The sequence below is a fragment of the Carex rostrata genome, chromosome 24 (assembly GCF_964058835.1).
Source record: "Carex rostrata chromosome 24, lpCarRost1.2, whole genome shotgun sequence".
NCBI classification, from domain to species: domain Eukaryota; kingdom Viridiplantae; phylum Streptophyta; class Magnoliopsida; order Poales; family Cyperaceae; genus Carex; species Carex rostrata.
Window position 1 is genome coordinate 6,332,659 of NC_135941.1, and position 122,178 is coordinate 6,454,836.

Here is a 122,178-nt window from a genome sequence, read left to right on the forward strand (position 1 = left end):
TACCATAGACTCACTCTTAATCATATTTATGTTCCTTTTTGGTTGTGGGACTAATACTATTAAGAAGCATTCGGACAAGAGACAGCTAGAGCTCCTTTTTCTCTACTTTATTAGGCTCGTACGTCGAGCAAGTCTTGACTAGCATGGAGCCCTTTTCACTTTTCACAGTTAGATACTTAGATATCTAACTTTAGACGAAAAGGCAGCTGCTAGCCTGCTACCATATATATATATATATATATATATATATATATATATATATATATATATATATATATATATGAGTTAGGCTGGGGTGCTATGGATAGCATAGTGGCCTCTATGCTACGGCTCAATATTCGAGTTTTCAAAATCCAAACGGTCGATCCGAACCGTTCATCTTATTCTTCATATTAATATCTGCTTGGAGACCAAATTTTATAATTTTCTGAATTTTTTTACTATTTATTAAGCCACTTTGAAAATCGCTAATCCAACGGTTTTACTGTTTTGTGCAGCCACCGTTGGATCAACAATTTTGTAAAATACTTAATAAATAGTAAAAAAAATCAGAAAAATGTAAAATTTGGTCTCCAAGCAGATATTAATATGGAGAATAAGATGAACGGTTCGGATCGACCGTTTGGATTTTGAAAACTCGAATATTGAGCCGTAGCATAGAAGCCACTATGCTATCCATAGCACCCCAGCCTAACTCTATATATATATATATATATATATATATATATATATTATAAAGGCAGTTAGCCATTTAAGCTTGCGCTTTGGAGTTTTTCTTTTTATAAATTTTCGTTAATAATTCTCTCCATTTTAAAATCAGTCGGTATTCAATTATATCTACAATATTAATTTGATTTTTCCATAAATTTTAATTACAAATTTAAATAAACAACTTAAGTTATTCATTCATTTTCATATCTCAATTTTGTTAATTAGTATTTGTATCTTAAAGTTTAAATAATTAAATTATCCGACCATTATTCGTTTCGTATCCATATTCGAATCCGTATCTGTGGACTATCTGTTCTGTTCCGTATTCGTATTCGCTCATTATCCGACGGATGCGGATATGGTATCAGCATTATCCGCTCCGTTTTCACCCCTATTTGAGAACATTAAGAAAAAACAACTTTTATCTATATATACACACAACTGACAACTAGATTTTATTACAGATAGCAAATTGCGCTGGGACGATACTCAGTATAGTTCAGCTAATTCTATACTTCATGTACAGACGCAGGGTTGTTGGAACCAATGTAGAAAATGTGGCGGGTGGGGCTGCTGATACCAATGAGGAGAACGCAATGGGCGGGGTTGTTGGGCCCAATGCGGCAGGCGGGATTGCTGGGCCCAATGCGGCAGGCGGGATTGCTGGGCTCAATGAGGAGAACACGGCGGGCGGGGCTGAGGTGACAGAGGTGTGACAGGCAGTGGCGAGCAGGGTTGACGTGATAGAGGTGCGACAGGCAGTGGCAAGTGGGGTTGATGTGATAGAGGTGCAGGAAGTGCTCGAGGCGACCGCCGTGACCAGGGAGATGGTAGGTGGGACCGAGGTGACAGAGGTGCGGGAGGCGATAGTAGGCCGGGCCGAGGTGACAGAGGTGCGGGAGGTGCTCGAGGCGGCTATTGTGGCCGGGGAGACTGTGGGTGGACCGAGGTGACAGACATGCGGGAGATGCCCTAGGCGTATGTTGTGGTCAGGGAGGCGGTGACGGGCGGGGTTGAGATGACAGAGATAAGGGAGGTGCCTGCTGTGGTCAGGGAGGCAGCGGCAAGCGAGGACGAGGTGACAGAGGTGCCCGAGGCGGCAGTAGGCGGGGTCAAGGTGTTAGTGTAATAATCTAGAAGTCAATAATACGATAATTTATCATAAAGCTTTGTTCATGAATTAGATGATTAATATCATTTTGTTGCCTTGAGTATTATTGAATTTATGGATCATTTCGAGTTCATGACTGAAATTGTGAAACTCCATAATATAGATAATATATACTCTTAAAAAGTCACTGACCAAGGTAATTAGCAGGAACACTAATTACCGTGATAAGGTTAGTATGTGGATTAAAAGATGGTTAAGTTTTACAAACCACCTGACACGAGATGTCATTTTAATCACATAGATACATGTTCTAGGAACATGGTATTTGACAGACCCCGAATGAAACATTAAATAGAATTGTGTTCGTGTCATTTATGTTTTCATTCAGTGTCAAGTTCTACAGTATGAGGTATTCATCTTTCCTACTAAGAAATGTATATGTGTGATTGTTATCAAACGCTGTCAGTAAAATGCAGTTATAACGGTAGCTCTTCGGTATACATGGCTTAGCTGAGGTAGTGATGGTTTACCAAGAATACTATTTGTCCCTCGTATCTCTATACGAGCTATAGCATCACTGGGCCCCTTGATAGAGTAAGATTATCTGCTAGCGGTATAATTACAAGAGTAATTATATTTGATAACCTGCTCAAGATCAAGAAAAGATTCAGTTAGCAAGGATGACACACATCTACCTTGAAACTAATCTGATAGCTATGAGACAGAAGAACAGACACAAGTAAATTGTTTACTGGATCGTGATATTGTACTGTACAGCATCATCTATGTAATTGGATGGTCATGATGTGTTGCCAGATGCCGCTCATGATTATAGAAGTTAAAACAGTTTTAACTCTGTTTACCAACATAACACAGATCCTATTGGGTCACACCATATAGGAGTTAATCGGAGAATCTTATTGTGATTGATTATAAATTGGTTATGATCAATAGTAAGATGGTTATAATTAATTAGAGTTAGGCTGGGGTGCTATGGATAGCATAGAGGCCTCTATGCTACGGCTCAATATTCGAGTTTTCAAACTCCAAACGGTCGATCCGAACCGTTCATCTTATTCTCCATATTAATATCTGCTTGGAGACCAAATTTTACATTTTTCTGATTTTTTTTACTATTTATTAAGTATTTTACAAAATTGTTGATCCAACGGTGGCTGCACAAAACAGTAAAACCGTTGGATTAGCGATTTTCAAAGTGGCTTAATAAATAGTAAAAAAATTCAGAAAATTATAAAATTTGGTCTCCAAGCAGATATTAATATGGAGAATAAGATGAACGGTTCGGATCAACCGTTTGGATTTTGAAAACTCGAATATTGAGCCGTAGCATAGAGGCCTCTATGCTATCCATAGCACCCCAGCCTAACTCAATTAATTATACGTGTTATAATAAATTATAAATGTTATGTAAAAATAACAAGCAAAAACATTGGTTAATTTATAAACGTGTGTGACACGTTGTATAAAAGTTAACCGGTTAATTTATAAATGTGCAGGACACGTTGTATAAATTACTGAAACAAACAACCGCAAGAAAAATATATATAATTGTTCAGAATAATTATACGAGCATTATTTGTGTTCGGGCCGAGGGCATTCGGGTCTTTTCAGATTCGTCCTTATCCGCATGACATGTCATCGATCCTATCCAGATGACACGTCATCGATCTTATCCACATGACATGTCATCCTTATCCATTCAATGGCATATCTTGTAAATAGGCCGAACTTGGAGGGCATTTTGGTCTTTTGGCAACCGACCCTAAACCCTATAAATAGGGGTAGAGAGAAAAATCGGTAATTCACTCATACCATTTCGTGTCGAAACAGATCGGTATTTTCTCTCTTTCTCGGTTTCTCTCCCAAATAGTGTTTCGGTTGAGAAAAGAAAGTTATACGTAGTTGACGTATAATCTTGCGGGTTGTTGTGAAGTATATTTACGGGATCGATGAATAGTGTTTTACCGAATTTCGCGATATGTCAGTTTTACATATTGATGAAACTGAGCAACTGAAAATTCGTGTTTACGAGTTTTTATCTTTTTTCGTGAATAGTGTAATTGTAGAATTTCGCGATTTACGGTATTTCTAGCAGAAGAAATAAACCGCTCTCCGGTTAGTCCTGGTGGATAACCGATAGAGGTATCACACGTGTGATACTCCGAGTCGATTCCTTCCCTGGTGAGGCTCTACTCGCTCGGTCTGCATTCCAACTGTGATTTGGAAACAAGGTATAAATATGCTATATTAATCTATTTAATTGGTAAGTAGATTAAAGTTTTAGAAATCAATCGTGGAGTAGATCTGTAAAAATGATTAAATTGGGTTTTGATGCCAAAGGAATACTGAAGGTGGACCGCCTTGGAAAGTTTCCTGACATCCGTTTAATCCTGAGCTTAAGTTGGCCGTAGAAATTTTTGTTCTACGGTCATTCCGCAACTTAAGCCTAAACGGGTTTTTGGTTACAGCACCATAAACTCCAACACAAGGCACCTGAGGCCTAGGTGGATTAGTATTTTTTTTGTTTCACATGTGATACTATGTTTAGACTTTTGAGTTGCTTTATTTTAGAACTTACTATGTATTTCACATTTACTTGTTGTTGCTTTTTTCTTATCATACATTGTTGATACTTATTGCTTTTATGTCTTATCATGTTATAAATGTTAGCCTATTTTAAAAATATACTTTTCACAAAAACCAATAAGCTTTCCTATTTTAAAAATATACTTTTCACAAAAACCAATAGGCTTTATAATTACTCCAAAAAAAAAGACTAAGAAACTCCAAAGAAACTAGGGGTGTAAACGGAGTGGATTCGGAGCGGATAATGCTAATACCATACCTGTGTCTGTTTTTCAATGAGCAGATATGGATACGGATAGTAAACAAATATCAAAATTTAAAACCATATCCACCTAAAATGGATACGGATACGGAGCAAATAATCAACAGATATGGATTCGAATACGGATACAAAATGAATAATTGTCGGATAATTGAGTTATGCACTTTAAGATACAAAAAGTGACTTGTTGTTGTCTTGAAACAATGACTAAAATTAATTTAGCATAGACTAAAAATATACTACATTCATGGACTAAAGAGATTGAGGTAAAAAGGAAATGAAATTGCATTATTATAGCACCATCGCCAGTAAAAAAGAGATTAAATTAAAAACCATATCATATTATCATTTATACCACAATCAAGACTGCAATGAATATAGGATAATATATAACAATTTTTATCCAGAGCAATAAAGTTAAAGCTGGTTTGGAGTAATTTCGGATTCAGATAATTGCAGATACGGATATTCACCTTCATGAAATTATCCGTATCCGTATCCGCCATTTTTTCACCATATGCAAAAATTATCCATATCTATATCCGCAATTATTCGTATCCATTTAATTCAGATTCAAATAATCTCCGGATACAGAGCGAATACGGAGCTGGTTATCCGTATCTGTTTACACTCCTAAAAGAAACACAATGCAAACAAAATAAAAAAATGCAAAACAAAATGCTCATTCCAGAGTTCCATCATACATACATACCAGTACTAAAGCTAATAAATTACCACTTACCAAAATCTGCTATGCTTTGGGAGCCACAATAGATCCAATGAGGAAAAATTACTTCCTAAAGTTGCAAAATTAGTATTATTTTTTTCACATGTGATAATATGTTTAGACTATTAAGTTGCTTCCTTTTAGAACTTACTCTATATTTCACATTTACTGGTTGATACTTGTTGTTGTTTTTTTTCTTATCATGCATTGCTGATATTTATTGCTTTTATGTCTTATCATGTTGTAAATATTGGCCTATTTTAAAAAGATATTTTTCAGAAACATCAGTAGTCTTTGTAATTACACCCCAAAAAAAAAACTAAGGAACTCCAAAGAAACAGAATGCAAACAAAATAAAAAAATGCAAAACAAAATGCTCGTTCCAGAGTTCCACCATACATACATACCAGTACTAGGGCTAGTAAATTACCACTTACCAGAATTTGCTATGCTTTGGGAACCACAATGGATCCAATGAGGAAAAATTACTTCCTAAAGTTGCAGAATCACCAACAAAATAAAATTGAATACAAAACTACATAATAAAGATTGAGAAAATAACTTCATTAGAAGTTAAAAGGAGAACATCAATTAAGCCTAAGAGAGAGATCAAGTGCTCTTCTCTCATCAAGTGTACAATGAAAGAGATTACTGCCACGTGAACCAAGGTCGAAGAAAACAATTATGCCAGAACTCCTTGCACATTCAATTGAAGAGACTATTACATGGAGGTGTAGTTCGTCAAAGGCATATCTGTTGCAAAATAAAAATTTTGATTTCGGAATTGTTTTTCTAATTTTTTTTCAAGTAATTTCTTCATCAAACTAAATGTTGGCTCTTCGCTAAAATCTGCATGGCTAATATAACAAGAAAATAATAACTTTAGGAGTCAAAATCAAATACCTGAACTTTTCTGAAGTTATGGTTCTTATAATGCATTACCAAGGTTGCTCTTACAAGTACATACACTAAAGGTATCATATCTACATCAACCAATTTCCCTAGAAATTGATCCTCAATTGTAGATAGGCAATGTACCTGGTAAGTTCTACGTACCCAACATGAAATTCAAGCAATCTACTCAGTCTATTTATCCAAGGTAACTTTGACAATAACCTCTTTAGAATTTCCTATTCTATTAAATTTAAACTATTTCCCAAAGCAACCTACTCAGTCTAAAACAGTGGATAAGTAAAACCAGTACAATCCCAACCACAAAACGTCCCCTTCCTTGCTAAGTAATCAGCCAAGTCATTTTGGCTGCAATTTACATTAGCACATTTGAAGGATTAGTTTTGTATGAATAACTTCAAGACCTCAAAAATTTCAATAAAAGCTCACCAGTGCGAATTTACAGGGGGGGACAGCACTGACCTGTACCAGAATCAAACTATATGTAATAAAGGTGCAATAAGAAGTGCCTCTTTGCATTGAACAGTGCACAACTTTCATCAGTGTGATCACTTTAGCTTGGAGAGGGCAGCATGCCTGTATTCTTGCCAACTTGTATACAGACACAGTTTAGGTAGAAAAAACAAATTAAAAATGTTAAACACCTCTGTCAAGGTTAAAAATGGAAGAAACACAAGAAAATCATAAATCACTGCGGGTTTCTAGTCTCGCTCTAAAACTTCTACAACTTGTAATGAATATTCTAATGTACATATTCTAGATTTTAATGAGTTTTCAGATAAGTATATTAGGATTAATAACTAGACTAAACTCAATCTGAAAATAAATAAATAAATAAAAGTCAAACCTTGTAGTTGACTATTGATAAAAATCAAATTTTAATGGTACTGGTTACAAGTTTCTTCTACAGGCATCGAGTACTAGTTGAAAAAATCCACTACTGATTATTAAGGATCTTGATGGATTCGAACCATCACCCCCATGAAAATTCAGGGACTATGTCCAAATGTTTGAGCTAAAGATCCATTCACAAGACAAACTAATGTTACTACAACATGTGTTAGCTACTACAACTAACACATATGCTGGTCTCATGCACATATGCAAATTAGCACATACGCCAATCATGCACATATGCTGGTTTCATGCACATATGCAAATTAGTATATATACTAAAATCATGCACATATGCCAATCAGAGCACATATCCCTTGATTCATGTTATGTTGAATATGGATTTTATTGTGTAACTTATTTGTGGGAATACTGGTACACGTTCAATACTAGCTCACTATCAGTAGTAATTGTTGTATTGTAAAATGGAGAAAAATATTACGTCTAGCAAAATATAAAGCTTTTAACAATTTCATATTAATTTAAAGGACCTGATTGGAAAAACTTGGTTGAGCATTTTCGTTTTTGAGGTTACAGTGTCTCTCGTTTTGCCCAGTCGAGCCAGAATCAATAACATGCTAGTAGAAAAACAAGAAAGCATATTGGATGTCTTTGGAGCACTATAGTCTATAAATGGCAATAGAAGGGCATAGTTGTAACCCTATCACAACACTCCAATTGATGGTCTTTGTAGCACACATATAGTGTCCCTCGATGGAAATAGAAGATGGTAGCTTCAACCCTAATACAAAACTCTAATTGAAGGTGATTGCACCACTCTATTAATGTCTCCATATTGCAAGAGAAGAGGGTACTTTAAACCCAAATGCAATACTTCAATTGAAGGTCTTTGCAGCACACTTGTAGTGCCTCCAGAAGGCAACATAAGAGGGCGAAGGTGTTTGGAGCACTCTAGTAGTGACTCCACACGGCAAGATAATAGGGCATTTACAACTCAAATACAACACTCCAATTGAAAGTGTTTGAACACTCTAGTAGTGTCTCTAGATAGCAAGATAAAATGACATTTACAACCCTAATAAAACACACCAATTGAAGGTGTTTGGAGCACTCTAGTAGTGCCACCAGATGACAAGATAATATGTCATTTACAACCCTAATACAGCACTTGAATTGAAGGTGCTTGGAGCACTCTAGCAGTGTCTCTATATGGCAAGATAATACGGCATTTACTACCCCAATACAACACTCCAATTTAAGGTGTTTGGAGCACTCTAGTAGCGTCTCCAGATGGCAAGATAAGAGGGCATTTGCAACTCTAATACAATACTCCAATTGATGGTGTTTGAAGCATACTAGCTAGTAGTGTCTCTAAATGGCAAGATAATAGGACATTTACAACCCTAATACAACCCTCCAATTGAAAGTGTTTGGAGCACTCTAGTAGTGTTTCCAAATAGCTATGTAATAGGGCATTTGCAACCCTAATACAACACTCGAATTGAAGGTGATTGGAGCACTCTCGTAGCGTATGCAGATGGAAAGATAACAGAGCATTTACAACCCTAATACAATACTCCAATTGAAGGTGTTTGGAGCACTCGAGTAGTGTCTCTATATGGCAAGATAATAGGGCATTTGCAACCCTAATACAACACTCCAATTGAAAGTGTTTGGAGCATTCTAGTAGTGTCTCCATATGGTAAGATAATATGACATTGACAACCCTAATACAAAAGTCCAATTGAAGGTGTTTGGAGCACGGGTAGTAACTCTATATGGCAACATAATAAGACATTTACAACACTACTACAACACTCCAATTCATGGCGTTTGGATCATAGTAGTAGTGTCCATTTATGGCAAGATAATAGGACATTTACAACCCTAATAAAACCCTCCAATTGAAGGTGTTTAGCGCACTCTAGTAGTGTCTTAAGATGGAAAGATAATAGGGCATTTACAACCCTAATACAATACTCCAATTGAAGGTGTTTGGAGCACTCGAGTAGTGTCTCTATATGGCGAGATCATATGACATTTACCTCCCTAATTTAATACTCCAATTGAAGGTGTTTGGAACACTCTAGTAGTGTCTCCAAATGGCAAGATAATAGGGCATTGCCAACCCTAATACAACACTCCATTTAAAGGTGGTTGGAGCACTCAAGTAGTGACTCTATATAGCAAGATAAAACGGCATTTACAACCCTACTACAACACTCCAATTGATGGTGTTTGGCGCATACTAGCTAGTGGTGTCTCTAAATGGCAAGATAAAAGGGCATATGCAATCCTAATACAACACTCCAATTAAAGGTGTTTGGAGCACTCTAGTAATTGCTCTATATTGCAAAATAATACGGCATTTACAACCCTAAGACAACACTTCAATTAAAGGAGTTTGGTGCACTCTAGTAGTGTCTATATATGGCAAGATAATAGGGAATTTACAACCCCAATACAAGAGTCCAATTGATGGGGCTTCGAGCACTCTAGTGGTGCCTCTATATTGCATGATAATAGGGCATTTATAACCCTAACACAACACTCCAATGGAAGGTGTTTTGAGCACTATAGTAATGTCTATAGATGGCAAGAGAAGAGGGCATTTACAACTCTAATACAACATTCCAATTGAAGGTGTTTGGAACACTCTAATTGTGTCTCCAGATGGTAAGATAACAGGGAATTTACTAACCTAATACAACACTCCAATTGAAAGTGTTTTGAGCACTCTTGTAGTGTCTCCAAATAGCTAGGTAATAGGGCATTTGCAACCCTAATACAACACTCCAATTGAAAGTGTTTGGAGCACTCGAGTAGTGTCTATATTTGGCAAGATAATAGGGCATTTGCAACCCCAATACAACACTCCAACTGAAGAAGTTTGGAGCACTCTAGTTGTGTCTTCAGATGGCAAGATAATGGGGCATACGCAACACAAATACAACACTCCAATTAAAGGTGATTAGAGCACTCTAGTAGTTACTCTGTATAGCAAAATAATAGGGCATTTACAACCCTAATACAACACTCCCATTAAAGGTGTTTGGAGCACTCTATTAGTGCCTCCCGATGACAAGATAATAGGACATTTACAACTCAAATGCAACCCTCCAATGGAAGGTGTTTGGCGAATTCTTGTAGTGTCGCCAGATGACAAGATAATAGGATATTTACAACCCAAATACAACACTCGAACTGAAGGTGTTTGGAGCACTCGAGAAGTGATTTTATATGGCAAGATAATAGGGCATTTACAACATAATAACTCCAATTGAAGGTGTTTCGAGCTCTCAAGTAGTGTCTTTAGATTGCATAATAATAGGGTATTTACAACCCTAAAACAACACTCCAATTGATGTTGTTGGGAGCACTCGAGTAGTTTCTCCAAATAGCTATGTAATACGGCATTTGCAACCCTAATACAACACTCCAATTGAAGATGTTTGGAGCACTCTAGTAGCGTGTCTAGATGGAAAGATAATAGGCCATTTACAACCCTAATACAATACTCCAATTGAAGGTGTTTGGAGCACTCGAGTAGTGTCTCTATATGGCGAGAATTAGGACATTTACAACCCTAATTCAACACTCTAATTGAAGGTGTTTGGAGCATTCTAGTAGTGTCTCCAAATGGCAAGATAATAAGGCATTTACAACCCTAATACAACACTCTAATTAAAGGTGGTTGGAGCACTCAAGTAGTGACTCTATATAGCAAGATAAAACGGCATTTACAACCCTACTACAACAATCCAAATGAAGATTTTTGGAGCACTCTAGTAGCGTCTCCAGATGGAAAGATAATAGGGCATTTACAACCATAATACAATACTATAATTGAAGGTGTTTGGAGCACTCGAGTATCGCTATATGGAAAGATAATAATTTGCAACTCCAATACGACACTCCAACTGAAGGTGTTTGGAGCACTCTAGTTGTGTCTTCAAATGGAAATATAATAGGGCATATGCAACCCTAATACAATACTCCAATTAACGATGTTTGGAGCACTCTAGTAGTTACTCTATATAGCAAAATTATAGGGCATTTACAACCCTAATACAACACTCCAATTAAAGGTGTTTGGGGCACTCTAGTAGTGTCTCTATATGGCATGATAATAGGCCATTTACAACCCCAATACAACACTCGAAATGAAGGTGTTTGGAGCACTCTAGTAGTGTCTCCAAATGGCAAGATAAAAGGGCATTTACAACCCTAAGACAACACTCTGATTGAAGGTGTTTGGAGCACTCTAGTAGTGTCTCTATATGGCATGATAATAGGCCATTTACAACCCCAATACAACACTCGAAATGAAGGTGTTTGGAGCACTCTAGTAGTGTCTCCAAATGGCAAGATAAAAGGGCATTTACAACCCTAAGACAACACTCTGATTGAAGGTGTTTGGAGCACTCTAGTAGTGTCTCTATATGGCAAGATAATAGGGCATTTACAACCCCAATACAACAGTCCAATGGAAGGTGTTTGGAGCACTCTAGTAATGTCTATAGATGGCAAGAGAAGAGGGCATTTACAACTCTAATACAACACTCCAATTGAAGGTGTTTGGAACACTCTAATTGTGTCTCCAGATGCTAAGATAATAGGGAATTTACTAACCTAATACAACACTCCAATTGAAAGTGTTTGGAGCACTCTTGTAGGGTCTCCAAATAGCTCTGTAATAGGGCATTTGCAACCTTAATACAACACTCCAATTGAAGGTGTTTGGAGCACGCTAGTATCGTATCCAGATGGAAAGATAATAGGGCATTTACAACCCTAATACAATACTTCAATTGAAGGTGTTTGGAGCACTCGAGTAGTGTCTCTATATGGAAAGATAATAGGGCATTTGCAACCCTAATACAACACTCGAACAGAAGAAGTTGGAGCACTCTAATTGCGTCTTCAGATGGCAAGATAATAGGGCATATGCAATCCAAATACAACACTCCAATTAAAGGTGTTTGGAGCACTCTTGTTGTGTCTCCAGATGGCAAGATAATAGGGCATATGCAACCCTAATACAACACTCCGATTAAAGGTGTTTGGAGCACTCTAGTAGTTACTCTATATAGCTAAATAATAGGGTATTTACAACCCTAATACAATACTCTAATTGTAGGTGTTTGGAGCACTCGAGCAGTTTCTCTATAGGGAAAGATAATAGGATATTTGCAACCCTAATACAACACTCCAACTGAAGGTGTTTGGAGCACTCTAGTAGTGTCTCGAGATGACAAGATAATCGGGCATTTACAACCCTAATACAACACTCCAATTGAAGGTGTTTGGAGCACTCGAGTAGTGATTTTATATGGCAAGATAATATGGCATTTACAACCTAATACAACACTCCAACTGAAGGTGTTTCGAGCTCTCAAGTAGTGTCTTTAGATTGCATAATAATAGGGTATTTACAACCCTAAAACAACACTCCAATTGATGTTGTTTGGAGCACTCGAGTAGTGTGTCCAAATAGCTATGTAATACGGCATTTGCAACCCTAATACAACACTCCAATTGAAGATGTTTGGAGCACTCTAGTAGCGTGTCTAGATGGAAAGATAATAGGCCATTTACAACCCTAATACAATACTCCAATTGAAGGTGTTTGGAGCACTCGAGTAGTGTCTCTATATGGCGAGAATTAGGACATTTACAACCCTAATTCAACACTCTAATTGAAGGTGTTTGGAGCATTCTAGTAGTGTCTCCAAATGGCAAGATAATAAGACATTTACAACCCTAATACAACATTCTAATTAAAGGTGGTTGGAGCACTCAAGTAGTGACTCTATATAGCAAGATAAAACGGCATTTACAACCCTACTACAACAATCCAAATGAAGGTTTTTGGAGCACTCTAGTAGCGTCTCCAGATGGAAAGATAATAGGGCATTTACAACCATAATACAATACTCTAATTTAAGGTGTTTGGAGCACTCGACTAGTATCGCTATATGGAAAGATAATAATTTGCAACTCCAATACGACACTCCAACTGAAGGTGTTTGGAGCACTCTAGTTGTGTCTTCAAATGGCAATATAATAGGGCATATGCAACCCTAATACAATACTCCAATTAACGATGTTTGGAGCACTCTAGTAGTTACTCTATATAGCAAAATTATAGGGCATTTACAACCCTAATACAACACTCCAATTAAAGGTGTTTGGGGCACTCTAGTAGTGTCTCTATATGGCATGATAATAGGCCATTTACAACCCCAATACAACACTCGAAATGAAGGTGTTTGGAGCACTCTAGTAGTGTCTCCAAATGGCAAGATAAAAGGGCATTTACAACCCTAAGACAACACTCTGATTGAAGGTGTTTGGAGCACTCTAGTAGTGTCTCTATATGGCATGATAATAGGCCATTTACAACCCCAATACAACACTCGAAATGAAGGTGTTTGGAGCACTCTAGTAGTGTCTCCAAATGGCAAGATAAAAGGGCATTTACAACCCTAAGACAACACTCTGATTGAAGGTGTTTGGAGCACTCTAGTAGTGTCTCTAGATGGCAAGAGAAGAGGGCATTTACAACTCTAATACCAATTGAAGGTGTTTGGAACACTTTAATTGTGTCTCCAGATGCTAAGATAATAGGGAATTTACTAACCTAATACAGTGTCTCTATATGGAAAGATAATAGGGCATTTGCAACCCTAATACAACACTCGAACAGAAGAAGTTGGAGCACTCTAATTGCGTCTTCAGATGGCAAGATAATAGGGCATATGCAATCCAAATACCACACTCCAATTAAAGGTGTTTGGAGCACTCTTGTTGTGTCTCCAGATGGCAAGATAATAGGGCATATGCAACCCTAATACAACACTCCAATTAAAGGTGTTTGGAGCACTCTAGTAGTTACTCTATATAGCTAAATAATAGGGTATTTACAACCCTAATACAATACTCTAATTGTAGGTGTTTGGAGCACTCGAGCAGTATCTCTATAGGGAAAGATAATAGGATATTTGCAACCCTAATACAACACTCCAACTGAAGGTGTTTGGAGCACTCTAGTAGTGTCTCGAGATGACAAGATAATAGGGCATTTACAACCCTAATACAACACTCCAATTGAAGGTGTTTGGAGCACTCGAGTAGTGATTTTATATGGCAAGATAATATGGCATTTACAACCTAATACAACACTCCAATTGAAGGTGTTTCGAGCTCTCAAGTAGTGTCTTTAGATTGCATAATAATACGGTATTTACAACCCTAAAACAACACTCCAATTGATGTTGTTTGGAGCACTCGAGTAGTGTCTCCAAACAGCTATGTAATACGGCATTTGCAACCCTAATACAACACTCCAATTGAAGGTGTTTGGAGCACTCTTGTAGCGTGTCTAGATGGAAAGATAATAGGGCATTTACAACCCTAATACAATACTCCAATTGAACACTCGAGTAATGTCTCTATATGGAGAGATAATAGGACATTTACAACACTAATTCAAGACTCGAATTGAAGGTGCTTGGAGCACTCTAGTAGTTTCTCCAGATGGCAAGATAATAGGGCATTTACAACCCTAATACAATACTCCAATTAAAGATGGTTGGAGCACTCAAGTAGTGACTCTGTATAGCAAGATAAAGCGACATTTACAACCCTACTACAACACTCCAATTGATGGTGTTTGGAGCACTCTAGGTCTCTAGATGGCAAGATATGAGGGCATTTGCAACTCTAATACAACACTCCAATTGAAGGTGTTTGCAGCACTCTAATTGTCTCTTCAGATGGCAAGATAATATGGAATTTATTACCCTAATACAACACTCCAGTTGAAAGTGTTTCGAGCACTCTAGTAGTGTCTCCAAATAGCTATGTAATAGGGCATTTGCAAACCTAATACAACAATCCAATTCAAGGGTAGCGTCTCCAGATCGAAAGATAATAGGGCATTTACAACCCTAATACAATACTCTATTTGAAGGTGTTTGGAGCACTCGAGTAGTATCTCTATATGGAAAGATAATAGGGCATTTGCAACCCAAATACAACACTTCAACTGAAGGTGTTTGAAGCACTCTAGTAGTGTCTCCAGATGGCAAGATAATAGGGCATTTACAACCCTAATACAACACTCCAATTGACGGTGTTTAGAGCACTCGAGTAGTGATTTTATATGGCAAGATAATAGGACTTTACAACCTAATACAACACTCCAATTAAAGGTGTTTCGAGCTCTCAAGTAGTGTCTTTAGATTGCAAGATAATAGGGTATTTACAACCCTAAAACAACACTCCAATTGATGGTGTTTGGAGCACTCGAGTAGTGCCTCCAAATTGCTATGTAATATGGCATTTGCTGCCCTAATAATACAACCCTCCAATTGAAGGTGTTTGGAGCACTCTAGTAGCGTCTCTAGATGGAAAGATAATAGGGCATTTATAACCCTAATACAATACTCCAATTGAAGGTGTTTGGAGCACTTTAATTGGCTCTCCAGATGACAATTTAATAGAGAATTTACTACCCTAATACAACACTTCAATTGAAAGTGTTTCGAGCACTCTAGTAGTTTCTCCAGATTGCAAGATAATAGGACATTTACATCCGTAATACAACACTCCAATTGAAAGTGTTTGGAGCACTTTAGTAGCGTCTCCAGATGGTAAGATTATAGGGCATTGACAACCCTAATACAACACTCCAATTAAAGGTTTTTGGAGCACTCGAGTAGTCAGTCTATGGCAAGATAAAAGGGCATTTACAATCCTAAGACAACACTCTGATTGAAGGTGTTTGGAGCACTCTAGTAGTGTCTCTATGAGGCAAGGTAATAGGGTATTTACAACCCTAATACAACACTCGAATGGAAGCTATTTGGAGCACTCGAGTACTGTCTCTATATGGCGAGATAATTGGGCATTTACAACCCTAATACAACACTCCAACTGAAGGTGTTTGGAGCACTCTAGGTGTGTCTCGTGATGGCAAGATAATAGGGCATTTTAAATCCTAATACAACACTCCAATTAAAGGTGTTTGGAGCACTCTAATAGTTACTCTATATAGCAAGATAAGGGCATTTACAACTCTAATACAATACTCTAATTAAAGGTGTTTTGAGCACTCTAGTAGTGTTTTCAGATGGCAAGATAATAGGACATTTGCAACCGTAATACAACACTCCAATTGAAGGTGTTTGGAGCACTTTAGTAGTGTCTCCAGATGGTAAGATAATAGGGCATTGACAACCCTAATACAACACTCCAATTAAAGGTGTTTGGAGCACTCGAGTAGTCAGTCTATACAGCAAGATAATAGGGCATTTACAACCCTAAGACAACACTCCAATTCAAAGGTGTTTGGCGCACTCTAGTAGTGTCTCTATATGGCAAGGTAATAGGGCATTTACAACCCTAATACAACACTCCAATTGAAGGTGTTTAGTGCACTCTAGTAGTATCTCTATATGGCAAGATAAAAGGGCGTTTACAATCCTAATACAACACTCGAATTGAAAGTGTTTGGAGCACTCTAGTAATATCTCCTGATGGCAAGATAATAGGATATTTACAACTCTAATACAACACTCCAAGTGAAGGTGTTTGGAGCACTCTAGTAGTGATTCTATATAGCAAGATAAGATGGCATTTACCACCCTAATACAACACTCTCATTATAGGTGTTTGGAGTACTCTAGTAGTGTCTCTCGATGGCAAGATAATAGGATATTTACAAGCCTAATACAACACTCCAATTTAAGGTGTTTGGAGCACACTAGTAGTGTATCTAGATGGCAAGATAATAGCGCATTCACAACTCTAATACAACACTCCAATTAAAGGTTTTTGAATCACTCTATTAGTGTCTCCAGATGGCTAGATAATAGAGCATTTATAACCCTACAACACTCCAATGGAAGATATTTGGAGCATTCTAGTAGTGTCTCCAGATGGCATGATAATATGACATTTACAACCCTGCTACAACACTCCAATTGAAGGTGTTTGGAGTATACTAGTAGCCTTACTCTATATATATACGGTGAGTTGCACAGTAAAATGTGTTTCTACTTCACGCCGTATTTTCATTTTGAAAGTCCAAACGACTGATCCGAACCATTAGATGTGATGTCCATATTGAAATGTGCTTGGAGACCAAATTTTACTTTTTTTGGAATTTTTTACTATTTATTATGCAATTTTGAAAACTGTTGTTTTGCTGTGAACAGTAAAAATTTATGGACTACCGAATCAGCGATTTTCAAAATTGCTTAATAAATAGTAAAAAAATTCCAAAAAATGTAAAATTTGGTCTCCAAGCACATTTCAATATGGAGATCATGTTGAGCAGTTCGGATTGGTCGTTTGGATTATTAAATCACAAAATATGAGTGTGAAGTAAAATAGTCGCTTTACTTTGCAACTCACCGTAGCCCATCTCTCTATATATATAGAGAGAGTAAGGCTACTATACATTGCAATGCATTGGCATTTTTGTGCATTGGACTATAAATTACCGGATTCAAAATCCATTCATTTTGTTATCCATATTAATATGTGTTTGGAGACCAAATTTTAAATTTTTTGAAATTATTTTACTATTTATTAAGCCACTTTAAATCCAGTCATTTGTACTTTGAATCTGGCGATTTATTGTTCAATGCACAAAAATGCCAATGCATTGCAATGTATGGTAACCTTACTCTATATATAGGATTTGGCTACGATGTTATGGGTTGCAGAGAGGGCTACGGTGCTACAGCTCAATATTCAAGTTTTCAAAATCCTAATGGTGGATCCAAAACATTCATCTTGTTCTTCATATTAATATGTGTTTGGAGACCAAATTTTACATTTTTTTTGAAAATTTTTTACTATTTTTTTAGATTTATTGAATATCACTATTTTTATGGTCCAGATTTGTCTAAAAAACAACGATTTTCAATAAATATAAAAATATAGTAAAAAATTTCCAAAAAATGTAAAATTTGGTCTCCAAACACATATTAATATGGAGAACAAGATGAATGGTTCCGATCGACCGTTAGGATTTTGAAAACTCGAATATTGTGCCGTAGCACTGTGGCCCTCTATGCAACCCATAGCACCGTAGCCAAATCCTATATATATATATAGAGAGAGAGAGAGAGAGATGGGCTACGGTACATTGCAATATATAGCCTTCTTTGTACATTGCACTACAAATCACATGATTCAAAGTCCAAATAACTGATCCAAACTGTTCATTTTGTTATCCATATTAATATGTGTTTGGAGACCAAATTTTACATTTTTTGGAATTTTTTTACTATTTTTTTACTATTTATTGAAAATCGTTATTTTTTTGTGGTCCAGATTTGTCTGAAAACAGCGATTTTCAATAAATCTAAAAAAATAGTAAAAAAATTCCAAAAAATGTAAAATTTGGTGTCCAAACACATATTAATATGGATAACAATATGAACGGTTTGGATCGGTTATTTGGACTTTGAATCACGTGATATATAGTCCAATGTACAAAGAAGGTTACATTGCAATGTACTATAGCCCATCTCTCTCTCTCTCTCTATAAATATATATAAGGGATCCAATTACAACCTATGTTTTCAAAGTCCAAACCGTTCAACATGATGGATAAGTTAAAATGTGCTTGCAGATCAAATTTTACATTTTTCTAAATTTTTTTACTATTTATTAAGATAGGTACAAAAATTCAATAGCCTGAATATAGCGATTTTGTTAAATACTTAATAAATAGTAAAAATTTCCAAAAAATGTAAAATTTGATCTGCAGGCACATTTTAAGATATCCATTATGTTGAACGGTTTGGATCAATTGTTTGGAATTTGAAAACTTTCAAAATGGAGAGTGTAATTCGGTGTCACCAAAAAATGGTGTAATTGGATCCCTCATCATATATATATATATATAGGAACCTGCTACGGTGCTATGCGTAGCATAAAGGCCCTCCATGTAACGGTTCAATATTAGACTTTTCAAAATCCTAACGGTCAATCCGAACCATTCATCTTGTTCTCCATATTAATATGTGTTTGGAGACCAAATTTTACATTTTTTGGAATTTGTTTACTATTTTTTTAGATTTATTGAAAATCGCAGTTTTTTATGGTCCAGATTTGCTAAAAACAACGATTTTCAATAAATCTAAAAAAAATAGTAAATAAATTCCAAAAAATGTAAAATTTGGTCTCCAAACACATATTAATATGGAGAATAAGATGAATGGTTTGGATCTACCGTTATGATTTTGAAAAGTCGAATATTGAGCCGTTGCACGGAGGCCCTCTATGCTACGCTTAGCATACTAGCATTTTCCTATATATATATATATATATGGAGTTAGGCTGGGGTGCTATGGATAGCATAGTGGCCTCTATGCTACGGCTCAATATTCGAGTTTTCAAAATCCAAACGGTCGATCTGAACCGTTCATCTTATTCTCCATATTAATATCTGCTTGGAGACCAAATTTTATAATTTTCTGAATTTTTTTACTATTTATTAAGCCACTTTGAAAATCGCTAATCCAACGGTTTTACTGTTTTGTGCAGCCACCGTTGGATCAACAATTTTGTAAAATACTTAATAAATAGTAAAAAAAATCAGAAAAATGTAAAATTTGGTCTCCAAGCAGATATTAATATGGAGAATAAGATGAACGGTTCGGATCGACCGTTTGGATTTTGAAAACTCGAATATTGAGCCGTAGCATAGAGGCCACTATGCTATCCATAGCACCCCAGCCTAACTCTATATATATGAGTAGAACTAAGGTGCTCTTAAGCTCACCAAAGTTTTGGTGAGCTTAACTCTAAAACTCATCAAATCGATTTCAAATGACGAATCCGAACCGTTGAAGCCCGCCTACCTTACGTGTGATGCATCTACATGTGAAATTTTTAAATATTCGAATTAATTTAGTATAAAGTCAAGCGATCAAAATTAGAAGGTTAATAAATTAATTTTAGTGCATTCATTTTTTGAGCGTTTTTTGACCGCTTGACTTTATACTAAATTAATTCGAATGTTTAAAAATTTCACATGTAGATGCATCACACGTAAGGTAGGCGGGTTGCAACGGTTCGGATTCGTTATTTGAAATCGATTTGATGAGTTTTAGAGTTAAGCTCACCAAAACTTTGGTGAGCTTACGAGCACCCTAGTTCTACTCATATATATATATATAGAGAGAGAGAGAGAGAGATGGGCTATGGTGCATTGCAATGCATGAACCCCCTTATGCATTGCACTATAAATCACGGATTTAAAGTCCAAACGATCGATCCGAACCGTTCATCTTGTTCGTCATATTAATATGTGCTTGGGACCAAATTTTACATTTTTTTGAAATTTTTTTACTATTTATTAAGCAATTTTGAAAGTGGCTGATCTGATGGTCCAGAAAATTTTACTGTTTTTTACTGTTCACAGCAAAACAGCAATTTTCAAAAATGCTTAATAAATAGTAAAAAAATTCCAAAAAATGTAAAATTTGGTCTCCAAGCACATTTCAATATGGATTAAACATCTAACGGTTCGGATCGGTCGTTTGGACTTTAAATCCGTGATTTATAGTGCAATGCATAAGGGGGTTCATGCATTGCAATGCACCATAGCCCATCTCTCTCTCTCTCTATATATATATATATAGAGAGTGATGCTTCTGTGCATACAAGGACCTATTTGTAAAATGAACATATTTTTATTTTCAAAGTTCAAACAGTCGATCCGAACCATTCATCTTGTTCTCCATATTAATATGTGCTTGGAGACCAAATTTTATATTTTTCTGAAATTTTTTACTATTTATTAAGATGAGTACAAAAAATATCAAATTCAGACCATTGAATTTTGTACCCATCTTAATAAATAGTAAAAAAATTCAGAAAAATGTAAAATTTGGTCTCCAAGCACATATTAATATGGAGAACAAGTTGAACGGTTCGGATCGACTGTTTGAACTTTGAAAATAAAAATATGTTCATTTTACAAATAGGTCCTTGTATGCACAGAAGCATTTGCCATATATATATATATATATATATATATATATATATATATATATCCGAACCTTTCAACATGATGTCCATATAAATATGTACTTGTAAACCAAATTTTACATTTATTAGAATTTTTTTAATAGTTTTTTAGATAAGTAAAAAATCACTTGATCTCAAAATCTTTGTTCACCTTTGATTTTAACCAGCACTGTTACAGCTCCTAATAGGCCCTTCAATCGACATGGGGGGGAGTGTATTTGAGTATCCATGTTGAACGTGCAGGGGGGTATACCACCCTTGATCACATGCTCCATAGCAGCTTGTAGAGCTCTGGTTTCAGCTTTAAGGGGGCAGCATCATAGAGACAAATAAATTAGGTTCGGTTCGGCGAGGTTAAATTCGTAATTCGGGAATAATTCAAGTATAATTCGGAAATGATCGGAATTATCCGGATCAGAGATGTCAATCCTGCAAGAGAGCAAAAAAAAAATATTCTGAAAAAACTTCGCAAATAATTCGTAAAATTTGGAAAAAATACGTAAAATTTATGAATTATTCGGATTTAATTCGATCAATTGAATAATTCGGCGTTCGATTCGGCATCACCAAAAAAACGAATTATTCAGATTTAATTCGCGAATCTTGTGACTATGCCCAGCACACGGCTGAATTAGGGGTAAATGTTCGGACAAAAATTTAAAGGTAGACTGTGAGATAATATTTTTACCTCTTTTGTTTAATGCAGATGGGTATGTAAGTGTTTTCTTGTTTTGTTAAAAAAAAAATACAACTTAATTCGAACGTTCAAATATTATTTTTTTCTAAATATTCGCAGTTTAAATTCAACATCTAAATATGAAACGAGTGAATCTTGACTGTATAACGGGTTGTAAACAGCCATACAACGTAAACCAAAGATAATTCTTCCGCAGAAGATATTCACATCCGCGGCATGGATCACGTCGGTGACCGCCGCCGTAGTGCAAACACCTATTGACATCTGGCAACTGCTATTACCCCTTTTAAATGCATTGTTGTTTTTAGTTTTATAGCTTCCCATGTTTCCTATCTACGGCCCGTTAAATTTGTCTTTTTGCAATCCTACACAAGGATGTGAAATAAGAAGCGAGCGAGAATCCATAGCACTATATCAGGCGTCAATTTATTTATTATTATTTACTCTATTTTTAGGTTCTTAGATGACCCGTAGGCCCGCGTCAATTTATTTTAGACTCAAATATAAAACGGGCTAGTTCCTGCCGAGAGAATTAAAAAATTACCTCAATACAATACCCCCATTCTTATCTTCGAGCCTTGTAAAAATAAAAACAATACATTATTTTTTCCAACGGTTCAATTTGTAGATGTATATTTTAGCGAAGAGCTCAAGTAATTCGTACAAACAAAATAATAGGATAATCATTCGGTTTACGTGAGATTACTCATTTGGTTTATGTGAATGTCATGTCATGCACGTGACATTAGTATTTGATATTATTATATATATTTGTTCTAGCTCGGTTCATATTTTTCTTTTTAAGATTTATAAAATGAGATCGACATTACAAGATTATAACTGTTCTGATATTTTTACGAAATTACATAACTTTTATTTTGTTTACAAAATATACGATAGTGGAGGAAATTGATATTATCATATATATACGTATATCTACTATACTGAACTGTGTAATGTGGATTATCTATGAACTATATCCACACAACCCTATAATTATCGGCTCATATAGCATAGGCATGACTATCTGAATAATATTGTAAAAACATATTCCATTAATATCGCAGAGTTCCAACATAATATATCTATTCCAATACTTTGTAATGCACTTAAAATTGGGGTGATTTTAGCTACAGAGTTTGTGATTGTTGGTGTGATATTTCTAAATTTTTTTTTATTGAGGCGACGAGTTCCAAATTATAACAATTATCGAGATTATGTGTGTTATATCTTGCATCTACGTGTATGTGTCATTTTTTTTTTATGATCGCAAGTCCTATAATTTTTTTTTTCTTTCTGCATTCACTAAATCATGTTGAAGTTTTCTTTATTTAGTCATTTTTTATAGGATAAGAATTAAGAAATGAGAAAAAAAAATAGTTTTCTTGTTTGAGAATTACATGTTATATTTGTCAAATTAGATAAAGATCTAACATTTTGTGCTCTAATGGAATCTATTTAATAGTTTTTTTTTTTTTTAATTTGGATCCGATTTGATTCGTTCTTGAGCCGCATTGATATATTTTTCTATGTAGAAGATCAAATTAAATTTCATTACTCAAAAATATCATTTTCACATATTTATTTTAATCCAACAACTAATCACATCAACACATCATATTTCATGTATACTTAACATGTATCCATCAGATTTTGAAAGTAATTGCATTTTTATTTGCAATTATTTTCGAACAATATACCTTTTTTTAAAGTTTGGCATGAAGATATTAATAATTATTTGTAATGCATAATATCACAATATTTTTAAATAAAATACATCTGTTCCTAAACTTAGCTGCGGAAATATATAATTTATATAAGAAAAAAACAATTATAATACTATATTAATCATTTGATTTATGTGAGATTTCTCATTCAGTTTATGTGAATATCATGTCATCCATATGACATTAGTGTTTGATATTATAATATATTTTATGGTTATTATTAAAAGACGTAAAGCTTCGTTCACATTTTTTTTAGACTTATAAATGGGGTCGAAATAATAAGATTAGATTGTTATAATATTTTTAAGAAATTACAAAATATAGAATAGTGGAGGAAATTCAAAAATGATAAATATAGAATAGTGGAGGAAATTCATAAATGATAAATATAAATTTTCTATCAATTAATAATTCCCAAAGTATGAAACAAAATATTCAAACAATTATAAGTAACTTGATTTTAAAGAGAAGTAATGATTCAATTGCAAACTCAACAACTTGATTTATTTCAAAATTTATATGTTTAGTTAATAGTTTCACAAAGGAGATATATTTAGTTAATATTTTTTTTCTAAGTTTTGCATTTTTTTTAACAAAAAATAGTTATTTAGAGAAAGAATGTGAAGTATATGTCATTCTTCCAATTTTTATTAAATAGTATATTTAAACTGAACCAAAATAATAAAAATTTGTAAACCGAACCAAAATAGCTAAAAAAAAAAGTAAAATATTATGATTTGAGAAATGTAACAAAAACCAACTTTTAGACTATAGATATATAAATACCAATATGTTTGAATATATATAACAACTGGAATTTTATTGCAAGAGCAGATAACAAACATCGTTGATACATTACTTAATTAGTACACTATAAAGACGAGTCTGAACAAATATTGCTGTTGGCTATCAAGTTCAAAGAAAACACGGCTGGCTGGGCTGATGGTGAAGCGGCAACGGCGGAGGCGGACGCGACCGGCAGAATGAATTTGCATGTATTTTAAATTCTCAACTTGAATTTAATTTTCATAATATATTGTGATTGTATTTCGAGTAGCTTCTTTTGGAACCGGATTAGTAATTGCCCCTATCACTTAACAACAACTCTTTGACAACTTTGGTTTATTAGTTTTAATTTAATAAAATTTATTTTTGTATGTCTTGATCAAATTTCAGGTTTTAAACGTACAATTTCAAACAATATATTGGCTGGCTTTCAATATGAATAAAATTAAAGTTAAAACATATTTGCTCTAGAGATCTCATAAGAATATTTCATATATATTCATTGATCGGCTAAATGAGATTGATTGTGATTTAGGTATAATAAAGATATAATTCGACAATAGTTTTCTATAATGAAAATAAAAAGATTGTAAATTTCATAAATTTTTGTATAAATCAAGAATTTACATATATTATTCGTAAATTAGTGAATAATGCAGAATATTATTTTTTTATTTTTTTTAGATAAGGTAGTAAATAAGTATAGCAAGACATATCATTTTGGGTTTTGTTAGTATGGTCTGATTGTTGCTCTATATGCTCCTATTCATGCTTAGATACTTCGTACTTTGTAAGATTTTTCTGCCATTATAAATTCATAATTCAAAATTTCAAAAATTAAAATGAATGAACTAGATCGGATGTTCTCTGTAATTAAAAGAGTATTTAATTTGAACCTAAAACATTGCTATCTGCTTATGAAAAAAATCTAAAAAAGGTCCCTCTCTCTAATTTAATTATATCAAGTAAATCTACGGTACAATACGAGTGTCGGTTACGTGACATGTCCCACGTGTTGTGATCATCTTTTGAAGAAATTGACACGACACAGCATAAACACTAATCTAATTGCTCTTTGAGCAAGGGCTAAGAGTACCCACCCTATGTGATCCCAGCCCCATTCTTTCTCCATCCGTGCATGCCAGATGATCAGATTTTCTATTTAGGCTAGGTACATACTGACAATCAAAATCTTTGTTCATCTTTGATTTTAACCTGCACTGGTACAGCTAACTCCTGAAAGGCCCTTCAGTCGACATCAGTGAGGGGATGGTACACCTTGCAAACATTTACCACTATTTGAGAATCCATGTTGAACGTGTAGGGGATTATACCACCCTGGATCACACGTACGCTCCATAGCAGCTTGTAGAGCTCTGGCTTCAGCTGAATTAGGGGTAAATGTTCGGACACAAATATAAAGGTCTTTGCCTGAACCCTCTCACCTGATGTCTTTCTTTGAATTTTATATCCAAATGATGATTAAGACTGAGATAATGTTTATACCTCCTTTGTTTAATGCAAATGGGTGTGTAATAGTGAGTCCGCATCGTCTGCATTAACTCAAAAGAGTATCTTTTGAGTTAATCCATCTTGACTGTTTGATTTTAAACAGAGTCAATTCAGTCACAGTCTATAATTTAAGGACCCTTCAATATTAATGTGGATCTAGTCCGTACAGTTCTTACAGTGAATCGGATGATCCAGATGCATTAACTCAAAAGATTCTTTTTTCAGTTAATGCAGAGAATACGAATTCTCTAATAGTCTCTCTGTTTTAAAAAAAAAAAAAAAAAAAGACAACTTAATTTGAACGGTTAAAGTGTTCGTTGTTTTTTTCTAAACATTCGCGCAGTTCAAATTCTACACCTAAATATGAAACGAGTGAATCTTGACTGTATAACGGGTTGTAAACAGCCATACAACGTAAACTAAAGATAATTCTCCCGCAGAAAACATTCACATCCATGGACCATGGCATGAATCACGTCGGTGACCACTGCCGCAATGCATGCATTGTTGATTGTTGTTTTTAGTTCATGTTTCCCATCTACAGCCTGTTAAATTTGTCTGTTTGCAATCATGTAAAATGGGAAGCGATCAGAAAATCCATACCGGAGGCGTCAAATTATTTATTATTATTATTTTATTTTTTTTAGATGGCCCGTAGGCCCGCGTCAATTAATTCTAGAGTCTAGACTCTCAAATATATAAGACGGGCCAGCTCCTGCTGAGATGAGAGTTACCTCAGTACAACACCCGCCGTTTTGATCTCCGAGCCTTGTAAAAATAAAAACAATACATTATTTTTTCCAACGGGTCAATTTGTTCGAATTCGTATCCTCTGCATTAACTCAAAAGGAATTTTTTGAGTTAATGAATTTTAATCATTCGATCTTTTTGAAAATTTGTGCAGACTAAATCCGTACTAATATTAAAAATCATCCATGTTATAGGTAGAGATCACATTGATTACGTTTAAAATCAGAAAATTGAAATTCATTAACTCAAAATATTCCCTTTTTGAGTTAATGCAGAGGACACGCATTCAATTTGTTAAGTAATTCATACAAACAAAATAGGTTAATCATTCAGTTTACATGAGATTACTCATTTGGTTTATGTGAATGTCATGTCATGCACGTGACATTAGTATTTGATATTATTATATATATTTGATCATATTTTTTTTTAAGATTTATAAAACGAGGTCGACATTACAAGATTAAAATTGTTATGACATTTTTACAAAATTACATAGCTTTAATTTTGTTTACAAAATATAGGATAGTGGAGGAAATTGATATTATCACATATGTATATCTACAATACTAAATTGTGTGATGTGGATTGTGTATGGAATTCGTTCACACAACTCTTTAGTAATCGTCTTGATTATTTACCAACTGTAGCCACAGAAGTTTCTACATTTCACTACTCAAAAATATTATTTTCACGTATTTATTTTAATCCAACAACTAATCACATCAACACATTATGATTCATGTAAACTTAACATGTATCCATGAGATTTGAAAGTAATTGCATTTTTATTTGCAATTCTTTTCGAACAAGATTAATTTTTTTAAGTTTTAAATGAAGATATTAATGATTATTAGTACTGCATAATATAAGTAATTTCACAATATTTTTTTAATAAAATATATCTGTTCCTAAACTTAGTTGCGGAAATATATAATTTAAATAAAAAAACAATTATAAATCTCTAAAATTAAAGCTAAAACTGCACTAAAAGAATCATTCACTTATCGGTTTTTTTTTTTTTTACTTTTTGAGTTCAGACAAATGCTCAAGTATATGATCAGGATTCGGTGCTTGTCATGTTGCCGTCGGCCATTTTTATTAATAACCCAAAAAAATAGTTTTTATAAATATACCCTCAAAATATGAGTTTTTTCAAATATGCCCAAACCGCCCGGGACACGGGCGGTCTGCTTCTATAGCAAACCGCCAGGAACACGGGCGGTTTGCTCTTTTTTTTTTTTTTTTTTTTTAGAGATCTGATTTTTTCTTAATATTTTCATTTGTGAAGTTTTATTTTTTTTTTGTTTAGGGTATTTGCCAAAAAATAAACATTTGATATATTTATAAGTGGTGTCGTAACTTTTTATAACTTTGATTTGATTTGTTAGTTGAATATCACAAGTCTAAAGATAACACTAATTAAGGACCACTGATTATAACAAATCAAATTATTAGTTACAACATAATTATAACAAATCAAATTAAAACATATCAGATTATAACTAAGCAAGTTTTAAAACTAAGCAATTCTATAGACTAGCAAATTATAACTAATTAGTTACAACATAATTATAACACATCGAAATAAGTTCACACTAGCAAAATAGTAGGTTTATGAGCCCTTGCCACCACGTCTCAATAGACCTAACAAACGACTAGTTCTACTGGTACCAGCTGCAGGTGCGGCATTACTTCTAGAGCCTTGGCAACTAGATGATTGGCTCGAAGGAGAGGGGGTTGTGTTCTACCAGTTGCTTCAGCAACAACTCTGGCATTTTCTCTTTCGTTGTGCTCGTTTATGGCATCTGAACATAAGAACGGCGAGCCTGATTTCCCGACGGTCGCCTGCCACTCATACTTGCCCTGCGCCTGTCAGAAACAGAACGGCGAGCCTGATTTCCCGACGGTCGCCTGCCACTTATCTCGTCCATGGTCATTATAATACGCTTGTGTCTCCTCCTCCCCTTTCTTATCCATCCTTCTGAAGGGAGTATTCTATCACCGACATATGCAAGTCACTCATGCTGATCGGGATAAGAATGAAAAGATTCACCCCAAGTGGAAGCAAGGTAATCAGTACGGTACATGTCAGCAACATAGTGATCCTCACAGTAGTTCCTCACTCGGCATACCGCTATCACGTGACTGCAGGGTATATGACTTAGCTGGGGTCCTTGGCATGTACAGGTTACCGCCCTGGCATCTCCGAATTTAACCACGTACTTGCAAGCCCTCTTGACAAACGCCATAGTGCCTGCCATCTGGTTTACGGCTGGTAGGAACGTACTCATTTGGATTTTGCACTTCGAATTCTGTTCCATCATTACCCATCGGGATCACGGTCATAGTTGCACCTTTGTCCCTGTGTCGTCTTAGTTTCTCCTTCACCCTTGTTGAAAATGACTGGTTCATCCTTATTAATTCTGCGGCCTTAGCACGCCGTTCCTGAAACCAGGCATTTAACTTGTAGAATGTGTCCTCTACAACTGCAGCCACAGGCAACATCCGGCTCTGCTTGAATACTACATTCAGCGACTCGGATCCGTTGGTGGTCATAATTCCCCAACGCCAACCTCCATCACGGGATTGATATATTTTCTCGTATGCTGGATCTTCATTGACATCTCGGGGATTATTTTTGCCCACCTTCATTAAGTAGAGATTTGCCTTTGGCATGTACTACATAAAAAATAAGGAAATAGAATAATGTAAGTAAACAATTGTATTAAAAAAATTTGCCTTTGGCATGTACTCCGCGCCATCTTCACCTCTTTGTAGCTTGCCGCCCACATACAGTGCAACTAACATCTTTTCCTTGACAAACTACATTTAAAAAATAATTTTCTAAGGATTAAAGTAATTGTACAGTAATTATAACTGGATTACTGGCATAATTAGAAAATAAAAGTTTAAAAAAATTTATATTGCTACAGTAATTGCAACAGTAACAGTAATTGCAACATTTGTATTAATTAATAATTAGCAAATAATTAACAAGAAATTTAAAAAAACCTGTTGCTACAGTAAAATCGCCTTTCAATCGCCCGACAATCGTCTTAAGTTCTCTCTCAAACAATAAAATCGCAGCATATGAAATGTAGTTTACAGAATGGTTGGAGTGGGCAGGAGAGAGAAAAAATCAGGTTAAGTAGCGGTTTGGTCCCTTAGCAGACCGCCCATGGGCCAGGCGGTTTGCTTATCTATTGGGCCGCCCGTGGGCCTGGCGGTTATGTTAGTTTTGAAAAAAAAACAGAACTGATGGTTATTTTTAAAATTAACTTTTTTCTGAAGGGTATTAATAAAAATGGCCGACTTTAATCTCTTCAATTTTCATTTCTCTTAATTCTCAAATGAGTTAAGATTCTTGATGATATTCAACTGACAAATCAAATCAGTGGTCCTTAATTAGTGTTATCTTTATACTTGTGATATTCAACTGACAAATCAAATCAAAGTTATAAAAAGTTACGACACCACTTATAAATATATCAAATGTTTTATTTTTTGGCAAATACCCTAAACAAAAAAAAACTAAAACTTCACAAATGAAAATATTAAGAAAAAATCAGATCTCTAAAAAAAAAAAAAAAAAAAGAGCAAACCGCCCGTGTTCCTGGCGGTTTGCTATAGAAGCAGACCGCCCGTATCCCGGGCGGTTTGGGCATATTTGAAAAAACTCATATTTTGAGGGTATATTTATAAAAAAACTATTTTTTTTTTGTTATTAATAAAAATGGCCGTGTTGCCGTTAAAGATATTTTTTATGATAGTTTTATATTTTTCGTATTTATGCACATGTAAATAACTAAATATTCCTTGTCTGTTTTGACCTACTATTTTTTTTAGGTTTCAGGTGTAAATGGTGATAACTGTGAGATGACGTTTAAAGCTTTTGTTTAATGCAAATGGGTATGCAATAGTCTTTTTAAAACCTAATTCGAACGATTCAAATCTTCCTCTCTTTTATTCTGTTTTTCTAAATATCTGTGCAGTTCAAATTTTACACTTAAATGTGAAACGAGTGAATCTTGACGGTATGACGGGTTGTAAATGTCCATACAACGCCCATTAAAGATGATTCTTCCACAGAAAATATTCACATCCATCATCCATGGCATGGATCACGAGGGTGACAAACCGACCACCACCATCCGTGGTGCAAGCTCTTATTGACAAGTGGCAGCTTCTATTATGTGTTCTTGTCTTCTTTATGCATTGATGTGTTTATTTTTTTGTCTTTCCTGTGTAAGGCAAGCTCTTGATCTGAACTTTTTTTTTTAATGATGTCTGATCTGACCTTTTTTGTCTTTCCGTACTTTTTTGCCTTCTTGATCTGACCTTTTTGCCTTAAAGCGTCAATTTTTCTGAGACCCACCTTCAGGAAGACGTGCCAGCTCTACCGAATTGGAGTCATCGCTAACTGTTTTTTTTTTTTTTTTCCTTATTTATTTATTAAATCTCTAACTGCTCTTTGCATTAGTTTATGAATTCGTATCGTCTGAGATATCTCAAACTTTGCGTGACTTTATGGAAAATCCTAACCGTTTAAAGACGTTCTGCACGAATCTCAAAGCCGACATGACACTGACCCCATACATCACTCCCGAATAGGCACCGAACACGTCGGTCACGCAAAAGTTGAGATATCTCAGAGGATACGCACTCTTTATGGGATTTTTTTGATAAACCATAATTAAGAAAATGTTTTTTACTGATCCAGCATGATTACTTTTTTTTTTTCAAAAATCAGAAGGACCGGAGCGCTCCTCCGGTCTTAAAATTTTTTTTTACTCAAGACCGGAGGGCTCCTCCGGTCTCCCAAAATTTTAATCTGTTTTATCCATTACAATTGCATGTGTCACAGAAGATCTGAAAAATTATAAACAAATCAAGACCGGATGGCCGGTCCGGTCTCTCCAAAAATTCATAACCAAGACCGGAGGGCCGGTCCGGTCTTAACTAATTTAGTTTGAATATCCTCTCCGTTATGTGTAAAAGATTCCTTTCACTTTGTGGTTTGAGATTTACTCTCAGCCGGTGCCTATTCGGGATTTTGCAGGGGGCCCAATATTATTTGTGCTTTGAGATTGGAGCGAAGTTAAAGGAATGGTCCAGATTGGTCTGGTCTTAATTATTTTTTTTTAATACTTTATTTAGCATTTGTATGTAATTTGCATGTAGTATAAATTAATTAATTATGTAGTAATTGTAGTATAAGTGATTTTTGTAGTAATTGTAGTAATTCATATTTATTTTTCTAGTGTAATTTAAGTTTATATAGTTTGACTATTAATTGTAGAATTATTTAGTGTACATGCATGTATTAATTGTTGAATGATTTATTTTTTTAGTATAATTTAGATTTTTATAGTGTAATTGTAGAATAATGTAAAGTAATAAAATGAATGTTACTAGTTAATTAGATTTTTATAAGATTAAGTTTTCTGAATTTATGTTAGACTGATGGGAGAGAAGATGATTTATAGCAAAAAGAAAAGACAATAAAACGTGACTGCACAGTTGCCGCACCAACGCACCCAAAAAAAAAAAATTGGTGAGAAATTGTTAAGACCGGAGGAGCACTCCGGTCTTGAGAAAAGGCAAAATTTGAGACCGGAGGAGCGCTCCGGTCCTTCTTGTTTTTGGTTCTGGTTTTTGGTGAAAAAAAAAAGGTGAAAAAAAAGAAAAAAAATGAGTCGCTGCACGATCTGCTGCACCACTATCAATCAAAAAGGTGGAAAAATATGAAAAATTGTTAAGACCGGAGGGCTCCTCCGGTCTTGAGAAAAGGCAAAATTTGAGACCGGAGGAGCGCTCCGGTCCTTCTGGTTTTTGAAAAAAAAAATACAATCATGCTGGATCAGTAAAAAACATTTTCTTAATTATGGTTTATCAAAAAAATCCCTCTTTATGTTAGTTTACTGGTTGCTCGCATTTCTATTCCGTGATTTGTACAGCATTCGGTGATGTCTCTTGGCAGTTCGTTAAATCTAAAAACTTTCGTAGCTACAGACAAAATTTCCACAGAGGATCTTTAGGAATCAACGATTTGCAGCTTGGTGATTATTTACTGTACGAGGAGGGTTTGTCTTGGATCTTTAACCTTTATCGTATTTTACATTTTTTTTTTTGTTTTGAAAATTCAAATTATTTATTTGAACCACTTAACATGGTCTTAGTATTAAAATGAAGTTGGATACCAAAATTTTATATTTTAAAAAAAATTACTATATTTTTTTAGATAATTATTGTTTCTAATGACAACCCTTCTAGTTATATATATCAATAGAATTTTTGCATTTTTCAGATTTTTAATTAGATCATTCGGTGCTAATTTGATTGACATAAAATATTCTACCATAGATTTAGCATTTTTTTTTCTGCCACATTTTATTCTAAAAAATGAAGTTCAAAATTAGAGAGAACAAATCTGTAAGCGGTATTGTATTTATATACTTTTCTACGGAAGTTGGCTACTCTACTTGCATAAGCATATGAGGGTATATGCTTATAAGTTATTTTTTCGTTTTCAAAATCTAAAAAGTCGATCTGAACGTTAGATTTGATCTCTATATTGAAATGTGGTTGGAAACCAAATTTTATATGTTTTTGAATTTTTTTTACTATTTATTAAGCCACTTTGAAAATCACTGATCCAAGGTGGCTTCTGATTTTACTGTTTTGTTAAGCCACTGTTGGATCAGCGATTTTCAAAGTGGTTTAATAAATAGTAAAAAAAATAAGAAAAATGTAAAATTTGGTCTCCAAGCAAATACCAATATAGAAATCACATCTAACGGTTCAGATCGACTTTTTGGATTTTGAAAACGAAAAAATGACTTATAAGCATATACTCGCACATGTTTATGTAAGTAAAGTAGTCAATCTCTTTTTCTACGAATAAAGAATGCATGGAAAGTTTTGTGTTGTATATATTGAGAAAAATAAAAATGCTATTTACAATTTCATTGCTCCTATTCCACTCATAGGATATCTTACCTCTATTTTTTAGGTTTGAAGAAACTAAATTATAAGAGAAAAAAAAAACAATATTATTGTCTGCTTAATGCTCAAACCACTTAATTAACTTTCAAACATCTATTTATATTACATAAGTTTTTTCTATTTTGTGAATTTCAAACTTATGATCTCTCATACGGAAGTTGTGTGTCTTTGCCACTAAATCAAAAGTTAGATTCTCAAAATTATATATACACTTAACTATGATTTTTTCCCTTTGTATGTTTGCTCGTAGAAAAAGTAACTTCATTAAACTATAGACAAATATATTTATGGGAAAATTTCATGTATATCCCTCAAAAAAATTTATATTAAATATTTATCCCTCTAAAATCAATAATTACATACTTATCCTTAAAAATCATACAAACTCACATATTTGTTTAATCTAACTAGACGTTTGCTAAACTCCTAACGGGTTCAGCCCGTTTTGCCCGGTCCGTACCCGTTACCCGAGCTACCCGTACCCGTTGCCCGGGTACAAACGGGTAGACGGGTAGACGGGTAATAAACGGACCGGACAACCTAATTTGAAAAAAAACCCGTTATACCCGTACCCGTCTACCCGCCTACCCGTACTCGCCTACCCGTACCCATCTACCCGCATACCCGTACCCGCCTACCCGTACCCATTTACCCGCATACCCGTACCCGTTACCCGTACCCGACCCGTTTCACTTCAAAAAAATTTGAATTTTTTGAAAAAAACAGAAAAAAAGGGAAAAAACAGAAAAAAAAAAAAAAAAAAACCGGGCAGACCGGACCCGTACCCGGATACCCGAATCCGTACCCGCGGTACCCGTACCCGTCAACCCGCAACGGGTACGGGTAATAAACGGACCGGATAGAGGTTTTGAAAAAATTACCCGTCTACCCGTTACGGGTTTTACCCGTACCCGACCTACCCCTTTACCCGTCCTACCCGTTACCCCTAACGGGTAACCCGGAACGGGTCACGGGTAACCCGTTAGCAAATGTCTAAATCTAACTACATAACATATCAAATATCTCCAAAAATAATTAAATAATTTTTTCAAAACTTAAAAATATTATTTTACAATATTAATTAAAAAAATATGTTGACTATTATGCTATTCATTTTTGTCTTTTTAGTCTGTTTAAGTTCTTTCTCTTCTCTCTAAGGCGTCAAATCTCTCGCCTCTCTCTCCAAACGAAAATGAAAAACTAAAGCAGCGAGAGGCGGCAGAAATTTGTAAGAGGAGAGGCGACTAGGGAAGGTGGGGATAAATCTGTGATTTGGTGCCTTTAGAGAGAGTGGCGAGGGAGGTTTGGCGCCTTACAAATAAGAGAACTCAGGCAGACTAAAGAGACCGAATGATATAATGGTCAAGATATTATTCCTTAATATTGTAAAATAAATTTTAAAGTTAAAACAAATTATTTAATTATTTTTTGATATATTTGATATGTTATAGAGTTAGATTGAGAAAATATGTAAGTTTGCACAATTTTCAAGAATAAATATGTAATTACTGATTTTGGAGGGATAAATACGTAAAATTAAAACTTTCGATAATATATAAAAAAATTCCCTCTATATTTTTTTTGGAGCTAAGCTAACTTTGGTCAACAACCGATGGGACAGCTCATAATTATATTAGACAATATTCTTCTTCAAAAAAATTATATTAGACAAATATCTTGAAAATATGATTAATAGTGTCAATCCGTACAAGAATCTAATTCTGGTCAATAGGAATATTTGGTGTGACATCGTATTCACTTCTTATAAATTGGAAATTATTTAACGGTGACAGGAATGGTCGAGACGCGACTTTGGCAACGAAGTCCAAATATTTGAAAAATAAATTCAAGTGCGATGTACCTCATTATATGTAAATAAAGTCCTAATTTTAATTTCCTCTTACCTCGTTATCTGCAGATAGAGATAAAAAACTTAATTATTATGTAAAATCCAGCAGCTCCAAATGTGGGAAAAAAAAAAAGATGAGAATTTTTTTTTTTTTTTTTTATGGTCGAGAATTTTTATTTCGTTAGTTAATAAAAAAAAAATTGAGAAATTACAAAATTGTAAAAAATCAATAGATGTTTCATTTGAATAGGGTTTAAACCCATTATACTGAAACTAATCCTCAAATTTTCTAATGAAATCATGATTAGCAATTGAATCCATTTTAAATAGCTAATTAAATAATGATTAGCAGTCAAATTCATTTTAAATAGCTAATTAAATCACGATTAAGCTTAAAATTGAAACTACCGAGCTGTGTTGCCAAATTGATTGAGCAGAGAAAAGAGGAGCGCCCGACAGCCTGAGATCTTGAACATCTGAGCAGAAATTTCTGCTGTTAAGGATGAAGCAATGCATCATCCCGGGATGAATTTGCCAGTGAAGCCAAGAAAAAAGAAATCACAAGCGAAACTGGGAGACGAGAAAGGAAATCATGATAGTGGGTTGTGCAATTTTTTTTTTTCCAAATGTGTGAATATTAAACAAAATTGACTGTGTTTTACTTAATTTTTAAATAAAATGGGTTGCACCTACATAATATATTTTTTTTTCTAAAGTTGCATTTCGGATTGGACAGAGCTCAGGATAAAACAAACCTAATTTTCAATGTAAGACAAGAACCCAAAAACTCATATTTATAAATTAATTTTCAAGATCTAAAATAAAATAGTTGTCCTATCCTGCATTATGCTAGATCTGACACTGAATATGAGTCATGACCAAATCATCCGAATATTTTTCTAACTTTTTCTAACTATTATTTTTCTCCAAGACTCTTATATAAATTTTCAGATGGAAGTCGCATCAAATATACCTATAAAATTATATTACTTATTTAATATAAATTAACAAATTGCTCAACTCACATTCACATATAATAAAAATATACTTTACCAATTCGATAATCTTGTCTTAAATTCTTAGTTAACGATCAAAACATAATTTCAGAATATCAGTTTGAAATAAAACTCGTAACGCTGACATAATGTGAGATACTTTATTAATAGGGGCAATATCATGAATATCCCTCAAAAGTTTTAATATTATATATTTATTTCTCCAAAATCATTAATTACATATTTATCTTTAAATTCATACAAATTCACATATTTATCCAATCTAATTCTATAACATATCAAATATCTCCAAAAATAATTAAATAATATATTTTAAAAATTAAAAAAAAATACAGTATTAATTAAAAAAATATGTTAACTATTATGCTCTTCATTTTTATCTCTTTAATCCTTCTAAGTTATCTTCTCTCTAAGACACCAAACCTCCCGCTTCTCTCTTCAAACGAAAATGAAAAATTAAAGCTGCGAGGGTGGCAAAAATCTGTGAGAGGGGAGACGACTAGGGAATGCAGGAATAAATATGTGATTTGGCGCATTTGGAGAGAGTGGCGGGAGAGGTTTGACGCCTCACAGAGAAGATAAATCAGGCGGACTAAAGATACCGAAGGGTATAATGGTCAACATAATATTACTTAATATTGTAAAATAAATTTTAAAGTTTAAAAAAATATTATTTAATTATATTTGGTGATATTTGATATGTTATAGAGTTAGATTGAGCAAATATGTGAGCAAATATTATTTAATTATTTTTTGAGATATTTATCAGTTAAAAGACATTTCATTTATACTGCAAAGTTCCTGTTGGGTTTTGGAACGGTTCAAACCCATTAGTTTAGCTTAACAGCGGAAGTGTGTAAAACAAAAATTTTACGGTTAAGTTAAGCTAAAAATTAAACGAGGTATGTCAGGAAACCTTCCAAGGCGGTCCACCTTCAGTATTCCTTCGGCATCAAAACCTCATTTAATTCATTTACAGATCTACTCCATAATTGATTTTCTAAAGCATTAAATCTATTTACAAATTAAATAGATTAATTTGATGGTCAGCAATACTTTCCAAAGGTTTCAGCTGAAGAAAAAAAAAAAAACACTTCCCAAAGGAGAAATCTCAAAGCTGTGGTGTTAAAAATTTGAAATCAAGGCTCCACCGGTCCTAGAGATCGGTGGAGGTATAGATGAGAGATCTTCTGTGGCGAGGCTATCCGTTGGTGTAAAACTGACTCCACTGGTCCCTAGGACCGGTGTATATGAGGTTTTTTTTGCTCCACCGATTCTAGGGATCGGTGGAGGCTAGTTTTCGAAAATCCGTTCAAAAAAGACTTATTCCGTTGAAATAATTTCAATGAATACTATTTAAAAAAACAAATCGCGAATGAGCATGCAATAGTCTTTTTAAAACCTAATTCGAACGGTTCAAATCTTCCTTTTTTTTCTAAATATGTGTGCAGTTTAAATTTTACACTTAAATGTGAAACGAGTGAATCTTAACGGTATAACGGGTTGTAAACGTCCATACAACGCCCATTAAAGATGATTCTTCCACAGAAAATATTCACATCCATGGCATGGATCACGTGGGTGACCAACTGAGATATCTCGTATTTTGCGTGACCGACGTGTCCGGTGCCTATTCGGGGATACCGTAGGGGCCAGTATTATTTGAGCTTTGAAAGTCGTGCAGAACGTATTTGAACGGTTGAGATTTTCCAAAAAGTCACGCAAAATACGAAATATCTCAGAGGATGTGAATTCGACCAACTGAGCACCACCATCCGCGGTGCAAGCTGTTGTTGACAAGTGGCAGCTTCTGTTATGCGTTCTTGATGCATTGTTGTGTTTATTTTTATTTTTATGTTTTTCCGTGTTTCCTGTGTAAGGCAAGCTCTTGATCTGACCTTTTTGCCTTCCTACACAGAGATATGAATGGGAAGTGCAGCAGAGAAACAAAACAGAAGGCGTCAATTTTTCTGAGACCCACCTGAAAGACGTGCCAGCTCTACCGATTTGGAGTCATCTCTAACTGTTTTTTTTTTTTTTTGTCATTTGTTTATTATTAAATCTCTGACTGCTCTTTGCATTAGTCAGAGGATACGCACTCTTAGTTTACTGGGGTTTGCTGCTCGCATTTCTATTCCGTGATTTGTCATTAAAAATTTGTACAGCATTCGGTGATGTCTCTTTGCAGTTCGTTAAATCTAAATAATTTCGTAGCTACAGACAAAATTTCCACAGAGGATCTTCAGGAATCAACGATTTGCAGCTTGCTGAAACATTTTCTACAAATATGCTGAAGCATTTGATTAAGACAAAGGTGATTATTTACTTACGAGGAGGGTTTGTCTTGGATCTTTAAGCTTTATCGTATTTTACACCGAATTTTTATTTTTTATATACCATAATAAAACATAAAAAAACAATCTGCGGCTCCACTTGGAGGGGGGAACGCAGAGCCAATATGCGGCCCCACTTAGTGGGCACAGGGAGTGTTTTGGATTGTTGTAACATGCACAGTGCAGAGCTTATCTGCAGCCTGAATAAATATGGAATTCTCCAGAACAGAGTGTTTTGGTTTTTTTTTTTAATTATGGTATTTAATTTTTTTTAGTATTTTACTTTTTTATTTTTGTTTTGAAATTCAAATTATTCATCTGAACCACTTAACATGATCTTAGTATTAAAATGTAGTTGGATATCAAAATTGTATATATATAATTTTAAAAAATTTACTATATTTTTTAGATAATTATTGTATCTAACGACAACCCTTCTCGTTATATATATCAATAGAATTTTTGCATTTTTCAGATTTCAGATTTTTAAATAGGACCTTAGGACATTCGGTGCTACTTTTGATTGACAAAAAATATTCTACCATAGATTTATCATTTTTTTTTCTGCCAAGTTGTATTCTAAAAAATAAAGTTCGAAATTAGAGAGAACAAATATGTAAGCGGCTATGCATTTATGTACTTTTATATGAATAAAGAATGCACGGAAAGTTTTGTGTTGTTTATATTGAGAAAAATAGAAATGCTATTTACAATTTCATTGCTCGTATTGCACTCATAGGATATCTTACCTCCATTTTTTAGGTTCGAAGAAACTAAATTAAGAAGAGAAAAAAAAAACAATATTATTGTTTGCTTAATGCTCATGACGTGATTTCGGGAAAAAGAAAACTTCTTAACGTGCATCTTTATATTATAAAATTGCATATATACATTTATTTTTTTTAAATCATAAGTTAGATAGATTTTTTTTCTATTTTGTGGGTTTCAAACTTATGATCGCTCACACATAAACTGTTTGTCTTGGCCATCACACAAAAAGTTAATTCTCAAAATTACACATACGCTTAAAAAGTATAATTTTTTTTTTATATAATAGTAGACTACACCGATTTCATAAAGCGAAACCATACACTATTTGGCAAGTATTGGTACTAATGGTACCAATCTTGTCTTATAATAAAGCAACTATAATAGAACTTAGTTAAACCAACCTACAACATAACAAAGCATATAACCAAAAGCAAAGAGGCAAAAACAACATCCATCTAATTGATCAAACACCACTAAAAGAAATTGCTCCTAAACTAATATGAAATTGCTGCACTCAAGTATCATATTTCACAGTCCTCCCTTGTGTCGGACCCATCTATAAGCAGAAGGACCCTGTGCTCCTATACTATCCCATCCATTGCCTCCATCTGTGCTAGTAAATCATTACAAAACAACAATAATATGCAACACATTAGTAGAAAATAAATCGTCATAAAAAATATGATTTTTCTTTTGTATGTTTGTTTGTAGAAAAAGTAACTTTATTAAACTATAGATAAACATATTTATTTGGAGCTAAGCTAACTTTGGCCAACAACCGATGGCGACAGTTCATAATTATATTAGACATAATTCTTCTTCAAAAAAATTATATTAGACAAATCTCTTGAAAATATGATTAATATTGCAATTCAATCGGTACGAAGCGTGGAATCTAATTCTGGTAAATAGCAATATTTGGTGTGACATCGTATTCACTTCTCATAAATTGGAAATTATTTAACACCAAAATGTCTACTGAAAATTTTCATAGATGTTGATGTGTATCTATTTGTGATACATGAATTCGAAAATAAGAATTAAGGATTCAATTTATTTAGTTTGAATTTAAAGTGCGATGTACCTTATTATCTGTAAGTTTTAATTTCCTCCTACCTTGTTATCTGCAAATAGAGATAAAAAAAACTTAATTAATTATGTAAAATCCAGAGAATTTTTATTTCGTTAGTTAATAAAAAAAATTGAGAAATTACAAAATTGTAAAAGTTCTATAAAGTAACGATTAACATATTTATGTTTTATAAAGTTTTCATCGACTTCCAATCATCATGTCTTCTTAAGATGTTTTGTTAATTTCTCACAAGACGTATGAGCAGAGGTGGATGCAAGATTTCACCAAAGTATAGCAACAAATTATTGAATTGGATTTAAATAGTTAATTGAATCGGATTTAAATTCATTATATTGAAACTAATCGTCTAATTTTCTAATGAAATTACGATTAACAATTGAATTCATTTTAAATAGCTAATTAAATCATGATTAGCAATCAAATTCATTTTAAATAGCTAATTAAATCACGATTAAGCTTAAATTGAAACTATCAAGTTGTGTTGCCAAATTGATTGAGTGGAGGAAAGAGGAGCACCTGACAGCATGAGATCTTGAGCATCTGAGCAGAAATTGCAGCTGTTGAGGATGCGACAATGCATCACCCCAGGATGAATTTGCCAGCGGAGCCACGAGAAAAGAAATTACGAGCGTCTACCCTAAACTACACAACAAAACATAACTAGGGTCAAGTGAAGGTAAACTATAAGGCCCACTACTCGCGTGCCTCTCCGGAATCAATGACACCCGTACCTGTAAATTCTCAGTGCTAAATTTGCCACAGTTTAGATTATTGGACTTGCAATCAAACTCCATATTCAAAAATGAAACCCAAACAATAACAATGCAAACAGATATATATAATCATAAATAACAGAATGCCAATGCTCGACAACAATTAATCAACCTGAAACACAGTTCACGGAATTTTCAAGATGAATTTCAAACACAACATATATTTTGGCTTAACTCGATTCATTAGGGCTAGTAGCAACTACAGATGTTCTTTCGAGCTGGACCATTTATCAAACCCACATCTGTAGCTGTTTGGCTTAACTGTTTCCTAAGGTCTGGTTACAAGTCACCTATACAGGTCAACTCGACAAAAATGCAATCACACGGAATCAAAGTCAGCCATACTGCTCAACTTTGCAATTTCATCCAAATAGAATCAAAGTCAGCTATATCCAGCCACCTAAACAGGTCGGTCTGGCAAATTCATCACAGGTCAACGAATAGGTCACCGTCACCTCATCCAGCCACCTAAACAGGTCGGTCTGGCAAATTCATCACAGGTCAACGCATAAGTCAGCAGCGTCACCTCATCCAGCCACCTAAACAGGTCGGTCTGGCAAATTCATAACAGGTCAACGGATAGGTCACCGTCACCTTATCCAGCCACCTAAACAGGTCGGTCTGGCAGATTCATTCACATATAGAACAACCAATAGAACTAATCAATAAATAACCATACCAACATGCCAATTAACCTTAACCGAACAATTCAAATCATTCTCATTTATGCAAGCATCAATATACAACATGAATTTCAAAATATGCAACAATTAAGCATTCAACATGACAAACGAATAAACAGTTTAATTCCTGAAAATAAAGTATCAAACAAGTCCAAGAATCCCGCACCTGAATACGACGAGCGTATCGCTTAAATTATGGTTCAGGCGTCTCGAAATGCCTCGCAACGTCTTGCTCGACCGAGCCTACACCTATATTACACGTATACTAGGTTTAACATTGGTTCACGATCGAGAGGTTTACTCGAGTTACTTCTAGGGCTTATACCTTCTTTAATCAATTCCTATGTTTTTGGTATCAATTCGTTCGGTTCATTATTTCTTACCAAAATCCTCTAAAACCGCACATAATCTCATCTAGGTCCTCTGGACCATACAAACTCTCCATTTGGTAACAATTTAGGTACCAGTTCTCTATTTTGGTTCTCGTAACAGTTTGATTTACCGTTTGGTTAAACCCTAATTTGGTCAAATCTCAAATCAGTCGTGAAATGTTCTAGAAATTCAAGATCAGGAGGCAACCCTACCGATTACAAGTCTAATTGGTTGGGTTAAGCAAATCAATTCACGATTATGCCCAGTTTCAATTTTGGCACGAAACCCTAGAAATCCAAAATCAACAAATCGGAAGAAATCGGGAAAAAGATTGACAAATAAACAAGCAAGGAGTGTAGAGGAACTAATCCTCGAGCAATTCGAACACAAATCTCGAGTTTAAAACGAGAATCTGAGAAATCGAGAAAATTTGAGGTTTAGAAAGAGAAAAGGAGAGAAAAGAATACCGAATCAGGGAGTTGGGAGAGATTCACGGGTGCTTACTCGGTTCCAGTTTCGATTTCTCGCAACAATCGGGGGTCTGAGAGGAACGGGAAACTCTCTCGCTCTTTTTCTCTCTCTCGGGTGAAAATCACTTAAAAACGGGGAAAGAAATGAAGTGGGAGAGAGAGAGAAATTGGATTTGAGTTATAGGGTTAAAATCACCCTGAGTGCGGACGCACCCATCCGCAGTGCGGGTGGCTTCATCCGCACTCGGCACTTAGTCGGTTTTCAGAAAATAAACTTTAACACAGAAATCATCCGCAGTGCGGGTGGCTTCACCCGCAGTGCGGATCACTTAACCCGCAGTCGGAACTTGGTAAATTTTCGACATAATTTCAGGAAAAGTCCGAGCCTAATGAGGATGCATTCCACCCGCAGTGCGGGTCAACCCATACGCACTGAGGACTTAGAAGAATTTCAGAAAAGTTCAGGTCAACACAGAAATTCATGAGTGCGGATGCACCCACCCGCCGTGCGGGTCAACCCATCCGCACTCAGCACTTAGGAAATGTCAGACCAACACAGAATTGCATGAGTGCGGGTGCTCCCACCCGCAGTGCGGGTCAACCCATCCGCACTCAGCCTATAAAATTTCAAAATCTCGAAATTTCAACGCGGTTTCGATTCACACTTAACTTACTTACTTAGATGAACCTTAATTAAGGTTTTAAACTCCTATTTTGTTAGCACGATTTTCGATTCTTGCTTTTAATTCATTTGAAATTAATTATAAAAATTTTGGTAACGTAACAATATTAAATAAAATGGACTGTGTTTTACTTAATTTCTAAATAAAATGGGTTGCACCTATATAATTTTTTTTCTTCTAAAGTTGTATTTCGGATTGGGCAGAGTTAAGAATAAAGCAATCCTGGTTTTCAATGTAGGGCAAGAACCCAAAAACTCATATTTATAAATTAATTTTCAAGATCCATAATAAAATAGTTGCCCTGCATTTACAAGAACGAGACAGTATCCGCGAGAGTATACCAACATAAAGGTGTTTTTTATATTAGCAACGGTAGTATCCGCGACAGTATACTCGTAGATACTGTCCCATTCTTGTAGTCCAATTCTTGCAGTCCGTTTTCATAACCAAATCATCATTTGTTTAAATACTTTTTCTAACTATTATTTTTCCCAAGACTCTTATATAAATTTTCAGATGGAAATTCTATTACTTTTTTTTAGCATAAATGTAACAAAATGCTCAACTCACATTCACAGATAATAAAAATATACTTTACCAATTCGATAATCTTGTCTTAAATTCTTAGTTAACGATCAAAACATAATTTCAGAATATCAGTTTGAAATAAAACTCGTAACGCTGAAATAATATGAGATACTTTATTAATAGGGGCAATTTCATGTATATCCCTAAAAAATTTCAATATTACATATTTATCCCTCCTAACCAATAATGACGTATTTATCTTTGAAAATCATACAAACTCGCATATTTGTTCAATCTTATTCTATAACATATTAAATATCTGCAAAAATAATTAAATAATATATTTTTTGAACTTAAAAAAATATGTTGACTATTATGCTCTTCGTTTTTGTTTCTTTAGCCTGTTTGAGTTCTCTTCTCTCTAAGACGTCAAACCTCCCACTTCTCTCTTCAAACAAAAATGAAAAATTAAAACAACGAGGGGCCGCAAAAGTCTGTGAGAGGGGAGGCAACTAGGTAAAGCGGAGATAAATATGTGATTTGGCGCATTTGGAGAGAGTGGCGGGGGAGATTTGGTGCCTTACAGAAAAGAGAACTCAGGCGGACTAAAGAGACCGAAGGATATAATGGTGGTCAATATATTACTACTTAATATTGTAAAATAAATTTTGAAGTTTAAAAAAATATTATTTAATTATTTTTGGAGATATTTGATATGTTATAGAGTTAGATTGGACAAATATGTAATTTTGTACAATTTTTAAGGATAAATATGTAATTTTGTACAATTTTTAAGGATAAATATGTAATTATTTATTTTAGAGAGATAATTACGTAATATTGAAACTTTTGACGGATATATATGAAAGTCGCCCTTATTTATATTAAACCATTTTAAATTGAACTTGAACCAATCAATAAAATAATCTCAACCTAACAACCTTAAAGTCTAGCTAGCTAAAAATCAGGACTCCTATAATAGCACCTTGGTATAAAAGGGACTGAATGGTGTATCTGTCCAGAGACGATCTTAGCCTTTCATTTATCAGATCCAACCATTCTAAATCATTGCGTTAAATATAAGATATTATATATGTATTCTGTGTATCCATTTGTGTACAAGTTTGAAATTAATTATAAATCAAACTGCAACATACAAAACCACATGGTTTCTCCTTTACTCGCGAATCCTCCTCTCTTACACGCGACGCGGATCTTCTTTCGAATTATTTTTTCTCTCTTCTCGGCTGGCGCCGCATCCTCTTTTCTCTCCTCCCCTGGCGCCGAATCCTCTTTTCTCTCTTCTCCGCTGGCGCCGCGCCGATCCTCTTCCTGTTGTTCGTACAATAATCTTTTACGTCTATTTGACTAATTTGCAAAAACATACAATTATTGAATTTTACGATTTCTTCTATTTTAAGAACATATAGGTCCAAGAAGAGAAAGAACTGCGATGAAATATGCTTGGACTGAAGAAATCACGAAGACTTTTATCAAGAATATAAAATGTAAATTCAAAAGATTGATAAAGTATGTGTGAGGTTGATCAAAGTGGGATAAAACGTTATGAACGTTTACAAAACGTTGGTAACGTTTTATAATGATCAGAAGCTTCAAAAATATCAAAAGAAAACCAAGTTATAACATTAGAACGTTTTATAAAACGTTGTAACGTTTTACAAACGTTATAACGGTTATGAAACGTTGTAACGTTTAACAGGCTCAGAACAACTGAAGAACAGGTGTTCAGTATAAACTATAAACATTGGAACGTTTAGAAAACGTTATAACGTTTATAAAACGTTGTAACGTTTTATAAAACGTTGAGCAACGTTTTACTAAGCTGCCAGAGAATTAAAACCCTAAATCGCATTTGAATAAAACGTTGGTAACGTTTTATAAAACGTTGGTAACGTTTTATATCAAACAGCTCATTTTTGAGCTGCCACTATAAATAGATTGAGGGGATCACTTTCAAAAGCACCTTAGCCGACCCTAATTATTTCAAAAGTGATTTTCTGAGAGCTTAGAATCCACCATTGTTGTGAGAGCCTATAACTTCAAAATCCCTCAAGCAACCTCAACCTACTTCACCAATCTAGCTATAGATTAGGTTAGAGTAAGCTATTGAGTGTTTCTCTTGTGTTCCTAGATAATCGAGACCTTGTTCTCACCTCTTTGAGTTGGCCGTTTGACTTCCCGCTTGGTGTGTAAGGGCTCAACGGTTCACAAGTTGTAATCCTTTCGTATTGGGTAATAGGAAGGCGCACCTCACAAGGTTGCGAAGCCCCGGAGACGTAGGCCTTTGTTTTGCCGAACTCCGTTATCACCCCGCGTGTCAAATTTCTCTAAACTCATCTCCTTACTTTCAATTGCAATTTAATTTCAGTTTTTGAGCAATTAGAGGTGCCCCTAAGTGTAACAAAGTGGTATCAGAGCAAGTTACTCGAATTAAGACACACTTAATTGGAGATTAGATCAACTTGACAAATGGCACCTTATAGATCCGTGAAAGAACCCCTAATTTTTGGTACTACTACCAAAAATTTCATGCATTGGAAGAAAACCATGATCAATTACTTGAATATCCTTGAAGTATGGTATGTGGTTGAACAAGGGTATACACCAACATACACAAGTGTAGCTACCGAGGGTTCAACCGATGCCAAAATTGAGACCATCGTTTCCAAACAAACCAAGAAAGACAATGATCTAGCAACCAATGCCATATTCAATTTGGTTAGTGAATCGGTAGCATCACTCTTTGGTAGTGCATCAAGTGCGAAAGAAATGTGGGATGCTCTTGTAAACCGGTATGAAGGGAATACCCAAATCAAACGAACCAAAATAACCGGTTTAGAAGCAAAATTTGAAACCTTTAAGGTTGAAGATGGTGAAAGCATTGAGGATATGTATAATAGACTTATGCATATCCAAAATGAGTTTACCGAATTGGGAGAACCACTTTCTAACAATAAACTTGTAGGTAAGCTATTAAGGGTGATGCTCATGAGGGATAAATGGTCCGGGTTGGTGAGTGCTCTAGAGGCAATCCAAGGCACGCACGACACATTCACACCGGATGACCTCTATGCTCATTTTAGGAGTTTTGAAGAAAAACTTCGACAATCCGGTGATTTGAAGCAAAGCTCAAAGTCCAAAACCGTAGCTTTTCCGGCACAAAACCGAAACTTTCCAAGCTCCTCAAACACCCGTCTCTCAAATGATCAATTTATCAACAAAATTGATCATGAAACATCCAAGGATGCTCTTCTCTTATCCAAGATGTTTCAAGGAATGCTTGATTTTGAAAGAAAATACAACAAGGAACGAGAAGAGAAGAACAAAAGGGTAATGTGTTTCGCATGCCATAGAGAAGGGCATTCCATTCAAACATGTTTCAAGCTATTTCCACAATTGAAGAACACGGATGGCGAAACACAACAAGATAGAAAACCAAGACAAAAGTATGACGGGTATAAGAAGAAGAAGGCCAAAGCTTTGCAAGCCTTGTTCTCGGATAGTGAGACGGAACAATCCGACACGGAATCGGATAATGAATAGGAGATCAACCTTGCATTGATGGCAAGTGTAGATGAAGATTCCTCAAAGATTGACATAGACTCAATTATAGCTAGCAAGAACATCACCGATGAAACAACCATCAACTTTCTCATGGAGCTTGTTAAATCAAGGAATGCCAAGAAGGGAGATGAAGGAGTCAACACCTCAACAAACTTTGCTAGTGAGGTACATTCAACTCTTAGTCTTGATGGTTATGAGACCGAACTTGAATTTGTAAATGAAGGTGGTGAAGAATATAGTGGTGAAATTGATATTGAAAATTGTATCATCACAAATGAGACCAATAATGACTTGAATATGAATCGGTTAGATACCAATGATGCAAGCACTTTCAATAGTGAAATTCTAATGCACTATGATAATGAATCTAGGTTGAAATCACTCCTTGATGAGTCAAATAGAACCTTGGTTGAGAAGGAAGGTATTATCCAAAAATTAATTGCAAAAAATGACATGCTAGAACTTGAAAATAAAAAATTAAAAGTATCTCACTTAGGTGAAATAGGCATTTTAAAAGTTAAAGTTCAAACTTTGGAAACCGAAATTCGGGCATTGAAATCTCCTAGTGAATTATCAAAAGTCACTAGTCTAGATCCCTACTATGTGAGCAAATTGATAAATGATCAATCCTATTATAAAAATGATAGAGTTGGTCTTGGATTTGAGAAGGGTAAATCCTCACTTAAATCTAATCACATGCTAAGCCCTAAAGAAAAAGGGGAACATTCTCAAACTTCAAGTATTCCAAATGAAAAACTAAAGTTTAATTGTGAACAATATTCAAATTATCAATTCTTTACCAAAAATGGTTTGACTCCCTTGAACAAGGAGTCATCCAAATTGAAGTCCTCTCATGCCTCAAATGCTAATCAAGATAAAAAGTCACATAATTATGCATTTAGATATAAGTATAATAAAAGAAATTTCAAGAACAAAAATACTTTTCAAAATAGTGATAAGAACATGTTTAATCCAAAGGGGTCAAACAAAACTTATTTCAAAGGACCCGATGGATGGTTTTATGAACTTAAAAATAAAAATGCTTTACAAAACCAAACTCAAAGAAATGGTGTAGCTAGAGATGTTCCCCAACATCACAATAGATTTAATTCTAACAAAATCAAAAGTGTTGCATTCAAAGTTGCAAATAGGTCACATGATAGTAATAAGAGTAGTGTATGTGAAGTGAAGTACCAATCCATTCTCAAACAAGGTTCTACTACACTTAAGCAATCGACTACAATATGCAACTATTGTTGTAAATTTGGCCACACTTCCTTAGAATGTGGATTTAGGAATGTAAACAACAAACATAATGTTGTTTGGGTTCCTAAATCTATTCTATCTTAGGTTCACACTTAATCTCCCCTAAAAGTTTTAAAATTGCCAAATACAAAGGGGGAGATTAAAAGCAAGGTATATGTTAGTTACTAACTCAATAATAACTAATATATACTTTGTAGGTGTGTTTGATTTCATCTCAAAAGGAAAGTGCTTGGATCATTGATAGTGGATGCTCACACCATATGACCGGTGACAAATCAAACTTTAAATTCTTAGAACCATATGATGGAGGTACGGTTACCTTTGGAAACAATCAAAGGAAGATCTCTATTATTGGTATAGGCTCAATTGGTAACCAACACTTGACCATATCCAATGTATATCTAGTTGATGGATTAGACTATAACTTACTTAGTGTAAGTAAGTTATGTGATTCGGGATACTATGCCAAATTTGATGCTAATGCTTGTCACTTAGTTAGATCTTCGGATGATGCTCTAATCTATTCGGGTAAACGAAAGAAAAATGTGTATTACTTGTATTTTACTCATTTTGATTCCGGTGAAACTTGTCTAAGTGCCGTATCTAGTGGATCATGGTTATGGCATCGTAGGTTAGGTCATGTTTCAATAGATACCATTAAGAAATTGATTAAACTAGACCTTGTGCGTGGTTTACCAACACATAAATTAGAACTTGAAGGATTATGTGATGCATGTGTTCAAGGTAAACAAACCAAGAGTAGTTTTAAATCCAAAGACATGGTTTCAACCGATCAACCTTTGCAATTGTTACATATGGATTTATTCGGACCAATTAGTGTACCAAGTTTGGCCAAAAAGAAATATGCATATGTAATTGTAGATGACTATAGTCGCTTTACTTGGGTTTTATTCCTACAACACAAGGATGATGCAATTAGCAACTTCATTGAATTTTGCAAACGTGTTGAAAATGAAAAGGGGTCAAAAATCATTAGGATTAGAAGCGACCATGGGGGGGAATTTGAAAATGCAAAATTTGATCAACTTTGCTCTAAAAGGGGATACAAACATGAGTATTCGGCTCCTCGCACACCTCAACAAAATGGGGTAGTTGAGAGGAAGAACCGAACCTTAGTTGAGCTTGCCCGAACCATGCTAAATGAATACTCCTTACCCAAACACTTGTGGGCCGAAGCGGTAAATACGGCATGCTACGTGGTAAATCGCGTAAGCATAAGGACCATATTGAATAAAACACCTTATGAGTTATGGAAAGGGTACAAGCCTAAGATATCTCATTTTAGAGTATTTGGTTCAAAATGCTTTGTTCTTGATGAATCTCCTAAAGTAACTAAATTTGATTCTAAATCTATTGAGGGAATGTTTGTAGGATATTCAAATTCAAGTAAAGCCTATAGAATTTACATTCCATCTCAAAGAATTGTAATTGAATCCATGCATGTTAAATTTGATGAAAATGCTAATCAAAAGGTCGAGAAAGGTATTGAGATTGTAGGTGTTGAAGTGCCAATTCTTGATCAAGATGAAATTGAGACAAGAACCGATACAATTGAGGATCAACCCGAGCAAACTCAACCCGAAATGGATGCAACCAACATTGTCGAAATGGATCCAATAGTTGAAGGAATGCAAACCGAAGAGATGCAATCTTCACGAATTGAGTATCAAATTCCTCAAGACCTAAGGGAAGTATCTTCTCATCCTCTTTCTAATGTAATTGGTGATCATAGGGAAAGAGTTAAAACAAGATCCGAATTAAATCAAATGATTGGTCATTGTGCATTTGTATCTCATATAGAACCTAAAAATTTTAAAGATGCAAATATAGACCCAAATTGGATTTGTGCCATGCAAGATGAACTTGCTCAATTTGAAAGGAACAAAGTTTGGGAACTTGTACCTAAGCCAAATGATAGAATGATTATTGGAACCAAATGGGTCTTTAGAAATAAAAAGGATGAAGATGGAAATGTAATTCGCAACAAAGCTAGGTTGGTAGCTCAAGGGTACAAACAACAAGAGGGTATTGACTTTGAAGAAACCTTTGCACCTGTAGCTCGTCTTGAATCCATTAGAATGCTTTTAGCATATGCCTCAAACAAAAATTTCAAACTATTTCAAATGGATGTTAAAAGTGCATTTTTGAATGGATTCATAGATGAGGAGGTGTATGTTAATCAACCTCAAGGCTTTGTTGATCCAACATTTCCTAATCATGTATATAGACTCACCAAAGCTCTCTATGGACTCAAACAAGCCCCTAGGGCATGGTATGGTAGATTAAGTTCCTTTCTAATTGACAATGAATTCATTAGAGGCAATAATGATACAACTCTTTTCACTAAGAAAAGAGATGGATCACTTTTGGTGGTGCAAATCTATGTAGATGACATAATTTTTGGTTCACCTAATGCGGCACTTGCCGAGGAATTTTCTTCTCTTATGAGTAGTGAATTTGAGATGAGCATGATGGGTGAATTGAACTTCTTCTTGGGGCTTCAAATCAAGCAACTCATGGATGGCACATTTGTGAGCCAAACCAAGTATGCGAAGGAATTGATCAAGAAATTTGGGATGACCGAAAGCAATACAAGCAAAACTCCAATGGCTACGAATGCAAATCTTGACTCGGATCCAAATGGCACATCGGTGGACATCACTCAATACCGAGCTATGATAGGTAGCCTACTCTATTTAACTGCTAGTAGACCCGATATAATGTTTGCGGTATGTCTATGTGCTAGGTATCAAGCAAATCCCAAAGAATTGCACTTGAAAGCCGTTAAAAGAATTCTTAAATATGTCAAGGGTAGTTTAAATTTGGGATTATGGTATGGCAAACAATCGGATTTAGACTTGATAGGATATGCCGATGCCGATTTTGCCGGAGACCGTATGGATAGAAAAAGCACAAGTGGTACATGCCAATTTCTTGGTGGTTCACTTGTATCTTGGTCAAGTCGCAAACAAACCTCGGTTGCCCTTTCCACAACGGAAGCCGAGTATGTAGCGGCCGGTAGTTGTTGCACACAAATTCTTTGGATGATTCAATCCCTAAATGATTATGAAATTCGCTTCCGCAACGTACCAATTATGTGTGACAATACTAGTGCCATTATGATATCCAAAAATCCGGTCCTTCATTCTAGAACCAAGCACATAGAGATAAGGCATCATTTTATTAGGGATCATATAGAAAAAGGTGAAATTGAACTCATACATATCGACACCAAAGAACAAATTGCCGATATATTCACAAAACCCCTAAATACACAACAACACAATGAATTGAGATTTAAATTAGGCATGCTTGAACTTAGAGAATAGTCATAATCATAACTTATTTCAAAATTATTATTTGCAATCAAAATAGGTCATTTAAGGAGTGTTTTAAAGAAACAAAACGTTATAATGTTTCTGAAAACGTTCCTAACGTTTTGTGAAACTTCAAAAAGTCCGAAAGCATTATAAAAACGTTACATAACGTTTTATAAACGTTCTAAACGTTTTTACTTCAAATACTTAGCCAAAATATTGACAAATTACAATATAAACGTTGTAAACGTTTTGAAAACGTTGGTAACGTTTTATTAGACTTCAAAAAGTCCGAAAGCTTCACAAAAACGTTGGACAAACGTTGCACAAACGTTCCAACGCTTTCAAAACGTCACAACGTTTATACAAACGTTGCAACGTTTTTCTGACAAGGGACCAAAAGTGCAAAAATTACAAGTGAAAACGTTGTAACGTTTTCCAAACGTTGGTAACGTTTTATGAGACTTCAAAAAGTCCGAAAGCTTCACAAAAACGTTGAACAAACGTTACACAAACGTTATAACGTTTTAGGTAAAAACAATGTATTTTAAACAAACGTTGGTAACGTTTTATAGCGAAAAATGGTTTTAAAGCCTTCAAACCCGTCCCTTCCTCTCTATTCTTTCTTTCTTCCTTCAAACCTCTCCTTCTTCCTCTACTCCGACTCTCTCTCTCTCTCTCTACCCATTCTAGCCATCTACTTCACCAAATCAAGAAATTCTTCTTGATTTCTCTTCTCCTCTCTTCTCACTACTCAATTCTCTTCTCCAAATCTCCTTTCCCTCTCTCAATCTCTCTCTCTCCAAAACCCTAGCCAAAACCCTAGGAGCAAATCCGGCGATCCGACCGTTGGATTGACGATCCGGCTTCACCACTGCACTTCTAGGGCTCTCCTCTTCTCGGTTTAGCACTTCACCTCTCAATCGGTAAACTTTCTCTTTAACCCTAATCTAATGGCTCCAAAGAAAGATGCAGTGCCTAAGGGTAGTAAGAAAAGACGTGTGGACTCGGAGGTTGGTCAAGGAAGTGGGGGAAATTTGGAACCAAATTGGAACATTCACCGGTCAAATAGATACCTATTCCGGGATATTGTGGCCTATGAGAATTATGTGGGTTCTTTTATGAATAGGAAAATAACCGATTGCTACTGGTTTAACAAAGCCGCGGTTACCTTCTCCCAACCCGAGGATGACAAGATAATTGCTTATGTGAATCATTGGGGATGGGAACCTATTGTCACTTGTTATGAACCCTACAATGACCTTCTTACCCGCACGTTCTATGCAAACATCCAAACTAGTGATGAACCCTTCAGGATCATCTCTTGGGTAGGTGGGAAAGAAATTGTCCTATCTCTGGATACTGTGGCACAATGGCTTGGGGTTGAGAATGACGGGGAGGAAACCTACCCCTTGAGAAGTTGGCCTCTTTATGCCGATGAAACTTCACTTGACTATAAGAAATGGTTTGACCGCAACTACATATCCGGGGCTAAAATCTATGCTTCTCACCTTCCATCTCTACATCGATTGCTCTTTCTCTTCATCAACAACATCCTTATGCCCAAAGCCACAATCAAAACCAATCTTGAGTGGGGACCCATGTACTTTCTTCGTCATCTCATTCAAATGGATGAAAAGAGGATTAATATACCCTACTTCTTTCTTCGTCACATTAATGGTGCATTTACAACCTCGGTCCACTCTCTGCCTTATGCCCACCTCATTCACAAAATCATCCGTCTCAACGGTATCCAACTACCTGAAGATGCAGAAGTATCCTTCCCGACAAATTTGGTTGACCACCTGACAAGAATCGGGTGGGTCTATGGTCATTCAGAATCGGGTCTGAGGCGCTATGAACCCGATGCAAGAGCCATCAACCAATGGATAAACCATCAAGAGGCACTACCCAATCAATACTGGGATCCGGAAGAACAAGTTGCACCGGCTCAACCTCCACCTCAACCACAATTTGTGCCACAAGCTGGTGCGTTTGTCCCTCCAGAAGGTCAAGAAGCACAAATGATGTGGCTTTGTCAACAAATGCACAACCAACGTCTTGAGATTCAACAGAATCATCAAGCCATGACTAGGAGGTTCGACAAGCTTGAAAAGGGGCAAATGAAGATAAGGCAACAACTGCGAGCACATGCTCGAGCTCTCAATACGCTTGATGAAGCACAATCAAGCCTCTCCAATCGCTTTATCAAGCAATATGGTCCCTCTGGAAGCCCGGCACGAGCACGTGAGCGTCTGGTTGAGGAAGAAGACCTTGATGATGAAGAAGAAGACATCCCAGTTGAAAGTCAAGAAGAAATGGCCGAAGAACCAAACGACCCCATGAATGACGAATAGATCGTATTTTTTTATAACTTAAATTGTGTGTTATTTGCATGAATTGTTTGTTGATTGCATGTTTAATTTGAATTGTTTGAATTGCTTTGATTTAGGTTATGTTAGTTGAATTGTTGTTTTGTTATGTTAGTTCAATTGTTGTTTTGAAATGTTTTGAATTGTTAAATTGGTGAATTTCAACTAGTTTAAATTGATTGAATTGCATGATTTGATTGAATTGTGGTATTTGAAATTTGGTGTAGATATGTATGAGATATTGATATCTTAAAAATGGTGTATGAATTGCTAACTTGTAAGGGGCTACATTGCAAAATTGCAAAAATTGGATATCTTGGCGCCTTGACAAGTTTTATTGAATTACTTGGATTGCATGAGTTGAAATGTTGTATATGCATGAGCTATGCACATGGATATATACAACTTGATATGGTGAATTGAAATTGAATTGTTTTTGCATGTAAAAGTTATGCCCTCAACTTTATTTTTGTTTGTAAATTATTGTTGCTATATTACTAAATTGAGGGGGAGTGCATAATTTGAGGGGGAGCACTTTAAATTAGTGCTAATTTTCAACCCTTTCGTCGATTTCCAAAAGGGGGAGAAATTGGTACAAATGGATTGAAATGCAAAATCAAAACTGGATTAACTAATTTCTGAAAATTTTCGATTTATGCACTTACTCACATTGTATGTTTTTGCAAATCGCCAAAAGGGGGAGATTGTTGTTCGTACAATAATCTTTTACGTCTATTTGACTAATTTGCAAAAACATACAATTATTGAATTTTACGATTTCTTCTATTTTAAGAACATATAGGTCCAAGAAGAGAAAGAACTGCGATGAAATATGCTTGGACTGAAGAAATCACGAAGACTTTTATCAAGAATATAAAATGTAAATTCAAAAGATTGATAAAGTATGTGTGAGGTTGATCAAAGTGGGATAAAACGTTATGAACGTTTACAAAACGTTGGTAACGTTTTATAATGATCAGAAGCTTCAAAAATATCAAAAGAAAACCAAGTTATAACATTAGAACGTTTTATAAAACGTTGTAACGTTTTACAAACGTTATAACGGTTATGAAACGTTGTAACGTTTAACAGGCTCAGAACAACTGAAGAACAGGTGTTCAGTATAAACTATAAACGTTGGAACGTTTAGAAAACGTTATAACGTTTATAAAACGTTGTAACGTTTTATAAAACGTTGAGCAACGTTTTACTAAGCTGCCAGAGAATTAAAACCCTAAATCGCATTTGAATAAAACGTTGGTAACGTTTTATATCAAACAGCTCATTTTTGAGCTGCCACTATAAATAGATTGAGGGGATCACTTTCAAAAGCACCTTAGCCGACCCTAATTATTTCAAAAGTGATTTTCTGAGAGCTTAGAATCCACCATTGTTGTGAGAGCCTATAACTTCAAAATCCCTCAAGCAACCTCAACCTACTTCACCAATCTAGCTATAGATTAGGTTAGAGTAAGCTATTGAGTGTTTCTCTTGTGTTCCTAGATAATCGAGACCTTGTTCTCACCTCTTTGAGTTGGCCGTTTGACTTCCCGCTTGGTGTGTAAGGGCTCAACGGTTCACAAGTTGTAATCCTTTCGTATTGGGTAATAGGAAGGCGCACCTCACAAGGTTGCGAAGCCCCGGAGACGTAGGCCTTTGTTTTGCCGAACTCCGTTATCACCCCGCGTGTCAAATTTCTCTAAACTCATCTCCTTACTTTCAATTGCAATTTAATTTCAGTTTTTGAGCAATTAGAGGTGCCCCTAAGTGTAACACTTCCGAATCCTTTTTTCGAGTCCTCTTCCGAATCCTCTTTACTCTCTTCTCCGCTGGCGCCGCGTAAATCCAAATGCCTCTCCTCCGCATAGCTCATAATTTGGTACTATAAAATTACTATATATTTGATGAGGAGGGTTCAAATGCCTCCATTTTTTTGTTCCTCCATCATGCCTCCATCTCTCTCCATTATTTTCAAAGTTCAAACAGTCGATCCGAACCGTTCAACCTAACCTCCATACTAAAATATGTTTGGAGACCAAATTTTATATTTTTAGGAATTTTTTTACTATTTTTTTAGATAGGTACAAAATCAGTAAATCTGAACCATCTAAAAACAGTATTTTTGTACTTATCTAAAAAAATAGTAAAAAAATTCCTAAAAATATAAAATTTGGTCTCCAAACATATTTTAGTATGGAGGTTAGATTGAGCAGTTCGGATCAACTGTTTGAACTTTGAAAATGATAGAGAAAGATGGAGGCATGATGGAGGCACAAAAACATGGAAGCATTTGAACCCTCCTCATATTTGATATAGCTTTTGCTTCTTATATGTTTTCTTTTTCCCTTTTATTAGTACAACTTTTTAATTATTGCAATTCTTGGATGCAAAGAGTTTCTTTGGTAACTCTTGGTTTGTATTTATAACTTAAAAATGCCACTCAGCGACGCTATGCGGATCCTCTTTTCTCTCTTCCTCCGTCTTGATCACCTCCCTTTTTCTCTCTTCGAATCCTCTTCGATCTCCTCCCTTTTTCCTTCTCTCTCCGAATCCTCTTCGCTGGCGCTGTCCAGGAAACCTCCGCCAGATGCCCTCTCGAAAGACCTAGCTATCAACCTTGTTCTTTTCTCTTTTCCATGATCTCCTCCCTCTTTTTCTCTTCGGATCCTGTTTTCTCTCTTCGATTTGGCTCCCTCTTTTCTTTCTCTCTTCGAGATCCAGGTGATGGAGTAGAAGGTATAAAATCACTAAAACTATATTGACAAATTTTATTTAAATTTTCTGACAAGGTCTAGAACGTCCTCAATTTCTCTATATATAGATTTAATTTGTAGGCCTGGTTTTTATATTTATCAGTAACAATTGGCAATTTGTTGAGGTCATTATGGATGAATCATGACTTTTTAATAGAGTTCAAAGAATATTAATTGTTAGAACATGTCTTGTAATTTTCTTTGAGAATATTTTGTGGTGACTTGTATCTTTTTTTAGGATTTTTGAGCATTATTTTTACTGAATTAATTGATTAAAACTTTATAATTGAATTGTTCATAATTTACAAAGTCCTAATCTTACTCTATTAGTATTAATACAAACTTAGGCCATATAGCGGTGAAGATTGAATAATGGAAAGATTTATAAAATGATTATGCACTAATTAAGTATCTCCAAACATTGCATTTCCAATGTCAATATTTTGCTTCTTATTTTCAACAAGTTAATATTGGACCGGCCGTTAGTCGTTAGATACTTTCCCAATGAAACTCGGAACTGTTACCGTGACAAACTTGACAGCCGATATTATCATAAAAATCTTACAACTATAAAAGGATTCCAATATGATGAATTTTTTTATAGTTAACTTTTATATGTCTTTTGGACAGGTATCCTTTACTCCTCTTTCAATCCTTCTGCCATGGTCAAAATCGTTTGAAAGGACAAAATCAAACCTCTTGTTTGGTGCTGGTTGTGCTTCTTTGATATCTCCTCCATCATGGATGAAAAAGGTAAATGTTCCCTCCCATTCGAATTTCAATTTTTTTCAAATATAACCCACCTCTATATATCAATGAAATGTCTATTCTTTCAAATTGCAGTTGCTCTATTTCCCTTTCTTCACTCAAAACCACTGGTATTGTTCAAACCCCTTGCTGTTTACTTATAACAACAACACAATTTTACTTTGATCTTAGGAGTACATTTATTTTTTGTTTCGTGTTCTTTCTAGATTTTGATCTATGATCTATTATTGTTCTTAAACAGTAATGGTAGAATTTTCTATATGAAGGTATAATATCATGTCATAATATTGTTATTGGGGTTTAATGCAGGAAACTCTTTGGCTGCCTCAAACACTATATCTCAGATTTTCATATTCCTTTTCACAGTAAGTCATAATTTAATTATAAGGCTATCTTATTTAATAGATACACTATGTTTGAATTCTCCCAGCAATCTCATTCTACAGTTTTCTCCTATGAACTCCTCCACTGTTATGATGTTGGCCTTTTTTTTTTAATTATGTATTGATACTTCTTTGTTGTAATAGCTGTTGTTCGTACAATAATCATTTTCGTCTATTTGACTAATTTGTAAAAACATACAATTATTGAATTTTACGATTTCTTCTATTTTAAGATTATGTAGGTCCAAGAAGAGTTGGAATTACAGAATGATACGCTTGGACTGAAGAAATCACGAAGACTTTTATCAAGAAGACAAATTGTAAAATCAAAGGTGGTAAAATAAGTTTGAGGATGTTTTTGCAGAAGTAAAACGTTAGTAACGTTTATAAAACGTTGTAACGTTTTAATTCTGCCAAAAACACTTAAGTAAAAGATTGATTAAAAACACAGAAATAACTTAAAACGTTATAACGTTTTTACAAAACGTTGCAACGTTTTAGGATTACTAAAAACGGCAGAAGCACTGGTGTACAAAACAAATAAAACGTTGTAACGTTTTTTATTAAACGTTATAACGTTTTAGGATTGTCAGTATTTCAAATATAAAACGTTGTAACGTTTTCATAAAACGTTACAACGTTTTAATTAAATCTAAGCTTCAAACAATTCCTGTTTTTGATCAAGATTTTACAGCACAAAACGTTATGTAACGTTTATAAAACGTTATAACGTTTTTTGAACCTTTTTGCTGAGCTGTCAGAAATCTAAACCCTAAATCGCAATTTGAACTAAAACGTTGTAACGTTTTGGTTCAAACAGCTCATTTTTGAGCTGACACTATAAATAGATGAGTGAGGTTTTCTTCTCACTTATCTCAGCCGACCCTAATTAATTCAAAAGTGATTTTCTGAGAGCTTAGCATACTCCATTGTTGTGAGAGCCTAAAACTTCAAAATCCCTCAAGCAACCTCAAACCTACTTCACCAATCTTGATATAGATTAGGTTAGAGTGATCTATTGAGTGTTTCTCTTGTGTTCCTAGACAATCGAGACCTTGTTCTCATCTCTTTGAGTTGGCCGTTTGATTTCCCGCTTGGTGTGTAAGGGCTCAACGGTTCACAAGTTGTAATCCTTTCGTATTGGGTAATAGGAAGGCGCACCTCACAAGGTTGCGAAGCCCCGGAGACGTAGGCATTTGTTTTGCCGAACTCCGTTATCACCCCGCGTGTCAAATTTCTCTAAACTCATCTCTTTACTTTCAATTGCAATTTAATTTCAGTTTTTGAGCAATTAGAGGTGCCCCTAAGTGCAACAATAGCATGTCTAAATTTGTAGTAATATCTTAATAAATATGTTCCCCAGGATAAAGAAGAGGTCAATTAATTAGCACTAAGCAAAGTAAATTTCCTGACTGTATTATTAAATTCCTATTCAGGCATAATATTTTGCACACTCATAATGAGATCAAAAGGGTAATTATAGAATTCTTTCAATTTTTCACACTCATATATCACTGATTTATTTTAGAAGGGTTTAGGGTTTGATGGCATTTTATAACTTGAGATATCTCAATCCCGTTGCAATTTTGCACACCCATATACAAGGTTTTTATGACACTTTATAGCTTGAGATATAAAGATTGGGTTGATATATGTGTCTTAAGATAGAGAATTTAATTTAAACAGTAAGCTGCATGGTCAATGGTTAATAGCAAAACTTAGTATTCGAGAACAGTAAGCATGGTCAATGATTGATGAGGCAGTCAGCACATTGGATAGTGGTTCATCAAGCCTTGATGGCAATCGAGGATGCTGATGGCATGATCTCTTCCCTTGATCCTGAGTATTATGATATTCTCATGAAGTGAGATCTCTCGTCAACATATTTGTTTTAGAATAAATTAATTTTCTCATTTTAGGTGATTAGAAAGATGTTCATCGAGACCTGAAGGCTCTTTTATCATTTTCCACCAAATTTAACAGGTAGATAAAAGGTTTTTTTGTTTTTGTTTTTTTTCCATTTTTTCCTTTTGGTTTCAAGTACTTGTTCCTGTTTGGAAGTTTGGATTTATAGACTTAAATTTAGTTCACAAATTTGATATTTTTAGTAATTGCTATTATGAGCCTTATAAGATAGAATTAGCCCCAGTAGCGTTGTGGTATTGATTTTGTTTTAAATTCGGAGAACTAGGAGTCTAGGACTAAACTTTGTTGAAACAAAATCAATAATTGCTATTGGTTTTGTCCCTCTATCACAATCAATAATTCACTACTACAGAAATGGTCATTGTACACTGCACATTGAACACGGATTTGGCAATTTTATATAAAAACCGTGTAGAAATTGTAATTTTTTGAAAGCCTGAAATATCTGTGGGATCTCTACACGGATATTTATTAAAGAATAAGTGTAGAAAGCCGTGAGAGAGCTACACGGACGTTTATAAGGAAATATACACGGCTTATTGTTTAAATAACAGTGTAGAAAGCCTTGAGAGAGCTACACGGATATTTAATTAAATAACCGTGAAGAAAAGGTAAGAATTGTACACTGCACATTGTTTAAATAACAGTGTAGAAAGCCTTGAGAGAGCTACACGGATTTATACTTAAAAATCCGTGTAGAAAGGTTTTTTTAGGGTTTTGGTTATATAAAAGGCCTTCTCCTTTTAGCGCCGTTTTGATCAATTAATACTCTATCTCTGTTGGTTTAATTTCTGCGCACAAGGAGGCAAGATCTGAGATCTTGAAAGTTAATTTGTATCTTTTTTCCTCTCTATCTTGCTAAGGTTAGTCATGTATAGATATATTTCTTTTTTCTTCTTCTAATTTTCTGTTACTTATTATTGCTACTTGCTAAGGTTAGGCACAATTTTTTTTTTGTTTTTTTTTTATTTCCGGCACTAAATCATTTGATGAAAAGTTTGAGTTCTTACATTTTTTTTTATATGCCAAATTCTCACATTAATATTACGAACAAAGGTCATCTATTCCATGATTTATATTAAGTTGATTTTATTGCAGGAAACTCAAGTGAGCTAGAAAGATGGAATATATAAGTCACTTCACCAGACATTCAGACAACGAGAAAATGGATTATTTGAATTTTCGTCGTCAAGCTGCTTCTATAAACCTATTACTCTCAGAGAATACTATTGTGCCGAAATAAAATAAGTTTCCTGCAATAAAATCAACTTAATATAACGTCGGGCCGAGATAGTATTTCGGCACAAAAAAAAAAGTTTTGTGCCCATTTAGTATTTCGGCACAACAAAAAAAATTGAAAAAAAAAAAAAATTCTACACGGATATTTAGCTGAATATCCGTGTAGCTCGGTTATATGGAGAGTGACACTGGCAATCAATTGTACACGGCTGTTTATGTAATAATCCGTGTAGCTCCTCAATTTATGTCCGTGTGCAATCTCTTTTTTTGTAGTAGTGATTATACAAGTATATAACTGCCTTCATTGGATGATGCATTTGAGCCACTTCACTTATTTTAGTGTTTGAAATCATATAATAATAGTTAGACCTGGTACCAGTAACTACCTGCCTGGTGCTACAAGTACAGACCCAGTAATAGTATACTTGTTGTTCGTACAATAATCTTTTACGTCTATTTGACTAATTTGCAAAAACATACAATTATTGAATTTTACGATTTCTTCTATTTTGAGAATATGTAGGTCCAAGAAGAGTAAGAACTGCAGTATAATATGCTTGGACTGAAGAAATCACGAAGACTTTTATCAAGAATACAAATTGTAAAATCAGAAACTTGGTAAAGTATGTGTGAGGTTGATTAAAATGGGATAAAACGTTGGTAACGTTTTCAAAACGTTATAACATTTTATATTGGTCAGAAACAGCAAACTGATCGAAAGAAGAAACAAATTACAAACGATGTAACGTTTTACAAACGTTGTAACGTTTTATAGATGTCAGAATTTTAAGTACAGCTGTACCAAAGATTGAAATTTCAAATTTAAACGTTGTAACGTTTTCTAAACGTTGGTAACGTTTTGTGAGACTTCAAAAAGTCCGAAAGCTTCACAAAAACGTTACACAAACGTTTTGCTAAGCTGTCAGAGAATTAAAACCCTAAAATCGCATTTGAATAAAACGTTGTAACGTTTTATAAAACGTTGGTAACGTTTTATGTCAAACAGCTCATTTTTGAGCTGACACTATAAATAGATTGAAGGGATCACTTTCAAATCAACCTAGCCGTCCCTAAACTTCAAAAGAGGCGATTTTCTGAGAGCTTGGTTTCACCATTGTTGATTGAGCTTAAAACTTCAATATCTCTCAATCAATCTCAAACAACCTCAAATCCACTTCACTAATCTCTAGTTAGATTAGGTTAGAGTGATCTATTGAGTGTTTCTCTTGTTCTCGAGTTGGTCGTGTGACTTCCCTTGGTTGTAAGGGCTCGCCGACGCTCATCTCTCGTTGGCCGTGACTTCCCGTTTTGTAAGGGCTCACGGTTCACAATTGTAATCCTTTCATATTGGGTAATAGAAAGGCGCACCTAGAAAGAGGTTGCGACGCCCCGGAGACGTAGGTCATTGTTTTGCCGAACTCCGTTATCATCCCGCGTGTCAATTTCTCTAAACTCATCTCTTTTACTTTCAATTGCAATTTATTTTCAGTTTTTGTTCATTTAGAGGTGCATTAAGTATAACAATACTGTATATAACCACCAACCATTCTAATTTAGTAAGTACCATATTATCTACACAACTCTTTGATGACATAAATAATATTTTCAATCAAAGGAGATTCTATGAAAAAGAGCAAGTCAAAATCGGCAACAGCAACAGGGGCTGTTGCAAGTGCGCTTGCTTCACCTAAGGATGTCGAGAACTTGCACCAGATTGCTGGGTACGGGAGTGTCAACATCTTCACTTACAGTGAGTTATGTGCAGCTATAATGAACTTCAGGCCTGACCAGATTCTAGGCGAGGGTGGTTTTGGAATTGTCTACAAAGGTCTCAACTCTCAAGTCCTGTTGCATTTAATTTTCTGAGTAATTGTAATATTTGATATTTTATTTGTGTAATTTTTTGAATTGTGTACAAAAGTTGTCATCGAAGAAGGAAAGTTGGTTTTCGACCAAGTTTAACTTCCCCAAAGTGCCCCCACTGGATCTTTTTATTTCGAAAAATGTTTTAATTACCTCATCTTCTGTTTACTTCTGTATAACTGAGGAAGAAAAGAGGGATATTTTGGCATTTCTAGGTGCACTAAGGGTGTGAATATGTTATTTTGTCATGCTTTGATACATAATTTGCAAACATAAACTATGTCCATTCATGCTTCCTGTTTGTGCTAGATGTATCTTTTCCTTTTAAATCAGTCGGAGATCTTAGTGAGATTTGTTATTTTGCAATCATTTCGGGTGTAATTGATGAGACAGTGAGACCGGGTTTTAAATCAACCCAAGTTGCAGTAAAAGAGTTGAATCCTGATGGATTTCAAGGAGATAAGATTGGCCTGTAAGTCTTTCTATTTTATATATTTTTCTCTAATTAATTTCCTGCCTTCTTTTAATAATTACATTTGGTTTGCTCTTATTATTGACTAATAGTTAATTATGCAATCAATTTTTAATTTTCACGGCAATGCATTCTCTTATTATTGACTAATAGATAAGTTTGCGTTCTCCGTAGGATTGTATCAAGATTCTTAAAAAGAAGTTCACATTTTCCTATATCATGACCATGCTAATTCAATTTACAAGTAATCATCTATGTATGTAGCACAGTTACGTTTTCCTATATCTTTGTTATTTTAGAAAGATTAGAAGGAATGCTCATGGAAGCAAAAGGAGCATGGGCTGAAGAAGAGAGAGCTTATGCTGTCATTTTGAAAACCAATCCAAATGATCAGTTTTTATATTTTTAATTACATTCTTTGTTGGCATTAAGGTCCCTTAAGTATTTGGGTTTCTTTTGGAACACTCAATATATATTACCATATTATCGCATAATACCATCACTTTCATGCTTTTCATTATTTTTTAAAATTGGTGCTCGAAACTCATTGTTTTTCCTTTATATTTTGCAAAAAAGATGTGAATAAAAAATTGAGAACCAACAATCAGTGGGATTTTCTTACAGTATTATTTCTAAATATATTTTATTAGATATATTTTTCAATAAATACCTCTTTCATGTGGATCCTCTTTCTCATAAGAATTGTTCGTGTTACTAATTCAAGGGAAGTTATTAATGTGTTTTATATTTAATTTCTTATTGTAATATTTTTATGAATCTAGCACAAGTTAAATTTGATAGAAAGTTAATGTAATATTGTCACTTCCCACTGCAACGCGTGGGCACTTGACTAGTTTAATGAAACCGAGTCAATTAGATCGAATTGAAAGCCAACGCGGTAAACACGCAGACATGTGAAGTCATGGGAAGTCAATGTCATCAGTAGATCTCACTGTATCCACCGCCACCGGCTCAATCCCACAAACCATCACATTTGTCCAAAGGGCTTTATACTAAGTTTTATCCAAAACCGTATCTACACCGTCTGATTCAAGTCAAAGTTCACGCGGATTCATGGATTCGTTTAGATTTATAAGTTCTGGTCGTTTGCGTGAATCTTAATATATATGCACGGCTTATATTTATTTTTGGATGAAATTTGTCCATATCCCTTTGAACGAAATCCAGTTATATCAAACAAACGCGGAGAGGACAGACAAAACAACAATTCGGGACGCGAGACGCGAGAACCTTTTTCTACCGTAGTTCGCTCTAAATCCAACGGCTCTGTCACGCGTTATCTCTGTCAGAACTCGCGAGCAGGAATAAGAAACGACTAGAAGGGAGTCCGCATCGTCTGCATTAACTCAAAAGAGCATCTTTTGAATTAATGTATCTGCACCGTCTGATTGTAAGGGGTCTTTAATATTAGTGCGTATTTAATTAGCACGTACTTAAAGCTAGTCTGACGGTCCATATATATTAATTGAAAAGATTACCTTTTGGCAGAGGATACGAATTTTTTAGGAGCCTCGAGCCTCCCACTCCACTATATTTGCTCTCTCTGTTTCTCCGTTTCTCTACCGTATCGTCACATCCACAACTGAAGCATTTATTTTCTTCCTCGTTTTTTCCTTAAACAATCTTTGTAGTTGATCTCTAAAATAAAAGCTGAAGCATACCTTCTAAAATCGGAAGCGAAAATGGTGGAAGGGGGTGGAGGGCCTGGAGGCTTCTCGGAAGAACAGATGAAACTGGAGTATACACCTACTTGGATCGTCGCTGGCGTTTGTTCTGTAATTGTTCTTATTTCTCTCGTCGTTGAACGACTTCTCCACCGCCTTGGAAAGGTCGAATTTTTTTCCCCAATTCTCTTTATTTTTTTTTTTTTTTTCTTTCGAATCGTTGTTGTTATTCTTCTCTTTTTGGTTTGTTTTTAGTTGAATTTTTGTCATTGAATTTGCGCAGACCTTTAAGAAGCGCGATCAGAAACCCCTTTTCGAAGCTCTCCAGAAAGTGAAAGAAGGTTGGTTTTCTGTTTCTGTTGTTTTTACTGTAGGAGAAGCTAAGCGAAAAGAGTAAAAATAAAATTTCGAACTCTCTAGTATCAGTTTTTTATTTTTTTGGTCTGGAAATAAAATTGGTTCGAGGAACAAAAAAAATCCATAATTTGTCTTTTTGGTGATCCCAATTGTTCTTTTTTTTTCTACAACTTCATTAATCTTTTTTTATAATTATCTTTTACAGAGTTGATGCTTCTGGGTTTCATATCATTACTCCTCACTGTATTCCAAGGTGCAATCCAGCAAATATGCATTCCACCGGGATGGGCCAACCACATGCTGCCATGTAAGCTCGAGGAGTCATCGGCCAAAGGAGGCGGGACCACCAAAGAGCATCTCAGCTCACAGTTCCTTGTAGGAGTTTTCAACCATGGTGGAAGGAGGCTACTCGCATCTGGTGAATTTGGTATCGAGCATTGCCAAAAAAAGGTCTTTTCTATTGTTTATTTTTTCCTAGAGACAATTTCCTTTTGTACCCTTTCAAAACCTTAGAAACTGACAATTGTATATACTAGGCTAACTGCTTACATCCAAAAAATACTTGGAAAATATTTTTGCTATTTTTACACTTCTAAACAGTCAATTATCAGATGTGGGGTGTTGGGGGGTGGGTGTACCTGCACCTTTCAGTTAGTTGGCTGTTGGCATGAACATTTTGTAGTATATCATAGATGTTCCTTCAAGTTTTAGCTAATTTTCATTTTGGCTGTCAAAAATTGAAGCCTATCAAACCTCGGTTTAAGATAGTGATGGTATAGTCCTTGTTGTAGTATAGGTGGTTATGGAAATTAGGCTATCAAAATCCCATTAAATGCTCATCTAATATTTTCTAGGCTATCAAAATATGCCATGTCCACCTTCAAGCAAATTACGCGGACCAAAATGATGTGTTTCAATCTTCGAGTACTAAAGTTGAAACGTTTTGAAATCTAAGGGTTAACTTCGCTTTTAGAGCCTGTAATAATTTTTAGGTATCTTTGAAATGTTTTGGGTTAGGTTCCTAATATGCAATATTTGAAAAATTAAAGTGGTTAGTCTGATTTAAACAAACAGTGCATGTGCTTTGCCATTAAATAAACAGGAGTGGCAGTTAATATGGAGTTATGGACATAATGTGATATTAAATTGAATGGTTCTGTGAAACTTTTGCACATTTCACAATGTCGCATGTGTGCATTATTTAATATGAAATAATTGATTGCTGGGTGAAAATAGGAGTTTGATCTCAAAACAAATAAAGAAAAATGGAAAATAAAAAATGAGCAAGCCATAGCTTAACCTGAACACTCTTTTACTGTTATTGTCACGGGCTTGCTGCCGGCCTTGTAATTATTGTTATTAACTATTAAGCTTAAAATAGAAGCAAGCACATGTTGCCTTGAATAATTTAGTCTTGATACTTTTGAGTTGTATATCGAATTTGATACCATAATTGATGCCCTACATGGCATTTGCTTGATTTCAGATTATTTTCACTGTTATTGTCATGGGCTTGCTGCCAGCCTTGTAATTATTGTTATTAACTATTAAGCTTAAAATAGAAGCAAGCACATGTTGCCTTGAATAATTTAGTCTTGATATTTTTGAGTTGTATATTGAATTTGATACCATAATTGATGCCCTACATGGCATTTGCTTGATTTCAGATTATTTTCACTGTTGTTGTCACGGGCTTGCTGCCGGCCTAGTAATTATTGTTATTAACTATTAAGCTTAAAATAGAAGCAAGCCTTGAATAATTTAGTCTTGATACTTTTGAGTTGTATATTGAATTTGATACCATAATTGATGCCCTACATGGCATTTGCTTGATTTCAGATTATTTTCCATTTTTATAAGGCTTTCTGAGTTCAGTTATGATATACTGAAATATTTTGGGTTGTGGAAATTGTTTCTTTATTGTTTTTTTTTTTGCTTGATCTTTATTGTTTTTTTTAAATAGTGGGGTGCACATGATTAACTACTGCAAGTGAGGTCAATATCTAAGTCTGACTCTTAGAAGGGTACACACCAACTTTCATGTACTATTAGGTTATTTTGCTCAACAGTAGAAAGCACCTGATATTAATGCATCAGTCAGCATACTCCAATTATGTGCTCTTCAGTTGAGGCAAACTAATTTATTATAATTTTAACCTTATTGTTTTTATATTTATTTTTTACATTGTTGCAGGGAAAAGTTCCATTGTTGTCTCTGGAAGCATTACACCACTTGCACATCTTCATATTTGTGTTGGCATTGACTCATGTCATCTTTAGTGTTTTGACTATGGTTTTAGGAGGAATTAAGGTTCTTTAGCTTTTCAAATTTCCATCCTTTCATATTCTTATCACCAACTTATACAGTAGATCTAGAGAGTGTTTTAGTGAAGTTATTGAACCATCTTGTAGGCCCAAAAGAAGGAAATAATAAAATAAAAAGGTTAAACTCCCAGAGAACCTGAACAAAAATCAGTAAGGGACCACTAAAATTTTGTACATGCACTTGGTTCATACTAATTCCAATTCTAACTTTCCATTTTTTGTATTCAGATTAAGCAATGGAAGCACTGGGAGGATGAAATACAGAAAGATGACATTAGAACCAGTAAATCCTCTGTACAGTTTGCTTTGATAACCCTTATTCCAATTTTATGACTTGTCAACAAGTAGTCTTCTCCAAAATGACTTTATTTATTTATATATATGTTGTTGATTCTGGTAGATTCAAGAAAGGTTCGGCATGTGGATCAAATTGAATTTATAAGGGATCGATTCAAGGGCATTGACAAAGATTCACAAATTTTGAGCTGGCTGGTATGTATTGTAATATCTGACTCTAACACTTGTCTAGATTTAAGCAAAAATTAATCAAATAAAATAGCCTTTCGAGAATAGACACCTTGTTGGTCACATGGATACTAGGGTTCTGACACTAATTTTGCATTATTCAGCATACCTTAGAGTAGCATATATTAGACTTCACTGATTTGTTTTATTTTTGCTTAATTTCAGCATTCGTTTGTGAAACAATTTTATGGGTCAGTGAGTAAATCAGACTATATCACCATGCGGCTTGGTTTCATAATGGTAAATTATATTTTTTAACAACATTCATCCTTTTTCTTCCAATTATCTGAATATATTTAACCATTTCTGGTTTGCTATTTAGACACATTGCCCGGGAAATCCAAAGTTTGATTTTCACAAGTATATGGTCAGAGCTCTTGAAGCTGATTTTAAAAAAGTTGTCGGCATAAGGTATATTAGAATACTGTTGCTCATTTTCTTACTCGGTACTTCATTTTTTCCGAGGTTCAACATAAGGAACCTAGTTAGGTGATTCTCAATTATGCATGTACATCTTTAGATAGTTTTTCTTTTTTCTTTTTATTAATTGGAAGGTTTCCTATTTTACTGCAGTTGGTACCTCTGGATATTTGTGGTGATATTTTTGTTGATGAATGTCAATGGTAAGCTAATTTTTTACGCAGAATTATAAAGGATTTTTTTATATATTTGCAACACAACATGCTTATATATCTGTTTGCTTTTGATATTTTCTGTAGGTTGGCATACCTATTTCTGGATTGCATTTTTTCCATTATTTGTAAGTCTTGTGCTGCGCTATGTTAAATTTTGCACACTTTTATGCTTGTGGGATCTATAAATAGCTGGCTAATGTTGCAAATTATTTAGTATTTATCTCTGCTACTGAGCCTATGCAGATCAAGCAAATGGAGTTGTGGGACCAAATAATTTGCAGTCTGCAGCTATTTACCCAATTGACCCTTAATCAACTATTTTTGTGTAGTTTTGTATAAATTGATTCTCAAACAAAGCCAAAGCCTCTATTATTCTGACATTTGCCTCAATGAATCCTCATTTGTGCATTAGTTATTATGCCTTAAACAATAGTGCTTCTCAAATTAGTTATGATGCCTTAATCGATCCTCAACCAGGAATGAGTAGCTGTTAATCCTCTTAACTGAATTTGTTTAATATTGTGGCAACTTATGTATCATGGGTCCACCTGCAGCTTCTGTTAGCACTGGGGACCAAGCTGGAGAAGGTAATAGCACAGCTGGCACATGAGGTGGCAGAGAAGCACTCAGTCATAGAAGGGAACTTGGTTGTAAAACCTTCTGATGAACATTTTTGGTTCAATCGGCCCCACATCGTGCTTTATTTGATCCATTTCATCCTCTTTCAGAATGCATTCGAAATAGCTTTCTTCTTCTGGATACTGGTAATCTACCACTGAATATAGAAGTTGACAATGAGTTTTGCTTATTATTTGATTGATCCCGATGCAACACTAAAATTAAACATTGCCACTCTTAGTGGATTTTCACATATAAATTTGATGTATTTGCTTATATTGTGTGTGTGTGTGTGTGTTCTCTTAAGGGAAAAATGCTTTCATATAATTATCTGCTTGTTATATTAGTACGAATTGTCCCATTTGAGCGAAATTTTTTTTCTATGGTTTATATACAAATTATTTGTGTGATTAGAATGTCTATAGGCAAAACCTAAATTGTAACAAGCTTGATACATTCTTCCTTTCATTGCAGACTGCTTTTGGTTTTGATTCATGCATCATGGGGCAAGTTCGCTATATCATCCCTAGGCTCGTCATCGGGTACTGCCATTAAATTTTTGTACTTACAATTCCATTGTAAAATCCTGGTGCGTATCAGATTTTCTTGATAATTTTAATTTTCTTTTCAGGCTTATTATTCAAGTCCTTTGTAGTTACAGCACTCTACCGCTCTATGCTATTGTCACCCAGGTAAAACCATTTTTGAAAATAACAGTTCATCATTGCAATTTTCAATAATACAAAAACACGCTTTTGTTTATAGCTTTAGATTTCAGCATAATTTTAGAAATGGTCAACTTGTAGAGTAACCATGGATGCAAGTACCAATCATTGTAGGTATCAATATTGGCAAGCTAAAGGAAACACATAGTTTCTATTGCTGCTTCTGAAGCAAATAGCTTTTTCCTTTCAAATGATTTTTTTTTTACTTCTCTATAATGCAAATCAAGATGGGGAGCTCCTTTAAGAAGGAAATATTTGAAGAGCACGTCCACCAAGACCTCGTTGGTTGGGCCCAGAAGGCCAAAAGGCGCACTGCTCAGAAGGCCGGAAATGGAACTTCAAATACAAATGAGGAACCACCTGTGGAGTCATCAGTTAAGATAGAGATGAACCTTTTAGCAAAGAAGAATGGCCCACAAAATGACGCATCATAGGTTTCATAGCATGTTTGTTGAAAGAACCTCGAGGCATTGCATTCTTTTCAGTGCGTTAGGTTCATGTTTTTCTTTGTTATCTCTCTCACCTCTCAGCCTGTTAGTGTAGATCTAACTAGCGTGTAGTGTACTATGTATGTGATCCGTGCATCACCAAATATCTAGTGCGAAATTTTTGTAGTGTTATGACATCCTTAACATGGTTCTAATAGGTAACAGTCCCATGTCGTTTTAGTAATTCGATTGCCTAATTTGTGGCTTTTGTAGTTGTTCTTAATGTCGGGTTAAAATTTTGAAAACGATTAGTAACATGCACGACCCTAATGAAGCAAACATATTGTATAGTAATGTTGAAAAATTGATTAATCCGTTTGTCGTATGAACATCCGTAGTTCATTACTTCATATGTGTCATCTCTTTTTTTAAACACAAATACACGGTTCAGGACACAATTCGTGCTTCCAGTATGCCCTTTTGCATTTATGCTATCATATGATGGGTTGAGATCTATACCATTTATAGACCTATAGTATAGTTTTGCCATCTTGATTACGGAATAACCATCATTAGTAATAGGAGAGAATTTAATTTTTCATGAACAGCAGCAGGATCAAATCTACCAGTGCAGTATCGGACCTATCAGTCTGATCTGATTTTAGATGCTTTTGTTTGTTCCTATGCTGTCTATATATGCTGAGTCTGTTTGCAGAAATGTCATGAATTAATCCATCATCAGACTATGTGAACAAGTAAGTTGACATATTATTAGTTAGCTGAGTTGATCACAATTTTCTAAGTTATAATCATCATGGCTTATACTGCATCCCACGCATATATGAATTCGCAGAAAAAATATTTTTCATAGTTAAAAAGGCTTAGCTATTTTCTTATTTTTATATATAAATAGTCTATTCTTGAATTAAGATAAAAGTTTATTATTATTTAACTTCTTGTTTTATAAAAAAATTTCAGATAATAAAAAAAAGGGACATTTGGCTCGTTAAGTAGATGAAGATTAATTATTCAGAATTGCGCGGATGGAACGATATTTGTGAGTTTAAATACATAATATGAATATAAAAAATACTGAAATTTTATATTATTTTATTATTAATCAAATCAAATGATTAAAATTTACAGCCATATTTGTGAGTTTAAATACATAATATGAATATAAAAAATAATGAAAATTTTATATTATTTTATTATTCTTAAAATCAAATGATTAAAATTTACAGCTATCAACCGCTTATTCACATTATAGTTGCTATTCTTTCTACCAATGTGAACTGCTAATTGTTTCTAATTAAAAATACTGAAAACAACGGTTTCCAAAAAAACAATATAGTAAAGAAAAGAATCTTCCCAGGAATTAAAAAGTGAGCTGTTAAAAATTGCACCCGAACAAAAAACTCTAGCCGAGCCCTATCCCGTACATGTCTATTATCGTTGCTATCGGTTATATCTATTGTATTGTTGCCTGTTTTTCTATTTCCGTGTTGTTGAATAAAGAGAGGAGACTCGAGAGTGTTCACTAGAGTTAGAATTTGACACACAACTCACAACTCACCCCTCTAATCTTACAAAAAAAAATTTCATTCCACATTAATCACGTGTGAAACAAAAATATTTATAATATAAAATATCAGTATCTTGATAAAAGAGACATATCCTTGGTTTCCTCCATCATCTTACATTCACAAGTTTTTTTTCTATTTTTGTTTCTTTTTCTTTTAGCCTTTGTTTTTGCACTTTCAATTTAAAATTAGATATCGATTTTATAATTAAAATGTTACTTTTAAATACATATTAAAAGAGGTTCAAATTGTATGCTTGTTCATTCTAATTTCATGCCTCACACATTTCTAAATAACTGAAGTCAATTTTGCATCTTTTAATTGTCAAGAGTCAATTGTATATCAAACGTCTCCTATGAGATGTTATGAATTCTAGTCATGACTTCGTAGTGGTATAGATGATAGACCAAGAAGGGTACAAAAGAGGCGAGTTTGTAGTTCATTCTCATTGAGACAATATAGCATGTACTGATGTACTTTTAATTTCCTATGTAAAAGAATTTTTTTTTTATTATTGTATAAGTAACTTGAGCAAAACTAAGGTGTGATGTACTCACCAAGAGAGATTGATGAAGTACATTTTCAAAAGACTATTGGATTAACTTTGAACTATAAATTCAAACCGTTGAAATTCATGTACTTCGTGAGTGATGCATGTAAATGCAAAAAATTTAAATTTTTGATTTTATTTAGAATATGATCAAGCGGTCAAAATAATAAACATTTTATAAGTTATTTTTCAAATTGTTTTATGTATTCATTTTTCAAGATTTTTTGTACCACTTGACCATGTATTAAATTAATCTGAAACTATAGAATTTTTGCATGTACATGAATTTCAACGGTTTAAATTTGTAGTTCGAAGTCAATCCGATAATCTTTTAGATATGTACTCACCAACCCTTCTTGATGAGCACATCACACTTTAGCTTTGCTCAAGTAACTTTACAATTAGATTTCAAATTTACGTCAAAAAGTATTATCTGTCAAACAATATGAAACATCTTCACCCTTTGTTCATTTTGAATTTCAATTTATATGACTCATTCAATAATTAAAAATATTTTAATATTATATCTTTCTAATTAGTAATTATAAATAATGGCGCGGAAATTTCAGCTAGATTGTAAATAAGCAAGCTTACTCATAAGTAATTTATTCTATATTCTTATAAATGAAATTATAATTATCATGTCATTATTTATGATTGAGATATATGTGCTTCTTATAACATTAATTTCTGCAAACTCGAACAATTTTAAATTAAAAAAAAAAGTAAGTTCGTCAGCAAAATGAGTTTTTGCTATTTGAAATTTTACTATATTTTTTTATTTAAAAAAAAGAAAAGAAATTTTACTATATTTTTTTCTAAGTTTCAAATATTCATATGAAATAATCATCATGACTTATAGTACTTCATCCTATGCATATATGACTTTGCAGAAAACTAAAAATGGATAATTTTCGTAGTTTTAAAATCTTTGATATCTTTGGATGAAAAAAAAAATAGCTCGCTAACTCTAAATTTGAAATATCCGCTAATCCAACATTTCATAAGAATAGCAGAATAGCAGCTAACCCAAGTTATTCCTTGTGTTGAGAATAGCGTTTTTTTCACTCCAAACGTGAAATAGTGAGAATAGCTCGCTAGAAATAGCAGCTATTCCTGAGTTAGCGCTATTCATGTGTCATCCAAACGTACCCATATAATATAAATAAGAAACTATGATTCTTGGACCATTATTTTAACATAAAAGTTTATTATTATTTAACTTCTTTATTTTATACAAACAAATTCAGAGAATAAAAAATAAAATTGGACCTTAACATTTGTCTCGTCAAGTAGATCAAGGTTAATTATTCAGAATTGTCGCCGATGATTGATTTTTGTGAGTTTAAATCAAATGATTTAAAATTTACAGCGATCAATGATTAATGACTTTTAAGACTATTAAATTATATAGCCCAAAAACTATTGTTCCTTCCGTAGCAAATCTAGTTGAAGTAAAAACCCGATTAGATTCAGCCACGTGACATGAAACACAAAAAATTAATACAATTGCATCCTCTGAGATATCTCATATTTTGTGTGACCTTTTAGAAAATCTCAAACGTTAAAATGCATTATGCACGAATCTCAAAACTCAAAATAATACTGGCCCCTGTGCTATCTCCGAATAGACACCGGACACATAGGTCACATAAAATATGAGATATCTCATAGAATACACATTCACTAAAATGATGACAAACAGTCACTTCACACTAATAGTCATGGCATGACCAAACATGATTGCGGAGGAATACATAATTTCCAAGTTTTTGAGGAATATACATGAAATTCCCCGTATAAATATAAATTTAAGTAGATTTTATACTTCAAAGGCATTCTTACAAAATAACATGACTCCGAAGCGAAGAAGTCTAATATTAGCATCTCCCTAAATGAAATATTTAATTAATTAATAAGATTATAATAAAGATGATTACTTAATTTTTTTATATTGACAATCCTGATAAATTTTTTTTGGAATCCAATGTTATAGACATAATTTCTATGGATTTCATTTCACGAGAAAATGATTGTTTTTCGACCATTGGTCTATCGTTTTATTACTTATCTTGATTTTATAATTGTGATTAGGTTTCATTTCTAAACTACTTCAACTTATTTAGAACTAAAGACTTGGTTGTTGTTGTTGTTGTTGTTGTAACGTTATAGACATAATTTATACTAGGTTGGATATTGAATTTGATGCAAATTGAATATATTATGGTAATTGGTAAGAGATGAAAACGGATAGGATATTATTATATTCGTATCCGCAAATTTAGATATAGATATCTGTACATCTAAATTATCGAATAGATACACAATTTTGAAATATAAATATTTGATTAACAAGATATATGCTTATGTAATTTAAATTTATTAATAGTGCGTTTGGATGGGACATGAATAGCACTAATTTAGAAATAATACTGTCATTTTGAGCTATTTAGGTGTTTGAATGAAGAGCTACCTACTTTTTTGTTTGTTTGTCTTTTATGAATTAGCTCAACTAAAAATTAAATTAGAAACTATTTTTCATTTTTGAATTAGTTACTATTCTCACTAACTCACCCCTCCATCCAAACACATGCTAAAGCTGTGCTCCACATCAGAGGGGTAAATTTCTTATTAAAGGGAAGGAAAGGAAGAGATCGGGGGTGAGGCAACCTCCGAACAGTAATTTTTACACCACAAATTGGAAGTGACAGAACTCGTCAAAAATCAACACTACGCGAAGCAATTCTTTCCTCTGAACAATGCTTCTTCACCTCCGCTTCCTCTCCGATTATTCTCTTGTGAAAAAACAGAATCAGTCTGGAGTACCGCCTAAAAGAATATACCTTTTCCCTTTTCTTTCTTCCGCATCCCTCAATCTGAAGTACCGCCTAAAAGAATATACCTAATAATTCTCTTCACGGAATCACCCTCTAAACTTTTTTCTCGTACCTTGGAAAGAACACCTGTTTATTGCGTCAATATCCGCTAATAAATAGTATTGATTGACACTCCGAGATTTTTATTTTTATCCAAAAAATATATATATATTTTATTATAAATAATTATGGTTTAGCAAAATTTATAAAAATATTCAAACCGCACAGAATACTTGCGGTCCGGATTTAAAATTCCAGACTGTATAAAATATTTGCGGTCCGGTTTTTTTTTTTTGATTTAAAATTTCAGACCGTATAGAATATTTGCGGTCCGAAATTTTTTATTTTTTTTGCTTTTTTCAAATGGCCAAGGCAATTTTTGAGTGATGATATCTCACGATCTGTTTAGAGATTTTGTATAAAACTTCACAGTCTTGTTCTACGATATTAAGACTACATGTCCGTCAATTTTTATGATTTTTGAAGATGTTTTCCTATGTTAACTAGAGATACAAAGTTGGACTCAGAAGCACTCCTTCAGCAATTCGGACAATTTTTGAGTGATGATATCTCACGATCTGTTTGGAGATTTTGTATAAAACTTCAGTCTTGTTCTACAATGTCAAGACTCAAAAATTGCCTGAACTGCTGAAGGAGTGCTTCTGAGTCCAACTTTGCAACTCTGGTTAACATAACAAAACATCTTCAAAAATCATAAAAATTGACTAACATGTAGTCTTGACATCGTAGAACAAAACTGTGAAGTTTCATACAAAATCTCGAAACAGATCGTGAGATATCATCACTCAAAGATTGCCCGAACTGCTGAAGAAGTGCTTCTGAGTCCAACTTTAAAAATCATGAAAATTGACCGACCATTTAATAACCGGTTAACATAGGAAAACATCTTTATATTTTTGAAGAAATATAAAAAGTATTTCTAATATTAAAAAATCGATAAATCATAACTTTTTCTAAAAACAAAGGAATCCAACCGGCCATTTAATAACCGGTTCTTATTTTAATTCTCAAAAGGAAAATCAAAATAAAGTGGACATATTTATTATTGTATAATTAACTTTGGATTTGGATGGAGCCGGTTACTGTATCTGTACAGTACCCTCCTTTCTCTCCTTCCTATGATCCATAACTAATGGTTAGATCTGTCTCATTTCCATCCGACGGTCAGATCTGTTTGCTAATATTCTCTAAATCTTCATTTCTCTCCAAATTCGCCTTTCAGCGGTCCGCCTCCACCTTCCTTTCGGCTTCTCCTCTCTTCCGCCATCTCTCTTCCCTTCGGCCTCTCCTTCCGCCATCTCTCTTCCCTTCTCCAGGTAACATTTCAAACTGATTTCTTTTACTTTTTCGTTGCTTTAGATTTTTGTTTGATCATGTTGCCAAAAATTAATTGATTTAGGTTTTGTGATATAGGGTTTGCGATAAACTGATTTATTTGACTTTTTCGTTGCTTTAGATTTTTCTTCTTTGGTAATGTTGCTAAAAAAATCATTGATTTAGGGCTTATGATAGAGGGTTTAGGGTTTAGGAATTGGGATATATGGTACAGGGTTTAGAGTTGTCAATTGAAGCAACTCGCCCGTCAAAAGTTGAAATTGTTTGTTTTTTTTTTAGTTAGAAAGATTTCAAATGGAAACAAAAAAAATCAGTATCAAAGTTCTCTTTGACTGTGGTAATATCATTCTATTGAAGTCAATGTTCTCTTTGGCTGTGGAGAAGCAATTTGCCCCTCAAAACTTGAAATTATTTGTTTTTATGCAAAAAATTGAAAGAATTCTATATCATGTTTTATACAGGTATTTAGTATCTTAAGAAGAAACTGTAAATAATTACCAATATATTAGTATCTTAAGATACTAATATATTGGTAATTATTTGTTTTTATGCAAAATGAATAAGCATAGGAACTTATAACTTCCTTTTTTTGATGCTCATAATCCTGCCGTCAGCTCTTTCCACCGTCGACTTTGTACTGTCATCTGCCGTTGACTATCTCCACCGCCAGTAAAGGGAGGAGAAAAGATGAAGCTGGATGTGAACGCGTTACGCTACCTTTCCAAAGAAGATTTCAGAGTGCTCACAGCTGTAGAGTTGGGCATGCGCAATGTATTCCCCTTTTATTTATTTTCTTTGTGTTTGTTTTCCTATTTCTCTGGTAAAATAATTGGAGGCTAATCGAGGTTTGATTGAATGTGAAACTGTTTGATTTACTATCTTAGTACAGCCGGTTGGTTATCACTTCTGTTGTTTCTGTTGGTTAATCCTAATTGATGTCAGATTGGTTTTTAATTGAGGCTGTTGCATTTCATTAGTATTTTGTGCACCAAACTTTAGTTTATTAATTTGATTTGTGTTGTTCTTTTAATTACCTTATTTAGTAAAATAATATTTCCATATTGTTTTGTTTTCTAAATTTTCAGCATGAAATTGTTCCTGCAGAGCTTGTGGATAGAATCGCCCGCTTGAAGTTAGTATTTTCTTAAAACTTGATTCCTTTTAATAGTGAAAAGCTTCTTCTAGAGAACTTGGTTACTTTTAGTTGTGCACAAGAGTAATTCTAATTTTTTTTATGCTGTAGGCATGGGGGAACTTATAAGTTACTGAAAAATCTGCTGAAACACAAGCTTGTGCATCATGATTCATCAAAATGTGAGTAATTTCAAATACAAAAATGTATTTCTATCATATATTTTCAGACTATTTTCTAGCCTTAACTGTGGTTGTTTTCAATTTGGTATAGATGATGGTTTTCGGCTCACATATCTTGGATATGATTTCCTCGCAATTAAAGCGCTACTAAACCGTGGTGTTTTTTCTGCTGTTGGCCGTCAGATTGGTGTTGGAAAGGAGTCAGGTATACACCTGCATTTTCTTTACCCTTTAAAAACCTAGTTTACTTGTTCAGGCATTATCTGCCTGGTTTAAAATAATAGGATTGGACATAGACAGAATCCAATTAATACACTATAATATGCAAACATTATGTTTCTGTGTTGTCATCTGGTATGCTATCAATGTTGGGACGCTTCACACCTGTAATGGATTGGAGATTACCTTTTGTTATACTTGATAAATGTGGATGACATCGTTCAATTAAAAATAAGATTGGAGTTATACACTTGTACTGATATCTGATACCTTTCTTTCCTTTTGGTGCAAATAAAGACATATTTGAGGTGCTATCTGAAGATGGTACCATTTTAGTGATGAAGCTACATAGATTAGGTAGGGTTTCTTTCAGAGCTGTGAAGTCGAAGCGTGACTATCTATGTCATAGGAGTAGTTACAGTTGGTTGTATCTGTCCCGGCTTGCTGCTTTAAAGGAATATGCTTTTATGAAGGTTTGCTTCCCCTGTTTTTTTAGTATTTTTTTCAGATTTCATTATGGTGTGGCACACATACCCTGAAATTGCAATTGTGTGAAATTGTAACCTGAACTAAGCCTTGGTGTAAAGTGATTTTGCCTCTCTTAAGGTTATGCATGCCAATTTTAAGGTTGTATTTGTGCCAAATTTTTTTATGTCGATTGTGGAACATCTTGATTGTGCAATTCTTCTACAATAATAATTAAGCAAAGCAAGAGAAACAAAGATGCACAACTGAAAAGGGTGGAAAGTGCGGTCAAACTGATACCGTACAGTAATTGAATTTACCAAAATCTAACCTGTGATGAGACCGAGACCGAGTGAATTAGATGCAAAATGCTTGTGAAAATCAATCATGTGAAATTATTCTGATAAAAGTTATTGAGAACTTGTTTTTCCTTTTTGTTTTGGTATCAAGGCTTTAGGAGAGCATGGATTTCCTGTACCAACTGCTATAGATTGCAGCCGCCATTGTGTGGTGATGTCTCTTGTCCAAGGCTATCCACTGTAAGTATGGGTCCTTTATTTTTACTATTTTTCATGGTATTCTGTGTCCCAATAAGATATCCAATATTGTGTTTACATCCTACTTCCTTTCAAACTATGGTAGATGTCATCCATACCCTGCCTGAACTTCTGGAAAAAGCCATATATTGCCCTTGAAAGCATAGTAGATGCCATAGGATACCTCTCCATAACTGTGTAAAGCTCCTCAAATTACCATCTCATCTTACTTAGTTGTGTATAGATAGATAATGGGTGGGAGGGGGGGGGGGGGGGGGGGGGGGGGAGGTTCTGACAGGATATTCTACAAGTATATATCATTACATTTTACATTTAGTCAGTTTATCAGAATGCAATTCTTTTATGAACTCAATAATGGACTTGTATTTTTTTTCTTCAGGGTACAAGTAAAGCAATTGCAAAATCCTGATGATGTTTTTGAGACGATTATTGGCCTTATTGTTCGTCTGGCTGAACATGGGCTTATACATTGTGATTTCAATGAGTTCAATATCATGGTATGCATGTTGCTTATTGTTATTCGGTTTTTACTGTTTTAGCACCGTGACTGTTATTTCTCTAAGAGGTTCTTCTTTATCTAATTGCAGATTGATGACAATGAAAAAGTTACCATGATTGATTTCCCTCAGATGGTTTCTGTTTCACACCGAAATGCAAAGATGTAAATTTTTTTATTTCAGATTTAGTTTGGGAAAGTTATATACACAATGAAGCAAAGTCTAAAACTATCATGGATAACCCAAGGAAGTGCAAATAATGTGCACCTGCAAAAGATTTCCTATATATATAAGGGTGTGGTATAGAAGTTTTTTTAGATGGCATCCATGATAGTTTTAAGATTTTAGTAGGCATGCATCATAGTTTATCTAAGAGACATTATCGTTATCAATTTTTCAGGTACTTTGACCGTGACATCGAATGTGTTTTCAAGTTCTTCAGGAAGAGGTTGGTTTTTATATATGAAGTTTAAAGTAAAGCTTTTTTTTATGAGGACCGTTATGGGGTTATTAACAGAAAATATTATTAGGACACATGGCAACATTTTATTGATCCTAGTCAACAAGACATAGGGACTTCATTATTTTCAAAATAGAGAATACTCCAGAAATGATTTCATCTGGAATAACTGTTAAGACTGCCATTTCTCATGGCATTCTGCTTCAGTAATATAGCTTGCAAACATTAGCATTACCTTGTATTCACATTTTTCCTCTAATTATTATTACTGTTATCTAGGTATAATCTGTCGTATGAAGAGGAACGGGAACAGGATGAAGGTTCAGCATCTGTTGCTGGTGAAGAGAGAGATAAACTCCGTTTCTCATCTATAGAGAAATCAGCTGGATTTTTAGATAAGGAACTCGCAGCAAGTGGCTTCACAAGGAAGAATGAGGAAGATATTCAAAAGGTACCTTGTTTTTCTATTAGTATAATTATAGTTTTGCCTAGTGCGCCCAAGGTTTTACCACTTTGAAATGACGCCCATTTTTGAATTGTTGGTGAATAAGTTGAATTTGTGAAAGATGACCAAGCACATAATCTTATGGCTAGTTGGAACAAATAAATTGTTTACATGATTTCAGTATATCTTAATTCAATTTAGATGAAAAATTGTGCTCAGAATTATGATTTTGCTTTTTACGTTGGAATTATTGCTTCATTAGATAATGAGAGTTTACTTATTAATTGCAGTATATAGAAGGAGAAAAGGAAGGCAGTGATGACGAGTATGATGATGATGATGATGATGATGATGATGATGAGGATAATGAGGCATCTGACAGCGAACCTGTGGGTGTTCAAATAAGTTCTTTGAAAATGGCTGACGAGGTATGTTTGTATTATTTGTGCATAATAATTAAATATCAGATGTCTGATTTTTGCTTCATAATGATTTTCACTGATATGATTCATTTTCTTTTGTATTTAAGAATTTAACTTTTTCTTCTTCTCTTTCTAATTTAGCCTGAAGAAAGTTCCGGTTGTAATGTTGTTGGGGATAAGGAGCCTTTAGCACCTGGAAATGAGGTTAGTTTTGGTTAATATTTATGATATGTTCTCTTCTCAGATGGCATCACATTTTTCTTTAAAAACTTGACCAATTAAACTCCCATCTTAGAATAACTTTTATTTTTCTCGGTCATAGGAGGGCACTGCTGATGGATCCGATGGCAGTGAAGAAGACGAGAATGATGAAGAACTGACAAAACGCCTGAACAAAGAGAGAAAGCGGGCCATAGCCTCAGCTCAAGGCCGAAGAAAACTTATCACGTCGAGAAATTCTTATAAAGACAAGGGCCGCAAGTCGTCTCTGAATTCCAAGGTCCAGAGACAGGCGTTGCAGTGGTAAGTTTGGAAAAGACAGCAAGTCATATATTGCTTGTCTATTGAGGGTTTTGTTGCTTTATTGCATGTTAGAGTTTGTGTACTCAATTTTGGTGCTCTCTAGTTTTGGGTACTCATTAGGTTTGGTGTACTATTTGATGTATCTATAAGTATTATTATAGACAAATAATTCTATTTGGTGTACTATTTATAATTCTGAAATTAGACAAGTAAAACGCAATTTATAATTTTGTACACATCATACACGTGGAAAATAGTTAAATTTGATGCAAGTTTTAGAACCAAATAAACAACATAAAATCTACAACGGTACATATTTAACAACATTTGAGAAAATTAAAACACAACAAATCTATAACAAAAAATAATAAATTTATAATTTTTTACAATTTTTCTTGACATAATTTAGAAAAACATAATTTAAAAAATAGATGTTATAAAGATTTTTAGCTCAAGTCAGTAAAAAATCCTAGTTACTATACTATTTTGTTTAAAATCAACGCAATATTATCTCTTTTTTTTATTTTTTTGCCAAAACTGAATATTTCCCTAGATTTTATGTGTCCGGAGCTCCACATCTCAACGCGTAACAGATAATATGTAACATACTAGCGGGTTTGGTCGACTCGTTTCGTAAAGAATCACAGAGTATGTTAATCAAAGAACAGTGTGTGGGCTGCAGGGTGTGAGAGGTTCCAAATCCAATCCGTATCCTCTGAGATATGGCAATAAATTGAGGAAGGGATTTGGAAAACGCAGCTTCGAACTGAATTAGCCTGAATTCTTACTAGATTCACTTCGAACCTGAATTCTTATCAAACATTCCAGAGTCTAAGAGAAATGTTCTGTTACCACATTTGATATGGACTCCTATTAATCTACAACCGCAGATCATATAAGGCCTGGCCCAATTTCTTAAAATCTCACCGATAAGAAGCCGGGTATTCGAGTACTGTGTTAGTGTTACCTTTTTCGCAGTTTAGAGTTTAGCTTTGGTCTCTTCAGTTCTTCATAGTTCATACTATCATTATCTTACTAGATTGAATCCTTGTTTTGTTTCTCGTTTCTAATCTTTAGATTGATTGGATATCCACAAAGATAAATTTCCTTCACAGTGATTTCACCTTTTGTTTATTTTACATGGCGCTGCACATACAGACGCCCATGACCTGTTCGACAAAATGCTTAACAGAGAGAACCTATTTCAAAACCTCTCCTATCTGTCTACCCATCCTTTCTTTTGGACCAAGGAGACCCGGCCACTCAATATCAAGCAGCTTCAAGTTTAGTTCGTTCAAATCCAGGCAGAACTCGTCTCGAATAAATACCAGTATAAAAGCATCAAAAGCCTTCGACCTGGTACGTGGTAATAACTATGAAGAGGACTCAGATACTGATACCGACTCAGACAATGATAGTGACCAAGAAAGCCCATTGTTAACTGACAAAAGATTAAGAGAAGAAATGAGGGCAAAAATACGAGAAATGCTTGATCAGGCCCCACCTGTCAACATAGAGACCGATGAAGCAAAGAGAAAACAAAAGATAAGTAGCTTACTTAAAGATTATAATCTTGTGGTGGATGAAGAGGATCCTAATTGGCCAGAAGAGCATGATGAGGGATGGGGTTTTAGTTTGGACCAATGTTTCAATAAAATTCAAATTAAGAATAATGAAAGGGACGATGATGATGAAGGTTATGATAGTCATGAAGACATAGAATGGCAGGATGATGATTATATAAAGCCGATAAAAGAGATCACTGCCAAAGAATGGGAGGCTACTGTCTTTATTGATTTCAACCCTCTTGTTATACTGGTTCATAACCGTTACAGAAGGTCTGTGTTAGTTCTCTTTTTGGAAATTATCATGTTTATTCTTGCAAATAATAGCATAACACATGTATAATTAACCCTCTACTAAAAAAGGGAGAATCCAAATGCATTACAAGAGTGGATCCAAATTTTTTTTTGGGTCCTTGTTAGATAAAGTTGGGATAGAAGTGTAATTTGGTTAAGTTTGAAAATATTGTTGTGTAAAGGTGGTAATTTCCAAGTTCTGTATGAGCTCACATTTCTTGTTACCAAGGTTTATAATATTTAACTGTTTCAGTCGGTGCACAGGAGTTTGACCGCATTAATATTTTACAAGTTGTAACCAAAGATTTTAAATATGTACTGACATCAAAGGGGTCCGGTAAAGCACCTGTACTTTCGAGAAAGTACAAATAAACTGAGTGAACCCACATTCTAAACCCTATCAAGTGCCTAATACCCTTTTTTTTTTTGGAGTGCCTAAATATATTTACTTCCCTTTCAGTTTTTTAACTGTAGATTAACCTAACTATACTTGGTCTTAGGCCTAGAGAAAATGACAAGGCAAGAACGGAGATAGTAAAAGCAATAGAAATGTTCTGGCAGTCTGGTCTCCCTTCTCCAAGAGTACGCAATTTTTATTTAATTTCAATACAATTAGTAGGAAATCCTGCTACACGGTTTGGCTTCAATACCTGCATCTGACCCAGTAGTCACAATATCTCAATCTGAAGCCAGGCAAAAAATAAATAAATAACGTAGATAGTAATATAGGATAAAATTATTTAAAATAATGTAAAGTGTAGAATATCCTTGGTTCATATAACTCTTGCATATCAGCTGTATTCTGACTGGTACGTAGCAGTTGTATGCCACTGTTGGCATTATTATTCTGGTCAAGTAAGTTTACTCACTCTATTTGCATCTGTGGTTTGACATGGCAGTGTGTAGGAATAGATGCTTTTATGGAGGACGAACTGGTGAAGGCTTTGAAAATAACTAATTATCCTGAAATTATCTTCACCAAAAATGGGAAGATACTTCATCGGGACATAGGAGGTACATTTTACAAACTACTAAGTCAGACAGTCATGGATTCAGTCGGGTTACATTTTGATTTAACTACTATCTATGTATATGTCATTGTTATATCATTGCAAAGTAAGTGCTATATTTTTGTGTTTACTTACATAATGTGTAGGCTAATTCTGAGAGTCTGTCAATAGAAAACAGATTCAATCACAAACTTTTATTTTAAACAAAGCTGCATTAAAAAGAGAAAACCTATCTGATCCTTCCCACTTTTACTTGACATGTAAATGAAAAGGTTCAACCGCTTCAAGGGGACACATTGTCTGTTCAGTTACCAGTTCATGACATGAGGCTGTTTCTCACCCTTGAATTTTTTTTTACCTTTTTCTGCATAAAACAACTGTTGAGGGTTTTTTTATCTCATTAAAGTCTGGTTTTACTATTTATGATCTGACTGGTACATACACCATCATGTCTCATATAAAAATCCTTATACAGGGGTAGAATTTGTAAAATTTTGTTAACTAGCCTAATTACAAGCTACCTTTATTAACTTCCAAACTAATTTAATTGCAAGCCACCTTTATCAACTGCTAACCTTTCTTTTTGATATTCTGGTACTCAGTGGTACGGACTGCACAAGAGTGGTCAGAAATGATGGCTTTTTTCTATTACAAGGCGAGCAGGCCTTCATTCCTTGACAAAAGTGCCGGTCAGAACCAAGAAAAGATTCCATCACTATCATAAGACACGGTATTTATAGGAAGCTAGATTCATTGCCAATTTTGATTTTCCTTTAATGTCAGTATACATAACTTGTTTGAGACTAAAGACTTGGTTGTTGTTGTTGCTGCCAGTGTAATAGTTGTACAAATGTTAGATTGTAATTGGTATATACAATATGCTTTTGTTTCAAGAGAAGTTTTCTATCTAGAATTGAACGTTTACAGTTGGAATAGGAAGCTCTTATAAGTTATGATTGAAGTACCTTTAGAAGTGTAATGTGTTTACACTTCAGCTTGTCATTATGTGTGGAAGTTTGGAATATTAGATAGTTCTGATGAGAACAATGAACAATACTTTTGAAGGGGTGGATATAAATAAAGCAAGGCATTCTTTTTTGTTTCTTGCAAGTTATTAGGGAGCTTGGCACAAGTTTTCGAATTCAGATCCAGTGAAGTAACCCATTTTTTGGGTTTTAGATTGGGATCATCCGATTCGAATCCGTGATAATCTATCTCAAGTGGAGCGCACACATCTCGAGCGACCGATTCGCTCAAGCAATGAATTTGAATCGGACGGTCCCAATCTGAAACCCAAAAATTGGGTTACTTTAGGGAATCCAGACCCAGACATGACGTAATTTTAGCCCAAAAAGAGATTTCAAAATTTGGAAATTACGAGATTTTGGATTTGTAATTCGGATATAATTATAAATAAATTAAAAATTATTTATTTTCTTATAATGTATATAATACATTAAAATTTTGAAGCTGAAAGAAAAATAGAATTCTACGTATGAGTATTCGCTAATAATTTTTTTTTTTGAAAATATGTATTCGCTAATAATTTGGAACAAAGGGAATAAGGGATACTGAGAACTTTTTAACCAGTGTTGTAAAAAACGTATAATTCGCCGAATAGTTGTTGGTGATTAGCAAACCTTCGTAATTTTTCTCAATTAATCAGCTTATTATTTCCGATTATAACCAATTATTTCGAATTATTCTCAATTAATTGGGTAAATTTCGCTGTAGGTCCCTAAACTTTGGTATTTGTCACGAATTGGTCACTCAAGTTTGATTTGTCCCTTTTGAGTCACTCAACTTTGTTATTTGTTCCAATCAAGTCCCTTTGTCATTTTCCATCCAAAATTTTAACGGAATATTCCTATTCCGTCCAAAAAATTAACGGAATATACTCATTCCATCCAAAACATTAACGGAATGAGCATATTCCATCCAAAATACTAACGGAATTAGCATATTCCGTTAAAATTTTGGATGGAAAAGGACAGAGGGACTTGATTGGGACAAATAACAAAGTTGAGTGACTCAAAAGGGACAAATCAAACTTGAGTGACCAATTCGTGATAAATACCAAAGTTTAGTGACCTACAGCGAAATTTACCCCAATTAATTACTTGATGGTACTTATACCGCACACCGTTATTTACAAAACTGTTTTTTTAGCTAATACGAGTATTCGCTTTATTATCTATCAGCAACATTGGGGATACGGTGTGTGCGCTATAATTTTTAAAAGGATACGGATACAAGATCATATTTAACATAGCTGTGCAACGGAGCCACGTTTACGTCCTTCTGTGCAGAGTGACATATAAATTATTCGGTTTCGATTTGGCGAGATTAAAAATTTGTGATTCAGAAATAATTTGAATATAATTCAGAAATGATTTGAAATTATTCGGATAAAAAATCTCAATTCTACAAGGGAGCAAAAAATAAAAAATAATAATAATAATTGTTCTGGGAAAAATTCAGAAAAATTTGTGAATAATTCATAAAATTCAGGAAAAGTTCGTAAAATTCGTGAATTATTCGGGTTTAATTCGGTCAAAGTTCGGTCAACCGAATAATTTAACATTTGGTTAGACATCACCCAAAAAAAATTATTCGGATATAATTCGGATATCACGTAACTGTGCTTCTGTGTCACCGAGTCACTCGCTATTTTAAGGTACCACACGGAGTCAATAACCCGTTAGGTCACAGCGGATCTAACTCTGTTCTCAATATCAGGTCTCGCCGTCTCGACCCTTCCTTGTCGACCTGATGTGCAATTCTCTTCCTTTCCCACCAAATTTGCAGATACTAAAGCGCGCGAAAAAGCCCAAGGAGAGAATCACTAATCCTCATAGTATCGTAGACTACCCACAGATTTTCGATCGAAATGAATCCTAGTCGGCACCGTAGAGTATCTCTCAAGGCGCACCATCCCAAATGGAAAGAGCAGGTGGTATTTCGATTCCTAGTTTAGACCCTTCAGATTTTTTAAGCTGGCGAAGGAAGAAAGTTTTTTGATTTGACCTTTAAAGTGTGTTTCTGTTCTTGTTTGGTGTAATTTAAGTGGAAATTATGAAGATGAAACAGTAATTTTGAATTACTGGTATTCAATTTTGTAAACCTAGGACATAAGATGGTTGTCAAACAAAGAATTATCGGTATACAAAGATAGCAATTTGGTACTTATTTAAGTACCAATGCTTTTGATCCGAAGGAAGAGGCTTCGTTTCCTTTATTTCCACTGTGGCCCTGTATTTTGAAGTGAGTAATATCTCATACCCCCAATTCACAGAAACCCTGTATAATCTGTTGTCATTAGCAGCAGTGGGATATTAAAGCTGCAATTAATATAGTTTCCTATACTAAGAGAGAACTAGAGGTGTAGTTCTGAATTTCCAACAAGAGTTGGTGATGCATTGGTGTCGATATAATTGCTTAATAGTGTGGATACCCATAGTAATACTCCCGTCAGATATAACCACCTTAGTCATTTTTTTATCCTCGCCTTTAAAACAAATTATTGTAGTTAAATTAGTTTGTGTTTTCCTTTTTCTTGACTAAACTAGTTTATGATTCCATAATATATTCTTGTTTGGATATATGGCCTCTTTGTATGATATGATACACTGTGTTGCTTACATGTATTAGGTGACATCATATTTACCTTAATTTCTGCAGCTTCGGCAAAACTGCCTTAAGAGAGTACAAAAAGAAAGAGAGAAACTTCTACAGAAAATTAGGGGTCAAGGTGATAAACCTTTACCTTTACAACAAGAGGTAACTCACAAAAGTGTCATTAATTAATTTATGTTAAGCTCCCTATTTTGTTATTAGTTATCATACCGGCCAGTACAAATCCCAACTGACACATTAGGGAAGTTGTAACCCCATAATAGCTTAATTTATATTATAGCTAATAAAACCCCAATAATACAAATTATTTGTCAGGATAAAATGGATTCAACAGTGCGAAATATAGTTTCTGAAGAGATCCAGAAAATGGAAGCATTACCATTAAATGAAAAAGAAAATGACCAAATATGGGAACACGAGGATCAATTTGGGAATGTAACAGAGAGTGAAGAGGCATTGATAGAAATGGAGAGACTTCTTTATCAAGAGCTTAGAGAAGAATTGATCAGGAGAGGTCAGACATCTTTTCTCCATTTTTATGTTACTTTCTGGTCCTGTTGACTTGGTAGTATCTAGCTCCATAAATTAGCATTTAAAAAAAAGATAGATTTTTATCTTGAGAGATGCAAATTTTGGATGTCACCGATCGAGAAACTAAGCCTCAATTAGTCTTTCCTCAATTTACGATTTTACCCCCTGTCATGTAATATCAGTGAATTTAGCCCTGGATCCATCTTCCACTGTGCAATTGTGTGCAATTGTGTCAGTGTGCCTCAGTTTATCCTTAATTGGGAAACTATGCAATTGTCAAGTCTGATTTTTATGTCTTTTTTTTCTAAAAAAAAAAAAAAAAAGTCTGACAGTGGCTGTCAAACATGTACAGCTTTCAGTTCTGCATACAATGACACTAAGCTAATCTTGTCAACACAACAACTAAACTATAGAATAACAAAATAAAACATCTGCTTGCCACATCCCTCTTGCCTTCAAGCTGCTGCCTATACCCCTTGCCCCCTAACATAATTTGCACCATAACTTTGCCTCTTGAATCGCCCATCCTGCTATCATCTCAGGCCTCAAAAATTCTCTTGCGAAGATCTTTGCATTGCGTTGCTTCCATATAGCCCAGAAAATTGCAACTATACCAGCTGCATGCTCCCTTATTTCTGGTGCATTTGTGACCTGTGCCCTATGCGTAGAGAGGTCCCAGTGTTCTGTATTGAATCTCCAAGTACCAGAAACCTGCTCCTCTGTGTTCTTTTAGCATGAAACCAAACCTGAGACGCATATGGACACTCAAAGAATAAATGCATTGCCGTTTCCAGGGAACAAGCATCACATAGATCACACAGATGACAATGATCACAATTGCTACGTGCCATTACATCACACGTTAAAAATCTTCCTTTGAGTAACAGATAAATAAAAATCCTGACTGTCTCTGGGCACTTGAGTTTCCAAATCGATCTATGCCTCCATTTGACTTTGCCTACACCTGAGAACATGGCATATGTTGATTTTGCGGAGTAGACCCCTGATTGTTCCCAAATCCAATTAATCTGATCCTCATCCAAAGTAAAATGAGATTGGGGTAGAGGCTGAACCTGTGGTGCGATATCATGCAAAATTTCCATGGCATCTCTAAATGATATTCTCTGATGTGTTGGCCGCGCCACCCCCCTGTCCGTGGTTCGAAGAGGTCTATCCCCCCATGTATCATACCAAAATGAGATAGTGGTGCCCTGTTCGATCTTCCATCTTGTGCACCAATGAAACAGATGCTTGATCTTTTGGGGTCTGTCTGTTTCATTTCCCCCCCACAAAAATTATCTTCGAATCTGATCCATCCATGTAATTACCCACTGTGGCAAGGTGAAACATGCCATATATTAGATTGGGATTGCGGAGAGCACCGATTTAACACCAATTTCTTCTTCCAACCCTCTAATCTCTTTTCTAAGTTTCCAATCAGTGGTAGTCTGATTTTTATGTCAGTTTTGTAATTAGACACACAAGGGAAAATTGGTTGAGTAGCAACACTATTTGTTAGTCTTCGTTTGCTTTGTAAAATATCTAACTTTTAACTGGTATTCTTAAGAGCTGGAGTTTCTAGAAGAAGTGGATGCCTACCTGGAAGAACAAGCTTTTGAGCACATGCAATTAAATGAAAATCAGGTAGAAAAAAGTTGACAAAATTTCAACTTAAAAACGAGTTTTATGTACTGAAGCTTGTGAGTACAGCCTCAGATGAAACTTTAGATTATAGTGTACTGCCATAATTGGGTCCATAAATTGATGTGTGTGTGTGTTTTTTTTTTAAAAAAAAAAAAAAAAGAAAGGTCTAGGCCTCATTAAACTGAAACCTGTTGAATTACAAAACAGGATTTGTTCTTAACTGCTATCTACTCAGCAGCATATGTCAATACCCTAACACTGAAGCCTACATGGCTTGATCCACAGTACCAAAATAAAAGCATCTAAAATCAACCACAAACAATTCATTGTGCACACACAAGCTAGCAGGAGATAACAAGCTCCACTTAACAGGGCTGAAGAAAGATTATGACAAAACATAAAAAGCAAAGTAGTCCACTTCATGCACTATTATCAGTAACCCACTCAACCATCTGATATATGGTTCCTAAGTGTTGATATCGGTAAGGCATCCAATTTATCCTTGCACGGTATAGTAGTCTGGCATAATAATTCCTGATTAATAGTCTGAAGAGCTTTGAAAGTTTCTTTAATTTTACAAAGCATTGTTCAAACCTCATTTGCTTGAACTTTTAGGGGGTAGAAAACAAAGTATGGTGTCCTGTCTGTAAAAAAGGAGGGCTAAAAGAGGCGCATAATCTCATCTATTGTACCTGCTGCAACATGCGACTGGACATTGGAGATGATAAGGTAGGCTTTGTTCATGAAACTAAATTTCTTTTACATTCATTCTTTCATTTGCATTACATTCTTTCAATTATCTTCTGTATTTGTGAAAACTATACCTAAAATTTTCCTAGTTGATGAATCTCCTTTTACTGGTGGATTGTAGAAAGTTTTCCTTATAGAGTTTGACATTGGTGTGTTTAGGTTAATCTTGAGTTCTTGCGGGAGCGGTTGGCAGAAGTGCATATGGTACATCTAGATAGAGGGTGCAAGTCAACACCCAAGTTTTGTGTGGAAACAAATTTTGGATTGACTGCATTATGCATCAAATGCGAAGTATGCTGCACATTTGAGGTTGTATTTTAATGATGTGTGATATTTAAATCAGAGAAGATCATGACCATAACCAAAGTTGGTTTTTTCCTACTTCATGTATTTTGTTGTGACTAATTGAACTTTTTTGAGTAATATCACAGTAGGGAAAGCAGGAGTCCAAATCCTCTGCATTACCTCACCATCTGAGTTTGAACCTGGCTCCGATTAGATTTCGGGCTAATCCAGCTCAATCTTGTAATGCACGGGGCCTTTAAAATCCGTAGTAATGTATAGCGAACGGACCAGATACAAACTCAAATGGTGATGTACCTTAGGTGATATGGTTTAGGGGAAGCAGTATTGTTTCTGTTTACTTGAGCAGCATTCTTTTCAATGCATCTTCTTGTTTGTTGGCACTTTAAACCCATAATAGTATCTCTATTATGTTTTTTTTATTGGTTGAATGATGATTTTTGTGCATAATTCTTCTATTTAATAATTCTGGAAAATTGGTGACTAGATTCTGCGAATTATTATATGATGAATACTGGGAAATTAGTAATAATATCAACTTGCTGCATCAAGCATGCATGGAGTATTGATGCAGATCAAAGTGTGGAGTATTTCATAATTTTATTATTGTTGCAGCTCATACTTTGTTCTTTCTTCCCTTCTGTCTGGACCAGTTTTTAACGGACTTTGAACCATGGTAGAGATTTGGAGCATAGATATTATCAGTGTTGTTTTGACTTCATGTTTCATGCAAGACACAAAATATAGAGCTAAAATGAAAATATGTATAATTTGTACGAAGTCAAAACAACATTGTCAATATTTTTATCCGGAATTTGTTCCGTTTACATTCTCTCGGTATTCTTGTTTTGAAGTGGAAAATTGCCTGTGTGCCAAATCACACTTGCAGACTCTGACTTTTGGTATACCAAATTGTTTAAATATCGTTGCTTGGTTGGCATTAGACAGGATTCATCTTTTCTTTTTCTTCTCACTTTTATAAACTTGCTATCTAACAAACAGTTAATATAATCGTGTTATTACCTCAAAAGTAGTTAATGTATTCTAGGAGTTTTGTCTGGGAAGCATAATTTTTTTTATTTTATAGAAGTTATTCTTGCATGTATTTTTGCATTTCTTTCTACATAAGATAGTATATATACTAAACAAGTAAATTTTTTATATCTAAATATACAAAAAAATATATCTCATATACAAAGTGTTAATTACTTCTCTGTTTTTGGATAATAATAAGGAATTTTTACTTGAATGCTTTGTTCAACAAGTAATACATGCAACTATCAGATAACATAAAATATAAACATGTTTTAAAAAATATATATAAATAGAGCATAGAGGGCAAGTAAAGCATGCCGCTAAGGAAGCACAATTATCATTTCAATTTTATAGAACTGTTGTTATTAAGTTTGAAACTTTACAGGAGAATTTATGTTAATTTTTATAGTGAATATTGAGTACTTGCAAATTATGCACAACTAGGGGTGTCAACAGCTACGATATGGGTCGGATGGAGGCATTTTTATATCCGTATCCGTTATGATAATGAAAAAAAAAATTTACCTTTATCCATATTTTCGAATACGGCACGGGTCGGATAAACAGATAAAAAAATGCTATTGACATTTCGATTTGTGTTTTTGATAAAATATTTTTCAAAATAAGAAAAAAAAGAAAAAAATAATAATTAATACAACTCATTTGTATTATGAAAATTTAATAAAATACAAAATTTTATTGTATCATGTATCATCTTCATACAAATATATATCTATATCTATATTTTTATTTTTAAAAATTATCTTATACAAAAACGGATAAAATAACGAAAAAATTTCGTTACTCTTATTCATACCGATAAGTTAACCAAAAAAAAAAAAAATCTTAATCTTACCGTATTTCGGACAAAGTGACAAGATACCCGAATTATACCCGTTTAATTCTTTTTTTGGGTGATGCCGAACCGAACACCGAATTATTCGGTTGACCGAACTTTGACCGAATTAAACCCGAATAATTCCTGAATTTTACGAATTATTCACGAATTTTTCCTGAATTTTTCCAAGAACAATTATTTTTTTGGTTTTTTATTTTTTTTGCTCCCTTGCAGGAATGAGATTTCTGATCCGGATAATTCCGAATCATTCCCGAATTATACCCGAATTATACCCGAATTATACCCGAATCACGAATTTTTGATCTTGCCGAATCGAATCCGAATAATTCATTTGTCACTATGATTTCGGATACCATACAAATAGAATAAACAAATAAAAAGATGCCATTGACATCTCTATAAACAACTCATGATAAGAAGTTACCACTGCGTAGCGCAGTTGGTAAAGACACCCCACTCTCCTTTGAGAGATGTGGGTTCGATCCCAGCCAAAGGCCGGAAGATATGTGAGTGTGTGGGGCCTACGGGCATATCTCAAAAAAAAAAAACTCATGATAAGAAGGCCGACAAGACAAACCATTTGCGCTTCCGTTTCATGCAAAACTGAGGTTTAAATTTGGATAGAGGCAAGTCAACAGGAACAAAATTCAAGTCATGTTTGTTATTTTCGAAAGGGAATTAAACCCTGACAAACCAACTACCGTATGTCAGACACAACCTAAGATAAGTGTCGCCTCAAATCTTTTTGACTTTACTAGGAAAACAATTTCAAAATATTTTTCCGCGGCCATCAATCATGTTTGCTTCTACAAAGTCTAATAAGCATGGTTTTTTAATTGCATCATAACAGCATCCCAATTATTGATATACGTGGGTGGCGTAGCCATGATTTTTATCAAACATAAATAAAAAATAAATTATTAAAATATAGTTATTAATTTTTTTTTTAATAAAAATTTAAAATTGTCAATGCACCCTTTTTTAAAAATAATTTTTTTTCTAAATAATTTGATACAAAAATCAAGTTAAAATTATTATTTTTTTACTATAGTTTGTGATTAAGATAATTTTTATGATAGTTAAAAAAAAATGGATTCATTGGATGCTAAAATTGTCAAATAGCAAGGCATAATAGTCTAAAATTCTGAAATTGAATGTTAAGGCCCAAATAATTTCTAGATGTTCCTGGTTATATGTGAACCAATTTTTTTTCTAAATAATTTGATACAAAAATCAGGTTAAAATTATTATTTTTTTACTTTAGTTTGTGATTAAGATAATTTTTATGATAGTTTAGAAAAAAAAATGGATTCATTGTATATTAAAATTGTCAAATAGCAAGGCACAATGGTTTAAAACTCTGAAATTGAATGTTAGGGTTCAAATAATTTCTAGATGCTCTTGGTTCTCTATGAACTAATATTTTTTTCTATTTTTATGCGTAATGGGCTAATACACTCAGTCTATTTATAAAGAAGTATCAAATTATCTTTCTTCTCCAAAGAGCCTCCATTTACTTTTCTTCCAAATCAACAAAACTCAGTTTTGTTAAATTCAAAATTGACACAAAAAAAACCGAATCAAGCCACAACTAAAAGATAATTGCGGCAGGGGTAGGCAATGGACCGAAATAGAGGTAGGCAAGACCTAGTTTTATACAAATGTATAGGTAATTTCAAAATCTAGAGGTAGGCAGTTGCCTATCCCTGATCCATGCTAGCTCCGCCTCTGTATGTGGGTAAATATCATTTTCGTACAAATAATCTCTTTATATATATATATATATAGAGGTTGGCTAAGATTAAAGTGGTAGTTCCTGAGCTTTGGTGCTACCAATTCGTTTTTCAATTTTCAAAGTTCAAAACGTCGATCTGAACCGTTCAAGTTGTTCTCCATATTAAATTGTGCTTGGAGACCAAATTTTACATTTTTCTGAATATTTTTACTATTTATTAAGCCAATTTGAAAACAGCTGATCCAACGGTGACTTTTGATTTTACCGTTTTGTTAAGCCACTGTTGGATCAGCGATTTTCAAAGTGGCTTAATAAATAGTAAAAAAAATCAGAAAAATGTAAAATTTGGTCTCCAAACACAATTTAATATGAAGAACAACTTGAACGGTTCAGATCGATGTTTTGAACTTTGAAAATTGAAAAACGAATTGGTAGCACCAAAGCTCAGGAACTACCACTTTGATCTTAGCCAACCTCTATATATATATATATATATATATATATATGCGCGCAAGATCTTTTGTTAATTCAGAAGTGCTGCATAGAATAGTTACGAAGAAAATAAATAATAATATATAATTTTTGTGCATTCGGTTGGAACTGGTAGGTTAACATATAATATAGAACTTGTGGTTTGTAACTTGAAACTTGGAATTCCAATTAGTCAAAAGAGGGGGAAGGGGGTCTCTCCTCTAGAAAAGCTAATTAATTTCAACTTTAATATTTACCTGCCTCGTAAGAAATTAACGGAAAATTGAGTGCACGTTCTTGTCTATGATCCTAATTAAGTTGTCAAACATGTTGATAATTTAGGTGCAGTAATATTTTGGTCAAATGTGGTCTGATCGCATCTAATAAAAAAGAAGAAGAAGAAGAAGGTATAATATGCTTTTGAACATTTTAAAAGTGACAATCAAAACAGAGTGAGTCTATGGTACTATGCATATTACGATTTGGCACCGTGCTACGGCTCTATATTCGAGTTTTCAAATCCTAATGGTCGATCCGAACCGTTCATCTTGTTCTCCATATTAATATGTGTTTGGAGACCAAATTTTACATTTTTTGAAATTTGTTTACTATTTTTTTAGATTTATTGAAAATCACTGTTTTTGGATGGTCCAGAATTTTCAGATCAAGTGATTTTCTAAATATCTAAAAAAATAGTAAACAAATTTCAAAAAATATAAAATTTGGTCTCCAAGCAGATATTAATATGGAGAACAAGATGAACGGTTCGGATCGACCGTTTGGATTTTGAAAACTCGAATATTGAGCCGTAGCATAGATGCCACTATGCTATCCATAACACCCCAGCCTAACTCTATGTATATGTATATATGTATATATGTCTATGTGTATATGTGTATATGTGTATATGTATATGTATATATGTATATGTATAGATGTATATGTATATATGTATATATGTATGTATGTATGTATATATGGAGTAGAACTAGGGTGCTCTTAAGCTCACCAAAGTTTTGGTGAGCTTAACTCTAAAACTTATCAAATCGATTTCAAATGACGAATCTGAACCGTTGAAACCCGCCTACCTTATATGTGATGCATCTACATATGAAATTTTTAAACATTCGAATTAATTTAGTATAAAGTCAAGCGGTCAAAATTAGAAGGTTAATAAATTAATTTTAGTGCATTCATTTTTGAACGTTTTTTGACTGCTTGACTTTATACTAAATTAATTCGAATGTTTAAAAATTTCACATGTAGATGCATCACACGTAAGGTAGGCGGGTTTCAACGGTTCGAATTTGTCATTTGAAATCGATTTAATAAGTTTTAGAGTTAAGCTCACCAAAACTTTGGTGAGCTTAAGAGCACCCTAGTTCTACTCTGTATATATGTATATATGTATATGTGTATATGTGTATATGTATGTGTATATGTGTATATGTGTATATGTATGTATATATATATATGTATATGTATATATGTATATATTATACATATATTATAAAAACCGGAAAAAAAGAAAAAGATCAACAAACTGTCAGAGCTTGGAAATTTTTGAATAATGGCCAAGTCTTTCATTATTGTTATATTTAGACTTGTGATATCTAACTGACAAATAAAATCAAAGTTATAAAGAGTTACGACATCACTTCATAAATTTATCAAATGTCTTATTTTTTTGGCATACACTCTAAACAAGAAAACTTTTTTTTTCACAAAATTATTTAAATCAAAATACTCATATCTCTAAAAAAAAAAAAAAAAAAGAGGAGACCGCCCGTGGGGGGGGTTTGGTCCCCTAGGAGACCGCCCGTGGGCTAGGCGGTTTGTTTATTTACTGGGCTGCCCGTGGGCCAGGCGGTTAGCTTATTTTTGAAAAAAAAATAGAATGCAGGATTATTTTTAAAATTAACTTTTTCTTTTGGAGTATTAATAAAAATGACCGGCATTTGAATCCTCCTCATAATCTATATAAAGCATCACCGCATCATATATAATTAACCTACAAAAATTATTTAAATTTCAACATTAAGGCGTTACGATTGAACTAGCCAATTAAATTGTTCTTTCTTCGGAGCAGCCTACAATCCTTTATGGTTTCAGATCCAAATCAAAAGACAATTTAAGAAACATAATTTCCTTTTCTTTAATGCTTTCTAATCAGGGGTGCATCTACTGTAGCACATGGGGGGCAGCCGCTCCCCTGGATTTCGAGTTTTAGTGGTGATCTATTGGTACCAATCGACTTTGCCCCTCTCTGAAATTTTTTTTGCCCCCTCTAGATGTTTGATTTGTAATTCGGGTTAAATTTAGTGTTAAAATAAAAAATAAATTTATTAAATTATGATTGGTAATATTAATTATAAGTTATAGTATCAGAAATTATAAGTCAGGATATTGGAAAATATAAGTCAAAACATTATTTTTTTATTGAGTATCCAATTAGTTAATGAGTTTAAATCCGATTCGATATTTTTTTGCCTCTCCCTGATAAAAATCCTGGATCCGCCTCTATTTTTATCCACAAGAATCTAGTATCGGAATTTCAAACTTACGACTTCCCACACAACTCTCAATTTAATGCTTTCATTTTGAATTTGTGAATTCTACCATGATTTGTTTTCCAACATAAACTTTCTTCCAAAACAATTGTACATATTGTTTACGAGAATATTTGTTTATTTTAAGCGAAAACTTTTCTTTTAACCTCTCATTGCTTGCTGGTTCTATGCAACATCATTAATTAATATCTAATAATTTAGTGATGATCAACCTTTGATCTAGTGACAAGGATATATGATTCTCATGTAAAAGATTATGGGTTCGAAACTTATAAAGTGAAATTTTTTTTTCTGTAATATAAATAAAAATTTGAAAAAAAAAATCTAATAATTTAGTAATTTACTTTAAAAAACTAAAATAGGTAATTTGTTAGTAGCATCACCTCAATCAAAACAACATATATTAGCTAGACCATATTTTTTTTAAAGAGAATGAAAATCAAGCCATTCAATTATCTAATATATAAAAACAATTTCTATTTAGAATTTTAATTTACGATCTCTCATAAAAAAATATTGTCTTTTATATCAGAATAAATATGAGTTCTCATAAACTAAAACAATAATTATATATTAATAATATTATACAAAATATGAAACCCTATTTTACATTTTCTTTTCTCTGTATCTAAGCTTTCAAAAAAAATTTGAGTAAGAAATAGGAGTCAAGCTCCTATTTTATTAACTGCAATTGGTTACAATCATTTAAAGGGTTTTAAGAAGGTACCATAGTGTGGATTTACATATGAATAAAAAAAAAAATAGAGAAAACAAACAAGAAAACAAAAAAGAAAATAGTAAAGAAAGAGAAAAATAACAAAGTACATGAAACAACAAATAAAAAGGTTAATTTCTTTTTGTATATAATTTTTCATTCTTCATTCTTCATTATTCAAAAAGTGCCACTAAATTTTCTTAGTTTGGAAATAATATTTCCTTAGTTTGAAAATTGGACTATTAAACAAACGGTTTGCATGGAACATTCTCTTTTCACTAAAATATCTGACTCGTCAATCATTCTATGATGTATTTTCGCATAAATTTTAATTTGGTAGTTGGCACCTGGCAAGCTTATCTTACTTCATCAAGAAATTAATACATTTTTTGGTTACGTATAGATATAGAATCCGAAAGTCGCACCTAGTGAAAGAAAAATTTATGAAAGCAATTTAAAAAATTTTGTTTTTTGAAAGAGAAGTTATTTTCGAAAACTTGAAAAGTAATTATTGCCCCTCTTTGCATGGAATTTAGGTACCAATCGTCCGATTTAATCTAAAAAATAATAAAAAAATTCCACATTATTCACACTTTTTTTCTTCACCTATACATTCATATGTTTTTTATTTAAAAAAAAAAACAATATTATACTTAACAAAATATTAGTATCTTACATTACTAGGATTAAAAGTTTCAAAGATGTTAATTTTTGTCAATCAATAAAGGTTTTAACTTAATTTATTTATAATTTTTTTTAAATGATAGGCACTTTGTATTTATATATGGACATTTTTGGGTTCAGATATGACTAATTTTTATTATAAGTATAAACACTTTTAGAATGTAGATAAAAGATACAAATTATAAGATGCAAGAACAATTATTTTCTATAAAATGTTTTTAATAATAATAATAATAATAATAATAATAATAATAATAATAATAATAATAACTTAATCCATGACATGACACAACTTGCTCAATATCATGGCACGCCCCCTAGAGTCAAATATACTAATATATATATATATATACACACACTAGTATCGTGCCTGTGCGTTGCAACGGGTTATATTATAAACGAACATTGAAAAAAATTTCATACAAAATGACATATTTTCATAAAAAAAAAAAATAGACAAAATGACAAATTACATTTTCATAAATTACAAGCTTTTCTAGAGAAAATCAAGAAAATAATATAAATTGTATAATGTTTTGGGTTAAGTTTCTCAATTTTGTTTCTTTGTCATCCTTATAAAGATCACCCCACCACCATGAGAATGGAAAGTAATTTATCTTTTCCGACTTGTGGAGAAAGTCAAGAATATGATCTAAATCTTTGTCTTAAATTTCTTACATCTTGCTTAATTATTTCGGCTAAAGCTAGGGCAAGCCCTCTGTGTTGTTATCTTTTTGCACATTTGAAATAACAACTATTTGATAATTATTTCTTATTTGCACACCGATCTGTGGATCGAGTTGCACATTTGCAATCCAATCATTTTAATTTAATTTATATTAATTAATTCCTCCACTAAGTTATGTTTTTATTAGTTTCTAGATCTAACTGATATTATTTAGATCAAAATTTATTACGAATAGCATATGGATCAAGATATTTACATTTCCTCCCAACTTTGTACTCAAACCGTTAAACCATTAAACTCACTGCATAATTTATAATTGTGATCATATGCCTAACTTTTATTATGAGTTTTGTTTTGCTTGAACCATAACTATGATGATAATTTTCATATATATTAAAAAAAACCACACAAGTATTCAAAACATTATTTATAGTTCTTCTTCAGAAAAGTTTGAAAAATTAAAAAAAATCAACTTTGACAAACTAAATTAAACCTACACATATAAAATGTAAAAAACAAATTCAATTATAACATATTCATATAGCGTGTTTTTTATTTTATTTTGACATATAAAAGCTTACATCTAAAAAAAAAAACTTGCATTCGCATCTTGCATTGCACACTTCATAATCATCTTCATGTGCGTGACTTTAATTATTAAGTTCTTTGCTCGAACCGTCATTTATTTGTTAAGTTCCGGTTTTGAACTTTTGATGAATCCATCATCAGTAAATAAATGATTTAATAATAAATAGAAACTAACATTGATATTTTTTATTTTTATTTTCGATTTATTACTTGTGTGTTCAAGATTTATGATCTAACTATATTTTTTTTTATTGTTTTATTGCTTCTTGTACTTCATATATAACTAAATGAATTTCAAGTAGCAACTATTAGTCACCAATCAGCCATGAATAGAAAATCAAAATTTAAAATAACCTAAATATTTATTTAATTAATGATCGATGCTCAAGTTTTTGTCTAAAAAGAGGTTTTTTTAACGCTCAGCAAATATCTACATGAGATTCAAATGCATTTTAGATTATTTTGTTTGCATAATCATTTGGTTAACACATAAAATTATTAATTATTTGGTGCTATTATGTTAATTTTAGAATGAAATTTGGTCTTAGTTTTGAAACGATTATGTGATAATATCTTATATTGTCATTCAATTTTAATTACGAAGTGAAAATATTATGAATTTTGTAAAATTAAAATTAATATTAATTGACTTAGACTGAAATATAATAATGAAATACTACCTAGCTTGCCAAATAATATATTGGCAGTCATAATCGTGAAAGGCCATAGGAAATTATATTTCTTAATTAGTTATTACCATAAAAGTGCCAATCTAATTGTTTTTGGGTAGTGAATATTTATTAAAGATTTTGAATTTAGATAGAAATGGAAGGTGGAGCCGGTTCAATTGGAAAGGGAGAAATAAGGAAAGAAAGAAATAAGGAAACAGAGAATTATATCGCTATATTTCAGAATATGTTTAATTTTAATTGTAATGTATTGTGTGGCAGTACGTGTGACGAGTATTTTTTTAGTTAAATTTAGACTTCTACACATTATTAAGATACATTTAATCAAAAGAAGAGAGATTATGTGATTGGAGGGCTGAGATTATATCCGAAATTTCATCTTTCAATCGTAGCCGTTGGCGGATCAAACACCCAACGTGATTAATAATAGAATGGAGATATATGAGATGAGCTACGATGAGCCATGAAGTAAAATACATTTGTACTTGACGCCGTATTTTCATTTTGAAAGTCCAAACGAGGGATTTGAACCGTTAGATGTGATCTCCATATTGAAATGTGCTTGGAGACCAAATTTTACATTTTTTGGAATTTTTTTACTATTTATTAAGCAATTTTGAAAATTGCTGTTTTGCTATGAACAATAAAAAAACAGTAAAAATTTCTGAAACCATCGGATCAGCGATTTTCAAAATTTCTTAATAAATAGTAAAAATTTTCCAAAAAATATAAAATTTGGTCTCCAAGCACATTTCAATATGAAGATCATGTTGAGCGGTTCAGATCGGTTGTTTGGAGTTTTAAAATAAAAATATAGTGCCATGGAGCACCAACTCATTTTACTCCATGGCTCACCATAGCCCATCTCTCTCTCTCTCTCTCTATATATATATATATATATATTTATTTATATATATATATAGAGGAGGGATCAAGTTACAACATTTTTTGAGTTACAACAAGTTACAACAAGCATTTTCTACATTTTGAAAGTCCAAATCGTCGATCCAAATCGTTAGATGTGATATCTACAATAAAATGTGCTTGGAGACCAAATTTTACATTTTTTGGAATTTTTTTACTATTTATTAAGATGGGTACAAAAACTAGTTAAATTCAGACCATTAAATTTTGTACCCATCTTAATAAATAGTAAAAAAAAATCCAAAAAATATAAAATTTGATCTCCAAGCACATTTTATTGTAGAGATCACATCTAACGGTTTGGATTGACGATTTAGACTTTCAAAATGTAGAAAATGCTTGTTGTAACTCAAAAATATTGTAACTTGATCCCTCCTCATATATATATATTAATCTTGAACTTTTTTTTGGGGGGGTTGAAAGTCCGTAGGCGATTGCATTGATCCAACGATTTACAAGGTAGCTATTACATAGGTTTGTTGTCTAAATTAAAAAGCATGAAACCTATACATTGAGCTACTTGTAAAATCATTTAATTTGCTATGTCAGAAAATAATAAATACGTGAAGCCAGAGAATGCGAATTGGTCTATTCGCGCCCGATTAGCAAGTAGGTGGGCCTTTCGATTTTCTTCTCTGGGAATGTAGACACAACAATAATTTTTGAGTTGCATATGATATGTAACCCTTCCTTAAGGACGAAACATCTTCTTCTTTCCAAAATCGACACTGCCCAAAGGAATGTGCAGCTGAGAGGCACTGAATCAAATTAGACCGGGACGGTCATCACTCAGAGAGGAAGAAGGAGAGGGCATTGAATCAAACCAGACCGAGACAGTCACCACTCAGCTGAAAAAGGCACTGAATCAAACCGGACCGAGAACTGAATCAACCGGACCGAGAACTGAATCAACCGGACCGAGAACTGAATCAACAGAACCGGGATAGTCACCACTCAGAGAGGAGAAAAAAAGAAAGAAGAAGAGGAAAGAGAGGAGGAAGGAGACAACTCTTTGCAATCTCATCATCGGCATCAACCATAAAGTATGTACCTTATTCACATATATATAGTTATAATAGATAAAGAGAAGAGACAAGAAGGAGATCGATGCTACCAAGTATCGTCACGAAGCAGGGAAAGGTGGTCTCCAGCGCAATCCGAGGTCGGAGGAAGTGGAGAGGAGAAATCCATATCGCTGCCGACGGATCGTGATGAGGACGACGGAGTAAAACGAGGCGGAGTAAATGAGCCACGACTAGATCCAAAGTGGAAGCGTCGGCTCAATGGAAACGAGGTGACAGTAGTTTATGAAGCGTCACCTCGAAAGGAGAACCTTGTCAGGTTGTCGGCTTGGCTCGAAAGAAGGACCTCGTCAGCTCGGTGCGAAAAGAGAACCTCCTCAGTAAGTGGACAGGGTGAGGGGCAGCGGGCCGGAGGCGGGTGGCGGGTGGCGCCTCCGACTCTCAAAACGGCAGACCTAACCCTAGCTCTCTTTTTCTTTTTCTTTTTCTTTTTCGTTTCTGAAGCGAATAGCGTAGCTATAGTGGAAGCTATCATACATAGCATTTTTTTCTTTTCAAATTTTATATTCTATATTTTTACTAATTATCAACATAATCAATATTGGTGAATTGAGATAAGAACTAAATAACAACTAATCTGAGTCTATACTTTTTATCAATTACGCAAATAAGAAGGAAAAAAAAAATCTAAAAAGTAACATTATTTAATAGTTCATAATTCATAGTATTACATATTATAATAGATAGCAATTAATTTTATAAGGTAAAGGAAGTCAGTATACATATTTAAACATTTTATATATTATAATAATAATTAAAATTAGCTTTCAACTGAAACGAAAGATAATAATTTTATAAATGAATACTATGTGAAGAGCAATTAAAAGGAAGAATTAATATTTGAATATTTCTCAATATAGAATGAGAGAATAAATCACAAATAAAAATAGAAGCACATAGTTTGGTTTAGCATACTTATCGTAGAAGACCATGTAGCATTAGAAATAGGAATAGAAGTACAGAAGCCTGTTACGTTACGAAATTTTTACAATTAAATTCAAATGAATTAAAAGCAAGAATCAAGTTAATTGTGCTAGCAAAATGGAAGTTAAAACCTTAATTTAGGTTCCTCTAATTAAGTAAGTTAAGTGTGAATCGAAACCGCGTCGAAATTTCGAGAATTTGAGACTTTACAGGCTCACTGCGTCCGCACTGGTAGGTGACTGCGGGTGACTGACCCGCACTGACTTCTGTTTTCCTTAAATTGCCTTTGAAATTTCTGTGAGTGCGGATGAGGCCACCCGCACTCATGATTTTCTGTGTTGAACTGAAATTGGCTTAAGTCGAAATATGCAGATGTGCATAGAAAGTCGTTTTGAGTCGGCTTAAGTCGGCCCAAGAGCGACAAAAGAAATATGCAGATGTGCATAGAAGACCGTTGGAGTTTCAAGAAGGGGATCATGTGTGGCTTCGAGTGTCACCCGTCAGGGGTGTACATCGATTTGGCGTATCCGGCAAGTTGAGTCCTAGGTACATTGGACCGTTTCAGATTTTGAGGCGAATGGGACCGGTGGCATATGAGCTTGCATTGCCACCAGCATTGGACCGAGTTCATCCGGTGTTTCATGTGTCACAATTGCGCCGATACGTACGAGATCCATCTCATTGCATTGATCACTCGGACCTGCATGTCCAAGGTGACTTGTCCTATCAAGAAGAGCCAATGCAGATATTGGACCGAAAAGAACAGCAACTTCGGAGCAAAACGATTAAGCTTGTCCTGGTCAAATGGGGACGCCATTCGACTAAGGAAGCAACGTGGGAACATGAGGAAACCATTCGTGAGAAGTACCCGGAACTATTCAACGACCAAGGTACGCAATTTAGTTCAGAGGACTGAACTCTATTTTAAGGGGGGGGAGAAATGTTACGTTATGAAATTTTTACAATTAAATTCGAATGATTTAAAAGAAAGAATCGATAAATCATGTTAATAAAATGGAAGTTTAAACGTTAATTAAGGTTCCCCTAAATAAGTAAGTTAATTGTGAATTGAAACCGCGTCGAAATTTCGAGATTTCGGAATTTTATAGCCCCAGTGCGGATTAGGTTGACCGCAGTGCGGGTGGAAGCCATCCGCAGTGGCTCAGGCTTTTTCTGGAATTTTGCCAAAAAAATGACTAAGTAGTGAGTGCGGGTGAGGGATCCGCAGTGCGGATGAGTTTAGCCGCACTCATGAATTTCTGTATTGCACTGAATTTTCCTGAAATCGGCTAAGTAGTGAGTGCGGATGAGGGTGAACCGCAGTGCGGATCAGGTTCATCCGCAGTAGGCTTGGACTTTTCCTGGATTCGGCTGACAACCGACTAAGTCTCGAGTGCGGATTAGGTAACCCGCAGTGCGGATTGGCTAATCCGCATTCAGGGTAATTTTAACCCTAAAACCCAAATTAAACCTTCTCTCTCTCTCACTTCACCATTATCCCCATTTCTAAGTTATTTTCGGTTAAGAGAGAAGGAAAAGATCCCGTGAGTTTCCGTTTCTTCCAGACTCCCGATTGTTGCGAGAAATCGAGTTTGGAACCGAGAAAGCAGCCGAGGATCTCTCAGAACCCTTCTATTTGGTATTTCTTTCTCTCCTTTTTACTTTCGAAACCTCGAATTTTCTCGATTTCTCGGATTCTCGTTTTAAACCCGAGATTTGTGCTCGAATTGCTCGAGGACTAGTTCCTCTACACTTCTTACTAGTTTGTTTGTCATTCTTTTTCCCGATTTCTTCCGATTTATGAAATCTGATTTCTAGGGTTTCGTGCCAAAATTGAAAGTTGGCATAATCGTGATTTGATTTGCCTAACCCGACCAATTAGACTTGTAATCGGTAGGGTTGCCTCCTGATCGTGAATTTTTAGAACATTTAACGGCCGATTTGAGGTTTTGACCAAATTAGGGTTAACCAAACGGTGGATTGAATTGAACCAAGAACCAAAGTAGTGAAACGGTGATTGATGGTCACCAAATGGAGTTTGTATGGTCCCGAGGACCTAGATGAATTTTGTGTGGTTTTAGAGGATTTTGGTAAGAAATAATGAACCGAACGAATTGATACCAAAAACATCGAAATTGATTAGGGAAGGTATAAGCCCTAGAAGTAACTCGAGTAAACCTCTCGACCCTGAACCAATGTTAAACCTAGTATACGTATGATATAGGTGTAGGCTCGGTCGAGCAAGAACTTGCGAGACCATACGAGACGTCCGATCCTTAGCTTAAGCGGTACGCTCGTCAAAAAGGTGCGGGATTCTTGGACTTGTTTGATACTTTATTTTCAGGAATTAAACTGTTTATTCGTTTGTCATGTTGAATGATTAATTATTGCATATTTTGGAATTCATGTTGTAGATTGATTCTTGCATAACTGAGAATGATTTGAATTGTTTGGTTAAGATTACTTGGCATGTTGGTATGGTTATTATTTGATTAGTTCTATTAATTGTTCTTGATGTGAATGAATCCGCCAGGCCGACCTGTTTAGGTGGCTGGATAAGGTAACGGTGACCTATCCGTTGACCTGTGTTTATGAATTTGCCAGGCCGACCTGTTTAGGTGGCTGGATAGGGTGACGCTGCTGACTTATGCGTTTGACCTGTTAGAATTTGCCAGACCGACCTGTTTAGGTGGCTGGATAGGGTGACGCTGCTGACTTATGCGTTTGACCTGTTATGGATTTGCCAGACCGACCTGTTAAGGTGGCTGGATAAGGTGACGGTGAGCTATCCGTTGACCATGTGTTATGATTTTGTGAGACTAACCTGTATGTGTGGCTTTGAGATATATTTGCTTGAGATTTAGCAAAGTTCACCTGTATAGGTAACTTTGATTCCGTGTGTTGCATTTGTGTCAAGTTGACCTGTATTGGTGACTTGTAACCGAACCTTAGGAAATGGTTAAGCCAAACAGCAATTGCAGATGGGTGTCCGATAAAGGTTCAGCTTGGTTGGCCATCTGTAGGCGCTTGTAACCCTACAGATGTGGGTTTGATAACGGTTCAGCTCGAAAGAACATCTGTAATTGCTACCAGCCCTAATGAACTGAGTTAGGAATCGAGTTAAGCCAAAATAGATGTTGTGTTTTGAAATCCATATTGAAATTCCGTAAACTGTGTTTCAGGTTGATTAACTGTTGTCGAGTAGTGGCATTCTGTTATTTATGTTTTCTTATATACTGTTGCATTGTTATTGTTTGGGTTTCATTATTGAATATAGAGTTTGATTGCAAGTCCAATAATTCATATGTGGCAAAATTCGCACTGAGAATTTATTCTCACCCCCACCTTCCCCGTTATTTTACAGGTATTGGTGCGATGGATTCCGGAGAGGCACGAGAGTAGTAGGCCTTAGTAGCTTACCAGTATACGACCCTAGATATGTTTTGTTGTATAGATTTAGGGTAGGCCTCGTGGTTGGTATCCGGATGAGATACTTAGATTGTATTATTTACTGTCCAGACTGTGTACTCTGATTTTATATATTAGAAACTTGTTTTGAATTGCGTGTTGTTGGTTTAAATTTTGATTAGCCTTGTAAGCATACACGGCGTTGTATGCTTACGGCGGGGGACTGTTACTACCCGTGGCCGCGGGGTGTGACAGTGGCTGGATAAGGTGACGGTGACCTATCCGTTGACCTGTTTAATGAATTGTGCAAGGCTAATGGTTGTTTGTGATTCTATTTGAATGAAATTGCAAGGTTGAGCGGTATGGCTGACTTTGATTCCGTGTGTTTGCATTTGTGTCAAGTTGACCTGTATAGGTGACTTGTAACCAGACCTTAGGAAATGGTTAAGCCAAACAGCTACATATGGGTGTCAGATAAAGGGTCCAGCTTGGTTGGCCATCTGTAGGCGCCTGTAACCCTACAGATGTGGGTTTGATAACGGTCCAGCTCGAAAGAACATCTGTAGTTGCTACAAGCCCTAATAAATCAAGTTAAGCCAAATATATGTTGTGTTTTGAAATTCATCTTGGAAGTTCCGTGAACTGTGTTTCAGGTTGATTAATTGTTGTCGAGCATTGGTATTCTGTTATTTATTATTATATATATCTGTTTGCTTTGTTATTGTTTGGGTTTCATTGTTGAATATGGAGTTTGATTGCAAGTCCAATAATTCAAACTGTGGCAAATTCGCACTGAGAATTTATTCTCACCCCCACCCTCCCGGTTATTTTTACAGGTACGGGTAAGACTGATTCTGGAGAGGCACGCGAGTAGTAGGCCATAGTAGCTTACCATCTCATGACCTTAGTACATTTTGTTGTATAGTCTTAGGGTAGGCCTCGTGGTTGGTATCCGGATGAGATACTTTTTGTTGTATTATATTCTGACCAGACTGTGTACTCTGATTGGTGTATATATAAACTTGGTTTATATTATTTCATTTTGAATTGTTAAGTATAAATTGAATAGCCTTGTAAGCATACACGGCGTTGTATGCTTACGGCGGGAGACTGTCGCATCCCGTGGCCGCAGTGTGATAAAGCCCATAAAAATTGCAAATGAAAAAAATCACATGTAGCATAGCGGTAGCAATAGCGCGTCGAGTATAGCGGTCAGCAATTACAGCTATAGCGGTCGTAGCTGAGTTAGCGCACTTTTATCTCATAACTTAGAGTTTATGGTTCGGAAAAATGTATATTTTTATTTATGGTATAAAAAAAATCATCAATCGACAATTTAGTTATTAAAATCGAAAAATTCATAGAAATATTTTTAATCCTTTAGATAATGAAGTATATCAATTTTTTTATATAATTTGAAAATTAAATAATCACTATTCAAGTATAATAACAACAAAAAAATTTCAAATATTTGATAGATGGTTATAGATTTCAAATTACCCAAAATTTGATACACAATTTGCTGAAGTTATTTTAACATGTCTGTAATTTTAGTTCTTTATTTTAATAACAGATTGATTGGTTTTCATAGCCTATACAAAATTATATTAATTAGTTGAATATTAATTTGAGTACCCTCATTTTAAAATTAGTATTCTCAAAATCACTGCGCACTATTTAGAAAAATTATGTACTATAGTCCTCAATTATTATTTTAAAAAGATATTATATAGTCCTTACTAATTATATAGTGCCCACCAGAGGTGGAGGTAGTAACACCAAATGGGGGTCAATTGACCCCCATTTATTTTCAAAATTTATGTATGTATATGTGATTTTATGTATAATTTAGATCAAAATGTTACGAATACTGCAAAATTGACCTCCATTATAGTATTTTTTTTTTATATAATTGACCCCCATAGTTCAAAGGTCTGGCTCTGCACCTGGTCCCCACTAATTATTGTTCTAAAAATATATTATATGACCCTCACTAATTATCATTCTAAAATTTTCTGCAACACTCTTTTTCTGTAGTCCCCACTAATTATATGGTCCCCACTAATTATATGATTTATAATCTCCTAGTTTCCGCACTCGTTCCCGCATTAACCTTCATAGATATAAATACTTGGAAGATAAAATACTAACACTTAATAAATAAGATATTAATACTTTGATATATAACTTGTTATGATCATCCATTTTTCAGTCCCCCAACTGTCTCCGCATCAACATTCATTTAACAAAAATAGTTGATCACATAGATATAAATACTTACACTGCTTGATATTAATACTTTCAGACATCATCCAGTGTCATATGTTAAATGTACTTGCAAGTATATGTATAAATACTTGCACGGCGAGGTATAAATACTCGTGTGACAACAAGTTCAAGAGTACGTTATCATGAATCTCATTTGAAAGAGAAAATTATATAGAAGACGTTCATGGTTTTTGATTTACAAAATTCCTCACAAATCGCTAAAAATATGGATAAGATTGAATGGGAAAAAAAAATACATCTGAAAATGTGTATGACCCCCTCATGTAATTTGGATGGAAGACAATTATTTACATAAAAATTGTTCATCCCGTAGTAACTACAATCTCGTTTTTTTTATAAAACATTAAAAAATTTAAGAATTAAATTCGTAGCATATTTTTTTACAAAAAAAATTAAAACTAATAAAATCACGCACGATAATTCGTTGCGACTTATAGATAGACCTCAATGATTCGGATCGCCTTGAATTCTAATGGTTCACAACTAATTAATGGTCACAATTAGATAGAAGCCTAGAAACTAGTAACTGTATTTCAAACCTTTGGAAAACAATGAATCGAACCGCAACGAATGATTGCGATATTTGATATTTTTACAAGAAAAAAAGTGACGTTATAGATTTAATTTGTTCTTTTGTTACTGTTGCGAATAAAAAAATCGGACTGTGATGTGTTTCATTGACCCGGTCAATAGTCTTCATCTGTGGTCCCCGGTTCAATATTTCGTTTGTGACCGGGACGGTTACCAACTTCCCATTGAGATTGAGTTAGATATTCTTATCCATATTTGTTATGTAATCCCACATGGATGCTCAATGATTTGGTCCACGATACAATCGATTAAAATGTGCTTTGATTTAGGGTTTTTTAATCGAAGGATCATTATTCATTAGCAAGGTTAATTCTCATATCAAAGGATGGCCACATCTTCAAAATTTGAATTGATATAAAGATAAACAACTACTTAACGAGGGAACAGAGTAAGACAAAGTTGGACATGGTTTTAAGAAATAATTATTTAATGAGCATGGGGGAGAGGAAAGCATACAAAGTTTGGTGGACTTAAAAAATATATACAATACTATTAAAACTTAAAAGACTTTTAGTTAGTTGGTATAAATAATTTTGTTTATATCAAATACATATTATTATAGAAGAGTGACCAAAGACTGTTATCTTGTGATAAATTAAAAAAAAATGGTTAGAAAATTTAATCAGCCTATAATATTGTTTAGTCATATAATAGATCATGGGACAAGAGCAGGGACGTAGCTAAAATATATAATGAGATCAATCATATAATTTTTTTTATACATAATCAAAATTAATTTTTCAATATCATGATATTTTACTCTAAATTCAATTGATTTCATTCTCTCTTTTTAAGTCGATACTAGATAAATACTAGATAAAAATGACAAAACATTAATTATACATAATGTGATATAATTTTACAAGCGTCCTCCCTACCATAATTTTTCTTTGCAATTATATATATTATTGTTGGATTAGGAATAAATTAGATGTAGATGATCCACTTTATAATCTACTCCATAGTTTATACTTCCATATATGAAGTAGATTATAAGATTGATAATTATAGATTATAAGATTACTAGCTTTCAAAGTTCTAAGTAGCGATTATCACGTCATTGTTTTTAAGATCTGAAAAAGCTATAGCGCAACTATTGTACAACTATAACTAGTTATTTATAACTTTTATAATAGAAAAACGACTAATAGCGTTATCACTCTTAAGGTCCAAAAAGGTTATAGCACAACTATAGCTAATTATTTAGAACACTGCTAGTTATAACTATTGGGTCATATAGCGTTATATCCCACCCGATCCTTACCATACCCATTGACACCCCTGATCTTAACCGATTAAGATGATTTCCATATTAAAATGTGCCTGTGTAACATCACGAAAAATATGTATGTTAATTAATAACTGATAAAAATATACGAACTGCCTGAATGTATTTTTTTATATATATAAGTAATAGTTCCAACAATAACTATAATTATTCTAATATGATTAACAAGGATGATTAAGTTACTTTGATGTGAATTATTATATAATCCATAATTTAAAATTTTGTTTGACTGGTATAAAGATAAACTATTAAATTGGAAATTTTGAAAGATTCGGAAATTCATCAAATTGAAAATGGAAAAATTCAAGGGATTGTAATATGCAATAAAATAATTTACCAAATAATATAGTTATATTAGGAAATGTATAATGAGTAAGAAACAAAATTTACACGTGATAATATCTATAAGTTCTTCTTTATTTAATTTGGGGACTGATTCACAAATTTGGAAACTTTGAAGGTTAAATATATGAGAAATGCAAACTATAAATACCAAATGGCACAAGGCCACGCGGTGGTCGATGAGTATAACACCTACCTACCTGCTTAAAATGAATTTGTTAGTTTGACTTGTGGGACCCACATGATAATCCATCTTTATCTTTTCATTTCTTTCTTTTTACCGTATATCTTGTGGAGAACTTTCTAGTTTTCATTTTATTTTTGTTTTCTCTCTTCGCAAGAAAACAGAGAGAAGTCTCTCTCTAGTAACTTAAATGGGTGTAATTGAATTGGTGTTTTCACCTGTCTTTGCTCGTTGTATGCAGCGTTGACACCGGGTAATTCGTGTGCTCTCTCTTTGTTTTGTTCCGTTCTTATCTGACCTAAAAGAGTTTTTAGAAGTGGAGCTTTAAGTAAGCTTAGGTTTTATTTTAACTATTATATTAAATAATCAATCTTACTCAATAATTGGTATGATTGTAGCATATGGTTTGAGATTCATAATCTAAATGTCATTGTTGCCCATTCATCTAATATAATTGCTTGTGTCAGGTTGAACTAAGATATGTTTAATATGTACAAATATTGTTTAAGTGAGTTTGATATTAGATTTGGGTTTAGAACTATAACTCTAATAAATTCCCAACTTGTGTTGCACCAGTGGTGCTTTGCCGACTCTATTTTGTTGTCGGTCTTTTCTTATTCTTACGTTCTCTAAGATTGAGTACAAACAGTATCAATTATCAATGTTTATGTTAATGAGTAATCAATTCTAATATAGACATGTAATCTTCCCAAATATGAGTGCTTTTTCAATGATCTTTGAAACCGATAGTTGGAAGATGAATTCCAAATAAGCATTAATAATGATAAAGGTTTTATTTGATACTTGTGACCTGATACCATTAAGTTTTGCTAATGTACAATTTTTCATAAGCCTAAATTTGATTATGGTTCTCCTTTGAATATATTCGTTGTTGGTAATTGAATCGGTCCTATGATTCATGAGTGCCTTATTTCTTAATGTTAGACTAAATAAATTATAAGTAGTGATCATAAAATATTTATTGTTTTATAATAGGCATAATTATGAAAGTGACAGAGGAGACATAATGTTCAGGAAAAATAGATGGTTGGTGATCTGGCTTGATTACTCTACGATATCAGGTGCGAGGTTATTGGATTAGTCTGAGATTCATAACTAGGAATTAAATCGTAACTCGCTTTGCATTTTGAATATTTAATTGATTGAATTGATTGAACTGTTGCATCATATGCATAACCCAATATAACTGAAACTGAATTACAGGTAAGTCTGTTGACTGTCATGTTGATATTGTTTATCGATTGCTTGATTCTTATTGTAAATGATTGATTGAGACCACAGTGACTGAATTGAATGAATATGAAATACTGTAATCCTTGAACCTCCATATAGTGGAGAAAAAAGATTAATATATCGTAAAGTCTAGCTAGCTACTAGACTTTACTCCAGGACCCTTATGGCTCCAACTGAATCCAGTACTGGTTGGATAGGGGATATTGAATAAATGTGAATTGTGACTATAAGACTAATGAACTGTGGTTACTGTCTTATCATTGATTTTCTTTCCGATAATGACAGTATTGTGATATTGATTCCGTATTGTTTCCATTAATCAGATGTCGGGATAGTTAGAACAGTATAAGCCCTGACACGACAGATACATGTTATAGTATCTTTCAGTGTTACCAGACTAGAAATTGTAAAGTTAAGAAACCAAACATTATCAGACTTAGCGGTCCTAAAGATTAGGTCCCAAATATTACCTGACTTTATGGTTTAAAAGATTTTGACCCAAACCATTTATTCTGATAAGATCCTTAGAGTTCTGATTTATTTATGTGATGTTTGTTGTTCAATTGGATATTGTTATTAAGCATTTGCATTCGTCATTAGGAAATGAATTGTTTGTTTCTCGTGCGGTGATTTCATTCTGAATATGGATTTCCTTCGAATCCAATAATCTGAGTGGCAATCAGCACTGAGAAATAATTTATTATTTCTCACTCGTTTCCCCTTGTGGGTTACAGGTTTATTATACGAAGATAAAAAACGCTTCTGGGTAATTGACAGCAGGGCCACCTAAAGGTATGGGATTTGGGTTTATTATATCTGACAGGGTGCAGAGAGTATATCTCTAGCATCATCCACTATAAAAATGTCAGATAATTATTGTAAATAAATTGGGATGTGGCAAAAATAATGGATGCTATTGGCAATGCATAAAAAGATCCATGCCTTATGTTACGTATATTGAATGGTAAATAGACGTAGTAGAATCGTCGCGCCTCCAGATCGGAGGTGTGACAGCCTGAATTTTTATTTTGATCAATTTTTCTTATTAAAATATTTTTTTAAATAAAAACAAAATTCTTGTTTCTGAATGAATCCTCGTAATAATATTGATAATGCAAACTCAAATAGATGAGCATGTAATTATAAAATAAGTTAAAACCCGGCACATACATGATGTTCCTCAAGATAGAACTTTTCATATACTTGATAGTGAAAGATTACATATACATGGTCACTAAAGATTTGATTTTTATTTTATTTTATATTAGTCGGAATTGTTGAATGCATCATGTTAAAAATATTCTGACATGTAGTATTATTAAATATTTAAAACTAAAAATATTATTATTCTTCTTTAATAAATATCGGATATATAGACAAGTAAATTTTTTGTGAAACATTAGATTGACAACCGCTCAGATGAAAACAGACGGCCCTGATCAACGAAAGCACAAAAACACAGCGGCATATAAGAGCATCTACATGGTAATTGTTTTAAAATTGCTAATCTGATGTGTTAATTGCTAACATAATTACTGGGATGTATTACAATTACTAAATTAACAAATTTGCTTTATAAGAAAACATTTGTTTAATGACACGATGTCTAATTGATTGATTCAAAATCTTTCTAAGTGCTTTCTCTCCAATAAAAAAAAGAAAGATGTACTGATGTGAACATAAAAAAAAATGTAATTTAATTGCACCAATACAATAAATTAATTTCTAAAATTTCCAAAACCACTTTTTAGCAATTAATGAATTGGAGATGCTCTGAGAGAGGAAATTTGCAGTCTCATTCTTGGCCGGCCATGCGGTTGAATTCGAACTAACGGCGTAGATTTCATCAAAGTTAATCGGACAGTTCAAAAGCAACAGGAATTACTAGTTTCTAAATTTAAAGCTGTTTGTGTTTCTGTAATAAAAATCATGGTATCATATCCATGAAATTAGTCACTGTAAAATATATTATCAATAATGATATTCTTATTTAATTTGACATTTTAAATTCATATTTACCCTTCTAAATTCCAAATACTTACAAATTCAGTCAATTTATTGACTTTTCTATTAAAACTTATTTTAAATTTTAAAAACACCCATTTCACTCTTTATTAAACAATAAAAATGTGTAAGAATCGTACATATATTTGTAAAAATGTTGATGCTTTTTATTAAAACGCGATAGATAAGATAAGGTTAGTATGCATATAAATTAAATACCCTTGAAGAAGAGGACAAAGAATGATCAAAGGTTCCCTGCAATGAAGCCACCACTAAATTTACTGGGCCCATTTGGCGGGTGCTGGACCCACTCGCCAAATTGCTTTGTTTTTTTACAAAAATTATAAAAATCGAGATGCTATTTTGGTTTAATTTTTTTTGGGAGACCGAAATGGCAATTCGGTCGGAGTCGTTTTCATAGATTTCAAGAAAAAAATACGTTGAAAAATTATGAAAATATCTCGGCCCGAAAAAAAAAAATTCGGACCGAAATAGCATTACAGTTCTTATGATTTTTGTAAAAAAAAAAAAAAATTAATCATGTTGTTTCATAATTTTTTTTTTAAATTATGGTATAAAAAAATCGTAAATAATGTCAAAAAATGATAATAGACCACTCCGAAACAAGTTGGCAAGATCACATTATAATTAATTTGCGCCATCTCAGTCAAATTAACCTTTTTTTGCCTCTCCCACCACACCTCCTTATAAAACTATCCAATCATCACCTACTCTCTTTCTAAAAAAAAAACAACTCAAAACGAAAGCTAGGAAGGTAAGAAGCACCAACACTACACGGCATTAATGGAAGGTCTAATTCCATTCATCTTCAAGGCTATAAAGCGCAGACGCACCCGCATGTGCTACCGGTCTCTTTCGACCGGTGCCATGCGGGTGTTTGACATGTCGGATTTCTACAACAGCGAAAAACTTAGCCTTCAGTCACCGCCACGTAAATTCGGGAGTTTTAAGGGAGACAACGATCAACAGTGCCATCGGAGGCACAGTTCGATGGAGGATTATTCCGCCTCGAGAGAGTGTAATTACTCGCCTGACAGGTACGAGTCGTATGACATGTCGAGACACGTCACAAAGAGGTCGGGTTTCGGGAGCTTGCGCATATTTTCGTGTGCTGGTGGATTTTAATGAATTGGATGATTAAAGGATAAACTGTATATAAGTGTAAATACATGGTTGCTTTGTATTGATTAGTTTTGTGGATGGTTGCTTTATATTACCAAGTTCTTTAGAGGTTTATATGTTCTTTATTTGTTTTAGTTTTTGCAAAATTTTAAAAAGTTTTGGGTAGCTAAGCACTGTGAGATGAAGGGATCCAAATCCTATGTAAAGGGAAAATACCAAAGTTCTATTTTTAGTAACTTTTCAGCAAGTCATTTTCATTATTAATATATGAGTTTGGTGGAGGCATTTTTATATCTGTATCCGTTATGATGATAATAAAAAAATATTTACTTTTATCTATCTTTTTAAATACGGTACGGGTCCGGTAAATGAATAAAAAAATGTTATTAATATTTCGATTTGTGTTTTCAATAAATATTTTTCAAAACAAGAAAAAATAATAATTAATACAACTAATTTGTATTATAAAAATTTAATAAAATATAAAATTTTATTATATCATGTATCATCTTCATACAATTATATATCTATATATATAATTTTATTTTTAAAAATTATGTTATACAATAACGGGTAAGATAAAGGAAAAAAATTGTTACCCTTATCCATATCCGATAAGTTAACGAAAAAAACACTTAATTAAATACGATACGAATCGAAAAAAAAAAAATCTTAATCTTGCCATATTTTTAATACGATACAGATCAGATAAACGGATAAAAGGATGCCATTCACACCTCTATTCACAAGTCATGATACACAAGACAAAAACCATTTGCGCTTACGTTTCAAGCAAAATGCAAAACTGAGGTTTAAATTTGGATAGAGTCTAAGTCAACAGGAACAAAATTCAAGTCATGTTTGTTATTTTCGAAAGGGAAACCTGACTAACCAACTACCGTATGTCACACACAACCTAAGACAAGTGTCGCCTCAAATCTTTTTTACTTCACTGGGAAAACAATTTCAAAATATTTTCCGCGGCCATCAATCATGTTTGCTTCTACAAAGTCTAATAAGCATGGTTTTTTAATTGCATCATAACAGCATCCCAATTATTGATATACGCTCGTGGGGTCATATCATTTTCGTACAAATAATATCTTAAGATAAATATATATATATATATTATATATATAGAGTGAAGCTAGGATGTGATGTGCTCACCAAGAGAGTTTGATGAGCACAACTCCAGAAGTTCATCTGATCGACTTTAAACGCCAAATTCAAATCGTTGAAATCCATGTGTTTCATGAGTGATGCATGTGTATGCAAAATTTTGAAAATTTTGAGTTTATTTGCTACACGGTCAAGCGGTCAAAGAAATAATAAAAATTGACTATATAAAACAACTTATAAATTAAATTAATAAAATGTTCATTTCTTTGACCGCTTGACCGTGTAGCAAATGAACTCGAAACTTTCAAAATTTTGCACATGGATTTCAACAGTTTGGATTCGGCATTTGAAGTCGATCCGATGAACTTTTGGAGTTGTGCTCACCAAACTCTCTTGGTGAGCACATCACACCCTAGCTTTACTCTCTCTCTCTCTCTCTCTCTCTCTCGATATATATATATATATATATATATATATATAGTGTGGCTAATATACAAACGTTTGTTCCTGGACTCAGGAACAAACGGTTCGGTTCTTTGATTTTCGAAGTCCAAACAGTTGATCCAAACTGTTATATATTCAATTTATATTAAAATGTGCTTGGAGACCAAATTTTACATTTTCTGAAATTTTTTTACTATTTATTAAGATGGTTTGAAAATCGCTGTTTTTCAATGATGCAAAATTTTAATAAAAACAACGATTTTCAAACCATCTTAATAAATAGTAAAAAAATTCCAAAAAATGTAACATTTGGTCTCCAAGCACATTTTAATATAGATTGAATATCTAACAGTTTGGATCAACTGTTTGGACTTCGAAAATTGAAGAACCGAACCGTTTGTTCCCGAGTCCAGGAACAAACATTTGTATATTAGCCACACTCTATATATATATATATATATATAGAGAGAGAGAGAGAGAGAGAGGCTATCATGTTTTTCAAATTAAAGTGGGTATTTTAATTTGCACTTATATCTCTCGTTTCAAAGTTCAAGACGTCGATCCAAACCATTCAAGTAAATATCCATATTAAATTATGTTTGGAGACCAAATTTTATATTTTTTGAGAATTTTTTACTATTTTTTTGAGAATTTTTCAAAATAAGTGTTTTCAGAAAATTTTGAACCATAAAAAATAGTGATTTTAAAAAATTCTGAGAAATAGTAAAAAGTTTCCAAAAAATATAAAATTTGGCCTCCAAATACAATTTAATATGGATATCAACTTGAACGGTTCGTATCAACGTTTTGAACTTTGAAACTAGAAATATGAGCACAACTTAGAACACCCACTTTAATTTGCAAAACATGATAGCCTTATTCTGCATAGAGCGCAAATTAAAATGTTTTGACAATATAATTTTTGTGCATTCGGTTGGAACCGGTAGGTTAACATAATATAGAACTTGTGGTTTCTAACTTGAAACTTGGAATTCCAATTAGTCAAAAGAGGGGGAAGGGGGTCTCTCCTCTAGAAAAGCTAATTAATTTCAACTTTAATATTTACTTGCCTCGTAAGAAATTAACAGAAAATTGAGTGCACGTTCTTGTCTATGATCCTAAGTTGTCAAACATGTTGATAATTTAGGTGCAATAATAATAATAAACTGTTCGTATATATATAATTAATTAGTAAATCCGCCGAGTATCTTTCCAGCGTAGATCGGATCCGTAATGCATCTGCTTTAATTACTACAAATAGAGGCTACACGGAGGATATATAAACAAATCATCTTTGCCATCGGCTGAGAACAAAACAATTGGCGTTTTGTTGCTTTGCCATCGGTAACAAAGTCAACCCGATTGGATTTGATTTCTTTGCTAATGGTAGAAGGGCTACACCGATGCTACTTGATATTGATATTTCTTGTATCCGACAAATTAAAGGTTCCATCGGTGATTGATTTGTTTGCCTTGTTTTTTTTAGTAAAAGTTACTCAACTATTAAATATTCTTGTAATATAACAAAGGATTTGCCTTGTTTTAATTAAAGGCTACAGCCGCTGCTTCATCTACAGAGCTATTCGTGAGAAATAAGAAGAGTTGTTTGTGTTATCTCTTCACTAAGTCTTATTTAAAATTTTGTTATTTTTTTCTTAAAATTTGTAAAAGTGTGTGAGAGAGTGCTATTGAGAAATGAGAATTATAATATCTTGTACTTGTAAGACTCTTTGATTTAGTGGATTTGTACTGTGTGCTTCCATGGTTTTTTTTTTTTTTTTTTTTGTGAAAAAATTTTCACGTAAAATCTTGTATCATCTCTAATTTCTTGTACTTGCTTGTTTATAGTTTTGGTTTCTTGTGTGATATATTTATTTGCTTACCACTATTTTGTCTCAACATAATCTGAACGAAGAATACAGTCCTTTTGTGAGTCGGCACACGATTGGCTATTTGACTTGCGCTATAAGTGATAACAAAATAGGTCACAAAATTTGCAAATTATACTTGAATAATTTTTTTTTTTTAGTGATGCTGAATCGAACGCTGAATTATTCGGTTGATCGAATTAAACCCGAATAATTCACAAAATTTACGAATTATTTGCAAATTTTTTCCGAATTTTTCCCATAACATTTTTTTTTGGTTTTTTTTTGCTCTTTTGTAGGACTGAGATTTCTAATCCGGATAATTCCGAATTATTTCCGAATCACGAATTTTTGATCTCACTGAACTGAATCCAAATAATTCATTTATCACTATGGGCCCCACTGCCAAAACCTAAGATACTGACTCGCTTCACGGTTAACTGCACACCTTTTTTTCATTGCTAAAAGTTCAATTCATCTCTGAGCCTTGTTTTTCTTTTTGATTAAATTCAAACTCTAAATTATTACAATTGATACAACATCTCCCCTCGCGTCACTTTGATGTGATATTTGCAGTTAACACAAATTTTATAGAAGAAAATCTTATAATGAAGGAGAGGCAAGAAAATAAATGGGTACATAATATAGAGAGCATCACCGCATCATACATGATTAACCTACAAAAAATATTTTAATTTCAACATCAAGGCTTACTCAGAGTTATAGT

At 33.9% G+C, this 122,178-nt stretch overlaps 4 protein-coding genes and 2 long non-coding RNA genes across 9 annotated transcripts; all 6 read left to right on the forward strand.

The window, feature by feature from the left end:
* The first annotated feature begins 57,495 nt into the window (after positions 1 to 57,495).
* LOC144575689 (uncharacterized) lies at positions 57,496 to 57,828 on the forward strand. The gene is made up of 2 exons (XR_013518500.1): positions 57,496 to 57,588; positions 57,642 to 57,828. It is a non-coding gene; the product is annotated as an uncharacterized LOC144575689 (long non-coding RNA).
* A 2,737-nt stretch (positions 57,829 to 60,565) lies between these two features.
* Positions 60,566 to 64,232, forward strand: LOC144575688 (uncharacterized). 3 transcript variants are annotated; one of them, XR_013518497.1, is made up of 4 exons: positions 60,566 to 60,620; positions 60,684 to 60,739; positions 63,537 to 63,787; positions 64,178 to 64,192. It is a non-coding gene; the product is annotated as an uncharacterized LOC144575688 (long non-coding RNA). The 3 variants fall into 3 exon arrangements; XR_013518499.1 differs by having other exon boundaries at positions 60,568 to 60,620; positions 63,537 to 63,763; positions 64,174 to 64,232; XR_013518498.1 differs by lacking the exon at positions 60,684 to 60,739 and having other exon boundaries at positions 60,596 to 60,620.
* A 1,559-nt stretch (positions 64,233 to 65,791) lies between these two features.
* LOC144575493 (MLO-like protein 1) lies at positions 65,792 to 71,798 on the forward strand. Its single transcript, XM_078325656.1, has 14 exons — positions 65,792 to 66,106; positions 66,225 to 66,282; positions 66,504 to 66,748; positions 68,493 to 68,609; positions 68,852 to 68,906; positions 69,024 to 69,115; positions 69,314 to 69,388; positions 69,471 to 69,559; positions 69,722 to 69,771; positions 69,868 to 69,908; positions 70,338 to 70,547; positions 70,876 to 70,943; positions 71,033 to 71,093; positions 71,354 to 71,798. The coding sequence occupies exons 1-14, from the start codon at positions 65,960 to 65,962 to the stop codon at positions 71,558 to 71,560; spliced, it is 1,515 nt and encodes a 504-aa protein (XP_078181782.1). The 5' UTR covers positions 65,792 to 65,959; the 3' UTR covers positions 71,561 to 71,798.
* A 6,019-nt stretch (positions 71,799 to 77,817) lies between these two features.
* LOC144575555 (protein serine/threonine kinase) lies at positions 77,818 to 83,056 on the forward strand. The gene is made up of 14 exons (XM_078325743.1): positions 77,818 to 77,900; positions 78,534 to 78,690; positions 79,005 to 79,051; positions 79,163 to 79,233; positions 79,325 to 79,438; positions 79,750 to 79,925; positions 80,368 to 80,456; positions 80,854 to 80,971; positions 81,062 to 81,135; positions 81,372 to 81,419; positions 81,711 to 81,882; positions 82,167 to 82,304; positions 82,440 to 82,502; positions 82,621 to 83,056. Exons 2-14 carry the CDS (start codon positions 78,607 to 78,609, stop codon positions 82,822 to 82,824), a joined length of 1,398 nt encoding a protein of 465 aa, XP_078181869.1. The 5' UTR covers positions 77,818 to 77,900; positions 78,534 to 78,606; the 3' UTR covers positions 82,825 to 83,056.
* Positions 83,057 to 83,654: 598 nt separating this feature from the next.
* Positions 83,655 to 86,637, forward strand: MRL7-L (Thioredoxin superfamily protein). Its single transcript, XM_078325985.1, has 4 exons — positions 83,655 to 84,658; positions 85,180 to 85,261; positions 85,579 to 85,693; positions 86,292 to 86,637. Exons 1-4 carry the CDS (start codon positions 83,961 to 83,963, stop codon positions 86,411 to 86,413), a joined length of 1,017 nt encoding a protein of 338 aa, XP_078182111.1. The 5' UTR covers positions 83,655 to 83,960; the 3' UTR covers positions 86,414 to 86,637.
* Positions 86,638 to 88,396: 1,759 nt separating this feature from the next.
* Positions 88,397 to 92,975, forward strand: LOC144575708 (uncharacterized). Of its 2 annotated transcripts, none has more exons than XM_078325946.1 (6): positions 88,397 to 88,642; positions 89,371 to 89,469; positions 89,641 to 89,839; positions 91,424 to 91,500; positions 92,116 to 92,229; positions 92,410 to 92,975. In XM_078325946.1, exons 1-6 carry the CDS (start codon positions 88,580 to 88,582, stop codon positions 92,569 to 92,571), a joined length of 714 nt encoding a protein of 237 aa, XP_078182072.1. In that variant the 5' UTR covers positions 88,397 to 88,579; the 3' UTR covers positions 92,572 to 92,975. The 2 variants fall into 2 exon arrangements, with proteins under 2 accessions (XP_078182072.1, XP_078182073.1); XM_078325947.1 differs by having other exon boundaries at positions 92,340 to 92,477.
* The last annotated feature ends 29,203 nt before the right edge of the window (positions 92,976 to 122,178 follow it).

Excerpts from the sequence above, each read along its gene's own strand:
- LOC144575493 (XM_078325656.1), top strand. The coding sequence starts at position 65,960 with ATGGTGGAAGGGGGTGGAGGGCCTGGAGGCTTCTCGGAAGAACAGATG. Across the intron at positions 66,749-68,492 it reads TCGAGCATTGCCAAAAAAAG|GGAAAAGTTCCATTGTTGTC; the intron begins GTCTTTTCTATT and ends ACATTGTTGCAG. Across the intron at positions 69,772-69,867 it reads TTTGTTGATGAATGTCAATG|GTTGGCATACCTATTTCTGG; the intron begins GTAAGCTAATTT and ends TATTTTCTGTAG.
- LOC144575555 (XM_078325743.1), top strand. The coding sequence starts at position 78,607 with ATGAAGCTGGATGTGAACGCGTTACGCTACCTTTCCAAAGAAGATTTC. Across the intron at positions 81,883-82,166 it reads ATGAGGAAGATATTCAAAAG|TATATAGAAGGAGAAAAGGA; the intron begins GTACCTTGTTTT and ends TATTAATTGCAG. Across the intron at positions 82,503-82,620 it reads CTTTAGCACCTGGAAATGAG|GAGGGCACTGCTGATGGATC; the intron begins GTTAGTTTTGGT and ends TCTCGGTCATAG.
- MRL7-L (XM_078325985.1), top strand. The coding sequence starts at position 83,961 with ATGGCGCTGCACATACAGACGCCCATGACCTGTTCGACAAAATGCTTA. Across the intron at positions 84,659-85,179 it reads GTTCATAACCGTTACAGAAG|GCCTAGAGAAAATGACAAGG; the intron begins GTCTGTGTTAGT and ends ACTTGGTCTTAG. Across the intron at positions 85,262-85,578 it reads CTGGTCTCCCTTCTCCAAGA|TGTGTAGGAATAGATGCTTT; the intron begins GTACGCAATTTT and ends TTGACATGGCAG.
- LOC144575708 (XM_078325946.1), top strand. The coding sequence starts at position 88,580 with ATGAATCCTAGTCGGCACCGTAGAGTATCTCTCAAGGCGCACCATCCC. Across the intron at positions 89,470-89,640 it reads CTTTACCTTTACAACAAGAG|GATAAAATGGATTCAACAGT; the intron begins GTAACTCACAAA and ends ATTATTTGTCAG. Across the intron at positions 92,230-92,409 it reads TGGACATTGGAGATGATAAG|GTTAATCTTGAGTTCTTGCG; the intron begins GTAGGCTTTGTT and ends TGGTGTGTTTAG.